The 144,179-nt window shown below is 33.2% G+C and overlaps 5 protein-coding genes across 6 annotated transcripts; 3 read left to right on the top strand and 2 right to left on the bottom strand.

The window, feature by feature from the left end:
• The first annotated feature begins 1,241 nt into the window (after positions 1-1,241).
• On the top strand, positions 1,242-8,645 carry LOC149903630 (uncharacterized). 2 transcript variants are annotated; one of them, XM_090109108.1, is made up of 6 exons: positions 1,242-1,515; positions 3,180-3,835; positions 5,402-5,521; positions 6,135-6,335; positions 6,909-7,025; positions 8,214-8,645. In XM_090109108.1, exons 1-6 carry the CDS (start codon positions 1,495-1,497, stop codon positions 8,377-8,379), a joined length of 1,281 nt encoding a protein of 426 aa, XP_089965234.1. In that variant the 5' UTR covers positions 1,242-1,494; the 3' UTR covers positions 8,380-8,645. The 2 variants fall into 2 exon arrangements, with proteins under 2 accessions (XP_089965234.1, XP_089965235.1); XM_090109109.1 differs by lacking the exon at positions 6,909-7,025 and having other exon boundaries at positions 1,244-1,515.
• Positions 8,646-9,653: 1,008 nt separating this feature from the next.
• Myo61F (unconventional myosin 61F) lies at positions 9,654-55,758 on the top strand. Its single transcript, XM_090108478.1, has 20 exons — positions 9,654-9,919; positions 36,714-36,870; positions 37,481-37,596; positions 43,346-43,416; positions 43,765-44,156; positions 46,036-46,245; positions 46,663-46,925; positions 47,187-47,356; positions 47,640-47,794; positions 48,213-48,353; positions 49,009-49,150; positions 49,667-49,784; positions 50,471-50,584; positions 51,023-51,264; positions 51,616-51,885; positions 52,273-52,400; positions 52,905-53,123; positions 53,353-53,453; positions 53,915-54,017; positions 54,736-55,758. Exons 1-20 carry the CDS (start codon positions 9,792-9,794, stop codon positions 54,751-54,753), a joined length of 3,258 nt encoding a protein of 1,085 aa, XP_089964604.1. The 5' UTR covers positions 9,654-9,791; the 3' UTR covers positions 54,754-55,758.
• A 3,638-nt stretch (positions 55,759-59,396) lies between these two features.
• Cdk12 (Cyclin-dependent kinase 12) lies at positions 59,397-76,266 on the bottom strand. Its single transcript, XM_090108384.1, has 18 exons — positions 75,972-76,266; positions 74,901-75,697; positions 73,295-73,458; positions 71,602-71,722; positions 70,896-71,012; positions 69,901-70,024; positions 69,462-69,593; positions 68,551-68,748; positions 67,919-68,056; positions 67,072-67,189; positions 66,370-66,482; positions 65,544-65,663; positions 64,547-64,774; positions 63,495-63,691; positions 62,874-62,952; positions 62,252-62,377; positions 61,266-61,534; positions 59,397-60,783 (listed from the first exon to the last, which is right to left on the bottom strand). Exons 2-18 carry the CDS (start codon positions 75,647-75,649, stop codon positions 60,561-60,563), a joined length of 3,216 nt encoding a protein of 1,071 aa, XP_089964510.1. The 5' UTR covers positions 75,650-75,697; positions 75,972-76,266; the 3' UTR covers positions 59,397-60,560.
• Positions 76,267-77,466: 1,200 nt separating this feature from the next.
• LOC149903627 (uncharacterized) lies at positions 77,467-88,630 on the top strand. Its single transcript, XM_090109110.1, has 8 exons — positions 77,467-78,138; positions 81,516-81,787; positions 83,475-84,311; positions 85,233-85,574; positions 86,211-86,318; positions 86,762-86,851; positions 87,236-87,469; positions 87,982-88,630. Exons 1-8 carry the CDS (start codon positions 77,862-77,864, stop codon positions 88,021-88,023), a joined length of 2,202 nt encoding a protein of 733 aa, XP_089965236.1. The 5' UTR covers positions 77,467-77,861; the 3' UTR covers positions 88,024-88,630.
• A 6,926-nt stretch (positions 88,631-95,556) lies between these two features.
• Positions 95,557-143,918, bottom strand: LOC149903626 (GATOR complex protein NPRL2-like). The gene is made up of 8 exons (XM_090108431.1): positions 143,542-143,918; positions 143,101-143,257; positions 140,900-141,026; positions 135,964-136,100; positions 99,551-99,694; positions 97,862-97,946; positions 96,890-97,059; positions 95,557-96,436 (listed from the first exon to the last, which is right to left on the bottom strand). Exons 1-8 carry the CDS (start codon positions 143,739-143,741, stop codon positions 96,260-96,262), a joined length of 1,197 nt encoding a protein of 398 aa, XP_089964557.1. The 5' UTR covers positions 143,742-143,918; the 3' UTR covers positions 95,557-96,259.
• Between the last annotated feature and the right edge of the window lie 261 nt (positions 143,919-144,179).

The following is a 144,179-nucleotide window of genomic DNA, read 5'->3' as shown; positions in this document are numbered from 1 at the left end:
AGTCTCGCTACATCACTTTATAGTCTCGTGGGGAGTGCGGTTCAATATCGCGTTCTAAATTCAACTTTATCGCTTAGTTCATAAAGATTAAATTTGTATATTTTCTCTTCAAGATAGTCTCGCTACATCACTTTATAGTCTCGTGGGGAGTGCGGTTCAATATCGCGTTCTAAATTCAACTTTATCGCTTAGTTCATAAAGATTAAATTTGTATATTTTCTTTCCATGATAGTCTCGTGAGGCCGCATCAATGATCGAGTACACACATGACTCGATTATTTGTCTTGATCATATCGCTAAACGATACATCGACGATTATTAGAAATTGCATTTAATTAGAAATGTACGTTAAAAAAATAAAAAAATATACAAAAATGAAAGGTTTTTCCATCTTTTTTAATATTCGACATGTTTGAATTGCTTCTGCAAGACTTGACAGTGCAAAACGGCATTTTTAGCGGAGCACTCGCAGACGTCCTTTCGATGTTTTACGAATACGCAGAGTGTTCGTAATCGATTACGCAAGTAGTTTTTATGAAAGCATAAGATTTTTCGATTCGAATAATCTTATACCTCGGCAAAAGGGGAAACGCCTGCGTGTGTTATCCATTACTTAATGATCTAAGATTTTAAAAGATATTCAATTTATTTATATTAGATATGTAAAAAATGGATTAGATGATATTTATGTAATTAAATTTAAAAAAATGATTCAAATTCAAAAAACGTTTTGGGTGAAATAAAAAAAAATATAGTCGATATTATATAGGTACATAATTCTCCTCGACTGTAAGGTTAATATTACAGTCGAGGAGAATTATGTACCTGTAATTTAAAAAAATGATTCAAATTCAAAAAACGTTTTGGGTGAAATAAAAAAAAATATAGTCGATATTATATAGGTACATAATTCTCCTCGACTGTAATATTAACCGACCCTGTGACCGACCCTAATATTAATAATTAACAATTGGAATTTGTAGTTTGACATGATACATAATAAATAAGTTCCTTATAATAAGTATTTTTCCCAAGCTATTTATTTTAATTTTTAAATCAAATGTACTCGTTCCACAAATGCACCAGTAATTTGCGTAATTCGCATAAAACCTTAAATTACTTACATATCTCAATCGAAAATGGAAATTGCGAAACAAAAAGTAAACCATACGAACCCATGGACATTATCTTCGCACGCACCATCAATAGCCTTGTTCGCTATATGGCCCTCAGTCAGATGGACGGATGGACACAAAAAAACCAACCATATAATTATTTTAAACCGCCAACGTAACTTGTAACCAGTCCAACATAGACGCCTGATCGTGCCGCACCGGTTCGAAATTAAAAAATTGAAATATAGTCGTCTAAAAATTTTTTTTATAGATTAAAAATGTAAAGCTGGCTGTTCACGATCTATAGGGTTTTATTTATAGAAAACTGGTTTTGTTTGTGCGTTTTATTGCATAGGATGCGCTGCATAGGCTGTTGAAGATGATTCGATTGATAACTAAGGTGAGTGCTATTTTATTATTTTATAGAATTAACAATGTAGAATTATATTAAAATCTATGAATACTAATATACTTAATGTTGAAAATGAAATGCTGATTATTATTGTCATAGATTTATTGTTAGTTTGTAGAAAATTATGGAGATTATACAAACACAATACTAATTCAGTATGAAATTACTGAAGTTGACAAGATAAATGAGATTAATGAAAATATAGTATACCTAATCAAGATATGAACAAATAAATGCTTATTTATAATTTTTGCTGTGATAATAAAATAAATCTATAATCTCTAATTACATAATTTAATTTAAAATTTCTTATTAAATATTCCAAAAACTATAGTTAAGTACTTAGTGGAAATAAATTAATTTGCATTTTTCCTAAACGTTAACATAAATAAAATAACACAAAACACATTGCATATCAACCAAATGTTAAAGAAATTTAATGTTACTAATTATCGATTTCTTTAGGCGTTGAGAGTAAAATTTCAAGGTCGCGTCACGGCAATACCGTCACGTCATGGAGTAAGGCGACGATTTTGGTATCTTTGAATCTTGCCAAAGAAGTTTCACTTCTGACACGTGTGCCGATTAGTTAGAAACTATGCAGATTACGATCGCATTATTATCTCTGCGTTTCAAGTGTATTATTATGCATTATAATTTACAGAATACAATTACTCTACAAGGCAACTTCTCCCATTAAAACAGCAAAGCATAATATAATAATATAATTTAAACGGTTTTTGTATAGGAAATAATCATAATTACCCGGCAGTGAATTAAGATCTGTGCAAATGGCAAAAACGCATCTTCCTAATCTAAATTAGTCGAGATCATGATTGCATATTTTATAAGATAACGTTGCATGTTTATTTTTAAAATTGTATTGTTATTTTTTACATTTATTCATTTAATTTTAGTTTTCAAATTTTATATATACTTACATCGAAATATATGAGTAACATACATAAGCGATTCAGATGTGAAAATGTAGCTAATTAAATGAGAAAAAGACTAATTACAAGGATTACTGAATTTCGTTTTATTTTACTGTAATATTGTTTAATCAGTAATATAGAAGTATTAATAATATCAACGAATACTACAAAACAACACCCATTGCCAAAACTGGCCAAAACCGAGAAAAAACTACACAACAATTCTGTAAAAAAAGTAATTGACCCACATGTCAATTAATAAAATTTATAAAAAAAGATGCATATCTATGCAAATTAATAATGCCTAAAACAATTGCGCCTGACCTCCGTAGACAATGGTGTTACATCACATAGGGCGCAAAATGGCCGCCACCAAATAAAAACCTTGATATAATTATTGTTTTACCCGCGTAACTGATTTGTTTCGAGATTTACATCTTAATATAATGTGTTATAATTCTTATCAATGTAGGTCACTGCCAATAATTAAGCAAAATAGCATGGGAGCATGCTAAGTATGTTTTGTTTTTAATATAAACAAAGCAATGATTCGTGTCACTTCATGCTAAGCGAGTCATTACTTATAAAATAATACGCATTGTTTCACAAATTTGAAGCAAATGTACCATGTAGAGCTTTAAAAGTTCATGGAGACAAACTCGAACAATCACTGAAGCCAAGATATTGTAATATTGTTTTTTTTTATATTATTCCCAGGTATTACTCGTAGCAGCTGCTGTATTAACAACTGCAGAATCAGAAGGCGACAATGAATCCATTTTATCCTCAGTACTCCTACCGTCAAACCAAATCCGATCAGTAAGAAGTTATTACGAACGTTATGGCTACGGCCGACCCTACGACAGAGACGACAGACCATCAAGATGCGGCCGATGTGACGATGATGATGATGATGATTCTGATGACAGAAGATCAAACAAACCAACACACGGCAGTAGATATGACAGGAACAGAAACGATGATGATGATGACAAACGCTACAGTGATAGACGTAGCAGCAAAAATGAGACAGACGATCAAAGTGACGATAAGCATAGGGACCACGATGAGAAAGACAGAGACAGAGGACGGGACAGACCGAGGAACAAACACAGAAATAGATACGACGACAGGGATAGATATAGCCCAGATTATTATGACAGGTTCTTAAGGGATAGAGACAGATATGACGAACCCTATCCTCGCCGACCGTTGTATGATAGAAACCCTTACCCAGATCGTTATGATGACTATGGACGATATGGCTATTCTGGATATCGACGACCGTATTATGACGATAGATATGATAGAGGCGCTTATGATGATGGTTATGGAGGATATGGCCCAGGAACTGGTGGTGGACCGCATGATAGGTAAGCTAATTGGTATACTATTGTTATTGTTAATAAAAATTTGTGTGGGCTTGAAAGTAAAAAATGTGTTTACATATAATTTTGCTACTTTAATTTTCTGTGAATCTGGTTTTACAACCTGGGTCTTGTACTAAAGTATCAGTTTATCAGATCTTAAAAGTTTTATGTATCTACTTTCATAGACTCTTTCAACTCTCTCAACATCACGTTGTCGCACTGCGCGCAATAGATGTTCCCAATACTATTTCTAGAAATCTATGACAATACTTTTCCATTCATTCATCCCCCATTTCACAGCAACAAATGACACATAGCTGGTTTTATTTACCGCTATTAGTAAATACACATGCTCACAAAGCCAAATTTACTGTCATAACGGAAGTCAAGGCCTCTATCAAATGTTACATACAAATAATTCTATCGAAAAGGCTACCGTTACGCAGCAATTATTGAACAATACAATACTAGATACCCATTTTCAGTAATTTGTTCACGCTTTCACCTGAAATTCTATAAGCCAAATGTCAATACACTTTATGGGATGTAACAGATAATGAAAATTGTTTTATTGAATTGACATTGTAACTGTAGACTGCTATAGTCTGTATGTAATGGCGCAATAAAAAAATTGAAGGTTATGGCGGGAAATGTTTTTGAGTGATCGATATTTGATAAAAATATAAAACAAAAATACTCATAAAACGACGTAATCGTATTTATCAGTAGATTATTTAAAGCTCTAAGCTTAAATACATTTTAATTACCAAAACAAACGGTTACCTACTAATTAGTGTAAAAGTTAATTTGTTTAAAATTCTTCAACTTTTTAGTCATTAGTTTTTATCATCTATTTAAAAATATTAACGGTAACTTTTTAACAATAAGTACTAACGGCTTTGTAATTTCTGAAGAATGCATTATTTTTGTTTTTATTTGTCGCTGTCCAACTTAAGTATTTTGATGTTGTGCGTATCATACATTCTTAAAAATAGATACTCTATTGATTATAAAAATTAAATGTATGTCTTGATCTTCAGTCAACAAAAATTAACGGGAATTTTTAAAACAAAAAATAAATCTGTCATTTCTGACAATAATTAATTCGATACATGCACCTATAACTGGGAAGGTAATGATGGTTGATGAACTCTTTAACAGTTTTTGTTCCACTACGAGTAGAATGGTTCTTGATTTATTATTGACAATTATTATTTTATTTGAAATCAAAACATTATTTATGTTACTAGATTAGGATAAGGTACCTCAGAAGAGTTTTGAAAATACATAACGAAATTATTTTACCACCGGATCTAAATAAAATTTCATCAGAGCAGATTCAGAAATGAAACGGTATAGAAGTCTCTTACTAATATTAAAAAAAAAAACAATAAGTGTAAACAAAGAGTTGCTTTTCAGGTTAAACTATAAAAGGCACAAGCAACAAATCAAATCTTTCTTTTTTATGAATTATAATATTACCTAATACATATAGAAAAATACTTAGAATACATGCCCGCTTCTTTCATACATTTAATGGATTGATCTCCTATTTGAAGTCTAATACAGTTTCAGACCATGGGACGAAACATACCGTGGTCAAGCAGGCTGGGATGCTGGTGGTCGAGGGTACTACTTCGCGTCAGGTAGACCTGACTCCGCGGCGTGGACGCAGAGGGATTATGCAAGGTATGATAATATAGAGTTATAACTTATACCGCTTTTGATAATAATTATCAAAATTTTCTTTCATCGTTTTCAATAAATGTTGACTATTTATGTACATTTAAAAAAAATCAATTGTTCACATTTCTTCATAATATATTTTGATCTTCATTGATTGACATTTCTTTACACATACAGATCATGTAAAAACATATTGAAATGAATGATATTATACATACAATTGACTTAAATATTATAATAACTAATAGCTGAAACTCGCGTGGTACCAGCTGTTAAATAGCATATGTGCTAGAAATTAAAGACTTTTTAACGGATTTTAAACGCGATTTATTCATTCTATTATTTTCCCGACGTTTCGAACACTTTACAGCGAGCGTGGTCACGGGGAGACAAAGTCTTTAATTTCTAAATGTATAATACTCGCGTAAAATCAAACATCAGAAAATACTAGCCTATGTGCTATTTCAGACTGTTTTTTGCGTGAAAGAGTAACAAGCATCCAGACATTCTTACAAACTTTCGCGTTTATAATACATTTTATATATGTTTTATTAGTAGGACAGTAAAAAAATTGAAATCTATAGCCAAAACATAAATCTCTAACTCATATTTTCAGACCGCAATCATCCAGTTGGCAGAACGTTGGCTACCAAAGCAACCCCACTTACTCCGGCGGTTACTCCAACGGTTACTCCAGCGGTTACTCCGGTTACGCCACGGGTTCCCGGGACCCGTACCGCGCGGTCGGTTATCAGGATGGTTACGGTCAGAGTGGTTGGCGCAATGTTGGTGAACGACGACCTTATAGGGATGAAAGGTTAGTATTATCATCATCAGGCCATATACGTTCCCACTGCTGAGACACGGGTCTCCTATGGGGGTAAAAGCTGATCCACCACGCTTGCTGTAATTGTCATTATTAAATCTAGTCCATGGCTTTACTTGCATGAAACGCGGGTAAAAAATAGCTTATGCTACTCCAGATAACAATAATCTATTCTTGTATCAAATAGAAAAACTTCCGATTAGGTCATTTTGCATGAAAGAGTAATAAACATCAGCTGGAAAAACTTACATGCTAGCTTTTCAGGGCTATGCTCGATGTTAAATGTCCGAAATAGCTTTTTTGCTGACTCTACCGAATTATCAGGACATTGCCGTGTGCATGTATTGAGTGAATCTTATTATAGAAAGGGAATATAAAGTATTAAGAAAGTAGAGCTAAATACAAAAAAAATCGCCTAACATACCCATTAAAACTGGCTTAGCTTTCGGCTTAAAGATAATGAATTAATCATTATAAATTCAACAAAACTTTAGCTTTTTCTGTAGAATATTCATTCGTATTCTTTATTTATTCACATTAACATTGCGGAATGAAATATTCCAGTTCCTACACTGGTAACTTCGGCAAAGACCCGTACGGATCGAGTTTTGGTTACCAAGATGTGGTCTATGGTCAGTCTATCAGGAATGTAGGAGAACGCCGACCGTATAGGGATGAGAGGTAAATGCTTCTAGAAGCTTATAGAATGTTGTTGATGATTTTTATAGGGATACATGAAAAACAAAGAAATTCTTTGTAAGACTGCGATTGAACTTTAAATGCGACGAATACGACACAAGCAATGATCTTATGACACAAAAAAGGTTTAGGAAAATTTTTGAGTTTAATTTTCAATAAAAGTCGGTTTTGAAATGGGTACTATCAAGTGTTGCCAATTTGTGACTTTCAATAATATAGTAATTATGAGATAGAATAAGCAAAAAAGTAAATTAAAATAGAAATAAAAAGTACTAAAATCAATGTTTAATTCATATACACTGAAGGACTAATCTTCCTATCTTCAAAACTGAATAAAAAAGAACCTATTACATACTTTAATACTTAGATAGGTACAGTATCACGTGTGATTTCTGCGAAAGCATAGATTAGCTCTGATATTATATTCATTTTATCATAAAATGACTAATTAGATTATTATAATATGTATGTACAAATATCTTTAAAAATTATTTGTTTAATTTTATAACAGTCAAATAGGTACAATAAATAATTAATAAAAGCATTCGATCACGGGGCGGGATTCAAACCCCTGTCGTCTGCCTTACCTGACCAGTGACCACCCGTGATCCTGCTAGGCTTCGCCCTGGTAAGGCGGAAGACGCGGGTTCGAATCCCAAACAATTTTTTCTATACTCAAACAATCGAATCAACCCGGACTGAACAACAACAACTTAGGCAACTATCTAAGGCTTTGTGGAAAACTAGTGCTCTCTTGATCTTCATTAAAAGTACCCGTGAGTTAGTTTCGATTCTGAAAATGTAACATATTATACTATAGGTACCATACACATATACTATAGGTAATACTAGATTATAGTATAATTTTGGATACAATAACCCTTAGTTTTGGGAGTGAAACTTATTTATCGGGGTTGGAAAAAAATTTAGTGTAACATTTTTTCGTTACGCGTGACATTTTTCCGCGTCCGCGTCATCCCTACCACGCGTGATTCGACGTATGTCTGTAAAGTTGCATATAGTAAATTATTTTTTGAAAAATAAGGTTATAAAGAAGTTTCACTTCTTACGTGTGTACACTAGTACACGCACACATCTTTTTTCCTTTACGTAGACCTTTTCCATTCCAATATCTAAATTATTTCTTATTTTGATTCCCTTTTATTTCAGCGGGGTAACAAAACTAGACAGCCAAGATAGATACAACAGGGCGACTTATCAGCCAAGTTCGTACCAACCATCTAGCTTCAGTCAAAGCACTACTCCAGAAACCAGCTACCTCCATCAGAGAGACGACCATGTGGTCAAAGTAGAGGATTCTACGCAAGCTCAATAGTTATTTTAAATGTAATATAATGTCTTAGTATCTTCTTGTGTTTGTACTCGAGTATTGTTTGGATATTACAGGTAAGGGATTTGAAAAGAGTTTCATTCATTACTAGCTGTTGCCCGCAGCTTCGCCTGAGTGGAAAAGATAAATTTACATGATACAAATTTCCATCCCCTATTTTACCCCTTTAGGGGATGAATTTTCTAAAATCCTTTCTTAGGGGACGCCTACGTTATGACATCTACCTGCATGCCAAATTTCAGCCCGATACGTCCAGTACAAGTGTTCGTTAATTGACTTACTTGACTCATGTTCCTGTGTCCCCTAGCTGGGTCAGAGGGCATCCACAGTGCTCCGCCAGGTGTGTCTATCGCTCATCGTCATCTTTTGATCTCGCTCCAAGTTTTCCCAATTTCCTTGGCTTCTCTTGGCTTTTCTTGGCTTGGTTCGATAATTCGTAGTACCTAATTACATACGATTAATATAGATTTAAGCACACACATTTGATAATCTATAAACATATTAATATTCCCCAATCTTTTACGTCAGATTGATGAAATCTGATGTGAATTACCTTGTGAAGTTTTGGAAGTACCTAAACAGTTTTCATAATAATTTAGTTTTTTATTTAACAGAAAATTTTGCAAGAGCAATTTATCATGACGAGGTTTCCCAATTCTATAATAAAATACACATTTTTATTTTTCTACTTCATATTTTAAGTTTCTTGTATTTTGTCATAAATGTGTCATTTAAAATACATTAATTAGGTAATAAGCTGTGTTTATATAGTGTTATTTTGCATTTTTATTTGTAGATAAGTATTTGTAATACGGTTTCATTGTAATAATAATTAATTGATCGAATTAAATATTTTTATAAATATATTGCGTTTTATTCCTTACTTTACCAAAGAATTTTCTTCAAGATCAAATTTCATTCAGATCGGCTGAGCCGTTCTGTGATTGTTTTACTATTAAAAACAAATATTCTTTTAACAATGTACTATATTCTTGGTTATTAATGTTATTTGAAAGCATATTTAAATAAATATTTTTTACTATTTAGTACCCACTGAAATTACATAAATAGTACACATTTAAACTTATCTCAGGTATTAGTAATTACATTTTATCGAAGTATTTACAATCAACTTATCATATGATTTGAGTGTAATCTAAAGACAATAATATGAATTATTAAATGTGAGTTATTTAATGATGCGATAAAACACACGATTATTTCATTTTATATCTGATAATTTGAAGAACATCGATACACCATTTGCTTTCCAATCCTTGTGTCCTCAGCCACGTAAGCAATGTTCTAAATTTGAAAATTAAAAAGTTGAAGTTCGCGCGTAAAGAAAAAATAAAAAGAGGTTTTATATCCCGCGAGTTAGTGTTTGGAACTTTAAAATGGCGGATCAAGATTCTGTGAAAGTTGCGGATAATTCCGAGCAGATACAGGTTGCTGTTCCTCTTCTCATGGTGAATGGAGATGCGGAGCCTTCTAAGTCGGAGCAACCTGAGGTGGAAGGAGGAAAGTAAGTAATACATAATAGCCTTTTGAATAAAATACCGTAGATGCAGGAGGCATCGTCCTCTAATTCTGTAATAATTTATCTAGATAATATATCGGTCAGTAGTATGTCACTGCAGTCCCGTCATCATTAATCCTATAATATATTTTCTTCTACGTACAAAATTGCTCAATTGTATTGTATCAAGCAGCTGTGAAGATCCATCGACTTCTTATCTGTTTCATTTATTGATTGATAAATTTATTAATCTCATCAGTTGTACATGGTTCTATACCCTCGCAGGTTACTCTCTGATTTACTCTGAAGGTTTTAACAGTTTATTAATTATCATGAATAATTTATTGGCAGAATATATCAGTTTTACCCATTATTTTACCTGTGATTTTACTAGGTTGTGTTTGGACGATAGTCAATAGATTTATATGACAAGATCTATAAATAAAATTTATCAGAATGAAATGCATATTCTTATTTCACAAATTATTGTGGAGATGTGTTTCATTTACGATAAGAGGTTCATAATAGCATAGACAAATATATTATTCGTCCATGATAATAGTACTTATAGGTCTTAAATAATCATGATATAATTTAAATTAAATTGTTTGTCCAATATACGAATATGTATTTCGATTTAATAAAATATGTTTAGAAAAAATATGTAATTAATTTACTACATAACGTATAGGTATAATATAAGTACGTATATTATAAGTAGGGAAATTAGTAATTTGAGACACTAGATAGTAGATACCTAAGCTATTTAATATTAAAAAATTCACAACTGCTTGTTTTTTGATACAGAAAATGTCAAAAATTATACAATGTTTTAGAAATAGAAATTATCAATTATGGTTGGATAATCAATAAGGGTAAAAAATTAAAATCCGGTAAGGTATAGGCGTTACCACAATTTTAGGTACAAGTTATATTAATTATCTATTACTAATAATATTTTGATTAGATGTCTGAAATTTATCGATTGATATAATAATTACGTCAATAAAGCATAAACTGAACATTTCACTAAAGATTCAGGTTGTCTTGGACCCACTTAATTTAAATGCATTTTTATAATGTAGTTATCTTTACTAATATTATATTTAAGTTATCATTACCTATAGTTCAAAACATAAAAAAATTATCTTTATTATTTTATGCTTTTAAACTTTATTACTTATGCCGAATCGAAGATACGTCCATTTCAATAAAATAAAAGCGCCTTACAGTTATAAATAGCAAATACGGATAAATGTGTAATTTAACTATGTATTGTAGGCGTTAATTTTTATAAGCTCCGTCTCTACCGTTCAACTACCGTTATAAATAGAGAAGAATCTTATGAACATAAGCTTTAATGTCAGTCGCCTTTGTCAGAACAAGTATTATAGAGAATTTGAAGAGTGTATACGATGTAACTATCAATGGTCCTACATGTAGGTATATAATGTATCTACTTCTATGATGATGGAGACCTAAGATCCTAAATGCGAAAGTTTGTGAGGATGTGTTTGTGTGTGTATTTGTGTGTTTGTTACTCTTTCACGCAAATACTCATGAACCGATTACTATGAAATTTAGTACACATATAAAGGGTAACTTGGATTAACACATAGGATAGGTTTTATCCCGGAAATCCCACGGGAACGGGAACTATGCGTGTTTTTCTTTGAAAGCGCGGGCAAAGTCGCGGGCAAAAGCGAGTAAGCAATAAAGCTAAAGTTATTTGATCTACTTTTGAAACACTTATTTGAACATCAATTTTAGATTACAATGCCCCAATCTGGATACAAATTCATATATTAAAATTAAAATTCATCCTATTTATTTAAACACTAGCGGTCCGCCCCGGCTTCGCCCGTGGTACATATTTACGTTTTCTCTACATAAAAACCATCCTCGTACTTCAAGGAATATAATAAAAAAATAATTATCGAAATCGGTTTAGCCGTTCTCGAGTTATGCGCTTTTTGCGATTCATTTTTATATATAAGATTTATTAAGTTAATACAAAATAAATGTTATTACAAAATCATAAAGTGCACATATTTATTAGTATTATCCGTAGTATATTATTATTAGTCTGTGGTATTATTGACAATTGAACAAAACATCAGTTCTAATTCGTTCTAATTGGCCAGCCAATATCTTTGATTAGATTGCGTTATGGAGCCAATGTACCTACTGCAGTTATCATTGAGTTCATTTGGTACTTTATTTGAGAAGTAGGAATCTATAAAAATACATGTTATTTTTAAAATTATTCTTGATATATCTTGTATAGTATTATATTGTCTATGGAAAGAGGATTAACTCCTTTTTTTTTTCTTTTTTTAATAAAAATCTATAAATAAAACAAAATCTTATTCACGTTTATCTGAAAAATCCAATTAAATTCGATAAAATATTATAAATACTGCAATGGCTTTTATCCATTACAAATTTTAAAGTAATTCTAAGTTTTAATGGAAACTAATTTGAAACACAACATTAAAAATTATTGCACATCCACATATTATTACTGTGCATTTGTTTGCGCAAAACCTTTTAGTTGCACCATCTTCCATAAGAATGTTACTTTCATTATACATTTGATATTCTTTTAAGTATTACACACAGAAATTAATTCGGAATCGGTGTATTGTGAAAATCTGTGTTTTAAACGTTTTTTGGAAACAACTGGAAATAATAGAACTATCCATTGCTTGATATGAGGGTTTCCGTATAGTTTTCTTTTTCTGATGGGAGCAGTACCTAGTGGTTATTATAATCAAAAGATAAATTGACAAACAAATTTCTTGTTACCTATACGTTTTTCGCCAGACCAGTATCTCCGACTTTTTGATGTATGTCTTCACCTCTGAGGCATCTCTACTTCTTTATATACGTAAGCGGTTGGTCTAACATGTACCTATAATCATTCTTCAGCTCTTTGCCCAGTAAACAAAACATGAAGCATTTGTAAAAAAATATGATAACGTTAGTAAGATCGCAAGGGGAAAGCTATTAAAAGTTAAATTAGTGAGCAACCTCCAATATTTCAAAGCAAATCACTTTATACAATGAAGGTTACTATTTAAAAGGATGTTTATAGTAAAATGTGTGTGTTGAGGAAAATCTCAAGGCGCTTGAATAACTTACCTACTCTAAATTACTAAACATATGAACACATCTGTGCAATATTATGTATTTTAATTATTGTGTGTTAAAAGACGTATTTTGTAGAATGTCCCACGAGAAACAAAATTTTCCAAATTAAGTAGCTTTTTTTTCGAAAATACAAAAATATAGAAAGCAGGATGAGATGAAGGACTTTATTGAGAGGATGCAACAAACAGACCACTACCTTCTCTACTATCATCTTTTAAGCAATAGTATCAAAATTATCTAATAAAAAAGAGCGTGTATGCCGAGCACACGTGTCACAAGTGAAACTTCTTTGGCAAGATTCGAAGATACCAAAATCGTCGCCTCACTCCATGACACGACTTTAAAATGTTACTCTCAACGCGCCTAAAGTTTCACTTCAAAAAAGTCTTAAAATTAAACAAAGCACAAATCAGACCATACCGCGTCTTTCCAAACTATACAAGGCCAGTACGCAACCATAGGAAACTAATCACGTACAGTTTGGAAATAACTTTTTTACAAAGTTCTTCCAATTTATACAACAGCAGTACGCAAATACTCGCGTATACTTTGTAGTGAAGTAAGTAAGAAAAGCGCTCCAAAATATACGCCGCCAGTACGCATGCGGAATAATCGTGTATGTTTCGGAGTAAGCGCGGCGTCTTTCCATTTCTTGCGTTTATATTATTGTATTGCTGTTTTGAAATCTATTATTAAAATGCATGTGTATTGTGTATATAATGTTGCATACTGATCGTATATTTTTTGGATCGAGGATGCTTGTGTCTTCGTTCCCGACTATACTGCACGACTTACAATTGATAATAGTGCTAAAATGTAAGAGTCTAATAATTCCAGAAGAAGATGGTTGCGAACCGACGGAGCCCCGCTTCGGGGCTGCTATTTTTGTGTAGTTGAAAAAAAACACGAACCTAACCTAACCCTTATATCTGTTACCTATTTATTTTTCTAAGCTTACCTAATAATATTAATATTATTCCATATTTTACTGAATCAATCAACAAGAATAAAAGTAGATAGATATAGCTGTACAAGTATTTGATTGCCTATATATTTATTATTTCGCTCAAGCGTAAGTGGTGTAGTAGCTATGTATATTTAATTATACATATTTATTATTTTGCGTACTGATCGTGTATAGTTTGGAACGAAGAAGCAAGCATCCGCGTTACAAAGTATACACGATCAGTACGCAAAATTCGTGTATATATTGTAATAACAAACTTAAAAACAGCATTACAAAGTATACACGAGCAGTTTCCTATGGTTGCGTTCTGGCTATGTATAGTTTGGAAATACGCGACCATACCATAATAATGTTTAATTCTTATGCCTTCACGATTAGCCTTATCAATGATATTGCTCAAGCTATCGGGATTAACATCACGACTCTACAAGGCCACATTGTGTGAGATGAGTTACAAAACAACCGACATTAAGCTCTCTTTTACCTATTGTATATTGCACTACATATTATGCTAATTTTTTTAAATTCTTGTATGTATTTGTAGATAAACAAACTCCTACGCAGCGGCTTCACTGATTTTTATGATTTTTTGGGCATATTCAATATGACGTATATAGGTGTAAAATTATTTTTATATTGGTAAAAGGTGTCTAACGAAATTTTAACGAAATTTGCAGAATCACCATCATCTTTCGCGGTAAGTATGTAAATGAGCTTTTTTCGAAGACCACACTATATCAATAAAAGCAAGTCGGTTGAAACCCTAATTATAATTGTTCCAGTAACTTCTTATTTATTATTTTCTCGACTTTGAATACTTGTTTCTACATATTTATTGGCAATTTTTCAACCGCGATCCTGCAAGTGTAGGTATTTTATGGAGATTATTTGGTTGGTGTAAAAAAAACTTTCCACTTTATGATGTTGGTAATAATAGATTACAATGTCAATAAAATAAGCCCAATGGAAGAGATTAGCCTACTAACAGTATGTAACTTGACCGCGAATATCGCCTGATCATCTGAATGGAATCCTATCATAGTTTAATGCCGCTGAAGACTTATATCAAGGCATACGTTTAGCCATAGAGTTTATAGGACTTAGATCATTTTTCTGTACTTTGTACATATTATAACCACAAATAACTTATCTGTGGTATAACTAAATACCTAAAAAAATAAAAATATATTCTTTTATGCCACTAGCTGTTGCCCGCAGCTTCGCCTGCGTAGAATAGATAAATTTTCATGGTACAAAATTTCATCCTCTATTTTATTGATTTGAGTTTGAGTTTGATCCGTTCAGTGGTTTGGGCTGAGCGTTGAGTTACATATATTAAGATTTCTAGGTCATAAAGCTTAGCGTTTCACCTGACCTATAAGGACAAACTGTATTATTTCCTTGATTCGTCATAAAATTGTTAAAGATAAGTGCGTCAGAGACCTGGCTAAACAACACATCATGACGAATCATGATATATGTATAATGTATATGGCTTTGATTTTAACTCTAAACCAGAATAGTAAATAGTAAACATATAAAAAACTAGCTGTTATCCGCGGTTTCACCCGCATTGCTCCGATCCTGTTGGTCTTAGCGTGATGATGATGATGCCTATAGCCTTCCTCGATAAATGGGCTATCTAACACCGAAATAATTTTTCAAATCAGACCAGTACCTAGTTCCCGAGATTAGCGCGTTCAATCAAACAAACAAACAATCAATCAAACAAACAAACTCTTCAGCTTTATAATATTAGTATAGATTAATAAATGTTTGTTTGTACATTGCCTAGGTCAGCTTACAGTCAGTCAATAATAAGAAGTATTTTTATACGCTACGAGTAATGTTAATGCAATCTGAATGCCTAGATTATATCGGCTTTCAAACAAGTCACAAATGTAACTTCCCAGGCTGATTTCATATCTAGAGTACTCCAGAGAAAGTAATTTTATCAGCGTATGATAAACCTATCATTCAAAATGTATGCTAGATAAGGGTGAATGTTATTGCAATTTGTTGAGCACGTTTCGACCGACAAGGCACTTTATTGTGACATCATAAAATTATAACAATTCTTAGAAATTAATATGCAGTGATAATTTGCAATTGGAATATATTTTTATTTATTTACAAACATAAATAATCCATCTTTAAAATTGTATTAGAAAATATATGTATTATCGTATATAAGTGAAAATAAATATTCAAAAACTAAAAAAGAGCGTGTGTACCGAGCACACGTGTCAGAAGTGAAACTTCTTGGCAAGATTCAAAGTTACCAAAATCGCGGCCTGACTCCATGATGTGACGGTATTGCCGTCATGGCAAGGTAATCTTGAAATTTTACTCTCAACGCGCCTAAAGAAGTTTCGCTTCAAAAAAACTATTTTAAAAACTTAAAAACTACGAATATTTTATCCGTAGGTATGTTTTATTAAATATTAACTGCATTGTATCTGCTTATAATTTGATAATTATTATAACTAGTCACTTTGTAGAATGGCATGCGCATGCTAACAAAAAATAACATTTGACTCTTGACCCCGTTGAGTTTTGACCCTAGTTAGATCTAAACACAAATTATTCAGATAGATTAGCCAAATCATATTTCTGTTGACCTATGGTTTCATCTCAAAATGGACCAATCGTATTGTTGTTAATATTGTTACTTTTGATTTTTGATTTGATTTTGATTGTATGAATTTTCTATTTGATAGAATTAATATAAATCAACGGCTCGTCCCGGCTCCGCCTGGGGGCTGGGGTAGACCTGCGATATTCTTTTGGTGAAATTATTTTTTAACCGGTTCCACCAACCAGTGGTTTGTGTACTTCTTTAAAATGTTAGCATAGAAAAACATATGCTAGAAATCGCATCCGTGTTATAGCCCTTGTAGTGAACAAAATTATATTTTTTAGAGAAAATTGTCTTGTAGTTATTTTTATTGTTTTCATTTTTATTTGAGGATTCCACCAATCTAAGTACAGCTGTTAATGTTTGACCAGTTAAAATTCCTTCACTCATACACTGAATAAGGAACACACATAAACTTTTATGTTGCATTTTGTGTGGAATGTAAAAAGCCTCATGCATTTATAATTAATTTGCTCTACATTCTATGGAAGCAATTAGAACCATCTTCCCCTTGGACGATTATCATTGCGATACAAATAAATTGTTCTTTTCTTAGTTCTAAGGCTCTTTCAAAGCTATTTTTAAACAGGCAGGAGTTTCAAATGTCGTCTTTTAAAGCATTTATCAGGTCGATCCAATTGAAAAATACGCCATGCTTTTCCAAAGTTTCCAACCTGAAATTAATGTGGTACCTACCTACTAAATTATAATAAAAATTACATCTATTTATAAATTATAATGCCTGTATTGTTCAAATCCTTCCAATAAACCTGAACACAGATGCTCTGTGTCAATAACTGGAAAACATTTGTGTCCGTTGACCGGTCTCGCATATGACGGCAGTTAACCGCGAACTCTCACAACGGTCTCATGTCAGTCGCACGCATTGGCGCCAAACGAAACGTCAAATCGATTAAAGTTTGAAATTGGAATTCGAAAAAAAATTAACGCACGTTCGGAAATTTAATTTTATGTGACAAAGTGGTAATTAAAAGAGTTAACAAGTTTCAAAGTTCAGTGCTAGTTTTTGTGGGATGCATTGTCGGCATGTGCATTGCCGAATGTGGTGATATTTTAATCGAGTTTTCGCCACAAGGTGAGTTTGATGGGTCGATGACACCAAAATAAAACAAGTTCTTAAATTTGTTGTACTTACCTATTGTTATATTATGTTTATAATAATTATTCAGATTAATCATATTTTTTTAAACGGTTAAATTAATGAAAGTTTGACTGTATCACCTGTCCATTGACGTCAGATTATGTTTTTAATGTGCTTAAATAATCAAGGTCGGGATCGAAGGTTGGTTTTTAAAGGTTCGCTTCTATTTTTTTTTTAATATAAAAAAATTAACTTTTATAACTAGTTAGGTTGTTCTTAAATGTATATTTTATTTATTTTGTATAAAAATACCTAAAGACTGAGAATATTGAAATTTAAAACGATGTTGTAATTTTAATTGGTTAAGGTAGGTAGGTATACCTATTCGTGAAACTTTTTCCAGGATAATATTTTTTAGAGCCTGCAAATGTAGGATGCAATTGAAAGTTAAACATAAATAAGTCAGTTAGGCAAAGTTTTAATACATACAGTCTATGTTATGATCTAAGAGAAGGTGAACAATTTTTATTTTTTGCCCATCAATTTCTTTTTGGTCTCTTGGGTAAAGTTAAGTAATGCATCTACATACCTATATGGATAATCCAAACTTTATAGAATCTAATTAAATATTAGCTTAATAGCTGATATTATAACGATGCACATTATGAAATTACTAACAATGACCACCATATTACATACTAATATTATAAATGCGAAAGTAACTCTGTCTGTCTGTCTGTTACTCAATCACGCCTAAACTACTGAACCAATTTGCATGAAATTTGGTATGGAGATAATATTTTGATACCCGAGAAAGGACATAGGCTACCTTTTATTGCGAAATATGTACCACGGGCGAAGCCGGGGCGGACCTCTAGTATTACATATATATCTAAGTATAACATTCACGTACGTAGCTAATTAAAATATTTACATATATGAAAATAAACATGATTCAACGACCATGTTTGTGGTTTATACGGTAAGGATTGAGGAAATAAACACGTAGTCGTAGACGTGCATGATGATAAAATAAAGCCTTGACGTGCAGAAATAAGCTTTATTTTAAACTAGCTTTCCGCCCGCGGCTTCACCCGCGGTTTTAAAGAAAAGCCCGCATAGTTCCTATTCCCGTGGGATTTCCGTGATAAAACCTATCCTATGTGTTTATCCAAGTATGCGTCTATATGTGTGCTAAATTTCATTGTAATCGGTTCAGTAATATTTGCGTGAAAGAGTAACAAACATACGTATACATATTTCTCATTTATAATATCAAAAAAAGGTGGATAGGATAAAAACAAAAACACTTCACTTAAAACACAATAGAAATAAAGCAAAAGTAGAGTGGGAAATAAAATTCTAACGTTAATTTAAAAATAAGGTTATTGAAGACTTTCTTTGTCACTGCACATGATTCTAAAATAATTTTGTTGGCAAAAAATGTACGAGTTAGATTTTTCTTTGCAACATGGCAAGTCTTTTAAAAATAATATATATGTAGTTAAAAAAAACTAAAAAACACGCTTTTTATAGAAAACCGAACTAAAAAATAGAAAATTTTTATCAAATTAGTGTATTGTCATCGGTCCTCAATAAATCTACAAAGTTTGAACGAAATCTGACCGTTTAAAGTGGGTCAAAATCGCGCCCAAAGAAGTCGGTTACAAACAAACATACAGGTGAAGCTAATATAAAGCGTGTAAAAAGAATGTCACCTCCAGGTTTAGGACCTGCGTGTGAATTCAGATTTATAGGTATTTTCAGATTTATATTTTTAGTATAAAAACGTTTATTAAATTTGTCATTATGGTAATGACTATTTAGTTTTAATAGGTAGGTTTTATAGGTAATTAATTATTTAATTGATGAATATTAGTAGTCATCGCTTTGGTCACACTACGTAACTCTAATATTTGCAAGTCCTTCATTCTATAGATTCTATACGACTCCTCAAAAGTAACTGTACCTACCTATATAATAATTTAAAGTAGATGTTTGTCGTTTATTTATTCAATCATAACTTAAATCCAAATTAGTTTTACATATGTTATGGTTAACGTATTCTCATTGTAGACATCATACATAAATAACCATTTATTTTTAATAGCAGTTTTGTCTTTTTGTTTTGTATAATATGTCGTTTAGTCCATTCCAAGCTCTGGAGCAAATCATTTAGACTTCGCAACCCTCACGTAAAAAAAACATACTTACAGATAAACATTTAGAACCTCTTTCTTTGTTTTGAAGTCGGTTTAAAACACGAAGACCACAGATAATATTATAATACCTACGTAACTTCTTCAAGGTTTTGACGCAGTACTCCAAGCATTGCTAATCGTTCACCACTGACTTATCATCACTACATAGTATAGCCCCTATGTCTCTATGTATACTTAAAACTTTAAAACTACGCATTCGATTTTGATGCGGTTTTTTTTAATAGATACGGTGATTCATGAGGAAGGTTTTAGTATATAATTTATTAGGTTTTAAACAAAGCGAGCGAAGCCGCGAGCGGAAATCTAGTACTATATGTATAACTAGCGGTCCGCCCCGGCTTCGCCCGTGGTACATATTTCGCAATAAAAGGTAGCCTATGTTCTTCCTCAGGGTCTAAAGATTATAATAAATTTAATTTCATCAAAATCGGTCCAGTAGTTTATGCGTGAAAACCATACATACATACATACATACAAACCTTTCCTCTTTATAATATTAGTATAGATACGTAACTTCTTCAAGGCATTGACGTCGTACTCCAAGCATTGCCAGGTTATACCCCTAATATAATTCATATATTCCATGCTAATCACCACTGACTCATAATGATATAATAAGTCTTTATTCGAACACGTTTGTATTGATAACAACTTTTATAGCACAAATGAACTGTAACGACCAATATTATTGCCAAGGAAACGTATATTTCATTCGTATTCGTAAATAATTTAATTTGAAATGCATGCAGTGTAACTGATTTATTTAAATCGTTTTATGTAGAAAGTATGTGGAGTAAATGAATAATTGTATGCACCGTTAGCATTGATCGAACGAATTTATTGATATGTTAAAGATTGGAACTGTCTTTTTGATTTTAGCGTTTCGGGTAAAATTAATGTTTTATCGGGTAAACATATCGTGAGAAAGGTTTGAAAATAACAAATGCATAATATGTATTATAAAATTTATATAAACAATATTAACCAGTTAAATTTCTGATAAATATCCATAAACTTTTTGGTTATTATTATTTATTTATTTGATAAAATTTGACTATTTACTCCTTATCAAACTACAATATTATGTCGCATCCACACATGCCCATTAGCATTTGCATCTTTTACCTGCGGCACGCGCGGTTTTTGGTTGCCGGCGGCAGTTTGCTTGCGGCTTCTATACGGAGTGGTAGGAGTACGGACTACGGAGTGGCAGCCACCGGTAAAGCCGGCCGCGGCAGCCTGCATTCAGCGGCAAGGCGGCATAGGCCATAAGCCGGCGGCGAGTGTGGATGCGCCATTACTCCATAAGTAGAGGGCAATAAACACGTCATTTATGCCAAAATATGTGGCATGACAAACAAAAAAACTCCAAATTTGCAGCCAAGCCGATGTTGTTGCCATCTAGGCTCTTCGTACATCAATTACTGCCACGGACCATTTTCAGCCTACATCTAAATAAATAATAAAACCTGAGAAAACGTGCTTCGTAATTAGCATAGTATGTAATAGCACAGACTATTATACGGCTAATCTGAAGAGGTCAGGACCCTACTTAGATTTTAAGTTACTCCAATCGGAAATCTCTTTTATCCGGTTTAATACATTATAAATATTAAATTGAAACTCTTCCGCATATTAGTGTATTATTTCTTTCCGCAAATTAAATACATTTAGGCATTAATAAATATTAATGAAACTTAGAAATCAACTCTTCATCTAATCGCTAATTTAATAACTGTGTTTTTTTTTTAATCTATATACCACAGTATAATATACTCTAAATTAATATTATAAATCTGAAGAGTTTGTTTGTTTGTTTGAACGCGCCAATCTCAGGAACTACTGGTCCGATTACAAAAATTACTTCGGTGTTAGATAACCCTTTTATCGAGGAAGGTTATAGGCTATAATATATCATCACCCTAAAAACAATAGCGGAGCAATGCGGGTAAAACCGCGGGGCTTAGCTAGTGTGTTCTAAATTATAATGGCTTAAAGAAGTTTGTAGTTAAAAAACTTTATAAAAGTTTGTGTTAGTTACTATCTCTCGTACATACAGGAATTGTGTATTGCAATTAAAACATTTCCTATAGGTACTTAGACAATATTTACCGCGTCATGGGAAAGCATTTCATTTCACAGTGTAACGTTCCCATGATTGTAGTATTGTACAACGGATTAGCAAATAAGGAAATCCAGCAAATGATATGTAAGTGGGAAAAACTAACTGATTTTCTAGAAGTTTCCGCGATTGTGACAAATGGTTTTATTTTTGCATCGGGAACTGTTTCCTATTCTGCTTTTCAAACGCCTATATTTAACTCGAGGATGTAATAGCTGTCACTGTTTATATTTTCTATGGTAATAGCTACTTTAGTGAAATTAATAATACAGAAACTTATTGTTTATTTACCGACGCGACGTAAAAAAATGAAGATTCTCAATTCGTACTCGCAGTGTACTTTCTTTTTAATTTTTATTTTATGTCCTCTAGCTATCATTAACAATGTTGTTATCTCTTCACTATGTGCATTATCATGAATTTTACAATCGCTCATTAATCATTAAAAATGTAAATTTAACCAAATATTGATTCTATTTACCGCCACACAATAAGTATTATACTACGGATTAATCACATTACATTGTTTGTAAAGGTGATCTAATATATGACTCATATTGACTTTAATATTTCTTTGTATGTCTGGTAATGCGTAGGTGTTAAATGAGTGAATGTCAGTGGTCTTTACCGTAATCAAATTCAAATTCAAATTTAAACCATACATTTTATTGACCGTGATAAATTTCCCATAAAAAGAGCAAATATATTTTTTTACAAGTTTTTTTCTTTAGTCGAAAATGTATTCTTGCTCTAACACAAAATTATTTATAGAAAACATTTACGTAAATAAAAATATGTGAAATATGACATAGTGATAACTGATAATTTATCTCTTTTCAGTTTGTTATCAAAATCAATATAATATTTGTAACATCACATGTAGCATAGATATTAGATACCATAGAGATTAGAGTCACACAGTTAAGTGAAAGAAATGGATCAACTTCGAAAGAATTAATTATTTCAACATAATCAATTTGTTATAACTGGACATAATTAACATTAGACATCTATAACATAAAACCTAAAATATATCAACACAAAAGAGCAAGGCTTGTTACAAAAGTTCGCATAAATTTTGTATCGAAATCAAGTCGAATAGAAAATTTTAATGGCACGATGTTTATAAATTGCCAAATTTCGAAACAGATGGTCAGACATGAGTTAGACATGTGTAACACTATATTGATATTTTGTATTGATAATATATACTGTGATTGCAACTGTCTAGAAAAAAATATCCTCAATATACTGACTTCAGATCACTGTGGCCAGAAAGTAGTTTTGGAATGGGATTGCATACCTAAGTTTAAAAGAATTAATGTTAGGCCTATAACTAAAAAAGGCATTGATAAATTTAGAGATAATATTAATAATAAACTGCCTAACCTGAATGATCAATCCTTTTATAATAATCCTTGTGAAATGTTTACAAATCTTTTTAATTTAGTTCATAATGAGTTTAAAAAAATATTTAAAGTTAAATCTTTAAGTATCACCAAGGATTTACCATTTAGTCAATGGGCAACACCTAGTATACACAGATGCAGGAACATTCTATATGAGTTATATGGCATGAAGCAATATAACAAAGACTTGTCATTCCATAATTATGTTAGAAATTATTCAAAAACTTTTAAAAAAGTTTGTTTCACTGCCAAGTGTCTATATGTCAGAGATAAAATACGCAACTCTGATAACAAAGTTAAAACTGTTTGGACAATTATTAATGGTGAAATGGGCAAAAGCCGGACAAATAGTACCATAAAACTTGTAAATGCTGGCAGGGTAATTGACAAAAGTGCTGATGTTGCGCTTGCTTTTGAAGATTTCTTTAGTAGTGTCCCTGTTAGTATTACTAAAAAATTAAATTCATCATCAGTGCTTGCGGAGTCCTATTTGAGGGACCATGTTGCGGAGTGTAATGTATTATTTGAATTACGACATGTGACTGCAGATGAAATTGTTAAAACTTTTAAAACATTAAACTTAAAAAAAACATGTGATCTCTGGGGAATGTCTGTGAATTTAGTAAATAATATTATAGAAAACATTGCCAACCATTTAGCGTTTATATTTAATCAATGTTGTGACTGTGGTATATTCCCTGATTTATTAAAGTTTAGTAAAGTTATTCCTTTATTCAAAAGCGGTGACCAAGAAGACTGTAATAACTATAGGCCTATTTCTATTTTACCAACTTTGAGCAAAGTCTTCGAGAAATTGATTTTAAACCAATTATGTAGTCATTTTGTTTCAAATGGTTTACTGCACGCCAAACAGTTTGGTTTTACAAGGGGGCGCTCTACCACTGATGCTGGAATAGCTCTTTTGTCACATATATATAAAGCATGGGAAAATTCAAAGAATGCTTTGGGGATATTCTGCGACCTTTCTAAGGCTTTCGACTGTGTAGAACATTCCACTCTATTACGGAAACTAAATTTTTATGGTATCAAAGGTTTATCTCAGGACCTCATAGCTTCATATCTTCAGAACAGGGTACAGACCGTTGTTGTTAATGGAGAGAAATCTTGCGGTGCGCCGATTAACATTGGTGTTCCGCAGGGATCTATCTTAGGACCGTTTTTGTTCTTAGTGTATATTAATGACCTACCTTATTATTTGCAGGATATGTGTGAAATAGTACTGTTTGCAGATGATACCTCATTAATATTTAATGTGGATAGATATGACACAAATGTTGACGAAGTAAACTCTGCTCTTTTACGCATATCTAATTGGTTTAATGCTAATAATTTATTATTGAATGCAAAAAAAACAAATTGTGTAGAGTTTATCCTTCCAAATGTAAAAAAGGTCAAAAGGGATATCATTTTAAACGGGGAGGTATTATACCCTGTCGAGTCTACTGTTTTTCTTGGTTTGACACTAGATGAGAAGCTACAATGGGGGACCCATGTTGCCACCACCGCTGCTAAGCTCAGCTCAGCTGCATATGCAGTTCGAAGAATAAGGCATCTCACCGATGAAGATACGGCTAGATTGGTTTATTTTAGTTACTTTCATAGCATTATGTCCTATGGAATTCTACTATGGGGCAGGGCTGCAGATATAGAAACTATATTTATATTACAGAAAAGAGCCATACGCTCTATATATAATTTACGTGCTCGGGACTCACTAAGAGATCTCTTTAAGAATATTGGTATCCTCACTGTACCATCACAGTATATATTTAATAATGTTTTACATGTACACAAAAACGCGGACTTACACACCAAAGTAGGAGATAGACACTGTTATGGCACAAGGAATAGAAATAAAATTGAAATGCCATTTTATAGGTTAGCTAAAGTTAAAAATTCATTTATGGGCCAAGGTATACGTTTTTACAATAGAATTCCTCATAGTATTAAAGAGTTTAGTAGTGTTAAATTTAAAACTTATTTAAAAAATGTATTAGTTCAGAGAGCCTACTACAGCATTAAGGAATATATGGAAGATGAAAATCCATGGAGGGTTGTCGCGTAAGAATAACAGGACAGTTCTTTGGCATATTATGATAATATATAATATTATGTAGTTAGATGTAAGTAACATGTAATGTAAAATTATATTGTATATGGACATGACTTTAAAAGAGCAACTATGGAGTTTCTTGCCGGTTCTTCTCCATAGATACTGCTTTCCGAATCGGTGGTAAATTTAAAGAATGTAATGACGATTCAAAAGTGCTTCTGGAAGAAGTCTAATTGAATAAATAAATGTTTGAGTTTGAGTTTGAGTTTGATAGAGTTTCTTATTTCTACCACATGCTATAAATACAACGATAAATTTAAAAGTTTTTTTTAAGTGAAACTCTTCAGGCGCGTTGAGAGTAAAATTTCACACATTGGTCAATTTATTCTTTATTTTTAATTTTTATTCTTATTTTTCTTATAACCACCATTAACCTATTGCAGGTCACATTTCTGGGACACTATATATCCACGAAGGACTATAATATAGCTGTTATATATACATATATAAACACACAAACAGAACGGGTGAAGCAAGGTGTGTTTGGGCGCGGCGACCCACATACCCCGTCACGTCCCTGGCCATAAAAATACACACATACACACTGCATTACATACAAAGTACTCTAATTAAGTTCAAGGGACAAGTTCGTTAAATATTTTACTATTGAGAATATCGTGTAATACTAATTAGCGGTTAGCTGTTAATCAATTAAAAAGTTCGATGATATATGACATCTCATCGAACTTTTAGTCATCGAAAGTTTAATAGTTCGATGATATGTGAGATCTGCCCATCTATAATTATATACTGCTACAGATTGTGATGTGATCTAAATAAGTAAAGAAACATTCAACAAATTTTTTAATTCCGAAATATTGGCAACTCAATAAACCTTCCTACCAATATTCCTACATCATCATTATAGGACAAAAAAATGTCACTTTGTGATTTTTCAGGATAACAGTTTTCATTTATGTATATGTATTGTTTTGATTCTGCTCTGGGATGGTGGCATCAAGAACAAAAATATAGAAAATTAATCCAGGTACCTATAGATTACTTATCATGGAAAGTGTCTTCTTAAATTACTTCGATGTATTAATAAAAATAATTAGCTCGTATATAATTATTATTCTATCATAATTTAATAATTTTAATTATTAATATACATTGCACATGGACCAACTAAAGACCAACTAAGACGTTATTGAACGTAAATCCGTATGAGTGCTTCCGATTTATTCAAATAAAAATTATGTAACATCAAAGGTGGTCACTGAGTCATACTGCGGCATGAATGAAATATAAGAGTCGATATCAAGTTGCAGTAGATTGGAAAATAATTAAATTATGTGTCGAATATTTAACACTTATTTGTGTGTATGTCTGTTACGGAACGTATACGTGTACGGTGTAACGGAAGATTGAATGCGTATTAAATACCTACTAGCTGCCCCGCGGTTTTACCCGCATTGCTCCGCTCCTGTTGGTCTTAGCGTGATGATATATAGCCACTAGCCAGGCTATATATCCTCGATAAATGGGCTATCTAACACTGAAAGAATTTTTCAAATCGGACCAGTAGTCCCTGAGATTAGCGCGTTCTAACAAACAAACAAACTCTTCAGCTTTATTATAATATTAACTGTAAAGATTAATAATTGTAATCGAAAGTATATCAATTGTTTTTCCTGAGTGCATTACAATTTTGATTATTTAAATCACAAATTCTTATGTTGAAATCAGTTCATCATGTAGTTAGCGCAATGACTTGAGTTAGCGTGAAATAAGAAATATTGTGGATTTTTTTATATTATTTATCTGATATTTCGAAAGAACGTTTTATCACGATAATTCCACTGCGGAAAACATCTAATATACATGCCAAATTTTGACCACTACGCGAACTATTTTGACCACTAGAAGTGACTAGAACTTAGTAAATAGGTAGGTATAATAAAAACGAAGGTAACAATTTATTTGGGTAAATAATAATTTTAATTAGGGCCGATTTTTCAATGCTTGGATAAAACTTATCCGTCCAATAAAGTATTACACGATAATATTAAAATGTCACGTAAACTGTCAAATACTGGCAATTTATAGAATACGTTTTTAAAATGGTAGTTTTATAGTTACATTATTCGACGAATAAGTTTTATCCAAGCATTGAAAAATCGGCCCTTAAAGTAACAATATCAAACGGTGTTACAAATATTACGTCATACCTTATCAACAATGGGTGCATATATGCATAATAAACAGAGCTGATATTAATGATAATGTCCTGTGTTAGTGGAACTAGGGGACGACCCTTGTCAGTTGGTTATTTGCAACCTTTTTGTTTAGAAATAGAATTTCAGCAGTTTTTAACGGTAAACCGTTTCAAACAGTCACAGACAGTTATAATAAGTTCAAAACTTTAGGGTAGAATATAGGAATAATTTGAGTTTTAACTTTTAACTCTGTTTGTGTGTAGCAAGGTTTAAAATTTCATCGACTAGGTAGGTGTGTGTTTATGAACATAGCGACACGGGCATTTTTTGACAATCTACATCCTGTAAAATAATACATTTATTACTTAAAAATAATTAATAAGGCCTTCTGTGCTGTTTTTGAGTTCTGTTTTCAATAAATTAGGTAGGTATTGTATTTTAAAGTTAGCAGTCACATAGAGTCATACCTAGAGTTAAATAAACAAAATGTATAAACGAAAACTTTCAAATTTACAATTGAATAGGCAACATATCCGACTATATTCGGGTTTACCTTGAACCTCATAAGTCGTAAGAGTGACTAAGTGGACGTGCTTTGAACTGATAATCTGTTGACATCATCGACACTAATCATAAAACGAAATTTGTTTTTTCTTCACTTATAAGGAGAAGGTCAATGGAACATTTATCTTTATGTATGTATCCCTGAATACCAAAACGCCTGAATTAATTTGAAATAATTCTTTTTCTTTCTTGAAGGTTAGATATGAATTTGCAGATTACAGAACAATAACTAGATGATATTTAATATTTCTTCCGTAAACAAAATAGTTCAGAATATTAAATTAAACAACTTTTACTACAGAAGAACTACTTCCTCTTATTATTTTATTTTTCGACTTTGTGTTAAATATAATTTAATGAAAACAAATCTATACAAAAATAAGGATATAACTAACCTCTTGGATACAGGCTCGGAAATATAAAGCCTAGTGCTCAAATACATTATACAGGTCATGTATCCAGTGTTAGATAAAGCACGATCTACCTCTTTCCGTAATATGATTATGGGGACTATTCTCTGAGCGTTCGATAATAGAGTTAATATTCTGCATTCGTTAATAATAAGGCATTGGTGACATAGTTCAATTTAAGTAATAAATAATACCGAAAGCAATATCAATAACATCAAGGAAATTTGTAGTAGGTATTGGTCGACTATTCTTCTTCGTCTTAGATACAGCTATCAGTATACTTACTTACTTTAAAATCTTTTAACACTTGTGTTTGCATTTCCCAGTAAATAAAGTTGTGTATGTAAATGGGAATGAAACCGGAATGACACGAGCAATTTATTTTGATTTAAACACTTGATTATACAACAAAAGTAAATAAACGTGTTCACATATCACTTTTAAACACGTGCAATCCTACTGCGTACACCATTTTTGATTTTCATCTGACCTATTTATACCAGTAGCATTTTGTTTGTGAAAGAATTTTAAGGATCGTATTAGCTTATCTATCTGTGTTATTCAGTTTCACACATTCTGTGTTTTACAGTTTCGAACTCTACAAACATACAAAGTTAAGAACTTATAATATCAGTATAGACCAGAACAATAAATTCTGAAAAATTCCGGAATATCGAATGCTTTCAGAATATTCCACTCACGAAGTTTTTGTTATAGTCATGGTGATATCTGATACTGTTGCAGTTGTAGCGTAGGATCAAATTGCTGAAGTTAACACTCAAAGCAAACCGAATTATTCGTTTGTAAATAAAAAGTCGATGTAATAAAATACATTATTGTTATTGTATCGTATGACTTTAAACTTTCGAATATACATTATTATTATTGTGTTGTTGTATAAAAGTTAACAGTGGAAGAATGCAGTACACAAAAGCTTTAAAAAATTTAATGAAAAGCTTTGACATACATACATTCGTGTGTAACATGCAATATTCATGTTGTACAATGAAATTTTTATATTTATCTAATAATAATATCACCTATGATCGTATTAGTTGTTTTAATGTAAGTTCTTTCAATTTCTTTCAATATAAATCTTTTATATTTTCTATAATACGGTTAGTTTAACATTAAGTAACTGATTAAAATTCGCCGCCATATTTTATCGTCAAATGCTAATGGTGTGTCAACGAATTTGGAATGAGTAACTGTCCCATTTCCCGGATTTGCTCGCAGTGGTTTGTGCTGGAATAACTTGATGTTCATAGGTAATTCCGAAATTATTAATATACCTCTATTTTCTATTTTCCTTATTTAGTTTGTTATAATGATTGAGTTTGTAAGTGCATCACTTGAAAACGGCTGAAATTGGCCTTCCTTACGTAGGACGTACTATATCACTCGTTTACTTTTTATAAAGAAATAGAAATAGAAAGTGTTTTATTTGCCACCAATTACAAAAATATAAATCAGATGCTTTATTACTATGCATAATAATTTATAAGTAGATGTATTTTATTAACATGCTAAATAGTGAACGTTTCAAAATGTTGCGTAGTTTAGAAGTTGGCGGATTAAAAGGCAGACAAAATATATATTTGGCAACACTACATAAAGTTCGCAAAGTGACCTTTTACTTACGCCCTTTCACTTTAATATTACAATGAGATATTTTGCAGCGGAACCTAAAAAGTGGTTTAATGGTTTTGAAAGTAGTTATTTATCTTTATTTTTTAAACTATAAATCAATCCAAAATCTCTTAAAATAAATATAGGAGAAAGTTGTTATAAAATTTGGAAGAATAATGCCTAAATCTATTTGTTTGTTCATCTATCATGTCAAAACCAAACGATGGATGGATTGGATTTATGTTAATTTTAATAAATACCGGAAATTGATATGATAGCCTACATATGCACGGGAAATTAACTCATTCTCACGGAAAAAGTAATATTATCCATTAGATAGGTAGCAGGTACTGTGCGGTCTGCGGTAGCCGCATCGCAGTGCGCATAGAAATGAATATTACGTACATAATTGTGCTTGCGGTCAGCCGGACGGCTACCCGCAAAGCGGTTACCCGCATAGTGCGTATACGCTCTAACAGTTAAATATTGGATGTATAAACGAACTGATGAATAAATAATCTTAATTATATTCTGAGTTAGTTCTGAATTTCTGATGTGTAAGTATACCTAGATAGGTATTATGTCCTTGCAAGTTGCAAGTATTCAAACTTATGAGTTAGCAAAACCTATTTCATGTAATTTTAAATAGTCATTTCTTCATAGCTTAAAATCTATAATACTATCATGAAGTTTGTTAGTAAAATACCCTGAAGCAGCGGCCAGTCGGTAGTGACGTCATACCTGGATAAAACAAAATTCCAATTTTAAAAAAAATAGCTTACAAATCAGTTCAAACGTCAGTCACAGACACTTCAATTTCAAAGCCTAGCATAACGGTCCCTATCACGCAACGTTGAATGTCTTTTGTTTTCATTATTAAGACTGACAAACAAAGATATTTCAATTCGTACCGTTAAATATGTTTCTTATATTTATTTTTTTCATAAAATCGTTAGGGAAACAGTATATCTGTAGGAAATACATTACAGGCTATTTTCCTCATCATTTTACATAAAACAAATAACATTTTATTTTCGTAATATAAAGTCTATTTATTTTGCATTTTACCCTAAATATTGGAATATAACGTAATTAATTAACTATGAGAATTTAATTGAATTCGACTTAAGTATATGTCCTCATAACAAAACAATGACTAATTGTTTGTACGTTACAATAAAATTCCACGCTTTGACATTCCTTTTATAGATAAATGACCCCTTAGAATGAGCCTTTTTGGTACTGGCAGCAAATTCAGTTCAAGAAATGGAAATAATATACTATATGCAATCTCTTTTTAATAAAATTGTGTTTGGAGTCCAAATTCCTCAAAAAGGCTTGACCGTTTTTTGTGTCAGTAATATTCGTAAGATCTGAGAATTAGTCATAATATATTATGCATTCATAAATCATACCCATAAGTTATGTTACGGTTACGGCAGACGAGTTCGGATCAACCGCAAAAATTACGAAATTTTAGGTTCAAATTTTACTGCTTTTTATTAAGTTGAACGCTTTTACTACCAATAAATGATTAATTATTGCCTTTTAAGGCTCCATGACCGCAATCGTCAAACCAAAACAGTCTTGATATTTGAATGTCACCTAGATGACATTATCAAATAGCGCGACGTGCCACGATATATTTTCAAATAGGTACCATCTTTAGTAATTTTGAACAAAATTGGATAGTTTAGACTTAAGGGGATTTAAGAAATAGTTAACACTATATTTAAAGCTAACCAGGAATTTTGTTTAGGTGAAATTAACGATTTGATAGAGTTTTACTCGACCAGATACTTAATTTTTTGTTAGAAATAACTTTTGTATATAATCTTTACCTTGGATTAGCAAAATGGCAAAATTAAATATATTCATCACGAATAAAAGACGAGGCGTGGCAAATATAAACAATTTCCCGTTTCAACTGAAACTCCGATGTTTATTTAACTACCTTCATTAACACTAATATTTAGCTATACGCTAACAAGCGTGTCAGTAGGTCAGTGTCAGCCGAGCGGATAGGATGTGCATGCGTTATGACTCAATGCAATTGAATGACATCATATTTGTATATTAGATGCAAATGTACGCCAATGCATATACCTAGTTTAATACTAATTTTCCGCTTTGTGTGATATGTAGTTGTCTCCCATATACCTACTTCTTCTTTCGTTTCTCCCACGTTTCTCCTATTCTTAGATGTTACGTGGTGCAAAATAAAGCTCGTTTTTATCAAATTACACCCATGCAGTCATGCCAAATCGATCATCAAATTCAACTCTGCATCTCGGCCGTTTTATAGTTTTTGAAGTGAAAACTTCTTTAGCGGCGTTGGGTATAAAATCTTAAACTCGCGTCAGGACACGTGGCCTGATCGAAAAAGCGTAAGACGGATTTTTTTTAGCCCTTATATTCCATGCGTAAGACGGATACCATTCCAAAATATCAAACATGCTGAACGTTAATAATCAAGTTTTCACTTCTGCCGGCACTCCCGGAGTGCAACCCGTCTTTTTTTTATTATTAGCCTAAGTTATAAGCAATTTACATTAGTCTCTTCTTTATAAATTGAAGGCTATAACAGCTTTCCAAAAATTCAACAATACTTAAAATGCACATTCAAATTTTTATTTTCATCTTATGACTAAGTAAATACAGACAGATCCGCCTCAAAGAAATTCGTCACACACCTGACTCATCTTGTAAATCTTTTATTTTCATAAAAACGTGACAATTCGCTACACTCGTGTGTGGAGATTTAAAAAAACGATTAAGATTGCAGCCATAGATAATTTGGAAATGCATAGACTATAGCGTTTTTTCAAGACCCGTGAGAGCGTCATGTTTGAATTTTTTGCGCAGTTTGAACTTACTTATTTCTATACAATATAAATGAATCGCCAAATGTGTTGCTAAGCGTAAAACTCAACGACAGCTCAACTACTTAGTACCTAATTCGGCTATTTTTTTATTTTTGTCTAAATAGCATTATTATATTATTTCTGGTTAAGGCAAGGAAGGTTTTTAATTTTTATGGAGAGAAATTCGAAATACGGGCAATAGGGCAGTCGTCTGATAGATAGCTAGTTAAAAATAACTAGTTAGATAGTTTAAAATAAAATTCATAACCAAGTATTTTATTAATTGAATAACTGAAATACTTTGTACAGTTCTGAAATAAAATATTATCCAAAAGTACTCAAATAATAAATATTATATGAGGTATATTTAGAGCATGAAAAAATAAACTTAACTTTACCTGATAAATTGAAATGTAGTAGTGTAGGTAATAGTGAAGGGGTTTGTACTTTTATTATATGTTTTTATTTTTAATCGATTTGTTTCGTAATTGAAAAAAAATATCTAAAAGAATTAGCTAACAGCTCATATCAGTTACCGCTAAATATATCGTCAACCACGATAGGGCTGTATATCACACATCCGTCGTAATAGGGCTGTCAAATATATGGAAACATTTTTAAAGCAACAGGTATTAAATAAACATAAAACCTTCTTAGAAGAATTTACGCGCCAAAATAAACATCTTGGCTAACGTTTACAGATAAAATAAAATTTGTGAATGGATATTAAACAGATTTAATTTATTTAAGTGTTGTTTAAATATATTTCAAAATTATTAAAAAAACTATTTATTTTGAATAAAAAATACGCCTTGTTTTTATAGATAAATTTATGTACCTGGCACATAAGAATCATAATTATTACCACCAATATCTTCTATAATATAAAAATGAATCCCAAAATGTGTTGGTAAGCGCATAACTTGAGAACGGCTGAACCGATTTCGTTAATTCTTTTTTTATTATATTCCTTGAAGTACGAGGATGGTTCTTACGTAGAGAAAACGTAAATATTATGTACCACGGGCGAAGCCGGGGCGGACTGCTAGTCTTATATATAAAAATGAATCGCAAAATGTGTTGGTAAGCGCATAACTCGAGAACGGCTGAACCGATTTCGATAATTCTTTTTTTATTATATTCCTTGAAGTACGAGGATGGTTCTTATGTAGAGAAAACGTAAACATGTACCACGGGCGAAGCCGGGGCGGACCGCTAGTCTTATATATAAAAATGAATCGCAAAATGTGTTGGTAAGCGCATAACTCGAGAACGGCTGAACCGATTTCGATAATTCTTTTTTTATTATATTCCTTGAAGTACGAGGATGGTTTTTATGTAGAGAAAACGTAAATATGTACCACGGGCGAAGCCGGGGCGGACCGCTAGTTAAAAAAATAAATATTATTCAAATTTAAAATAGAAATGCGTGTGTTTTCGGATTGATACTCATACACCTAAAAGGTAAAATAAACAACCCTATTAGCATCAAGTAATTTTTATATTATCGTTGACTCATAAAAATACGTCAACAACCCTATTCATAATATTTGCACTTCCCAGGCACATTAATAATTATAATGAGTTTATTTTTCTCTCAGTAAACGATCATATTTAGTAAAGGATAGTTAACAATATGGGATTCAGTGGTAGTGAACTCAGGCTCTTGTGTCGTATAGAGAAATTTCGGTGAGTCATTTTGCAAACATAACCTCAAAAATTTCCCGCGTTTTTTACTTTCCGTTATCTGTGGGTCGAAATAAGTGTTTATCTATTTTTGAATTTTGAACACTAGTTTATTTTTAGTGGGAACTGCTTGTTAAGTTAAATTAAATATACAAATAGTTCTTTACAGCTTCTTTATTTCATAATATGCTCGAAACCGACTAACAACGGTCAACTGAACCGCCGTCAAATCCCGCGCAATGTAGGTATTCTAAATACTTAAAAGATGTAACCAGAACTTATTTGAATTTCAAAAGACTAAGGTTAATCTTTATGATAAGTTTACGAACTTCTTAATACTAAACGACTAATGTAATTTTTTTTTTGTAAAATAATCCATACTAAAAGTACAATTCTCTTCAATTTCACTGATTGCAAATATTCTTACTAAAGTCTCAAACAAATATTTAAGTAAAGCAAATATACTTACACTATTATCTATTAAAAAACTGTGTAAACAAAATATACTAACGCGCCACCACATCTGTTTCTACGTAAAGCAAATTTACTTAACCACCGTAACGATTTGTATTGTAAAGTGCTAAAGCGACATCAATGAATAAAATAGCGTATTTTGAGTTGCTGAACGAGCTCAGTGTGGCTAATGTCCGGTAATATAAATACTTAAACGACAAATTTTAAAATTCAAAGATAAATTGTATTATGTAAGCATTTCTCAAAAAAGCAAAGTTATGAAAAACGTCCGACATTTGAGGTGCTAAAACGCCACAAAAGTCCTCAGATCGCCATGAAACCTAGACCATTAGACGCGGAATAAAAAATCCAATCCATCGATATATATAACTCATTTTGGCCAAAGTGGCGCTTTAGTAGTTTTGGATTTTCACTGACGATATATAAATTTAGAAGGTAGTATGTCTATTAACTGTTTTAAATATATTTCCAAAGATTTCCAAAACTATATAGGTACGCTTTGAAAAAAGTTACTCTAATAACATTACTGCCGATCGTTGATAATAAGTAGGTACTTACCTAAAAATAAATAATAAATAATCAATTGATAATAGTTTACACAAATTAAAGGAAAAATAATAATTATGCTTATCTAATAAAGTTAAAAATACAATATTTTTATCTCGTGTGGTCCGTTAAGGTCATGGGATTATTGGCCGGTCAGGGCGAAATAAACAGATTTTTTGCGATAAAAAGAAAGTGATTTTTTTACGGTCACATAATTTTGCCTTTTAACATTGTTTTCCTTGTTTTTAATAAATTAAATGTACTTATTATAGGACTTGTCAAAACAGCTGTCAGAACTCAGAAGCTTCAGCTTTAGGGACGGCGCAAATATGCCTGAGCCGTATATAAGTTCTGTGGCCTGAGCGCAGCGCAGCGCAATTTTTATTGTCAAACTATTATCGACAATGTTCTCATTAAAATAATATTCAAAAACGCAGTGCGCTACCTTTCGCATGTGACGCTTCGAAACTCCTCTGGAGTAAATCATTGTTACATATTTGATTTTGAATATTATTTTAATTAGGATAATGTTGATAATAGTTTGACAATGAAAAGTGCTCTGCGCTTCGTCCGCCATATCTGCACCGGCCCTTATTCTACGTCCGTGTTTTTTTGGGGTACATAGAACAATATTTTTGGAAATTGTGAACCGATTTTTTAATATTAAGTATAGATGCAATATTTACTATAAATTATAATTAGCTCTTATATTTTTCCCCAGGCTCCAACGCCCAGTATCCGTGCAAGGCGTGATGGAGCACGCTTTACAACACCGCGAGCGTGTCGGCGTGCAGGATTTCGTCTTGCTCGAGGACTACCGCTCGGAGGCCGCGTTCATAGACAATTTGAGGAAGCGGTTCAGTGAGAATATTATCTATGTGAGTGGAGACATTTTGTTTATGAAATTAACTATAAGTTGAGTAATATGTGGTAGTTAATCGCAACTACCACATATTAGTGCAACTACGCCATTAATTATGTTCAATTTTTGACGTGACAACGTCTTATAATTCGATAGAGCCGGCTGCACGCACGAAAAAACATGACTCATGCGGCGTTACCTCGCTCTGAGGCGTTCCGTGTAAGGCTTGAAGTGAAAGCGAGAGCGTGGAACGAGCGATAAAGAAGCTTGAGTTAAGACGTTGTCACGTTCAACTATCGTCAGTAAACCGACTTTACAGACAACCAATTTTTTTTTAATAAATAAATATCCATCTAACTATAGCTGTAAAAAATTAATGTTATCACTTCTAACTGTATGATCACATATTACGTTCTATATTAAAAATGATAAAAAACAACAACATAAAAAAAAACATCCAACAACACTGTTCATCAACTGTTGCCTGTTGCCCTGCAAATGTTTGTCATGATGCAATCTAAGGCTTAATACCACATATATTTGTAGCCTTCATATTTTATAAGGTCTATCACAAAAAATAATTAAAAAAAACTCGCCAAATATTAAAATTTTGAATACATTTCCAGACGTACATCGGAAACGTGCTAATCTCCGTAAACCCGTACAAATCCCTCCCGATCTACACAGAAGAGAAGACCAAGCTCTACTACAAGAAAGCCTTCTTTGAAGCACCACCACATGTGTAAGTTATTTTTATTTTTGTTTTTTTTTTGGCATTTCAATCTATGATATTTTGTCCTAAACTTAGATTAGCCCACGTTTTTGTTTTTAAGACGAAAAATTATGAACGTAAGTAAATTTTTTTTAAGTTTTGAGTAATATTCTTCGTGAACTCTATTTAATTTCATTTCAAACAAATACCTAGCCCCAGGAAAATGTTAAGAAATGAAACCTCTCTAGTTTCTTAGACACACTCCTCTTCGTCTTTTGAATTCGACAAAATAAATATTTTATTTTATTTTACCAATAACTTTTTTAAACTTTTAAAGTACCTACATCCATTAATTAAGAGAAGAAGAAGTACATACATACAACATAATATTATAAGTACATAGTTTCATTCTAAGTTTTCTTTTTTACATATTTCATACTCAAATTTCGTCTTTTCTGATCACTTTCCATTGTTATTAATTAACATAACATTCCTAAACATTAAATAACTTCGAATCTACAAATGATTATAACACTACATTGGCTTCATCCTTGAGCTACACAATATCAAGCTATCACAGATCGATAGAGATAGCAATATCATTGATAGCGATACGATTAGTTTGGTATCCGACTGTGCTAGGAAGAGTATGGTTTTTAAATGTATGTATTTATTTATTTATTTATAACACTTTATTGCACAAACAAAATTAGGACAAAAATTACATTAAGATACAAAAGGAAGGCATAGTTTGTACAAGAGGCGGCCTTATTGCTAAGCAGCAATCTCTACCAGGCAACCTGATGGGAAAGGAAATGTATGAAGTTAATGCCTAATGGGATAGTGCAAATATGTATGTATGTATAGTAGAGGTGTTGATTCGACTTTATAGTGAATCTAGCGTCGAATAAACCTAATCTAAATGAAATCAATTTTTTTTCTTACGGTGCATTTAGATCAAACGTGAGAATGCTCATTCTAACCCCACTATGTCAAATTATTTTAGTGTCAACAGGCGTAGAGCATTATTTCGTTTTTCTTAGTACCTACTATATGCAATGTTCTTATACTGAGCAACACTGAATACGAGTTTTCGTTTACACTGAAAGATCACGAATGAATGCTCTTGCTCTAGGCTCGAGCTCTATGTTCGTTTGGTCTAAATGCACTGTTGCAATTTTGCAATGTCTATTACGTATATAGTGTGTTTCCAAAATATCAACTAACGCCGAATTACAGTAAAAAAATTCATACAACGTTGTCACTGGCACCAGCTTGTCCAGAAATATAATCATATTTCTGAACAAGCTGGTGCCAGTGAAAAAAAATCCAATAAAGTCTTAAAGGGTGAAATTACTATGATAGTATAGAGTTTTATCAAAATTTCTATGAATACCAGATAGATTATATTACAATTAATTATAATATACCTTTTGATAAGATTGTACCTAGGCGATAATATTATATTTGTCGCTACCCAATAACAATTTTGTTTGCAAATATAAGTACGAGTCAGATTGGAATATAATTAGAGAGACATCATAAAGCAGTTTTATTTCTAACTAGCTGTACCCTGTAGTTTTACCCGCAGTGCTCCGCTCCTGTGGTCTTAGCGAGATGAGATGGGCTATCCAACGCTGAAATAATTTTTCAAATCGGACCAGTAGGTAGTTCCCGAGATTAGCACGTTCAAACAAACAAACTCTTCAGCTTTATAACTTCACTAATACAGTGATGATGTGGGAAAGTGATGGAGCTAGACGACCTACATAGCGCTGTCATTTTTCAACACTGGAAATAATACTGCTTTAAGAAATCAAACTACGGGGCAGAGGCTAGTCCAAATTTTCCTACATCGTCACTCGCGAAGTATACGGAAAAGAATCAAGTATTATTAAATATTAGAAGTTCAAAAAATATAAGCAGGTCTTCTAACGCATTTATTTCCATACCAAACTTCATTGGAATTTCATCAATTTCTTTTTGTACGAAATTGTATCAAATTTCCAAAGGAGAATGGCAAACTCCCATAGGACTTTGGGCCTGATCGTTACACTGATGATTTATGTGGGGTTAAATAGATAAAAATATACAGATTCTATATATATAACAATTAAAGATCTGTTCTATGGGATAGCAGAGATATTGAGCATGTAACGTCACTAAAATTGAGGTTAGGTTTGCTCGAGTTCAATGAATAGCTTTGTTTCTTTCTAAGTAGAGGTAAGTTTATATCCTATAATATACATTATCTAGATAAAGAGTGTAACAGAAGAACAGTTAGGTAATAGAGATATTGGATCGAACTTTTATTCTTTTAGATTACCTACCAAAACATCGTAGGTACTTATATATAAAATAAAACACGTTTTTTCATAAATCGTTTATTCATCATTATCATCATAAACAATTAACACATCATCCAGAAACTGTGCTGGCAGCATTAAATCTGGTTGATACCTTGCCCAGCTAAGGTACCATATTATGCACATAACGTGACAGCAGCAACCTACAGTTCTTCTTCCTACTAAACAATTACAATAATAAACTGTTATTGCTTCCCTTCCTATGAGAGCCCTCACCCAGCAAGAATGACATAGATATGTTGCTCTATTTCCAATCTGTAAAGAAATACTTTGTTAAAACACCTTTTATTTTTACTTTGAGATTTAAAAAGAAGATTATTGGCAACTTTTTACTTAAAATATTATCAAAACACTCAATAACTTAAATGACGAGGTAATATCCACTCTAATATCACTGGCCACTGCTCTTTGATCTGCTCTTTGCGCTTTGATCGCGTTGAGAATCAGTTCTTAGTAAATGAAACCGTGTGCGCAATACAGAACGTCCACAATAAATGCATACACGTTGATGACCAAGAGTTACACTGTCTTCTTCATGATTTTCAATCCTCAAAGAATCATTTGCAAGTTTCCAGCATGCATCACATATGTGATCAGAGTGAGTGATCTACAAATAAAGAATTAATATTACAATTGGACAAAAGAAAGTGAATATTGCCGGTGTTTTACAAGTAACCCTGTATAAATCTCGTGTCACAATGTTTGTCCTCAATTGACTTCTAAACCACTTAACCGATTATAATAAAATTCGCACACCATGTGGAGTTCGATCCAACTTGAGAGATAGGATAGTTTAAACATGTAGGTACCACGGGCGAAGCCGGGGTGGACCGCTAGTATATATATAAAACAATGTGTGTTTACGTTTTTGTTTGATTTCAATAGCTAGTTCTAAATACCTTAGATAATACTAATCCACTAACCGTTAGAGGAGCAGCACACCCTTGTATAATTGATATTATTGCGTTATCTTGTAACAAATGCATACGTATAGCATTGTTACGATTAGCATTAATACCACAGTTGATGCAGTTCATATTTGTAAATGAAAAATCGGATGCAAAGTCGGTGTCCAGGTAGGGTAGCAGTAGTGAGTCGTAAAGGCAGGTAATCAAAGTCCGGTGTGCAAGCGTTGGTTGGTAGTAATAACAGAGATCGTCAGTGTCCGTAATACGTAGCGAAAGTCGATAAAGATGAAGAAAATAAGTTAACCACGAAACGAAAAACCTCAATCAAATGTCAAAAGTCAAACGACAAACATGACATTGTAATTAAAATTGAAGCGGCCAGCTACATTTCAGAAATATTCTTACAAAGTGCGGCCGCCATGAGTAAAAATGTGTAGAATTACCTAAATAAATAGCGTGCTAAAAAGTTAAAAATAAAATATGTATCGCAGTTAACTTATATTTCTGATTTATAAAGCATTTGAATTTTATATAAAACTAAAAATGAAAATAAATATTCATTCGTTTTAATCGATATATCGACTATTTTACTCCTGACAGCACTGACAATCTCTGCTTGATAAGACCGGTAGTCATAGAAATCTAAATAACAATGCCGAGTGAACACATTATCTTTTTTTTCAAACATTTGTTTTCCCATAGAATCAGAAGTCAATATTTTACCAAGAATTATTAAAAATAACATAATGAATTTTAAATATATTATGATTTCTGTAAGGCCCTAATTTTGTTAGGCCCAGTTTCGCCATTCTCCTTTCGCGTTTATAATATGAGCAGGATTAGGCAGTGACCCTAATTATAAATATTTAGTAAACTAATTAATTATAAGCCTAACATTGACCCCTGCCTTGGCCCGACGTTAATCGGGCGAGGCCAGTGAAATGACGAGGTTTATGTCCAAAACTTATGCAATATGTTAACTAAACTGTCTCAATTCCACGTCTTAAATTATCTATAATCTTCATATAAATAAAAGGAAAGTATCTGCATCACTTGTAGTAAATTCTTCTACACTTTTTCATCTTACCGACGACCTTTTTAAAAGACGTCTAAGGGCATTAAGCTTATGATGATTTGAGCACTCTTTCCTTTTCATTGTATGTTTTGAGGTTTCGGCAACTGTAAATAATGTTAAAAGTATGTACTTATTTCTTTTACTGGAAGATAGAGATGCCTGTGCTTCATATTTCATCAATAACATCATTTCTATCGCGTATTTCCACGAGTTAGGGATAAAAAAAAATGTTAAAATACACAATATTATTATTATTCTTAGAGCCGATTTTTCTGTCCTTGTCCAATAAAGTATTACACGATAATATTAAAATGTCACCTGTAAACTGTCAAATACAGGTAATGGAATACATTTTTGAAATGGTAGGAATACGTTATTCAACGAATAAGTTTTAACCAAGGATTGAAAAATCGGCCCTTAAACACATACAGCCGTACAAATAAAAACTTGCTTATTCAAACCTTATGCAATGCATAGATATGATAAGAATAAATAAAGAATAAGGATGTCATAATTTCTTACAAATAAATTTGGAATAACGTCGATGTAACTATGCTCACGCTATGCAATAGGCGCGAAGCGGCAACGTCGCAATTCATTCACAAAATTATGAAAAACATTGAAATTGTCTACGGTTAAGCCTTGGTGCTGTCATTTTGCTGACGCTCGTTTGACTTCGTCGAATTTGTTGTGAAGTTTCATCATACGATGTTCTGTTTATTTATTTTTTAAATATTTATTGGAAATAATTTAAATATATCATTAAATATGCAAGCAAATGATAGATAACGCTATCCAATATTTGGAGAACAGAAGATAAACCCACCTTGAGATAGAGAGTTGCCAAATAACTGGTACTCAAAACATACAACTCCAGGCTTAGAAGATTTATATTTTCAACGAAAGTGTATATTATTGTGATAAGTTTATAAATAAGTTTTATGTATGTATGGTTTGGCGCATGTTGTAAATAAATAAATCATTATAAATATCAAAAGGGTTTTTCATAATTTCGTATATTTTGACATTTCATACAAAATTTTCCATTTCAATAGGTACGTAATGAAATTATTAATTTGCTCAACTTTTTCTACTTCTCGTATTACTCTCGTTGCTATTATCTCAAATTTAGATTGAAAATTGCTTCTAAAACTTGTAAAACATAGCACAATGTACTAAAAGATATGTTATAACTCGGTTATGTCAGACTTATACTAGGGTGGTAGCCGTAATAAGGACGGAATAGCATTAGTATGAATACTTATTACGAAGTTATACTAGGTTACATTTATTTCGTGTTTATTTGTATGATTTTTCCTTATTTTTAGTTTATTCTTTGCATAAAATGTTATAACTCGTTTATTTGTACGGCTGATAAATATTAAACTTATCCTTCATCCTTTTTAAATAATATTATATTTAATTTACAGATTCGCGATCGCTGACAACGCGTACCGCTCTCTTGTTTACGAGCATCGTGAACAATGTATTCTGATCTCAGGTAACGATTATACGATAATTAACTAATTTATTTCTGTAGCAATTGTTTGTTGACATTAATTATAACTCTGAATAATTTGTTTGTGAAACTGATCTGCTTTTAATAAATTCTTGATTGCTCTTAATAAATTCTAGGATTTTTCTACGACTACTTTTAACGGTTAACAAACCTACCTAGTATTTAAACTCAGATGCAAAAATAATATCGTAAAAAAACTAAGAAAATATTAAAGATTATCCCTGAACCAAAGTTGACAAACGAAAATTATCTACAAATATTTCCGCGTGTTAACGAACCTTAAAAGTGACGCAAAAACAATTCTGGTACATTTTTTTTTTCATTTTATAGGAGAATCCGGTTCCGGCAAAACGGAAGCATCAAAGAAAGTTCTAGAATACATAGCAGCTAGAACGAACCATTTACAAAGCGTGGAAAATGTCAAAGACAAACTGCTTCAAAGCAATCCTTTGCTCGAAGCGTTCGGAAACGCTAAAACCCATAGAAATGACAATTCCAGTCGTTTCGGGAAGTACATGGATATTCAGTTTAATTACGAAGGTGCTCCAGAAGGAGGTCATATATTGAATTATCTCCTGGAAAAGTCCAGAGTTGTGAGCCAGATGTCTGGGGAGAGGAATTTCCACATTTTCTACCAGTTGCTGGCTGGAGCCGGTCCGGAGTTGTTACAGCAGTTGAAGCTGCAGGGCAGACCGGAGATGTACAAATATACTACGGATATTGTAAGTATTGTAAAATTAATAAAGACATTTTGTATTTAATATTGCATTTATGTAATAATAGGGAATTCTGAGAATTTGTTTATATAATGGATAAAATATTGAATATACTATAGTGACTAAACATTTTTTTTGTAAATTGCTAATGTTGCTAAGAAAATCCTGTTTTAAATTAAACGTATCTGTTATATGATCAAATTAAATTGCCTTTATTTGAGTACCCATCCAACTTTACCAATACATATCAGTTTTTTATATCTTTTTCCTATCTTCTTATATATAAAAATTCATCAATTTCTAAAACGAATTATGATAAGCCTAGAAAACAAAAATAATATTTGTGCTATATTCATGGACTTGACGAAAGCATTTGACTGTGTGATTCATAAAATATTACTAGATAAACTAGAAAGGTATGGAATAAGAGGTAACATTTTGAATCTGATTAAATCATATTTAACTGATCGTAAGCAATATACACAAATAAAGCGAATTTGTCCTGATACTAGGGTCATGAGAACATATAAATCAAAACTTGACACTGTTAGATATGGTATACCCCAAGGCAGTGTACTGGGACCGCTATTATTTAATATTTACATAAATGACTTCCCTAAAGCCACTATAAATAGCATAGTTATGTTTGCTGATGATAGTACTGCAATTTTCACTTCGGAAGATATAATAAACCTCAAAGAAAATGTGACAGACTCCCTAGACAAAATGATTACATGGCTTAAAAGGAATAATCTGACATTAAATTTAGAAAAAACAAAACTAATGACATTTACTAGAAATAAATTGAGTAACCCCCTGAACATAATGTACAAAAACAAATTACTAACGCAAATAGATGAAACAAAATTTTTAGGTATATATATAGATGAAAATTTGAATTGGAAGTCTCACATTGACCATATTTGCTCGAAACTAAGCAAACTGTCTTATGCCCTTTATATGCTGAGAAAAGTTGCAGTTGCAGTTCCATATTACGCTATGGTATAATATTCTGGGGTAATAGTACAGATATAGAAACCGCATTTAAGTCACAAAAACGGTGTATAAGAGCTATATCTGGTATAAAGCAAACAGACAGCTGTGTTCCATATTTCAAAAAGTTTTTTCTATTAACTCTACCGTGTTTATATATATATGAAGTTATAATGTTTGTAAAATGTAATCTCAGTATGTATGAACATTTAAAAAGTAAGCGTAATGATCATAAAATATGTATGTTACCCAGTAAATCTAGGCATTTCTCTAAAAGCATTTTTGGTATGGGTCCAACACTGTATAATAGACTACCTAAGGCAATAATAGATATAGAAAGTGTAATTAAATTCAAATGCAAATTAAAAGACCTTTTAATAAAAAAATGTTATTACTGTATTAAGGACTATATTAATGATAAATCACTTGCTGATGTGTAATAATGATTTGCTTATAATTGTTACATAACTATTGACTTATTAGTGTATATTTATTTTATTAATGTATTTGACTTAAATTTAAAATAATTTTGGACTTTAAAGATAAAATTATTATTTGTTTAGCTGTAATATGTATTTGTAATTTCATATGCCTAACAGGCAGGATATGGCGGGACTTATGTTTGTATAAGATCTGAATTGTACCCATATTCATGAATAAAAATATTTGAATTTGAATTTGAATTTGAAAAATGAATCGCAAAATGTGTTGGTAAGCGCATAACTCGAGAACGGCTGAACCGATTTCGATAATTATTTTTTTATTATATTCCTTGAAGTACGAGGATGGTTTTTATGTAGAGAAAACTTAAATATGTACCACGGGCGAAGCCGGGGCGGACCGCTAGTTTCATATAAAATATTAATCCAAAAACCAATTTTTCCTGATTCAGGTATCAGGCACCCAAAAACTAAATGACGCAGAACAATTCAGAGCAGTTCTAGAAGCAATGAAAGTTATTGAAATATCTGCTGAAGAACAGAAGGAAATCTTCGAGATCGTTGCTAGCGTGTTGCATCTTGGTAATGTGAAATTTGTGCAGAATGAAAAGGGATACGCTGAGATACTGAATCATGATGCTAATAGTGGGAATGTTGCTAGTGTGAGTATTTTTAATGTGTATGAGGGTTTTTTAATGTGTCGAATAGGGAGATCAAGTAAATTGAGTAGTAACCATATAAGAAAAATGTGACTGTTATGCAAATTTTATTAAATTAAAATGTAACTGAATTCGTAATTAACTGGCAATTTTATTATTAGTCTACAGATATCAAAAATATTTATATAAAGACTATAAAATATGTCATAGAAAGAGACCTTTCTCGGTACAACTTAAAAATTATTGTTCAAACACCTTCACTTTAAAATTTTCAAAATATTCTCATTGCATTTCTTTATTATATTACTTATACTTAATTATGATCTACACTTTGTTCTATTATTTCAATTTCACTAAGAGGATTCATAGTTCTTACTCTACTTTGCCTAACTAACAATGCTTCTTCTTGTTCTTTTTCAGCTCCTCAAAGTAGACCAAACGAAACTTCGTGAAGCTCTAACAAGCAGAACAATAGACGCCCGTGGTGATGTGGTCAATACTCCCTTAGATTTGGAACAAGCACAATATGCTAGAGATGCTTTAGCCAAAGCTATATATGAAAAGCACTTTAGTTGGCTGGTCTCTAGGCTTAATTCTTCCTTAGCACCTAGGGATAAAGAACCTAATTCTTCTGTTATGGGCATTCTGGATATCTATGGATTTGAAATCTTCCCAAAAAATAGGTGAGAAAAAGTAACTACGCAAGATATACTGCTTGCAGCAGCTTAAATTTTACAACTTTATTTAAACAATCTAAAAATAAGTACCTACAAACGCAATTGATATAAAACTAAAATGTCACCAAAATTGTACAGTATTTAAAGCTTTATTTTTCTTACTTTAATAAATTATCGTATACCTTCTTAAAAGTAAATCGTTCTTTTGATAATCAGTTAAGTAGTTTTGCTGTTCAAGAAGACAAATAAAATTCCCTTATTTCCCAGTTTCGAGCAGTTCTGCATCAACTTCTGCAACGAGAAACTGCAGCAGTTGTTCATCCAGTTGACTCTAAAACAGGAACAAGAGGAATACCTCCGAGAGGGTATAGAATGGGAACCCGTGGAATACTTCAATAATATCGTCATTTGTGACCTTATTGAGGCTAGACATCAAGGTGGGTATTTTTGATATTTTTGTATCAGTTTTATACCTACTAAAGCAAAATAATTTATTTCACCAGCTAGACTTAATATAATTGGTTGAAAAATTTAATTGTTTAATGAAAAGGTTTTGGTATACATATATTTTTTTTGAATGTGTTATTTTAATGGTTTAAAAGAAAGACTATAAGAAAAGACAGTACACAAAAAATAGGCAACAATAAAGAGGATCATAACATACACTAAATAGTTGTTATAAACAAATATTTCACATGTTAATTAATTTTTTACCCCTAGGTATTATTTCAATACTCGACGACGAGTGTCTGCGTCCAGGAGACGCATCAGATCTCAGTTTCCTGGAGAAGCTGAGCCAGAAACTCGACGGACATGCGCATTACAAATCGCACAGAAAGGTCGATGTTAAAACGCAAAAACTTATGGGCAGAGATGTGAGTAGCGTTTGATTTAGTACACATGTAATATGTTAATTTATATAGGCAATGCATTCAATTTTTTTGTAATATATTATGTTAATAAACATTAATTCATTATACTCCTTAAAATATATTGTAACTTAAAATGTTAATATTATCTATCAGTTGATCGATGAATGTTTTGGGGTTGCACAAGGTTCCGTCTTTGGACCAGAATGAATCAATCAAAAATAATTTACATGTGAATAAAGTTGAATTATCGCATATTACGTTTAATGTAAGTTGAATAACCTACTAGAATGTACACTTATGCAATACTTTCGATCGACTTCCAAAAAGTAAAAGAAATATAAATGTGACATATTATAAACTTTTTTTAAATAATAATCAACTAAATTATTATCAAACAATTAATAAATTTTATTCTCATCAGGAATTCTGTCTGGTCCACTACGCTGGTGAAGTGACATACAACGTGAACACGTTTTTGGAGAAAAACAACGACTTACTGTTCCGAGACTTGCAAGGGCTTATGGCGGCGTGTGGTAATGCCACTCTTGGGACTTGCTTTAAGGTATTTTTTTAAGTAATATTATTCTGAAAAAACCTCGAGAGTATCTTAAAATTAAGATGATAAATTCTTACACACAAATTCTAATTAATTTTTAAATTTACAAATTAGATCAGGTCTATCTTAAGAACTGATGAAGCCGAGTTTTTAGCTTCTTTCGTCAGTAAGACTTACGAAACTTACAACGATAATTCATTAATTTAATCTATTTATAATATTTACGCCTTTTCCATTTGGTTCATAAGATTCAAAATTTAATAGATAACCGTTTTCTGTTTTCAAATTAATATCTGGAACCTTTAAATCACCCGCGATCTTTATTTATTTATTTATTAACTAGCTTTCCACCCGCGGCGTCGCCCGCGCAGTTAAAGAAAAATCCGCATAGTTCCCGTTCCCGTGGGATTTCCGGGATAAAACCTATCCTATGCTATATCCTATCCTCGGGTATCAAAATATCTCTATACCAAATTTCATGCAAATTGGTTCAGTAGTTAAGGCGTGATTGAGTAACAGACAGACAGACAGAGTTACTTTCGCATTTATAATATTAGTATGGATTCTCAGTATACCTTCTAATGGTTGAAACAGAACATTATATTCATATTTTCATTGGGAATTGAGGGTGAAAATAAATAATATTTTTCTAATTATCCAGGCACTAAACCTCTCGAGCAAGAAACGTCCCGAAACCGCAATCACACAGTTCAAGATATCTCTCAACGAACTCATTAAGATCTTGAGTAGCAAGGAACCTTCGTACATTCGGTGTATCAAGCCAAATGACTTCAAAATGCCAAGTAAGTTAGAATTTATCATCATTATTATAATATTATCTATGATTATGTATATTTTTACCCTCTGTCACATTTCAAAATATGTCTTGATGTTTTTTGTGTTCTATGTTTTTTTTTATACATATAAAGCTCTTATATACACTACCTATATCGTGGTCGACTTCTTCGTGAATAAAAGACATTGGTAGAGTGTATGTATACTAAAATTGATACAGATGACAGACTTGAACGAAATTTCCTATGTATTGTTTAATATCTTTAGAAATAAAATACCACCGGTCTCCCCGTGACCACGCTCGCTGTAAAGTGTTCGAATCGTCGGGAAAATAATAGAATGAATAAATCGCGTTTAAAATCCGTTAAAAAGTCTTTAATTTCTAAATAAAATACCAAGAAAATATTACAAAAGCGTAAGATCATTTAAAAACAATTTGACTATTTTTAAAAAAATTATGACATTTTTCCTTCTAAATTAAATAATTTAAATTATATTAAAATACTATTTTTTTATAATTCCAGTGCAATTCGATGACAAGCTCGTGTCCCACCAAGTGAAATACCTCGGTCTAATGGAGAACTTACGTGTGCGGCGTGCCGGCTTCGCGTACAGACGGACTTACGAAGCTTTCCTTGAACGGTGAGTCTTATTTCTATGGAAATAGGGATCATTTTTGAATGGAATGTTCATTTTTGGCTTATGTATGTATTTAGGTAACTTGACTCTTATTGTTGTGTTGGTAAGGTTAATTTTTGATTGGCTTTTGTATGTGTGAAGTCTAAAGGTAACAAGGCGTCGGCTTTGTGTACAGACGCACTTACGAAGCTTTCCTTGAACGGGTAGTCTTATTGCTATGGGAGTAAGATTCAATTTTGAATGATACAGTTTGAAGATTACTTGGAATGGCCATTTTTCGAACGGCTTTTATGGATGTATGAATGAACGTTCATTTTTTTAGTGTTATCTGTGTATGTATTAAGTTTGAGAGTATCTTGACTCTTATCGGTATTGATATAAGGTTTATATTTGAATGGCTTTTGTGTATGTGTGAAGGTTACTTGATTCGTATTGCTATGGATGTGTGGTTTGTTTTTGACCGTATTTTGTATATGTATGAAGGTAACTTGACTCTTATTGCTATAATAGTAAGGTTCATTTTTTATTGGCTTTTGTGAAAATGTAAAGGAAACTTGACTCTTATTGGTATGGTGGTAAGGTTCATTATTTGTTGTTTTTTCATGTTTGGTTTGTTCTTTTTCAGAGACTAAAAACAAACAAATTGAGTAATTAATTGATACAAATTATCGAACCAATTATATTTTCAGTTACAAGTGCCTAAGCAAAGAAACATGGCCGAACTACCGCGGACCAGCGCGTGATGGAGTCCAGAAGTTGGTTGAAGCGCTACAATACCAAAGAGAAGATTATCGTATGGGCAAGTGAGTATGGGAAAATTAATTGAACAGGTTCAATGAATGTTATTTAAAATTAAAATTAAGGTTCATTAAATTAATAAATTTCCTAATGCTTTTTTTTACTAGCGAAACAAACGGTATCGTTATTATTCATATTAAAAGAAATGCAAATGAGAGAATTGAAGTTAAGAATTAATTGAACAAATAATGATAGTAACGAAAAAAAATAAAAAGCTCGTATATTTTTTTTAAAATGAAATTTCTTTAGGCGCTTTAGCTTTAGGAGTAAAATTTCAAGGTTGCGAAATGGCAATGCCTTCACGTCATGGAGTAAGGCAACGATTTTAGTATCTTTGAATCTTACCAAAGAAGTTTCACTTCTGCACGTGTGCTCGTCACACACGCTCTTTTTTAAATACAGAAACACTTTTTAAAAATAAAATCATGCCAAATTTTTCACAGCACAAAAATCTTCATCCGTTTCCCTAAAACTCTATTCGAAACGGAAGACGCGTTCCAAATAAAGAAGAACGATATCGCAACAATCATCCAAAGCCGTTGGAGAGGATATTGGCAGAGGAAACAATACCTCAAGATGAAGGAATCTGCTATTATTATACAGAAATGGGTCAGAAGGTATCTGGCGCAGAGGCTCAGGGAGAGAAGGAGGAAGGCTGCTGACGTCATCAGGGCTTTTATTAAAGGTAATTTAGCAGAAAATTATAAAAATATATTACGAAATATTGCAGAAGAAGACGTACTTCTAGGGGGTTTCTAGAAAAAACATGAAATCTGTGCTAATCAAATCAGTGAGAAAAGACAAAAAATGTTACATTTCTTTGCATTTTTTTTATATTTCTGAAAACTGACATTTGTAGGTATATCGTTCTATCGTTATAAATAATCAACTAAGATATATTCCTGTAATGTTTCTAAAATAATTCCACTAGTACACATTACCTAAAATTACCATAATTTTTAATAATTTATTTTGCTACTACGCTTTATTTGAAATTACCTTCATTTTAATGTAATCATTCTTTATCAAATTCCAGGCTTCATAACCCGCAACGGTCCTGAAACGCCCGAAAACCGGCGTTTCCTCGCCATTGCTAAAGTCCACTGGCTCAAACGCCTCGCCACAATGCTACCGACCAAACTCCTCGATCTCTCCTGGCCCACTTGCCCCGCGACCTGTGTGACCGCATCACAAGAGTTGCAGCGGTTACACAGAGCCCATCTAGCTAGGAAGTACCGTTTAGCACTTAGTGCGACGGATAAGAAGCAGTTTGAACTGAAGGTGCTGGCTGAGAAGATGTTTAAGGGTGAGTAAGAAGATAGGAAAGTTCTAGGACAGCTTTAGGAAGGTGGGATTCAAGATGGGATAGTGGGATTATGGATGGGATTGGTCTAATTTTAGCTACATGGCCTTTAGTCACATGGTTCAAGCTATAGACACTAGCTTACATAGTGCCAGGTAGTAAAGGTGGGATACTGGGTGGGATTGGTTCCATAATTTCCTACCTACATGGTCAATAACTTGGAATATTTCAAGCTATAGACACTAGCTGAGACGACTATATGCCACATGCCTATACGAAAATGCACCATATTCTACAAACAATAAGATAATAACTGCATGAAAGCATTATTTGAACATTGTAGAAACATAGATTCAATATATTCAAACTAAATTGCACCTTATTCCACAGGCCATAAGAACAGTTATCCGAGCAGTGTAGCGGAGCGGTTCGTAGAAGACCGTCTTTCCGCTGAACACCGTGTACTGCGGGATACATTCATGGCTTCACCTTCTTGGCCCACTGGCGAACAGCTTATTGTGAGTTATTTTGATAAAATAACACTAAATAAGTAATAAATATCCTTCTCTCTTTTTTTCAATCTGTGACGATAACTCAAACTGAAACTGTCATTAAAGTTTTAACAAACTCAAAGTGTAACACTATCTCAAACAGTTACACTATCTCAAACAGTTACACTATCTCAAACAGTAACACTAACTCAAACAGTAAAACTAAAACTGTAACATTAACTCAAACTCTCACAACTTTAACTTGAACTAAAAGTTAAATTGAAAACTCAAGCTCAAACACAATTTCATGGTTATTTTTTAATACTGTAAAAATTGTATTTTCCCAATGTTCATAGCATACAATTGAGATTCGTATAAATTGTTTGAACACTTTTACCTCAATAATTAAAAATGGGATAGTTAGTGTGTACACCATTTTTTTTTTTTCAAAATTCTCACACACTATTTATAATTACATAGGTAGTTTAATAATCCCACCAATATACAATTATGATATATCTAAAATTACAGTACTCCTGCGAAGCGGTCAAGTACGATCGTCGCGGATACAAGCCTCGAGAACGGGCGTTACTCGCTTCTGATAAAGCATTATACGTATTGGATGCATCTGGTCGAAAAACATATAAATTGAAACATCGTCTGCCTTTGGATAAATTGAGGGTAGTCGTCACCAACGAAACGGATGGACTCATTTTGATTAAGATACCGCAAGAACTGAAGAAGGATAAGGTAAGCGTATTGAAATAAAATTTGAAGTAGGGTAGTTTGAAATTTTGGTTTTATCGACTATAATTTTAAACATAGTTATAAAAACTAATACCGCCGGTATATTGTGAAATCATTTAAAATTAAACGCTTTCAGATTTTTTTTAGTTATTTGGGAGTAAGGTAGTACTATTAATTTTATTGAAAAAATATATTTTTATTTATATTTTATTAATTTGTTAATGTATTTTAGGGAGATCTTATTATTTCGGTTTCGCACGTGATCGAAGCTCTGACGATCGTTACAGACTACACCAAGAAACCGGAACTGATTGAAATCGTTGACACTAGGACGTAAGTATTGCCATATCATACAGCCACTTCCTGTATAATTTTAATGTATTATTATATTGGAATGACATAATAAAATCCAAGTATTTAACCAATGAACAAAGTTTTAAGTTTGTACTCAATGTAAGGAAACCACTTTTTTCTAAATAATGAGAGGTTCTATATACTTCAATATTTAGGTGATAATTATTTATCTAATTACTAACTACTAAAATTACATTATAGTAGCTATTTTCTATGACATAATCTGCAAAGGAAAGATGAAAAGTAACTTTTTTGCCGACAAACCACCATACTAATAAAAAATAATATATTTTCGATTTTGTTTTATTTTATACTTATGTGAACAAACAAAACAATGAATATACTGATAAATAGATAGATAAAATATTCTTAAAGCAATAAAAATTAGTACACACAACACACCACTTATTTTATTAATTATTTTTATCTATCCATTGCAGCATAGCCCATAACTTAGTGAACGGCAAGCAAGGCGGCACCATCGAAGTGACACACGGCCCGCAGCCCGCCATACAACGCGCTAAGAGCGGGAACTTGCTTGTTGTAAGTATTGCCATACGCAAAAATTATTGAAATTACCTATGAATAAAAACTGATTTAGGTGATAAACAATACACATACAGTACAAGAATGTACAAAAGAATGAGACAGATATATTTGAACTCAACCATTTGTATAGTCAATAAGACTTCCTCTAGAAGCACTTTTGAATCGTCATAACATATGTTTAACAATTACCACCGATTGGGAAAGCAGTATTTATGGAGAAGAACCGGCAAGAAACTCCATACTTCCATAGTTGCCCTTAGTTGCAGTTTCGAATATAACACTATAAAGTACACAAAAACGAAATAACTAAAAGATAATATGATATAGTGATAATCATTTCAAAAGAAACACTATGTTTTTATGCGTAGGTTTACATAAAATATACAACGCACGTACACGCGTGTAGTCGCATACATTCCTTGAAAGCACGTAGGCTTATAAACATATAAAATAATATGTATTATAATCTTTTTGACGTGACAACGTCTTATAATTCGATAGAGCCGGCTGCACGCACGAAAAAACATGACTCATGCGGCGTTACCTCGCTCTGAGGCGTTCCATGTAAGGCTTGAAGTGCAAGCGAGAGCGCGGAACGAGCGACAAAGAAGCACAATCGGCCTTAAGACGTTGTCACGTTCAACAGCTATCGTCAGTAAACCGACTTTACATGGACTTTACAAACAACCAATTTTTTTTTCTTTTATTCCAGGTGGCTGCGACTCCCTAAACCAGTATTTAAAAGGCAGTGAGATAATGTGACGACATCGAAACATTCTATTGCTATTACCATTTTTTATTGTTATTAACTATAATTTATTACTAGTCCTAAGAAGTGTTATCAAACGGCATTATTTTTACGTGGTTAAATAAAAGCATTTTACAAATCATGACAAAAAGTAAAATTTCCACAACCTTCTATTTGTAATAAACTAATGACAGATGTTTACAGCTTTTATTATACAAATATGTATACATGACGTTATTTAATTTAAAATTAAATTTTTTTATTATATGTACTTATAAGCACTTGCGTAATTTTATATTATTTTTATACATATAAGTACACGTTTTCGTACAAAGTACTTAGTTTAAATGCCATAAGAATGTTCCACATGAGCGAAATGTGTCGATTTACGAAAAAAAGAAACCACAGAAAGAAACGATGCAATAATAAATTAAAAAAAATAATTTATTAGTTTGCAATTACAAAAGGAGAGGCAACATTATTATCGTTTGACATTTGACAATTCGACATAAATATTGGCGCCAAAATTAAACACATATTAGCTCTAATTTGCGAAATCAATTAATTTCAATACGTTTTGAATAAAATAACTTAAATAAACGTACTTAGATATTTAGTTGAGTTTTACAGTGAGAATTTAGAGGTATATTTATATATATAGTGACTACATGTACAAAGTAATAATTGAAGCCAAGCTACATTTAACCGACTGGGATATAATTTATCGTATTTTTTATCTAATGGAAAAGGCAAGTTGATAAATAAAGTTTGGCTTCAAAATAAGAATCATACTTAAATATTTTAACATATACGTGTTGTTTTATATTAAATCAAATTTGGATAGATTTATTTAAAATGTAGGAACAAATATTAATTGACACATTTCCTTATGAATTTCTGCTGTAAGCTGAATCAAAGGTGCCTATAAGAATGAAATGTAGACTACAATTTTTGTACAAGATAGAAAAATTATTATTTACACGCAAATCAATATAGAAGAAAAACTATTTTCTTGTAGAATATGTGAAAAATTGGCCATAGTATTATATAGGCGAATATGTGCCTTTTTGTAATTCATGGTAGTCATTTTTATTAAATAAATATATATGGAAAAAATCGTTTGTGTATTTATTTACCCTTCTCTTATGTCATGGTAATTAATATTACTTTAATAAACTACTATTTCACGACCAGACTCGAGTCTTGGCTTCCAATAATAAGAGCCAGTACATTTTCTATGCATTCAATTTATTCCTAGTAATTAATTAATATTTAGTAATCTGTGATAACTTATACCTTAACTACGGAAATAACCTAGTTGTTATACATTAACATGTTCGTTCAATGAACCCAATGAATGGCTTAGTTAGTAAGTACATGTTTATTACTCAGAAGCCTATTCAATTTCTTATCAACATACCAATGACCCCTTTCAGTTTATTATGTTGTTTACATCCAAATATTTATATTTAACACGATTTTATTATCCTCAACTGTATATTTGTATGTAACATTAGAATAATTTCATGAGATTTAGCGTGGTAGGGGCAGTTTGTACTAGCGGAGAGTGGAAACGCATTGAAGCGTCTATCCAAAACTGAACATTTAACAAAATAATTCAATCTTAACTCGTCAGCGTACATATTATATGTAACGCATACATTATTTCTCAGATTTAAAAAATCGCGCGCATTCGCTGGTTTGCTCGTGAACAACGCTGTTTGGAGTGCGTGCATTTGCGCGTGTCCATGCGCTCACTAGCGAAACTACGCGTCAATCCAATTCAAACACCGCTTTTGATACGTTCGTTCGCGTTGCAAATAATTTAATGCTTCGACTCTGCGCTTGTATAAATTGATCCAGTAGTTATTTTTAACTATACTAAATAATTTAAAGCTTTGTATCGGAAAAAGCATTCTACATGTTTCACTGATCGATTTTTTTACGGATAAGTAAGGAGATCAGCCTTCTGTCTCTTGCCAGACAGGATGTTTTTAGACCACTGGGAATCTCGCTCTACACATGTGATAATGCAGAGCATATAGAAAAATGTGGGTTACTGTGCTGTTATTTTATTTTAAAATATTTTAGGTACAATTATTCGCACAAGCAATTTCACATTAGAGTATTCATTACTTTGCATAGAATTGTGTGTAGCTTTCCATATGATAAAAAAATAATAAGGAATAATAAAACCACCATTTCGCTTCAATGTATTTTATTTTATAAAAGGTAGGTACATTTATACAATTGCATTATAATATATTAACAACAATCCAGAGTTACGGGGACATCAGTCTTACCTGCACACAAATAAATATATTGCATAAAATTGTGGCTACGAGTTTCAAGGAACATTTCAAATATACACCTACATCCAACTAATAAATACAACTTCATTGTCGTTCGCCTAAACTCTGGATTATTTGATTGTCCAAATTAATATGTTACATGTCCGATACGTTCGGCTGTACAATTAGTCTTTTTTACATATAAAACTAGCAGGTCTTTACTTCGCTGTAAAACCTAAGGCAATGCTTGAACTTTAAGATCTATGACAAGGCCACATATATATTTGGGTTATGGAATAACGTGAATAAAACTTTGTGGAATCCGAAGCCTCACAAATCTACACATATATATGATTTAGCTTTGGATTCTACAATATTTATTTTACTCACACTTCTACATTTTACAAACAATAATTATTTCCATTCACATCGGCAGTTATTCAATGTTCCTAGGAAAGGGCTGAGCTCTGCTCAACACCTCTTGTGAATGCAGTTAAAAATTTAATACTTTAAAATTATAATGCAGTAACATATCCCTGTAATAATTTTATTTTTGACTTTGACAAAGCCGATTTCACTATTCATAAAATATTTTTATCAATTTACTAAATACTTTTAATACAATGTACATTTTATTGAGAATGTGTATATGAACATAAGATGAATGGATTTTCGTTACATTATACTTATGTTAAACTGTTATACAAATTATTAAAAATAATTAAATGCAAAATATTGTCACATAATTGACAATTCATGACTCATCTACAAATCCTAAAATATATTTAACTAGAGGTCCGCCCCGGCTTCGCCCGTGGTACATATTAGATATTATTTCGCAATAAAAGGTAGCCTATGTCCTTTCTCGGGTATCAAAATATCTCCATACCAAATTTCATGCAAATTGGTTCAGTAGTTTAGGCGTGATTGAGTAACAGACAGACAGACAGAGTTACTTTCGCATTTATAATATTAGTATGGATTACGTTAAAAAGACAGATACACCTTTGGTACTATTTAGTATGCCTGATTAAAATTTGGAAAACTACTACATAGACCGGGAGATACTGACACAAAATTTCGAGTCATTTGTAACAGGATGGCGGTTCTACAGGGGTCTTAATACGCAATGACAAAAAGAAAAACGATGGTGTGAACGCTGGTACCGGCGGCTTAGTCGCGTGGGCGTTAGTCGAACTCGTCGGAAAAATAGCGAAGTCAAACGATTTGTAACACAAAAATTTTAGAATTTACCGATAGCCCATAAAAAAGAAGTAGGCGGTAGTGTCATGCCATACTTTTCCGGTGTGACTTACAGCCCGCCATACCGACGCGAATGTGTTGATTTAAAAAAAACAATTCAACCATTTGTACCAGGCTAACTTTTGCACAGGTAACCATCGTCGTGCAGCCATTTACGAAAATCGCCATGCCATACTTTTCGGACGATTCCAAATGGTCGCCATACCGCCGAAAATCTGCAAATATTTTTTTTCGCCGAACCATTTGTAACACCCTAAATTTTTTTTTCAACAACTCCTGAATGATTATAAATAGAAGTGTGATAATGCCATAACTGTGGGAGGTGGCGAATGTGTATAAGATTTTTTTTTATTGTATGATTTTTTTCGTATTTTGAACGATTTGTAACAGTATGGCATTAATCTTTCCTATAAGTTTGAGGTTCAACAAATATAAATACAAAATTTCATAGATCTAGGTGGTAGAAATCTTCACTTCTATAAATTAATAATAAATTTATTTATGAAGTATGGCAGCACTTTTTCCCCCTACTAGAAGTATGGCAAATATAATAATGGTCACATTTTATCAAATACTCTCCAAAAATCCAAATGCAATACTGGTACAAAAAGTTTGGCGAAAAAAAAAATTTTTGCAGATTTTCGGCGGTATGGCGACCTTTTGGAATCGTCCGAAAAGTATGGTATGGTGATTTTCGTAAATGGCTACACGACGATGGTTACCTGTGCAAAAGTTAGCCTGGTACAAATGGTTGAATTGTTTTTTTTTTAAATCAACACATTTGCGTCGGTATGGCGGGCTGTAAGTCACACCGGAAAAGTATGGCATGACACTACCGCCTACTTCTTTTTTATGGGCTATCGGTAAATTCTAAAATTTTTGTGTTACAAATCGTTTGACTTTCGCTATTTTTACGACGAGTTCGACTAACGTCCACGCGACTAAGCCGCCGGTACCAGTGTTCACACCGTCGTTTTTCTTTTTGTCATTGCGTACTAAGACCCCTGTAGAACCGCCATCCTGTTACAAATGACTCGAAATTTTGTGTCAGTATCTCCCGGTCTAACAGGATTTTTGAAAACGTAATTTAATTTAACTAAATTTAAAAAATCCTAAAAACCCTTTAAAAAAAACGAAAACAAACATTTACATAAAAATTATTACCTAATAATAAACAAAAAAATTTTTAACTGTTTAAAAAAACAATTTTCAACAATCGTAATATATTTTCACTAGCTTGGTTCTGTAGTTAACCAATTTATTCTCAAATCCTAAAGCAAGAATTGTCAATTGTGCAAAGTAATCAAAGATCACAGACTCTTAACTACATAATGTGATGTTCTTGTACTGGAATAAGTTATATTCTGTTTAAAATATTGTTGATAATTCTCTAATAGCAGAAGCATTTTCAAATACTGACTCTTGGCACCATCACCAAAATATAACCAACACAATTGGAACAACAAGGGGCTAATTTAAAATGATTTTATTGAATTTAACTAACACGTCAACATATTATTGCATCACTAACAAGTTGTTCGTAACACTAAATACAGGCTACACTATATTTACACCGTTATATACACTTAGATAATAATTATAATAAATCCTTGCAGGTAACAAGCGCAATGCTCGATGCTTTGGTTTATAACTTACTTTTTATGTGCATAAAAGCAATTTTACAAATCATTTAAAAGTCTCCGTGTACTTATTAGATTCACTTTCACTATAGTACAATTGTTTATCAGTGCTACGTGCATTTTTCACTAAATATCACTTCATATATCCACATTTATCGTCTAAAATTCACTTTTGCAACAAACCAACTCAACAGGCTCCAATACCATACCATTTTTAGGAACATATTAGTAAATCATTCCGCATATTTAGATATAAACGCTAAATGAGCATTTTATATTTTATTTATAGAACATCTATTATTGCAATATGATAAAGCATCATACTATACATGATTATTACACATCAGTAATTTACATATAGCTCCTAATATGATTTCTAATTATTGGCAGAATTTGTAGCATCCACATAACATCTCAAAAACACCATACACATCACGCACTCCCAAAATAGTTTATCGTTTTATATCTGGCAATTTCACTATATTCCACTGTACTGGCAACACTGTCACTTCAAATCCATTGGACCACGTTTCCATTCCTCATAGAGGCGACTTGAACACTACCGGTAATAGCCGTAATAGTAATACTCCAAATACTATTTCACTTGTCCAGTCTCTTGCGGGGGGTCGGGTTTGAACTCTTTGAAGTCGCTTTTAAAGCTCGAGTCCGATTGGTTGGAGGATTCGTTCTGTTTGAAGTCTTTCTCGTCTGTGTAGCCCTTGGGCTTGCCTTGCTCTTGTTCGCGCTGTTGGCGGCGCCGTTGTTTAGACCAGAGCTCATGGCAATCCTGCCAGGTTGGCAATTCTGGAGCTGGCATTCTGGAAAATTTACATTGACATTTAATCAATTGTTATATGTAAATAAATCATATAAGTTCAATCTTAATTGGAAAATTGCAGTGCCTGGCGAGTGCCATAGGCCAGAAAACTGAACTATTTGTGTGAATTAAAAAATCAATTCAATCCTGCCTAATATTTTGAAAATAATATGTTAATTTGTTACAATTTTAATTGTAATGGATGGACATTTTAATTGTAATCCATCTTCACAATCGATTTGGCCTAACAAATTATCGAACCGCCATTACGGCGATTACGAGTAAACATGAAGAGGGCCTATAACGCTAATCTATTGTATTGTATATGATACTAAATTTATTGAGATTTTACACGCCATTACATACATACACATACAAAAATCCCACAACACCTTTTTTTTTTAATTATATGATAGGGAAGTGCTTGACCACGATATCGCCTGATGACCTAACATACTAGCTACAAAAAAACAATCAACTCACTGGTCCGGCACCACGCTCTTCAACCACTGGCTCTTCAGCGCCTCCTCAGCCGTGATCCGTCTATCCGGGTCCAACTCCAGCATCCGGTCCAACAGATGCAACGCTGGGGCCGGCATGAACGCAAAGTGTTCTCTCACACAGCGCTTGTGGAAGCGTTTGGGACGTAAAGTGTGCCAGAGGGGCAAGTTGACAACGTTCGGCCATACTCCTGGGACGGGGGTGCCGCAGACTCGGGATATCATCTCGAGTTGCATCATTTCCATGTTCGCCTGGAATTTTCAATGTTTATGTATAAAACATAAGAGAGTGAAAGAGAAATAATGATCGGAAGTCAGTCTCGCATAAGACGTGCACCGTTGCACACGTTAACTAGGCCTTATAAAAAATTAATTATAACAAATACAGTTCATTTAAAGTTTTTGTGTGGGCTTTTATTTCACCAAAACCAGCGCCTGCTCACAGTTTTACAGGTAATTAATTATGGCAAGGTCTGTGTATTGTAATAATTATATGTAATCTGGATAAGAGTTTAAAAATGAATATGAGTATATAGCTTATAGCACACCAATGATTTAAAATAAAAAGATAAACAGCATAATCTAATTGCATACAAAAGACCAACAAATAAAATGAAGCTAATGAACTAATGAAGAGAATTTAAAAATAATATTACCTATTAATGACAAATTAATTTTTATCACACTTTTTTTTAGAAACATATCTCACCCTCCATATTTGGCTTTAACGCTTTATTGTACACCATTACAAACAGGAAAAAGACATACATATACAGAAGAGAGACATGCACAAATGGCGGCCTTATGGCTTTAGTAGCCATCTCTTCCAGGCAACCAAATATATTTTAAAAAATTGTATTTTCAAAAATATTTTAAAAAATATATTTGAAAATACTATTTTTGCTAAAGATAAGGCAAAATTTCAGACTATTAACACCATTACCTATCCAACTATCACAAATAAATTACCTGAAACAGCGGGTGCTTAAGGAACAGCTCCCCCAGTATGCAGCCCATCGACCACACATCCACGGCTGGCCCGTACCGCTCCTCGCCCAAAAGTAACTCCGGCGGTCGGTACCATAGTGTGATTACCTTTAATTATTTATATATTATTACTAGTGGTCCGCCCCGGCTTCGCCCGTGGTACATATTTCGCAATAAAAGGTAGCCTATGTTCTTTCTCAGGGTCTAAAGATTATCTGTGCCAAATTTCATCAAAATCGGTCCAGTAGTTTATGCGTGAAAACCATACATACATACAAACCTTTCCTCTTTAAAATATTAGTATAGATATTGAGAAAGCCAAATTCTATTGTTAGAGATTTTGTAAACGAGATTGTATCGTTTTCATTGTATTAAAACGATCATTGTATTAAAATAAATGGTGTTTAACGTTTACGATAACGTAAAACGGATCCAAAAAAATTGCCCTAATATGAAATGAGTACCAAAAAACTAAAATAAGAGAACTTTCAGAGGTGAATCAGTTCATAATGAAATCTCTTACAAGTAAACTTACAAATAATTATTCCTATCAAATAATTACCTGTTAATCATATTAAAAATGTTACATTACTATTTACTATACCTTGTTAGTGTAGGGCCTCTGCCGGTCCTCAGCGGACCACAGCCGCGCGAGACCAAAGTCACCTAATTTCACTTCACCCCTGTAAGCGTATAATTTAACTGAAACCCTTTCGTGTAAATATTATACAAAGGATTTTATTTTATGAAAAAAAATATCAAAAAAGCAATCGTAAAATATGATTTAAAAATCGATGAAAAAAAAACAGATCTCAACGTCTCCACTATATGTCGACTCAGGCTTCCTTCGAAAAATAAGACTTGTAAAATTGTAAAACATAAAAAAAAAATCATCAACATCTGACATTTATTTACTCCACAACACTTCTAAACACTTTGGTACGGGAGCTATTAACGTTTAAAAAAAATCATTTTAGTATATTAACATTTAAAAAAAAATCATTTTAGTATAGTTGGGTTTTTGATATACTGTTTCTCTTGCTATTTCGGTTAGAGTCCGCGCTGTCTGGCTGGCGGTAGTAGTTGCGTTTATTACGGACTCTAACCGAAATAGCAAGAGAAACAGTATATCAAAGAATCAACTATACTAAAATTCTCTCTTGTCAACGTTGGTAGCTCCTATACGACTTTTTTTGGGTAAATAATCCTACAAACATTCACTCACTTATTATTCATCAATATATTACTGCACTTAATGTCCCGATGCAGAAAGTTCTTGCGGTGACAGTAAGCCAGGCCATCGAGGAGCTGTCTCATGATGGACGCATTGTGGGACTCCGTAAAGTCCACCATCTTGGACTCTAACAAGCCCATGAGATCGTGGTCCATGTACTCAAAGACGAGGTAGAACGAGCCTTTATCCTGGAATCGAATATTTTATCATAATAAAAAGAAAGACAGGCAAATATTATCATATAATTAATAATACATCGAAATTTAATGCGATAATATTGATGAATAAAAAATATAAGAAAAGCATTTATCATTTTTTGGTTTGTAAGCCAATAACAATTTCAAATAATTCACATCAATTCACTTTTTTCATAATGCTCATAGCTCTACTCAATTCCTGTTAACAGATTTAAAAATTATGATACTTTTCGTTTTTACGTCAAGTATAATTACAAATATTTGAGCAAAAAAATTTTAAAATCATTACACACATACAGCACTAAACAAACGCTTATAATATTACCTACTAGATTTCCGCCCGCGGCTTCGCCCGCGTTTTCAAAGGAAAACCCGCATAGTTCCCGTTCCTGTGGGATTTCCGGGATAAAACCTATCCTATCTGTTAATCCAAGTTACCCTCTATATGTGTGCTAAATTTCATTGTAATCGGTTCAATAGTATTTGCGTGAAAGTATTTAATTATAATATTAGTAAGATTGGTATAATTTGCTGAAAGTTTATCCTATGTAAAAATATATTTTGTAGCATCTGACTGGTAAAAAAAAATTTAAGAAAATCCTGCCGTTTAAACAAATGAAAAAAAGAAAGTTTACAAATAAAATAATTATAAAAAATATTAGAAATGTTTCTGTTGGAAGGAAAAAATAGGATAAAGAACAACTCTTCCAGATTATAATTAAAAATCATTAGGTATATTATACGTATGTTGTGCGTTATTTTGACCGCTACATTTTAGCAGTTATCTGCAAAAATAATAATTTTATTTACAAAACCATAATAAAAAAAAGGCTTATAAAATCTCACCTTCCTAAAGTCCAAAGCGTCCTGCTTATCCGTGACAATCTCTCTCAAATTAACGATATTCTTGTGGTTCAGCTGCCGCAGAATCTTGATCTCTCTCACCGCAGTGATCGGGAAGCCTTCCTTCTCATTTTCGAGCCGAACCTTCTTGAGTGCGACCAGTTGACCCGTGTTCTTGTCCCGAGCTTTGTACACTTGGCCGTACGTGCCTTCACCGATTTGGGTTATCACCTAGAAAAACATGTTCTATAGATTTGGTATGTCATGTATTAAATTAATTGGATGATTCTAGAGATATTTTTGTGAATACTACTACAAACTGTTGTTTTTTTTCTTACTTCTGATTATTTATTAGGTTTTCAAACTCAAACTCAAACATTTATTTATTCAATTAGACTTCTTGGAGAAGCACTTTTGAAACGTCAATACATATTTTTTACATTTACCACCGATTCGGAAAGCAGTATCTATGGAGAAGAACCGGCAAGAAACTCCATAGTTGCTCTTTTAAATCATATCAGTATTACAATTTAATTTTACAAAAATATGTAACTGTATATTATCATAATGGGTTTTTATCTTCCATATATTCCTTAATGCTGTAATAGGCTCTCTGAACTAATACGTTTTGTGGCATTACCCATATAAATCATATAAAAGCAAAATTAATGCATTAATTATTGGTAATATTTTAGGCCTAAAAATCATTTTCTTTAATTGATACAATTAGATCTAGCCACAGTGTGTAACTTAACGTACCAATTTTTGTAATTCATTCAAGATTATATCAAAGACATAATATGCAGGGTGTAATCGTTAAGTGTGCACAGGCGATTATTCCGTAACTATTACAGATATCAAAAAACTTTAAACTGATATTGAAAGCCCGTGTTTGATGTAATTTTTTTGGATATTTCCCGTTTTATTTTAAAAAAGTTATTAATGTCATTTTACTCATTAGGTAAAGGGCTTTCAATAACAGTTAACGATAATTTCTTACCTGGAAGCCATCAACACATTTCTCTCCCCAGTCTTTCGCGTGATGCGTAGCAGTTACTACGGGCACCACTTTCGAGCCGCGTCGTTTTAATATGCGTGGCCTTTTTAATTTTGCACCACTCTGGTAGGGATATTACTTATTAATAAAGAGATTATTTTATGATAGAGTAAAAGAATGGATAATGGAAGGATACATATAACTTTACTGATTTTGTCACCATGGACTTTGGTATTTAATGTAAGTAAATCTGCTATAAAAACAATGAGTGTAATATCATTCATAAAATTTTGTTAAACAACCAAAACATACTTTTCAGACAACTAAAGTCTGATGAAATCATCACACAATAAAGAAATCACTACGAAATTCCTTATTTTTTAATATTTACTAATTTGCACTCCAATCCACTTCAATATTAGCCAACAGTCATACATATTCATTCAAACTTTTAACAAACACATCATAATATGATATAAATAATACTAGCGGTCCGCCCCGGCTTCGCCCGTGGTACCTACATGTTTAAACTATCCTATCTCTCAAGTTGGATCGAACTGCACATGGTGTGCGAATTTTATTATAATCGGTTAAGTGGTTTAGGAGTCCATTGAGGACAAACATTGTGACACGAGATTTATATATATAAACTAGCGGTCCGCCCCGGCTTCGCCCGTGGTACATATGAAAAATAGATGTTGGCCGATTCTCAGACTTACCCGATATGCACAGAAAATTTCATGAGAATCGGTCCACCCGTTTCGGAGGAGTATGCAGACTAACATTGTGACACGAGAATTTTATATATAAGATAATATGTAAAACATACATTACTGTCCTTTTTCCTGGTGAACACATGCGAGTATCTATCCGAATGGGACACGGGAGGTGGTGTTGAACCCTCCACTTCATCCCCACTTAGTTCCTCTGAACCCGGTATCACTATAAATTTAAAAATAATAAATTATACGGCTTGTTTATAACGTTTTTTAAATTCAATGAAATAGAATAAAATAATTATGAAAGAAAATACATTAAAAGAGGCGTTTACTATTTCTGGAATGGCGCGTTAAGTTATGTACCTATAAGTGAAAAAAATACAAAGAAATTGCGAATTTTAATTTTAATACCTATGAAACCAGTTTTTATTTATATTGAACTCCAAATCTTTGATTATAAACCTGTACCCCGTTTCAATATTATTTCATCTTGATAAAATTAATATGAATTAAGAAGAATAAGACAATAATAAATTAATAAAATCCACAGTAACAAACATTATGTGACGTGAAATTATATTTTTCTTAAACACCTAAACAACTTATTCTAAGGGCCGATTTTTCAATGCTTGGATAAAATTTATTCGTCGAATAATGTATAAAACTGCCATTTTAAAAACGTATTCTAATTGCCCGTATTTGATAGTTTACGTGACATTTTAATATTATCGTGTAATACTTTATTGGACGGATAAGTTTTATCCAAGCATTGAAAAATCGGCCCTAAAACATGTAAATAATGTAATACATACCAGGTGGCATAGGCAGATTCATAATGCCAGTTTTCTTGGGTTTTTCCGGTTTTTTCACGGGACTAGGCGAGGGAGTGCTCAGTGGACTCTCGTTAGCTAGAGTTTTTATATCTTCTACCTGTAAAACATACAAATAAATTTATATTTGAACTAGGTTATAAAAATTAAAAATGGCATACTTAGTAATAATCCATTTTTTTTTGATACATTATTTTATTTACTGATGTAATAAATAGCACAACTAATTAATAAAGAGCTATTAAACTTATCTGTATCATTATATCTACAAAAACTTATTTTTATAACCTACTAGCTTTCCGCCCGCGGCTTCGCCCGCATTTTCAAAGATAAACCCGCATAGTTCCCGTTCCCGTGGGATTTCCGGGATAAAACCTATCCTATGTGTTAATCCAAGTTAACCTCTATATGTGTGCTAAAATTCATTGTAATCGGTTCAGTAGTTTTTGCGTGAAAGAGTAACAAACATCCATACATCCATACTTACAAACTTTCGCCTTTATAATAGTATTAAGATAATAGGACTATGAATAGGAGAAATATTTTCAAAATATTTCATTTTACATAATAATCATTTTGTATGTGTAATAAAGGTTTATTATTCCATATTTATATATTTAATTTAATCACTACATAGTATAAAACAAAGTCGCTTTCTCTGTCCCTATGTCCCTTTGTATGCTTAAATCTTTAAAACTACGCAACGGATTTTGATGCGGTTTTTTTTAATAGATAGAGTGATTCAAGAGGAAGGTTTTGGTACATAATTTATTAGGTTTTAGACAAAGCGGGCGAAGCCGCGGGCGGTAAGCTAATAATCGATAAATACCTGAGTATTAGGCGGCATGGGCAGTTTTGTAAGGCTCTTCGGCTTAGGCAGAGGTGGTTGCTGACTATTTAGGAGCACACTTTCTACCACGCTACCACCTTTTACCGTTGTATTGGTGATCGGTGGTGTGGATGTTGGCTGAAATAACAGTTGCAAATGTTTAAATAGGGGTGAAAATATCTATGGTACTTTAGTTTTATCATTCGGCCGCGGTTCTTGCGGTTGTGAAATTGGTGGTTACTATGCGACCTTAGTGACTTCAAACCGACCTCAGTGACTATAGTGACCACTGAGCGACTATAGTGACTTGTATTAAATTATATTATTATATTCATATGGGGCAAATATTTGTGTGATGAACATAGATGTTTGCTCTGTGTCTGGGTGTTAATTATCTATATAAGTATTTATTTAAAAATTATATATGTATGTTTATCAGCTATCTGGTTTCCATAACACAAGCGAAAGCTTAGTATGGGATCAGATCGTGCCGTGTGTGAAAATTGTCCTGAAATATTTATATTTATAGTGCCAATTTAACGACTTTAGTGACCACTGAGCAATCCAAATGCCCATAATGACCAATATGCGACCTTAGTGACCACTTGCCATGCTATTATGCTATTACTTACCTCTTCCCCATTAGTCTCCGCATCCCCATTAGCAGTGACTGACTGACTGACTGGCTCGTCTGGTGGTTGCGGTGGTTCTGGTGGTGGTTCCTGTGGTGGTGGGGCTGGTGGTTGGGGTTGGGAGTCTTCAGCGAGTGGCATAGGAATGTCCACCACGTCCTGGCCCTTGGGGTGAGTGTCACCGTTCTCTTTGGACGCCTGGAGTGTAATAGATATTTAGATCATAGTAACTTGACATTCCGATATTTGTGTTATTAAGGGCCGATTTTTTAATGCTTGGATGTTTTATCCAATAAACGTAAACGTATTGCGATTGTTCGTCGAATAATGTATAAAACTACTATTTTAAAAACGTATTCTAATTGCCCGTATTTGACAGTTTACGTGACATTATAATATTATCGTGTAATACTTTATTGGACGGATAAGTTTTATCCAAGCATTGAAAAATCGGCCCTAAAACTGTGTATGGGATAGAAACATTAAAATAGCTAACTAGAAGAAACAATCTAGGCATCAAATTATATAATTTATTATTTTTCTACTGTTATAAATATGATTTTTTTGCAACCTTTAGATACTCCACTTAACCAATACTTTTGCAATGACATTTTTAATACTTCTACATATTTTTTTTTATATTTTATAGTCTCCGCATGCAATATCAATTATTTGCACAATGCAACACTAATCTATACCAATATTATAAAGCTGAAGAGTTTGTTTGTTTGTTTGAACGCGCTAATCTCAGGAACTACTGGTCCGATTTGAAAAATTCTTTCGGTGTTAGATAGCCCATTTATCGAGGAAGGCTATAGGCTATATACTATCACGCTAAGACCAACAGGAGCGGAGCAATGCGAGTGAAACCGCGGGGAACAGCTAGTATTAATTATAAATTTCCACATTACCTGTGTAGAACTATCAGCCGTTGCATTGGATAGTTCGTCTATAGTCAGAATGTCCGCGTTATTGATGGACGCCGTGCTCGACATCGCACCCTGAGACTCCTCCTCCTTTTGGTTCAGGATCTCTTCCAGTTTCTGGGTAAGAGCAGATTATATCTTTAAGCAAATCTATAAATTTGCTGTTATTGCGACATTCTTACAATAGTGGTTCTATATTATGTCCTTTTAAATTAGAAGACCACTTAGCTTGGTAGCCTTTCTATCTTTTTATTAAAAATTCCATATTTTTATGTTTCTGTAAAATTTTAATGCTGTAAAATTGTAACGCTTTGTACCACGAAATAGAAATTAGATTATTGACAAAAAGTTTATTAAAAAAAAACAGAAATTTGACGTAAGAATAAGTAACACCTTTATCAATTTATTAGTGTATCCAAACTACCTTAGCCCTCTTATGTTTGTCCTTAACCAATTCAGCAAACAGACTTGTATCGCTGATCTTCTCTTTAAAGTCTATCCTGCGCTGCAGAACGTTAGTAGGTGGGCTCGGCGAGTCGTGCCTGCTTCTGTAATTAACATACAGTTGTATAGAAAATTAAAGAAAAACTTCATTTTAGGAAATATGTTTTGTTTTTAAAGTTTAAAGCTTGATTTGCAATAATTACTTCAAAGGTCAATAAAACAAGTTGTTCGTAAATGTTTTTAGAACAAATAAAGTGTTTAAAACCCCTATTGTTCACTGAAAAAAAAAATTTATAACAAGAATGAGGTGGAATGTGGCCGAATTTTTCAAAAAGTATGTTTAAAAATTGTGTCATGTCAACCTCTATTTCCTAGAAAATTGATGGCACTTGTATTTAATCACGTAAAATAAGTTGACTAGCAATTTTTTTATATAAACATAAAATCATGATAATCAGTCAAATCTTTTTGAAGTGAAACTTCTTTAAGGGCGTTGGGTAAAATTTCAATGTCGCGTCATGGCAATACCGTCACGTCTTGGAGTAAGGCGACGATTTTGCTATCTTTGCATCTTGCCAAAGAAGTTTCACTTCTGACACGTGTGCTAGGGCACATGTTTTTTTTTTTGTAAATTCGTTTTATTCGCAAATTAAATAATTATTTATATCTTGAGATAATATTACTACGCATGGAGGAGACACCACGAACAAAATCTGTGCGCCATTTTTTTTGCTCTAACTAAGTTTTAAAAATTATTATCTAGTTAGGTACTTACCGATGAAAGTTATTCCTTTGCACTTTTCCGTACTATTTGTATTATTTGTGCAATATCGTAACACACACAAAGACATATTTGATGCGTTTCACTTTAAAACAAATAAAAGATGAGCGTGCAGTTACGCCATATGGCGTATGTTGAGCGGAACATAAGTGATGTAGGCGGTGTCGTCTCCATATGTATCTAGATAATGTTACCTATGCCGATCCCGACTGGGCTCCTTATGCCTGGTCCGGTGTCGTGGCGGTGACGACGAGCGTCGCTTAGTGCGTGACGCTGAACGGCGACGCTTGAGCGAACTGCGGCTGTCCGACCTGATGAGTACAATAGTTTGTATGTTTTATTATAAAGTTGGGTAGATATAAATGTTATTGTAATATGTTCTTGGTGGTTTTAGTTAGTTAGATATTAGTAGGTTAGGATATAGGAGGGTATAGGAATAAAGGATTGATTCTCATAAATCCTTAAAAAGGAAAGAATTAGGAAGGAAGGACTACATTGTAACTGTAACTTATTTTATTGTAACATTTTATATGCAATAAGTAAATGTATTGCAGATTGACGTGTGTAATGCTGGCAGTGGCGAAGCCAGGTAACAAAATAGTGCCTACTATTTTGTTATGTGTCCCAAGACCCTCAAAAAAGGCAGATTATCACTCGTCAAATAACAACCCGTCATATTAATTTTGGCAATGGGATAAATTTTTGAAAGCTTAGTTCAGTCGAGATTTTCTGGTAGGAATTGAGGGCCCTTGGGCAACACCACCTAGTCCTACGTCCTCCATCCTTAGATAGCTACGCTACAGAATTCTGGTTATTTGTGGTGGGGTGGTACATATATGTTTCGTATGTACATGTTCTGGAAAGAAATAAATAAATTATAAATGATTAGTATACAGTTACCGGTGGTGCAGGCGATGGTCCCGGTGGCGCTCCCGCTCGCGGCTGCGGCGGCGGTGCGGGCTGCGCTTGCGGTGCCGCCGCGGGCTGTACTCGCGGCTGCGCGACTCGTGCACCGGCGAGTCTGTGCATGATAATATACATTTAATTATTGCACGCCTCATAAGCGAAGCGTTGAGGTGGGTACTACTGTCACTTCGCGCAAATCATCTGATTTTTCAAACTTAAAATGTCTTTATGTATCATACATTGCACTTGTAAGATAATACATACACACACATATTAAGAAAAAACACTATTTTTAACGTTCATGATATTTTTGATGTCATTTTTGTTATTTAAACTAGTTAAAAAACAGTTTAAAAAAGTTCTGTCTTGGACGTCCGTGTGTCTGTATGTGCGGATCCTTTTTCTTGTTAACACGATAGCGACCGAAATACTTTACTAGTTAATCGAGTCTTTTTTTTTCTCTTACGCTTGAGTATGCTCGGGAATAGAACCCTTTCATTTTTCAGGGTCTGATTCGATGTGGTTTAATTGTTATGAAATAAACAAAAATAATAATTAATAAATATTTATTAAAAAAAATTATGAGGCGTGCACTTTTGGATTTTCCAAATTATTTAGGGTATTGTTTCAAGGCTATTTCATTGGTCAATTCAAAATTCATTTGTTTTGATTTTTTTTAAGTGAAAACTTCTTTAGCGGCGTTGAGCACTTTTTCTGTAATGGGTATAAAATCTTAAACTCGCGTCAGGACACGTGACCTGATCGAAAAAGCGTAAGACGGATACCATTCCAAAATATCAAACATGCTCAACGTTAATAATCAAGTTTTCACTTCTGCCGGCACTCCCGAAGTGCAACCCGTCTTTTTTTTTGTGTGTGGTGACTGTCGATGTTAGCCAGAAGAGCTTTTACATCTCAACGCGAACGTGCGCAAGGGCGTGTTTTGATAAGAGAGAACAGCTTAATAAAGTAGTCAATAATCTTATTCTTATATGTATATAAAAATGAATCGCAAAATGTGTTGGTAAGCGCATAACTCGAGAACGGCTGAACCGATTTCGATAATTCTTTTTTTATTATATTCCTTGAAGTACGAGGATGGTTCTTATGTAGAGAAAATGTAAACATGTACCACGGGCGAAGCCGGGGCGGACCGCTAGTATCTTATAAAGTTGATTTTTCCAATACGGCATATTAAATCATTAGAAGTATTATTTACAATTATGCTCAACACACATTACCTAATCTTATATATAAAAATGAATCGCAAAATGTGTTGGTAAGCGCATAACTCGAGAACGGCTGAACCGATTTCGATAATTCTTTTTTTATTATATTCCTTGAAGTACGAGGATGGTTCTTATGTAGAGAAAACGTAAAAATGTACCACGGGCGAAGCCGGGGCGGACCGCTAGTTTAATATACAACTTTCCAAAAAAATGTCTCTTGCGAGCTAGTCCCGATAATAATCTCCAAGATTTTAACAAAAAGTAGCAAATTTTTACTGTCTTACCACAAAAAAACTTTAGACGAGGTTTAACTTTAAGCTTACTCTTTAATCTGGTTTTGTCGTATTTCACATAGACAACTATTAAAGAGACAGATCCCTGGTTTAAAGTTCGTCTGTGTTTGTTTTGTGGCAAGACCACTGTTTAGAATTAGCTATACACCAAAATCATAATTTTACCTGATATAACCATAACTTCATTAGCCAGCCTGTGCTGTTCATGCCAGTATTCCCTGCGACGGCTCTCATATTCCTCGTTATCTGAATCTATAGTCACAGTATCATGGTACGGTGGAATAGAGGGTGTGTGTGGTGTGGAAGACTTCTGCCGCCTTCTGCTTGTGCTGCAAATAGTCGACAATTTGTAAGAATAATTCTAATTTAAAGTAATTAGAACTAATCTACTAATATTAATCTACTAATATAATACTAGTCAATCGGCCCTCAGGGAAGATTTTTTTATAATTTTTTAACAGTTATTATAATAATCCAAGCAGACTCAAAACCAAATCCATTCAAAAATTCTGAGTTATAAGAGGTAAGATACACAATGTTTTTATAAATCTTATATATAAAAATGAATCGCAAAATGTGTTGGTAAGCGCATAACTCGAGAACGGCTGAACCGATTTCGATAATTCTTTTTTTATTATATTCCTTGAAGTCCGAGGGTGGTTTTTATGTAGAGAAAACGTAAATATGTTCCACGGGCGAAGCCGGGGCGGACCGCTAGTATATAATATAAACAGAGACTGGGAACTATTAAAAGACATAAAAACGTAATTGGTTACTGTTAAGTTGTGTAAATATGTAATATGTTTTTATATTTTCAATATTTACACAAAAATATAAAGACACATTACAATTGAAAAGTGCATAATATTAAACAGCTCAAGTTATGACATCACGGACTCAAGACTTTAGATTTGACTCAAGATTATCGATAACCTTTCTATTCTCCTTTATGCAAAATAAGTTTCAAAATGCATTTGTTGGTATAACAAAGCCAACTTAACATAATACAACGCTATGAATGTATCTTAACCCCTTATTGAGTTTTTTTGCGTTTTATCAGATAAAATCAGTCAATAAGGGTTTTGACCGACACCTTTAGTCAATAACCTTATTGACTAATTTTACCGGTCAATAAGGTTTTTGACTGGTTAAGGGTTTTGACTGTAACACATATAAGTAATAGAAACATCTTTAAAAGATTTCATATACTATGAAATAAATAATCTTACAATATCTAACTTAATATTAACAACAAACAAATAATAAAAAGGCTTACCATAAGTCAATACTGATTGCATGAAAAAAAATTAAATTTGTTAATGATGAGGCACTATAAAATGATTGTTACATACACAGTTTCTTATTCCAAAACAGCTTTTCTTGAAGTATCTAAAAGCTTGGTAAATAGAGCTTCAACTGTTTTAGTTATTAGCATTATGTCTAAATATAATTTGTACCAAGTTATAAAAAGTGGATTTATTTGACAAGTTTAAATTTGCTCTATGAGTAAATATGAACCTATGGGTAATTAGAGATAGAAAAACTAAAATAGAACTTAAAACTTCTTGACATAAAAGTAAAACATATTTTTGGTTTTTAATTTAGTTGGTTCAGTAGAGTTATTATTTATAGTGCAAAGTCTGAGATATTGCTTGTTTACATGATGATAAGATTATCAGAATATTTAAGTTAATACAACACACACACTATGCATTTTAAATGTTGGTAAATGCTATAAGGGCATTAATAAAGAGATAAATGGGTGATTTACCTGATTAATGGAGATCTCTCATGTAGTGGAGAATATGGTAATAAATTGTGTGGTTCATGATGATCAATCCTATGCCTCGGTGACATATCATGTCTGTCCCGCAATATTGGCGGAGTCGTAGGGGAGACAGGAGAACATGAACCGTTATGGAGCGGTGAGGACGGTTTCTCCCATTCGCTAATAGGCACTTGTGTGTACCGCTGCGGCGTCGGCGGCCTAGCGGTCTCGGTCAGCAAGCGGTCGTCTGGCGACACGCTCTCTAAGCTTGCAGACCTCGACCGATGTTTGGACTTTTTCTTTTTCTTCTTCTTGTCCTTCTTTCTCTTCCCCTTCTTCTTGTAACGATCGAACTCCAGCTCATCGTCGTAGTCCAGGTCGCGCTTCTTCCTCGCTGCCGAAGAAGAATCACGGATGAGAGCGTATTCGTCCGCGGCCCGACGGCTCGTGGTCGTGACCGATATCTTGTTGTCGAGAAACGTGCGGACCGAGTGGGATTTCCTGGTTCTATCTAGGTCGTCGGCGATGTGCCTTCCGATCGAGCTAGCCTCGCTCTCGATCTCGCCGGCCTCCGGGGCCGACAGATCCTCGGAGCTCACATCGGAATACTCCACCAGGGGTTTAACTGAGTTACTAGTAGCATAAGATTGATCGTGGGTACCGCTGGAATGACTCCTGTGCTTCTTGTGCGAATGTTTCTTATGTTTCTCCTTGTGGTGCTTGCTATGTCGCTTGTCGTGGCTCCGCTCCATGCTGGACGACGGCTGCTCCACGGTGTCTGCCAGTTTTATCTACATCAACTGGAAACCAAAAAATAATTTTTCACTAGGCAGGCAAAGACACATTTTTTTTTTTAGAAATCGTTTTACAATAAAATCTGTAATATTACAAATATATAGGAGTCAAAATTAAAATTTAATTCTATTTTTATTATCAAAGCCAAAATAATGAACAGTTACGTGTGCTAAAAATAGACCTCATAAATATCTATAAATCTACTTAATTGCGTCTAATATAAAGACTAGGACAGAAAATTACATGCAACTACACAAAATATAAATAAAAATGACTTACCTCAAAAATAAACGGACGTGGGTCCATGGGAAGCACGATTTTGATTTGCAAAAATACTAGGACTAAATTGGTTTAGGCAGGACTTTAGTTCTTTATATTATGGCTATTTTATGCAGCCAATATTATTGTATTCTAATTCTTTAAAGCTTTATGAGCTTTATTTTGCTAATCATGATCATAAAAAGCGCATTATTCATGTAATAACATCGGATTATTTTATTACGGATTCAAGAATGTCGATTTCTGGTCAGCCATTTGCTTTTGCATTTCATCATAGTTTTGTGGTGTTGTCATATGACGACAAACAACATCAAACTACTCGAATGCCGAGAAGTCGATTTTAAACCGATTCACTTGTCAATATCTCAAATTAATATTTTTGCTATTATTTATTTTTATTATTCATAACTTCTGTAATCTTACTGATTATCGGTACGAAATTGGTCTAAGTTTGCAATTAAATAATAATCTGTTCTCCGTTTAATGTAATTTTTAATCACTTCAAGTTCAATAGTTTTATTTTTTATCAATTCTCAGTTCTCATCGTGAAAGATATTTCATAAAATCGCCAATTAAATAAATAAATTATAACTAATTTCATTGATTTCTAATACATTATTTCTTAACTTATTTATAAAATCAAGAATCGATTTGGAGAAAATCGTGTACAGTTTATTCCATTGTTTCATTAAAGTGTGCTTAAATTAGAACTCAAACAATAATTGTGTTGTGTTGTTTATTTTTATATAGTTTCTTTTTATATAATTATAATCAGTAAGCAAGCCAATTCACATTTTATTACTGACTTAATTAACAGCTAGAATACGGACATAACTCAAAAGACCGGAATCATGAGAAATGAGAATTGCAAAAGTCAATATTTTTTATCTGTGACTGCGTGCGATTGCTTTGCGTTAGGGATGATCGATATTCGAAAAACATCGATGTTGACATCGATGTCATAATCGAAAGCCCGACATCGATATTCGATATTTATCGAAAACTGAACATCGATGTTGGATATCATCGATGATTTATGCAATAATAACTGACAAAAAAATAAAACACAGTGTAAAAGTTCGGAATTTATTAAGAAAGAGATCAAATGATTACATATTCCAATATTTTTTATCAATTGACTGCAGGAAGAGTAATTTTGATAAAGAAGAACCTTTTAATCTATTTATTTGTTGATAAAAGGAACGACCGGTGCGCCCTGAATGAATGAATACGCGTTCAAAGTTCAAAATAAACTTTGTGTTGTGGATGCGTTCATAAAAGACATATTTTGTTTCGTAACTTCGTAAGTTGCATTGGTCGTGTCGTGCGTGAGGCCGTGAGTTAACATCGATGACAGATGCCGTTAACATCGATGTTACGATATTTTTCGTATAGCAATATCGATGTTAAAACAGCGATGTTTTTGCTTTCAACATCGATGATCATCGAACATCGATGTTCATCGAGCATCCCTACTTTGCGTCCTGTGTTTGCGTCCCTGATACAGAAGCATTATTTTTTGCAATAATCAAAGTTAAATCTAGATTTTTAGAAGAATATATTTGTTTGAAGTTAATTTGCAAACTGCAGTTAATAACGTAATAAAGTCGCAAATAAATTATATTGGTGTAAAGTATATATACCTTATAAATATATTTGTGTGCACGGCTTGAGTTCATCGCGAATTTGTGAAGTCTCCCAATATGGGAAAGAGATTTGAAATATTTTAGTGATATTAATTAAATATATATAATATTAACGCAAGAGGCGCACACCTGGTGTATTTTACTGGTTTTGTGGTGCATAACTATGGTTATGATTGCGAGTCGAAGTATTGAGAAATATTCGGCATGCTGACACCGTAACAAATTCGGAAATATGTAAATAAACATGAACGATATAGATATTAAAATAGTGGATTCACCGAAAGACCGGTTAGTGGGAGCTGCGGAATCGCCCTTGCCGGAGAACTCGGGTGAAAATGAAGTTGATCCATTGTGCATCGACGAAGAAATGAGCTCCGCGAAAGAAGCAGAAGACACCGCTGATAATAAGGCGGAAACAAATGAGAATGCGGGTAACTGTGATGATAATGCCAAAGAAGAGAGTTTAAGCGAGAGTGCAAGCAAAGGTGGTGATTTGGGAGAGCAACAGGAAGAAACAAAAGGTAAGATCTTTTTTCTTATATAGAATTCAGAACTTGGCTTGGTACACTTCTATTTTATCCATAGTGCAGCATTAATTATAGTCATGATGTTCATAATTGATATTTGTTTATTTTTATTTGTGTATTATAATGTTAAATACACTAATACAGTACATAAGTAGTATAATTATCTAATGTTTGTGTACTAAATGTGTAAGTGAAACGCGAATGAAATATAATGGTGTAAACTCTCTAAACTAAGTACATAAAAAATAGGGAAGTAAATAATTAACTGAATGAATTAAAAAATGTCCATTAAAAAAAAATCAAATTCTACTATGCTAAGTTGATATCACTATATGAGCTAATTGATGGAAAACATTTACTGCAAAATAAATATTTAATATTTTTGTGATTGAATAAATAGGACTAATTCATAAATAATTAACTGTCCAATTAAATGTTTTCTTGTGTATTATTCTACCCAAGTGCACATAAATTATGTACATACATTTAAGAATTTTTGACTGACCGGTTGGCTTGGTTGGTAGTGGCCCTGCCTTCCAACCCAGAGGTTGTGGGTTTGATTCCCACCCGGAGCAAATATTTGTGTGATGAACAATGAACATAGATGTTTGCTCTGTGTCTGGGTGTTAATTATCTATATAAGTATTTATTAAAAAATTATATATCGACGATGAAGTGTCAATATATGCTAACTACAAAAACTACATTTTTCAGTAGACGAAAAAAACGTTTTATTTCTTTTTCGTTACTGTTTTTAATTCTTATTTTAGCTAACGTTCATTATAAAAGGATATTAGATATCATGGAATCATTTATTAAATGTAACTTCACAGCTTTTTAAAAAAACATGGAGATATTAGATATTGCTTGTAATTGTATTTAAACAGGAAGCCGTATTTTTAAGATACAATTTATTGCCAATATACTTAGAAGAAATTGTTCTAAAGATTACAACATTTTTTTATTTCAATATTAGGTTTTTGTATCAATACTATAGTAAAATGTTGATTTAAAATCCTGTCACTACACGTGATTATGCTCGAAGATAGTGACTTGAATATAAAACATTATTTCAATTTGTTCAACTTCATATTATGGACGAGATGTTCTTGCTGCTTTGGTTATAGTAGCATAATCACTTGGAACGTAAATTGCCTTGTTCTTAAGTTGGCGTTCAAGTCAAGAAATATAAGATACAGCTAGATGAACACACGTCAGAGCACAACAGCGTCGAAAATTTACTCATCTTCACGGACGGGTCCAAGACTGAAAATGGCACGGGTGCTGGGGTCTTCTCTGAGTAATACGGTGTCTGACCCCATAATGCAGTCTTTCAGGCTGAATGCCTAGGACTTCTACTTGCAGCTTCAGCCATAATCAAAAGGAATGTAACAATTTTTCGATTCGGATCCTATCGGATAGCAAAGCAGCACTCATGACAATCAAAACCCATGAAATCACTGCAGGGTTAATTCTAGAGTGTCACCTAGCCCTAACTAGGGTATGTGATCTGGGAAATTCCCTAGTACTACAATGAATAAAAGGACACAGTAACTCACGAGGAAACGATGCTGCTGACATATTAGCCAGAAGGGCATCTGAAACACCGGTCATGGGACCTTTTCCCAGTATACCGCTACCTGCAAGCTGGATCCGGCGGATGATTACCCAGCTCACTAGCACTGCACAAAAAGCAGAATGTTCAAGCAGATCTGATTGCAAGCATGCCAGAGAAGCCCTAACAAACATTGACTCTAGACTTGCACGTCAGATTCTCAACCTACGCAGAGTGCAACTACGTGTAATAACAGGGACCCTCACAGGGCACGGCCCCTTCGACAAACATCTCTTTAATTTAGGGATCACAGACAGTCCGCTGTGCAGAGCATGCATGGCGTCCGAGGAAAAGGCAGCCCACGTCATCATGGAATGTACGGGGGTTGCGGAGTACAGGGCAAGACACCTGGGGTCTCCCGGGTCCCTCCCTGAAGCCTTCGGCAGCCCTTCCAAGCTGCTTGGCTTCATGTGCTCGGGTGGTTTCAGTTTTAGCTGGTTTCCCCCACCTCCCTCTCTCACGCAAAATAGGCGCTTGACCTCGAGGCTCGAGTTGCGGAGAAATGCCCGTATATTATTATAAGTTGGCGTTCAATGGTGCTATGAGCTGAATCGCATTCCATTTGTGTGTGACCGGGTTCTAAAAACTTTTGAGTTATGGTAATATTATACTTTTAACTAAAATATAATAGTGCGTTCGACATAACTGCGTTGCGATTTTGGTAAGTGCATCCGTCAGAAAATATAATAATAGGCAGCTGTTGGCTAACACAATGCTTTACCAGGTAATTAATTACAAACGAAACAAAAGTGCTAGACGTCAGGTCAGCAGCTGTTTCGTCAAACCAGTAACATGTACAATGCTTAGTAATTTAATTGACTCTACGAACAATTTGTTGGTATCTTTACGCGCATAATGCGATGGTAGTTTTGGAAAAGCATCAAAAAACTCATCAAGAATGGCAACTTTTCGATGGTTTGTTGAGTTTGATGGAGAAGCACGTGTTAGGATACTTTCTTCTTGGTTTGAAAGCATGCCAAACTCACCACTTTTAAACCAGGAATAAACTGTAAATGAGCCCAAGGAAAGCGTGCTTAAAAACATAGAGCGGACGCGTCAGGGTGTACTTAGAATATATTGCCAGCAAAAATGACGCAACTTTTGTTATAAGGTATTGCTACACTTTAATATTTGCTCAAATTGACTGTTTACAGAGAAATGATCTTTATGGGCCTATGTATTACTCTATTTTAAGTACGAAAATGCAATAAAACGAAAATCGCTAAAATGTTAGTTAGGAGGTATTGATACTTCATCGTCGATATGTATGTTTATCAGCCATCTGGTTTCCATAACACAAGCGAAACCTTAGTATGGGATTAGATTTTGCCGTGTGTGAAAATTGTCCTGAAATATTTATTTATTTATTTTTATAGAAGAGTTTGCTTACATTATTTTTGTCTCTTATAATTAAAATCTTATTATTTTAAATTATGTCTATTATCTACTTAAATATCCAACATTGTTCTTCTTTATTCTTCAACTAGCTTCCGCCCGCGGCTTCGTCTGTGTGGTGTTTTGATAAAAGGTAGCCTATGTTCTTCCTTGCCTTGCCTTCTCAGGCTCTAAAGATTGTCTGTGCGAAATTTCATCAAAATCAGTTGAGAAGTGAAACTTAAAAAGTAGAAAGGGTTGAATAAATTTTCATTGCCAAAGATCATGATAATATATCCTTGGGTAGGTAGGCCTAGTTGTAAATCAATTAAAACATGAAAATTATATGGATACATTATTACAGTTTCTCGTATTGTTTTAGAAACTACTAAAGAAGACACTAAAGTTTTAATTCCACAAGAGAATGCAAAAACTCCAGAAGTTGTTGAAATTAAGAATGAAACAACGGAGCCTGAGGTAGCAATAGTTAGCGAGGAGAAAGAAGAGCCACCGGTAGAAGTGAAAAGCAAAGAGGAGAAAAAGCAAGAGAGAGAGAAAAGAGAGAGTGAGACGGATGTTCAAATGTTGGAAGCGCCAACTGAGAAAGTAGATAAGGAACCAAAAAGTACGCAGCCTGTTAATGGGGATATTAAGGTAAGATTTCTTGACCATTCTAATGTACATTTTTTTCTTAGATAGCACTTAAATTACACAAAGTAGGTTTTTGTCTATGCCATAACAGGGTTGTTACGAACTACACATAGTAGGTCTTTGCCATAACAGGCAGTGGCGGTACGTTCATACAAGCTGAAAAGCCCGGCTTGCCTTAGAAATTCGCTACGAGACAGAAAAATAACTATATTCACGTTTGAATATTCGCGCGCAATGAGCAATTCATAATCTGCTCCGAATTCAATGAAAACTCACCTACAATATAATATATGTATAATACGCCTAGCATAAAATAATGACGAATTCGAGTAAACTTTTTAATTTCATCCTTCTTCCTATCGGAATAAGGTCGTACGGCGTACCTTTTATTTGGACGTTACAACCTAAATTGGATGGATTATAAACAGTGCGGTGTCTCGCTTGCACGCGTGGGCTTTTACCGGGCTTTGCGCTCATCTCTTCTAACGTATGAAATTTCGTCGGAGTAGATACATACCTAGTTATAGAACTCTATAGCAATTTCTAAGGGAAAAAATGCCCGGCTTTAACAGTGTGAAGATAGTTACGATTGCGCGAACGAACGTCGTGAATATTATTGTTAAATTATAGTTTGTTTGAGCGGGTGATATTTAGGTTAAGTTTTTCGAATTTTGTTGTAAAATAAGTGTCGCGACTGCAGATTGTGTTGTAAATTGTGGTGGTTTGCTTTGTGCTCAGCGGGGGAAAGGTAAAATCATTAAACTTTACTGAAAAACAATTAATTTCTTCATCAAAACCAACTCCCGATTTGTGCATTACCGAAACTAGTACAAGTCACATAAACGAAATTTTAATTGTAATGTTTACGAACGATTTCATGAATGAGAATTGCTTAGAAGAAGCCTTTCCCCAGCTGTTGAAACTTGCACATATTTTGGTAGTTACGATTCCTGCTAGTAAATAGGTTTTAAATAGGTAGTTCTTCCACGGAGCGTGCTTTCTCATCGTTAAATCGTATTCATAGGTATGTACGTATTAATTATTAAGAAATACGTATAAGTATTTATTTGGCCAAGAACGCCTTTCTGTATTAGGTACAATAATTGCCATAGAAAAGTAGCTGTTAGGTAATTGAATTCTAAAACAAACACCTACTTTCTATAATTCCGATGTTATAAAATCTTTCCTTCAGAAAGATTGGCGTTTTGAATTAGAATATAAATGATCTGTACAATTTTATTAATAATATAATGTCATACAGTTTTATATAATTTATCGATTTTAATAATAAACGTTTGACTCAACTGTTTGCGGGCGCGCGTGAAAATTTAAAAGATTTGATTCAGCATGTAGGTAATATTATGTTCACTTTTTTTTTATAAGTTTTATAACGAACATAATTACACAGTATACCTAGGTAGGTATCTTATTAATGAAAAGGGTATCCATCAAACATTTTGAAAAATTTGGGCTTGCCCAGTCCTTACACCCTAGGCACGCCACTGATAACAGGGTTGTTACGAACTACACAAAGTAGGTCTTTGTCTTTGCCATAGCAGGGTTGTTACAAACGCCCCCTAAATAATCTAACATTTGTAATATTCCGATTATTTTCCAGTTATCATTGTATATCAGCCCAATATATTACTTTATAACTTTAATTTGCAACATCTAAACCTTTTAAAAACAGGAGGAACCTGTAAAGCGGCGATCCAGCGAAGACGTGGACACGGAGTCGCCTCTAAAGAAACTGTGCCAAGAAGTCGAGAAAACGTTTCCACAACACGATATTATGATAAACGATTACATTCAAACGGCAACTAAGAACAACGTGGACGAAATACAGAGGCATACGGAACAACTGCTCTCGGAAATACAGACGTTACGCGAGTTAGCTCAAAAGAAGGAACATGAATGGAATAATATATTACATCTTAAAAAGGTCAAAGAGGAAATTCTACTACGGCTCTTAAGGCGAAAACAAGTGCTATCCTTCGAGAAGTCGGCTGACATTAATGGAGCAGAGAGAACTGATCCATTCGACTATCTGAACCAAGCTAAGAACCTCGCTATAGATAAAAGCGATGAAATATCCGGTTTAGCGTTGAAACAACCTGGATCACTCAATCCCATGATGCAACCTGTAATGCCAGTAACAACGCATTTTAACTTGATGTCAGGGTTGCCACCGCCATATGACAAAACTGCGCATATGCAGCAGATGTCAAAACCGATGTTCCCTCAAGGTTTAATGATGCCTGGACCATTACCAGGGTTTCCTAGAGATATGAACGGTCAGTTACCGTCTAGTTACGGTATGCCGATGGGCCGTCAAGGACCGACTAAAGATGTGAAGTCAATAATAGCGGATTATAGGCAGAGGAATCCGGAAATAACTCCCAGAAGAGGCAGACGAATGAAGTCGATAGTGAACCCTAATATCATGAACCCAAGGCCGATAGCGCCGAAAATGGATAGTGTCAATAATCTAGGAAACCTAAATATGCTGTTCAATAATTTGGATATGGTAAGTGCCTCAATCTATTTATTAGATAATGTTTTTCTTTTATTTTAAAGAAGTTTAGTATGTTTCTTTCAGTTAAGGTTCAATATTTATGAATTGATGAATCAATATATATATGTTTCGATCCCACAAGTATATCTGCTGTTATACCTTCAACCAAAAATGTACCTATTTTATTATCTTTACACACAAACAATAGTGTACAGAACTTTGTCTATTACCAAATAATACCTAAACATACTCATGTAACAAATAATACATGGTTTTCGAATTTGCATGTGATGCGAAATTTCTTCCTGCATATTTTTCTCTTGATTGATTCTTTATTGATTAAATAAACTTTGGCCCTTTAATCTGTGATGTACTTCTGGAATATTCAATGAATACATATGGGAATGATTATTTTAATAGTTATTGTTATTATGTAATACACATTCGTAGTAATACGTAATTGCGCACATTCTTTTCTTTATTCTTACAAATAAATACTTGAATTATCGAGAAAACATTTAATGGACTTCATTTGAAATGATATTAAGTTCCTTGAAGGTGACTAAAGTCATAATTACGATTTTTAAAAATCGGTTTCTTTTATTTTATTTTTTTACGTATGTACTGACGTTCGCAAATTATAGAAAACTGTACGTAAAGGTTTACGTAGTTTTTATCAGAATTTTCAAGTCTGATCAGTATTTCTAACTTGTAATATTTTATTTTATACAAAAATCCAACACATTATGCTCTATTACTAAATATCTGCTCATACTCCAAGTCTACTTTAATTATCTTTCGCATCTTATAATACAAACACATCAAGACATTACATCTATTTATCCTAAATATCACCTTACATCCATAAAGCATTACCTCATATTCAAATATAACACAAACTTCCACACTGAAGTGACACGAACACAATTCCAGAATCAAAAGGCGATGCTCGAACGGCTACAACAAATGCAAGTGGGCAGTTTACCCAACGGCTTATCATTTAAAGACGTGCTAGTTCAATTCGCGAACATGCAGCAACCAGGCATGATGCCCAGTAGAATGGATATGCCGCGGCCAGAACACATCAGGCCAGAGAGACGAAGACCAGAAAGGAACGAAGAACACATACAGAAGCAAGCGGAGAGAATGGCTTCTCCGAGCCCAAGATTGCCACCTCCACCGCCATATCCAGAAATTTCGTTGTTGCCTGTCACCACGAGTCACGATACCGGACAAAGCCAGCAGAATTCGTTGTTACACGGGATTTTGACTAAGGTATGTATGGTGAAGAAAGGAGTAAGGATCAAAATGGAATAAAACTATTTTGATGGTTGAATCGGATTGAAAATTTTGTGAATGAGGGTAGGTATAAAAATTGGAGAATAAATAGGTGGGAAATAATGTTTCGTTATTCGGCTATCAGTATAATATTATATTGTTTTTTATGGGATTAATTGTAAATAAACAATTTCTATGACTCCAAAGATAAGTTTCTGAGTATCTATGTCAACATAATTATACATTTTCTTATAGAACGAGTTTCCATAGATCCATTCATGTTTTTGAAATTCATTTATGTTGACGAAAACATTTTGATACTTTGAACAAATCGGTGAAGGTAAATTATTTAACTGCGTCAAAATAGTTTTAATTCACACATGTTACTAATGCCACTGCTTATCATTTTCATTTAGCTTGCAATATTATCGTACATATTTAAATGAAACCATTTAATCTATTTAGCTTTTATAGATCCTATATTTAGCATGACCAAGAAAGGGCGTACTCTGAATACGATTTAATAAAAAAATGTTTTATAATCTGGCAAAGTCGAGCAAACACGTCCATCCCGCAACGCATTCCAAGTTGAAATGATTGGATTAGCTTGAATGAGTGTTGCCAACCTTCCAGCAGGCGTCCCCTGCGTCTCAGAGTTACTCGCCGACGTTGGCAAAACTGCTTACGTCACCGGACGGAACACAGAGTGCACCACCGTTGCCATCTTTCGGTCAGGCCAAGGTACCTTATGACGTAAGGAAATAAGACGCAATTGGTGTACGAATTGGCCTCGATCATTCCAAATTCTAAATTTCTAGTTTTAAGACAAAATTATATTCAGCCTGTGTTTAGTTTAGATGAGTGAGGTGTTTCGCGCGGTTGCGATGTTGTTGTTTTTTTGGTAAATGGCAATACTCATTGATTAACAAAAGCATTCGAAGCCACATTTTCATATTTGTTGCAGTACAACACTAGTTCTTAATGTCGAATCACTTCACTAAATGTTAATCATAGCATAGTGCACTACAGTATTAAAAATGGGGGTCGATAATGACATAAACAGTTTGTTGACGAAATGCTTGTGCATGCTTATGTATGCATTGCGACTGATATAACTGAAAATTTGGGAACGATGTTATGATGTTTTTTAGTTATTGTTATGAAAAGCTGTAAAATTTGTGCAGAATTGTGGCGAAATAACGATAACACCGGTGCAGCCGACACCCCCACCGCCGGAACCACAAGCACAAGATAAAGCGGAAGTTGTGCAGTTGGTAAGTTTCATTGACTATTATTTTTATTTTTAGTTTTTCCGATAGCAAAGAGCAGGTAGAGATTACTATTAAAGGTTTACGTATTATTTTTCCATAGATCTATCGAAGTGACCGTCAAATTTAAATCGGCTTGTAAAATTTTCAACTATCCGAAGGCCATTTACGAACGCGTGTGTGCGTGAGTCATTAAGAACGTTTGAATGAAGTTTCCCTTTTTTAAGTGGGGAAATTTTGCATAAGATGCCCACGGCCCCAGGGAAGGAGCCGTGGGTTATGTCGGATTAATGTATGAAGTGTCCCTACTGGTTGTATCTGTATATTGTGTGCAGTTTGAGAGTAGAGTTGCATTTTATTTCTACGTTGGTTTTCTCCCTCCAATTCCAGGACGACGAAGAAAGCCCCGCGTCCGAAGGTGAAGCAGCCGGATCCGGCGCGTCCGGTGCGTCCGGCGCGTCCGGAGCGTCCGGAGCGTCCGGCGGCTCGCCGTCCGGCGCCGGACGGCTCGTGATAGACGAAGCGGCGGACGACACGCCGCTGTGCCAGGGATGTAGGGCGAGGGACGCGCAGTTCGTGTGCGCCGGCTGCGCCAACCAGTGGTACTGCAGCCGGGAGTGCCAGGTGCGTGTACATACACATGGATACACGTACGAACAATATGCACACACATACGCATACACACACGGGTATACACATACGCACAACATACGCATACACATATTCACACATATACGAAGACACTTATGACTAACATACGCAGACACTTACGCATAACATACATACACATATACTCACGCATATACGCATACATACGCAAACACGCAAACACGCTTAACATACGCACACACACACGAACTCATAACCACTCCTTCAAGGGAAGGGCGGGACAATATGGCGAGGGAGATAAAGTATATCTCGCTAACAAACGTGTTCTAATCACCTATCATACACAGTCTTTAACTTGTGTGACTGTGCGTACCATGATTGTGGGTCACTAAACACAAAACGAAAAAAATCACAATCAATCTGATTCCCAAATGAATTAAAACATAAGAGCCTGAATGATTAATAAATATGACAAAACAATACTAATTAGTTTTGATTATAATTAATTTTTAAAATAACATTTTCAGGTAGCAGCTTGGGACGATCACTCAGAAATGTGCTCCGGTTGAACGGCATGAGTTGTTTAAGGTAAATAAGTTAGAACAAATAGGATCGCGTACTCGGGCGGTAGATTTTGCCTTATATATTTATATTGTAACGTGTTTTCATTGTATTCGGATAGATAATATAGACAAAGAATGTCACAATTTTTATGTATATTCTTCTGAAAAACTTTCTGTATTTATTAGTTTATACTCAAACTCAAACATTTATTATTTTAACTAGACTTCGTTTAAAAGCACTTTTGAATTGTCAAAATACATGATTTAAAATTTACCATCGGTTCGGAAAGCAGTTCCTACAGATAGGAGCCGGCAAGAAACTCTGTAGTCGCTCATTAAAATCATATATGGACTTAATGTCTGGTCAAACAATTGAACATTTCCTTCTTTTTTGGTCTTTTACCTACTTATTGTTATTAATAATATTTTGTCCGTCTGAATGCAATGAAAATACTCGAACTTTTACATAATGGGTGAATCTCTCTAGTATACAATGGTTCCTCGCGTAAAAGGTGCACGATTTTGCGTGATAAACTTTAGTCATTTTATTATTATAGAGAAAATTTAATTTGTAACACCAAAAGTTGTAAAAAATCTCAATATTTCTCAACATTTTTGTATATCAGTTCAAAATTAAGCAAAATTTGTATCATAGAAAATAGACAATTAAGAAATACTACCTTATTCATATTGTAAAATAATATTTTTACTTCTTTTTCATATTTGATTAAAGTTAATTACGCAAAATATCGACATCTCATACGCACAATATAATAGTTTCTGTTTACGCCTAAGATAGTATATTTCTCGATTTTAATGAAATATTCAACTTTTTATCGATTCGTTTTAACTTAAAAGACAATATGGGAAGCGTAATATGCACATAACATTAATATATATGAAGAAACAGTTAATTTTTATAAATAATGGCTATACATAAATAAATAATATAATAAACATACTTTCAGTATTTCATAACTGTTTACAAACCCTTTCCCAGTATTTTTCATTGCAAATAAATGTCCTATATGTGTGAATATGAAAAAATGAGTTTACATTCTTTTTTTTCAAACTTAAATGGCGGGAAATTTTGACGTATTGACTTTTTTATAACCTTGCGCGTCACTTTTTTGTTTTACATTTTTTACGATAGAAAATTGAATAAACATTTGTATATACTATGTAACAACGATGCTTATTTTTGTCATAATAATTCGGAGTTAAGCTTACCTTAATTAGGTCATTCCTTGAATATGCTAGAGTAATAAATTATTTATGTATCGATTTAATTTATATTTTACCAACGAAACACTGAGGGGGTCTTATTTTTCGAATTATAGTCATGCGTACATTATAGCAATTCATCTAAAAAAAACATTTCTATATAGGAATGAAGTCGGTTAAAAAAAGAATTACTTAATTTCGAATCATTGGTATTCATATCCATGCGAAATTTACTTTTTCCATAAGTACTATACAATCACTCGAGGATTAACAAATGCCTGATCAATAATTATACAAACAATTTGAGAATTGCAGTAAAAATGAATTACCGAATCACAATGTCAAAATAATATTATAACTGCTTCGAGAATCATTTATTTACAATATGTATATGAAAAAGGTTTCACTAAATACAGATTACATATTAAAAGACAATTAACTCATTTTGACAGATATTTCTCATTAGACTAATATAAAAACTCAACTGTTCATTAAATGTAGTTTTAGATGTAAGCGAATTGAAAAATTTATTACTGTCATGTAAATAATATACATTGTCCTATTTATTTAATGTACATAAAACAAACAACTTTTTTATATATATGTACTTAGTTACTGGCTCCATTTACTAAACAGATATTTTTAACTGTAAAATCAAGTAGGTATATATATATTATGTATATGTAGGTTTTAAGTATGACTTTATTAAAAAAACGTTTGAAATAAATAAGACAATGTTATTATGAAGATGGGATTTAATTTTCATACGAAACAACTTCACCAAATAGTTTGTGCCTTTTATCAACGTAAGCAATATATATTTTATTTTAAGGCGGTATTCCGGACACTCGCCTGTAATACCATTGTGATATAACTTTAACTAACTATTTATGTACTTATTAAGATTAAAAAAGCGAATAAAAATTCATTAAAAATTCATTAATGTCTTTGCAGAAATAAATACGCGCCAAAACATATTACTTTTATAATCTGCATTTTATTAAAAAAAAGACATGTGGCACTCGGGGACTGCCGCGGTAAAGCTATTGCATGCTATGCCTTCAAGCCACACCTCCGTGCCCGTCGGAGTGGGGAGCGTGAGGTTTTTCGTTACGCACTTTCTGGATTCGGTCCCCGCGCTCAAGGCCCGCGATAGAAGCTATGCAATAGCTTAAAAATAAAAATCAATCATTCAGTGTTGATGACATGTAGTTGTATTACAATGGTATACAAGGACATGTATTATAATTTCACGAAAACAACTAATCTAATAGAATAAGAATCAGATCTAATGAAAAAAAGTATTTCGTTCAACCTCGCTCAACCGCAGCAATATTAGAACTGCTGTAATAAACCACTATATTTTTTTTCTTTTTTATCTATTTTACACTAAAATACGTTCCTGTTTACTCTATGCTTTTGGCTGTATGGTAAAACGCCCTAGTCTAAATTTAAATAGAGTATTTATAACAGATAAAAAATATATGCAACTAATTTGTAATCTGTGGTTTATTAGCGCAGTAAGGATTTAATAATGTAGTTAACTGTAAAATAATATACTATATAGCTTGCTTAAATTTCGATATATTGCGTGGTTGAGCACTGTTACTTTAAATCTATGTGTATAATAATATTGACTTTCAACATTTTTGAATTGAAACTTCTTTATCGGGGTTGGAAAAAAATTTAGTGTAACATTTTTTCGTTACGCGTGACATTTTTTCGTTGCGCGCCATCTTTTTTTCTTATCCCTACCACGCGTTATTCGACGTATTTCTGTAAAGTTGCATATATAGTAAATTATTTTTTGAAATAAGGTCATAAAGAAGTTTCACTTCTTACGTGTGTACACTAGTACACGCACACATTTTTTTGAAATAGTGTTTTAGTAACGATCAAATCTAACTAGAGTGTCACAACTTGGCGTAGTTTGTTTAGTTTTTAATTTATTTATTTTATACATATTTTTTAAATGTATATCGTTAGATGGTAGCATTTATTCCTAACGTTATAGCGTGTATATTTGAATGACATTTGCAATACACTGTTTTTTCTAATTCTCCTTACGGTATATACAATATATGTAGTTCAATAAATTTGAAATTGGCGCCTTGTCATAGTATTAAACAAAATAATAAATATCTTAATTTTTTTTTTCAAAAAAAAGCTAAATCAACAGTTTAAAATTAAGCCAAAAACTAAATCGTTATAAATTAATCTTTATATGTTTTTGATGATTAATGACGGGATTGTTTTTCAGTACCAATAAATTAAATCGCGCTTAAATATCTTGTTATTATTATTTTTTATTTATTATTTCGCCATTGTGCCGCTCGAGTTAGTAGCATTATGTTTCCGACCGTGCCAAACACTATACAAGCTATTCTTGTGATTATTATTTATACGCAGCCGATATATATTGAAAATGGTTCTATTTTTATATAAATGCTCTAGACGCTTGCTGTTTTGTGTAAGACAACGCTTTTATGTATAAGGTTTGATTGTATTAAGGTGTCGAAGCGAAATTTGGTTTCTGCATGTCAGAGGTTGAATGAAAAAATGGAATGACCACGCGCCATCTTTGTTTTTTGAGTTGGCGCGAATTGAGTTTTTTATAAATATGTGAACAGTTTTTTTTCGTCTTTCACCTCTGATTTACAGATATTGTCTATGGATATTTCTATTGCATACTACAGATGTTGTAAAACAGAATTTACACGGATTAGTTGTATTGATTTTTCTGAATCAAATAAGCTTGCGTATACAAATAACTATTTTGCCTTTAATCAATTTTGTTCATATACAAATTATACATTTTTTGTAAAATCTGCAAAGATCAAATATGCTTTGTTCGACAATAAATACGTTTTTAAATTACTTGTGACTGTTTTGCTTAATATTTATATAATTGGACTGGTAAGTGAAGGCCTGTAGCATGCAGTGGGTGTGTTGGCAGACTTGTTTCGTCTTAAAACGCTAGTCAAGTGTTTTGTTACCTACAACTGTTTATGTATTTTGTAACTTATATAATGTTATATAAGAATATTAAATCAGTACTGTCTTTCAATTGGTGTCTTATTTTTACCAAACTATTTTTAGTAATTAATATTTTTACAACATCACAGACACGCTTTCTGGGCTCCGAACCTCAAAAGGAAAAAACAGAACCCCTATAGGATCACTTCCGTTTGTCGGTCTTTCTAAGGAACGCGTGGTCCCTTGAGCTGTGAAAATCTTACTTGTAAGGTAACGCAATCAAAAGACACATCCGTTTAAAAAGCAAATTTTCGCAAATTTTGACATTCGCATGGGAATCGAAACCTAGTGTTACTACCTGTGAACCCAGTCTTGAAACTTGTTAAAAAGCAGCGTGGATATCGACATAGCATTAATTGTATAGAAATGGAATTATAGATGTCAAGCGTTTTGCCATTTGTCTCGGCCCCCTTATCTTTGTCGAAACTTTGTCATTACGCACGGTGACGGTAGTCAATGATATATATTATAACTAATGGTACGTTCAGACGCATAGCAAGCAGCCTGGCAAGTAGCCCATGCGCTTACGGTACAAACGAACAAACACGGGCGCATGCACAAACAACATGTTTACACGCTTGCTCGTTGAATGTCACTATGAACGCAAGCTTTGAAGAGGTTACCAATATAACATGAATACAACATTCAATATTTAAAAGCGGCACACACAATTAGGCGTCCAAGCAAGATAGCATGATTTTGTGAACGTGATTGAATGGTTTTAGAGACAACTGATACCTACACATTCCGATGCTCGCTCCTGGAGCGCTAATAACCTTACTTTTTACTAATAAATAATCATTGATCATAGTATTTCTTTAAACGTGCAGTTGTTCTATGGATTTCTACTCAATATTACAGATTCTATCTTTATAACTAAAAGTAGGTTCAAGGGGCATCATTTATTTAGGTAAAATTAAACAAAAGAAGTGAATAAAAACATTTATTTGAGTTACAAACAAGAATAAACATTGTAAATATACTTTACACGTCAATATATTTCCAAATCAATAAACTAGGACGAACAAGTTAAAGCAATAATCTCTTAAAATATAAACAACAGATTACAAATACATACACTTATACTAAATTCACTTAAACCTAAAATGTAGTCATTTTTCTTATTTTTTTCAGTACAAATTCATAGTAAGTAAATAAAGCGATCTCATGAAAAGTAAAGGTTTAACATATAATTATTGAAAAATGAGCTTTAGTAAATAAATATGGCTTTTCTTATGTTACATTTTGTTTTCATAAATTATTAAAGTACTTATTTGAAAAAAATAATTTCAACATTTTTAACATCAAAGGTCTTTCTATATAGGTTAGGTATATGAACAAAATATGTTATTAAATATTAAATGAAGTAAATTACATATAAATAGATTACAAGACAATGATTAATATATTGAGAATCCTAGAACATACCTGAAGTTCCTAACATACAAATAACAACTAAACATCTAATAATAATAACAAAATTTATAGACACTTATTTTTTTTTACTAATTTTGGAGAAACAAGTTATATTTTTTATTAAACAAACACTGAAAGGTATGTTTCTTATTAAATAAATGCGGTTATTAAAAAAATGTGCCTTAAAATGTCTCCTTTTAAGTTTCTACTTCTATTATAAATAAAAACATTGTTTTGCATTGATTCGTTCTGACTAGGCGCCATTTAAAATATAGACTAGACAGACAGAAAAGTAAATAATAATATCATGTTATTTAGTTTCACTTTTGGTATATGTATTTACAATGATGACTTAAATCTATAAAAATGTATTTTTTATTTATTAATGTTATAGAAAAATAATTATAGAAAAAAATTATAATATGAAAAAGTCAGTTTGGCGAATTAAATTATTTTTATTTTTTATTATTCTGGAAAATGGTGTCAAAGTGATAACAAAACTAAAATTACATAATAATATTTTAGTTAAATGGGACTTTTAATGTACCTATTGAAATAATCAGGTACAGTAATAAAAACTTATTCCTAATATTTCACAATAATTTTTACATACTTATACAGGGTGTCCCACTATTGGTATACTTAGCACGAAGGGACTTGTAGTTTTGCATACACTGATCACGTAAAAAATACTTAAATAACAAAATTACACCAAAAAAATTTTGCAAAATTTTTCCTGAAAATCCATGTTTTCTTCTCTAGCTTCGCTTAGCCGGCATATACCGCTTCGCTAATGTGAGCATTTTGTCTATGAAAACATAATTTTAAAAGATAGCTCACGTGCGGTTGGAAAAGTTAGGTGGGTTGCTTGTTATGGGTGTACACATAGAGTTTTAAGAATTCATCTATTTGAAAAAAAAACTGCGTCTGGAATTTTATAAGTATTTTTTACGTACTCAGTGTATGCAAAACTATAACCTCCTTTGAGCTTAGTATACCAACAGTGGGACACCCTGTATAACTATGAATATTTAATTTCTATCAAAAAGTACGTACTAAATATATAAAATAAGCGCTAAAATATACAATAATTACACAAAAAAAGAGTTTAGAAATCCCATGTAACAAAGAATGCCCCTATAGGTGACTCGGTGGGACTAAGTCTTCGGTAAAAATGTATAAAATTTAAAACATTTCCAGGCTCCTGAAAAACAGTTCTTATTACCTAAGGAGCCTGGGTCACTTTGAATTATTACCTATTTGAAAAAAAATGGTTTATTTTATTTAAGAAATAGCACCTTCATTATGTACACAGTGTTTGATAATTATAAAAATATTTTACGACTAATATTGAGCATAGACAATATAATAATGGTGCGGAAACACAGTATTGCATGTGTCAAGCCTAAACTTATTCGAGTTTAAATTAGTTTAGTTGTGTTCCTTTGCAATTATTTTCTTATACATACATATAACATTATACAATACATAATTTACACATTTAACATTTTTAAATAAACTTTCAAATATTATTTTAAGTTTCTCAGAAGTTAGCTGTAACTCTATATTAGACTTATGTAACTAATTTCCCATTTATGCGTCTAGTACAAATTCTTAAGTAAATATAAAATGGATATCTAAGTCACATGTCAAAAAGTTTTGATTTTAAATATTCAAAAAAGGCCAATAGAGTCCTAATATGTATTAACTAATTAAATCACTATTCTTTATGGTCGTATTTAATAAATTCTAATTGAATTACGTCACAAGTTTCATTACATAGTCTTCTTTTACAACCAAAGTCTATATATTATATAATATTTTTGTCACTATATATATATGTATATATATCCTATGTTTTTTACGAAACATTCATATCTATATATTTTCCAAGAAAGCTACACACCACACTATTAAAATCTTCTACTATTCTACTCATTCTTGATTACCGCTAACAATTAAATTCCAAAGTCTTATCTTTTTAAAACTAATTATACAATAACCTGACCAATATAAGAAGCACTATTTAACAATGAACACAACGCACTGACTATTCATATACTGCTCGTTGAGCGAGTCATAATAATCCGACCATTTAAAAAGCACTACATATTTTTCTATCTGTTCCTCGAAGGACCAGCCACTATAATCCGACCAATTCACAATAAAGCCGTTTGTTGTATAAATAGCGAGTCCACGAAAAGGTCCACCATTCCTTGTCACTAAAACTCGACTATTTCAAACGTCCATTTTTATATCCCTTGTCATAACCCGACAAGCGCACTACTGTCCCTCTCCATCTGGTCCTCCATGAGCGAGTCACTATAACTCAACCAATTTGCGACGTACTACCAATCTTTGTCACTATAACCGCACTAACCGACCATTTCAAAAGGTCTGTTTAAATCCCTCGTCACTATAACCCGTCCGCACTACTTGACAATAAACACAACATCGCTGTCCCTCTCCATCTGCTCCTGCAAGAGCGAGTCTTCACATCCTTCGTCACTATAATCCGACTAACTTGAAACGCACCACCAACAATAACACGACCATTCCAAAAGTACTACTTCACAATGAACACAACATCGCTGTCCCTCTCCATCTGCTCCTCGATGAGCGAGACGGACACACCGCTCTGACAGCACAGCTCGTCGAGACACACGAGCCCGTTGTACGAGCGGCCGCACGCGCTGGGGGCACTGCGGGTGGAGGCTGAGTCGTTGTGGAGTGTCACTGGGTACTGGAAAAGTTATATTATTACCCCAATTAATTATTTTTGATAACTAAAACTTTAATTTACAGTCACTCGTTTAAATATGGACTATATTTAAATATGGATATGGAATGAAGTTCTTCAAAAGTATATCATTTAAGAGTACTTGCTTTTGTTCTGATGAGACATCTCTAAGACTATTGGATAGTAAAAAAACGAGGAACTTCATAACTAAATATAACTAACGTCATCTATAATTTATATGTTCTTTTTTTTATATCATATGTAATGTTCTTATTTCAAATAAAAAAAAGAAGTTTAGGCGCTATTTTTTGCTTCCATCTTGTACCTACTCAAAATTTTTACTGAACTGGATCTCGCCTGATGTTAACACAAATGTAGTCTATTTACCTTGCCTATACAGAGTGCTAAAGTCTATCAAACCTTGGGCAAGTCCAAATAGATTGTGTAGAAGCTCACCTTATAAACCCTTCGTATCAGACCCTCTAGGACACCAAATAACACGAGTTTCCTCTCATTAATAGCCAGTTCTTGCGGTCGCACCCGGCGGCACAGGTCGCGCACTGTGCTGCCGTACGTCATGCCCGCGTACATGCGGAAAAGGTCACTCACTTTGGGCAGTTGCCGAGCTGTAAGGGGACGTTTATTAATTGAAAATTCGTTGGATTTATAAGAAACTTTTAGTTATGGGTGAGCTGGATTAGGTGAGATGTTTATTGATATAGGTGAGATGTTTATTGAGAATCAACGCTGGAACACACCATTAATAGACAGCTCTTTTGTTGTCTTGCCCGCGTACGTGCGGAAAAGGTCACTCGCTTTGGGCAACTGACGAGTTGTAATGGGGAGATAGTTTAGTTGGTAACGTTGGATTATAAGAAAGGACATGCTTATTATTAGGAATATTGGCGAGCTGTAAGGGAGTGTTTATTCAGAAGAAACTATAGGTTATGGATGAAACGTTTATTATTGAGAATCGACGCTGGAACACAACATTCAGTGGACTTAGATAATAGCCAGCTCAGGCAGTTGCCGGGCCGGGCAGTTGCCGAGCTGTAAGGGGACATTTTGATATGATTTTTGGTTTGGCCAGTTTAAGTAGGTGTATTTGCTTATTCCTAAGCTGCAATTTGGAATTCCATGTTATCTAAGCGCGGGGAAACAAGTTTGATTGATGGGAAGAGATTTGGTGATCGCTTAAACATGAATAAGTCTCAGCAAATGAGTTACCTACTTTTTAGTTTAATAAGTAAAAGATTGACACCTACAGTAAAAGAATGAACTGGGAAGGGTGGGCAAAAAATACAGCACCACGGAATGTTAGAGATGAGACGTTTATTACTTTAAGTAGACGCTTGGTTTGACATTTCGATAACGTTCAAGATATCGTTATCCACAGACTGATGGTAATAAAATTTAAGAAAACCTTACGTGATCTAGCGCAAAACTCGACGCATTGTTTCTGCAGGCCTGGGCATCGCGTCAACTGCCTCAACTTGGGCGTCGCACTGTACACCTGTAAGTAATTATACCTTTTATAAATGCCCATAAATACAATATAATAATTTAAACCCGTAGATATATACTGCATAAAATTATTTCTTGGTTTATACTTTTTAACCGACTTCAAAAAAAGGAGGAGGTTATCAATTCGGCCGGTATGTTTTTTTTTTTTTTTATGTATGTACACCGATTACTCCGAGGTTTCTCAACCGATTTACGTGATTCTTTTTTTGTTCGATGCGGGATGGTGTCGAATTGGTCCCATAAAAATTTTATTAGGATAGGCCCAGTAGTTTTTATTTTATGAGCATTTTTGTCTGTATTTGTAAATGTTGCAAGTGCAAGTTTGAAGTCGGTTGTTTTTAACGCAGTTATCACTTGTCAAGTTTTAATTTAATTCCTCCTCCCGTACCCGTACTGCTTACTTAATATCTGTTTAAATTACATCTAGATTATTATTTAATTCGAACTCAAAAATTTAATCATCCACATCATTATAACACAATTAGGCATCACCAACTCTAAGAGCAGACATCACATGGACAATAAATTATACATTTATTTCCAATAAAAATATGCAAAATTTCTAGAAACAAATAATGCTTCCAGTATCACTACATAGTATAAAACAAAGTCGCTTTCTCTGTCCCTATGTTACTTTGTATGCTTAAATCTTTAAAACTACACAACGAACTTTGATGCGGTTTTTTGTAATAGATAGAGTGATTCAAGAGGAAGGTTGTAGACCTTGTAGTATATAATTTACTAGCGGTCCGCCCCGGCTTCGCCCGTGGTACATATTTACGTTTTCTCTACATAAGAACCATCCTCGTACTTCAAGGAATATAATAGAAAAGAATAATCGAAATCGGTTCAGCTATTCACACGTGATGCCGTGACAACGCGAAACGGGTGCAGACCCGCCGCCTTTTTAATTTTTATAGCTCCCGCCGCGCAGCGCGTCGAACGCGGCAACCGATACACAAAAATAATCCTTATGGCATGATTCTGTATTCACGCGCGATGACTTATAACGTATTTCATGTATAACTTTGGTGTTTCTACACCGATTTACATGATTCTTTTACTATAACCTGCCCAGGAGTATGAAGAATAATTGTGCCAAATTTAGTTAAAATCCGTCGGGTAGTTTTTGTTTCTATAACGAATATACAGACAGACAGACAGACAGACAAAAATTTTACTGATTGCATTTTTGGCATCAGTAGCGATCCCTTATCACCCCTTCATAGTTTTTTTTTAAATATATTTCATGTACAGAATTGGCCTCTCTACAGATTTATTATACCTAAGTATAGATAAGGGGCGAAGCCGCGGGCGGAAAGCTAGTTTGTAATATAGAGCTAATAGAGCTTACAGCTTACTTATAACTATGAAGCTTATATTTCTTAATGTAAACTATAGAGCTTACTCTACATAAACTACTAGCGGTCCGCCCCGGCTTCGCCCGTGGTACATATGAAAAATAGATGTTGGCCGATTCTCAGACTTACCCGATATGCACAGAAAATTTCATGAGAATCGGTCCACCCGTTTCGGAGGAGTATGCAGACTAACATTGTGACACGAGAATTTTATATATATAAGATTACTTACCGCACAATACTGAAAGATGGGCACCAGAGTAACAACCCCATAGTAGACCAAATTCTGGACGCACGCTCTGACCAGACTGATTTCCACGTCAGTTAGCGCCGCAATCTTGGAAACGTGGTTGAAGCCATCAATGTATGGTAATATCTGTAACAAGGAGATACAATAATTATTTATTTGATAATTACGTTTTTTGGTATCAGTTCGATTACTTATACATAAGCACATAAGCAAGAGCACTGACAAGCATTATTAAAATTCGGTCAGTGGTTTTCCCATGAAAGAGTAACCAACATTTTATATCCATTATCCAAACATCCTTACAACATTTTTGAGTATATAGCATTAGTTTAAAGTAAGATTTTAGCACCATCCAATGATTAAATAACAAAATTAAAGGTCTCCTTTTCCATTTCTCATAATATCTTATAAATAAATTGACTATCCTACACCCTCAACCGGTACTCTGTCGACTTTTTTCTAATAAGCAAAAAGATATCAATTGCTTCAGTCTTCTTCATTTATAATATAACTAGCGACCCGCCCCGGCTTCGCACGGGTGCAATGCTGATACTAAATACACTACAGAAAAACTGTGAACGTTGTATATAAAAACACAGCGGCCCGCTCCGGCTTCGCACGGGTATAAAATACATAGCCGGGCGGCCGGCCGGTACCGCCGCAAACGCTACGTCCCGCAATTTTTAAATCTGTAATATCTTCGAAAATATTCACTTAAATCTTACGGTGTAAAGGGCCATATAGATCTATATTAAATGAAAAATGTATTCAAGGTATTTAATTGGGTAAGGATTAATGCTGTATTGGTTAAAATCGCTTCGAAAATTAGCCATTATTTGTCGTAAAAAATAAATGCCAAAAAAAAGTTATTGTGGGTTATCCATAAGAGATAGACATGTGCCACCGCGGACTTTTCTGTAGACCTTTTCAATGTGTATAATACTTAGTACATTATTTTGATAAAATTCGTAGGGTTCAGCCTGCGTTTGCAATGTAAGCGGAAAAAATGTAATTTTTTACGACATCACATTAGAAACCTCAAAAATAACAGTACTTCTCCAATATTTAATGGATGTTATTATACATATAAACCTTCCTCTTGAATCACTCTATCTATTAAAAAAAAACCGCATCAAAATCCGTTGCGTAGTTTCAAAGATTTAAGCGTACAAAGGGACATAGGGACAGAGAAAGCGACTTTGTTTTATACTATGTAGTGATATGAAGAAGGTGGTTTGGTAAATTTCAAATTAAGTATGTATTTTGAGGATTCAAAAGCGCTTCTGAAGGAAGTTTAGTTGAAAGAATTAATTTGAGTTTGAGTTAAAAATATGGTCCAGGGTAGAAGACCATTATGTTCTTATCTCAACAATATAGGTATATCTATCTTAATATTATAAAGCATAAGAGTTTGTTTGTTTGTTGTACGCACTAATCTCAAGAACCACTGGTCCGTTTTGAAAAATTCTTTCGGTATTAGATAGCCCATTTATCGAAGAAGACTATATAGCTATAGGCTATATATCATCACGCTAAGACCAACAGGAGCGGAGCATTGCGGTCTGCGGGTAAAACCGTGGGGCACAGCTAGTTTATGTGTATAACATAGATAGTTTATTATCTTAAGTGCATCTAACGATAGGATACGATTATATCCCAGGGGGTTGTAATATCCCGTTGCGAAAAATCTTCTCATTAAAAGTGCTATTGCTGGACTGAACGTGCATGCAACCGTTTTAAATTTCCGTGTTATAATAACTGGCTAAATAACAAACATTATTGAAATTAGAAATACAGTACAATTATCGTAATAATACTGAATGTGAGGAAAAATCTATTTTTAGAATAATAGGGTATTCGTGTAACTTGGCATGGTAACAATCATCCTTCTGGTAAGTAAAAGATTCTCCTCGGTATCAAATCAACATTAATTGAAAAAAAATACTCTACATTGACAACAGTGGGGCGAGACAAACGTCAAAACGAAAAGGAATAGAATCCGCTATCGATAATAATAATTGACATAAGCGTATGATTTCAGCTGGATGAGAATTTTGGTCGTGGTCGTCGTCGTCGTTGGCAGTGTGACCGACATTAGTCTCAGCCTGCTGCTCTACATTCGTTTAAACAAGTGAAGTCGTTTAACTTAAAATTAAAACAATCTCGAACAACTAGCCCATCATAAACCAAATTAATAGCATAGTATAAGTTCTCTTTATACTATTTTAATGGTCTATAATATTTAAAACACGGCATTAATAACGTTTCAGTTAACGGCCTCATCAATTATGCATTACTATGGAAGATACAAATTACAATATAATCAATAATAATAAGAAACAAGACGAAGCGAGGCGTATCGGAGTTTTCTTAAGTACCTCCTACACGGTAATGTAAGCATGACATGCTTTATGAGAACTGTCATGCTGCATAACTGCCTAAAAATATCAAATCATGCTTTTTGAAGTGTGAATTCTTTAGGCGCGTTGAAAAATTTCACGGTCGCGTCATGGCAATACCGTCACGTCATGGAGTAATGCGACTATTTTGGTAACATTGAATCTTGACAAATAAGTTTCACTTCTGACACGTGTGCTCGGCACAAACCCTCTTTTTATTCAGTTCGCGGGCAGTTTATTTATAGGGCATGAAATGCTCTAAGCTTTTGCATGACAGCATCCGAGCAGTCAGTCTAACTTGCACGATATAAAATAGAATGTATTCATAGTTTGCATGTCATTCATTTCAATATTTAAACTAGTTTTGTGCCCGCGGCTTCATCCGCTTTTTCTTAAACCTAATAAATTATATACTAAAACTTACAATATATCTATTAGAGAAACCGCATAAAAATCTGTTACTTAGTTTTAAAGATTTAAACATACTTAGGGATATAGAGACAGAGAAAGAGACTTTGTTTTATAGTATTATTATTATTTAGTGACTGTGAATGATCATTCATGCACGACACAGGTAACGCATGTCTGATGTCATGCTGCAATACCGTCTAGGATACCCTTTATTTATACACTGCATATATAATAATTAATTGTGTAGCAACAGCAATTGCTTTTATGTGTTTTTACTTTTAATAACGGATCCAAATGCGAATCAATGATTACTAGTTGCTTATCGATAAAATGTAAATGATAATTATGTTGCATGTCGTTTCATTTAGAGTTATTTTTACAAATAAATAAAATTGACGTCTGTTTATAATAAAACTAAAACATTTTGCGTTCAATGTGCGAAGAAGTATTTGTTATAGATTTGGATGAAACTTCCACTGTAAATTTAAGTTTATAAGTATATAAAGTAGAAAATCTAACTTCATCGAATGACAATAAACAAATTTTTCAAATATTCTGAATTTTTTAAATATTTTATCGACCCTATATTTTATACGATCTGGCCAAATGTGGATGAGAAAATCGTAAAACAATGACGATTTACTGATACGGTCTGGTCAAACTTTCTTGACCACATCATGAAATGCGACCACTTCACGAAATGATCAATCATTTCATGAAATGAACAAATCTTCGATATGGCCACGACATATACATATATAAGTAAATATTTTTGAAGAATTATTCAGTAATAAAGTCACGAAGGGTCCGTCATAAATAAAGCTTCTAAATAAATAGGCCATCTTTTGTGTATTGTTGTTTGTTCTCTATTTACTATTCCATATAATACCTATGTCGATATCTTGCGAAAGTTTCTTGTATCGAGTAGTTTCAAGAGATATTGCTTTAATATTATTATTACAGTTTATATTGTATTCTTCATAACCTTGTGGTATATTATTTTTTCAATGTTCAATAAAGTATCAAACTCAAACTCAATCGTATCTAATATTTATACTTTCATACCTATAGTATCCATCTAGATATAAAAATACCAATAACTACAATTTCATTATGAAAAATAGCATATAATAATATCTATTTTGTATATTTACCGTAGGTAAAGATGAAGAAAAAAATACTACAAACTTTTTGTTATGATCATAAGAAGGAATGATCTTTAGACCAGCTCGGATACAAAAATATAAATTATACAAACATACCGGTCAAGTAACCTTTCCCTTTAAAGTTTAAACATAATATATTACTTACATAGATTACTTTAATAATCTTTGAATAAGATCATCACTACATAGTATTAAACAAAGTCGCTTTCTCTGTCCCTATGTAATATGTATGCTTAAATCTTTAAAACTACACAACGGATTTTTATGCGGTTTTTTTAATAGATAAGAGTGATTCAAGAGGAAGGTTTTAGTTTATAATTTATTAGGTTTTAGACGAAGCGGGCAAAACCGCGGGCAGTAAGCTAGTAACTAATATTCTTCTGGTACGTAGTACTATTATATATTCTGTCATCTGTGCTTCTGGTTCGAATTGAAAAACTGTTATTGTGTTGGATATTCTATTTTTCGAGCGATATACATGATGTTATAACCTATAAATGGAGGATATGTGAGAAAATTTAATATTGTGGTCTAATTAATGGAGTATTTAGAACCTACCTGTTGTTAATAGTTTCGTTATCAATTCGTCTAAATCTCAAAAAATAACCAACACTAAGCCATAAAACCTTAACCACTTTACATTAGTATATTCCGGTAATCTTCACTTAAAATCCGCTCATAAATCCAAGTTAAACGTGAGCGAAGTCGCGTGGTACAAGTTGTATATAAAGGTCAACATGAAAACATTATAGTGGGTGTTGAAGTTGGCGTTGTGTTTAATATTTATGTGAGTGCTAATGAGCCGCGAAAGGGAATGGTTAGGATTGTTTCACACTGGCGCATGTATATAGAAGATAATATTTAATTTAAATAAATAGTTCTATTTAATTAATAATTTTAAATAAATACTTAGGTATATAGATATGTATTATGTAACACCAATAGCTTTGAACATTTTTATTTCTATTTTTAAAGCTTACAAAAGAACGTTTAAGGTTCAAAGATCGGTTTGAACCTAGCTGAGATGCTAATTCAATTCAATTTTTTTATGGGCAAAAGATTCATCCTATCCTATCCTACTCAAATCCAACTAATTTTATAAATCCGAAAGTTTGTGTTTGTTACTCTTTCACGCAAATACTACTGAACCGATTGCAATGAAATTTAGCACACATGTTAAGGATAACTTGGATTAACTCTCCCGGAAATCCGACGGAAACGGGAACTGTGCGGGAACTATGCGGGTTTTCCTTTGAAATCGCGGGCGAAGCCGCGGGCGGAAATCTAGTAAATAATAAAATAGAAAGCTAATCTGTATAATGTTTACAAACACTCAATGACGTTAACAACTATATAACCATACTCTACAAAGCTACGCCTTATAAAGTATCAAGAATACAGGTCAAACACAAGCTTATTCTGTCAAAATATTTGCGGATCATTCTCGAGGGCCACTCCTGCCAACAAAGCCTTTCTTTTTGGTAACACGACCGTTTATGCAAATATATAGCTTTACGACTTACTGTTGCCAGAAGCGTAGTTTATTACACTTTTATATGGTACTAGCTTTCCACCCGCGGCTTCGCCCGCGCAGTCAAAGAAAAACCCGCATAGTTCCCGTTCCCGTGGGATTTCCGGGATAAAATCTATCCTATTTCCCGGGATAAAAAGTAGCCTATGTCCTTTCTCGGGTATCAAAATATCTCTATACCAAATTTCATGCAAATTGGTTCAGTAGTTAAGGCGTGATTGAGTAACAGACAGACAGACAGAGTTACTTTCGCATTTATAATATTAGTATGGATTTAATATTTATGAAAAGCTGTTATGGTGAATATAAGTTTTAGGAAATATTTCCTTATATGCTAAAACCTTCATCCAGAATCACTCTATAAAAAAAAACCGCATCAAAATTCGTTGCGTAGTTTTAAAGATTTAAGCATACAAAGGGACATAGGGACAGAGAAAGCGACTATGTTTTATACTATGTAGTGATGATTATAGTTAAAAAAATCAATATTAGTATGTTTTATTGTTTAGCTAACGCGTCAGCCAAAATCCGTTGTTTATAGAACTCTATTTCTATCCTGTGAGTAAATTGCTAGGAAAATAATCTTCTTATATATAAAAATGAATCGCAAAATGTGTTGGTAAGCGCATAACTCGAGAACGGCTGAACCGATTTAGATAATTCTTTTGCACGCCTCATAAGCGAAGCGTTGAGGTGTGTACTACTGTCACTTCGCGCAAAACATCTGATTTTTCAAACTTAAAATGTCTTTATGTATCATACATTGCACTTGTAAGATAATACATACACACACATATTAAGAAAAAACACTATTTTTAACATTCATGATATTTTTGATGTCATTTTTGTTATTTAAACTAGTTAAAAAACAGTTTAAAAAAGTTCTGTCTTGGACGTCCGTGTGTCTGTATGTGCGGAGGATTTTCTTGTTAACACGATAGCGACCGAAATACTTTACTAATCGAGTCTTTTTTTTTCTCTTACGCTTGAGTATGCTCAGGAATAGAACCCTTTCATTTTTCAGGGTCTGATTCGATGTGGGTTAATTTTTATTAAATAAACAAAAATAACAATTAATAAATAATTATTAAAAAAAAATTATGAGGCGTGCACTTTTGGATTTTCCAAATTATTTTTATTATATTCCTTGAAATACGAGGATGGTTCTTATGTAGAGAAAACGTAAACATGTACCACGGGCGAAGCCGGGGCGGACCGCTAGCCTATAGTATAAAAATGAATCCCAAAATGTGTTGGTAAGCGCATAACTTGAGAACGACTGAACCGATTTCGATAATTCATTTTTTGTTATATTCCTTGAAGTACGAGGATGGTTCTTAATTCTTATGTAGAGAAAACGTAAATATGTACCACGGGCGAAGCCGGGGCAGACCGCTAGTAACAACTAAATATACATTGTTGTATATAGACTAGAGTAGATAATTTTTGAAACAAAAAAAAATCGCAGTCGGATGAAACCCATTAGAAAAGGAGGGGAATATGATAAAAATGTAAGGAAAAATAAATTACGGTCAATCCGAGTTCGGGAAGCGGGAGGGGGGAGCTTTAAAGAGAAAAAAATGGTTTCTCTCGATTTCCGACAAAACTACAATTCCTATAGAAAAAAGTTCAATGGCAAAGTTGTAGGTAATTAAAAGTTCTACAACTTTTCTATTCACAATTTTTTCACATAACCTAAAAATTTAGGTGAAAAATTCAAAAAACCAAGTTTTTGGTCTTTTATTTCTATCTACTTCAAAATTTATTTTTTTTCTACGAAATTTGGTGGAAACTTACTTTATTATGTCCTAAATACACTGTAATTTATTTGATTGAAAATATTTATTTTTTCGCCTTATTTTGAATTAATACCAAAAAAACAACCTAATTTTCAATCGAAAAGTCACCCGTCAAAATATCAGCTTTTTTCAAAAACTTGGGGTGCCTTTTATTCATTGAAATCTCTACTTTCATATGGTGTAAAAAAAATAAACACCACCATAGTAAATGTTCTCAGGAAATGCATACAAACAGTCTGAAAATAAGTTTTTACTAAATCAGGCACACTTCTCGAACTACCTGAAATGTTTTTATCGACATCATTTTGCTTTTGAATATGCTGTAAAATATTAAACTTAGAACAGATAATTATTTTTCTTTTGAAATATTACCGAAAAGCCGATACAAGAGAAGATATAGAGTTCAAGAAGTGTGCCTGATTTAGTAAAAGCTAATTTTCAGACTGTTTGTATGCATTTCCTGAGAACATTTACTATGGTGGTGTTTATTTTTTTTACACCATATGAAAGTAGAGATTTCAATGAATAAAAGGCACCCCAAGTTTTTGAAAAAAGCTGATATTTTGATGGGTGACTTTTCGATTGAAAATTAGGTTGTTTTTTTGGTATTAATTCAAAATAAGGCGAAAATATAAATATTTTCAATCAAATAAATTACAGTGTATTTGGGACATAATAAAGTAAGTTTCCACCAAATTTCGTAGAAAAAAAATAAATTTTGAAGTAGATAGAAATAAAAGACCAAAAACTTGGTTTTTTGAATTTTTCTCCTAAATTTTTAGGTTATGTGAAAAAATTGTGAATACAAAAGTTGTAGAACTTTTAATTACCTACAACTTTGCCATTGAACTTTTTTCTATAGGACTTGTAGTTTTGTCGGAAATCGAGAGAAACCATTTTTTTCTCTTTAAAGCTCCCCCCTCCCGCTTCCCGAACTCGGATTGACCGTAATTTATTTTTCCTTACATTTTTATCATATTCCCCTCCTTTTGTAATGGGTTTCATCCGACTGCGATTTTTTTTATCTTTTCATTATTTTCAAAGGCTTCTACCCCAGTCTAATATATGACATTGACTAGTCATATTAGTCCGTTTTCTTATGGGAAAAGGTATACCGTCAAATGTGGCTACTTGACCTTTACTTGGCAACTTGACCACACCTTCCGTTTAACAACAAAATATCAATTTTTGTAGAATTGAAAGCAAATTGACCTAACGTATCGATGTTGGTAGGTTTTTAAAATATCAATTGGCAACATATTTTAATTTTAAAGCGGTAACGCTGTTGGTTCTCGCAATATAACGTATCGAAGTGTGACTGTGACTAAGGATCTTTTGCCGGTGTCAGTATTATTATGTTTGTAGAGCTTAAACTGCACATCTCAGGTGAGTACAGTTTTGATATGTTGTGTAATAAACCCTAGAGATTGATTTTACAGTGGGAACTATCCAACTTTAGGCTCATCTGTCGAAATATTTGCTTGGGCATTGATGCCTCAGGTTAGGTCAAGTTGCCATTGACCGCTGCGTGGCAACTTGACCTACGCCTAGGGTTAACACAAAAAATAACGTGACTGCATTTTTTCCTTTTTTTATCTGTTTCGAGTTTTGCATAGTAAAATCAATAAATTTGCTGCAAATTTCGGACAATCCAGATACTTATACTCTCTTTGATGACAACGATTTAGCATATTTCTAATTAAAAATAAATGTTTCCTTACCTATTAATAAATACCTATAAGTATTAAGTAATATACATATATATATGTATTAAATTTAGATTAATAAATAAATAGTTCATTAAAATTTGTGTCTTGTTTGTGACAACCCTATCCGACATGTAATGCTTTGTATGAAATTATTACAAATCCCGTGGCAACTTGACCAGGTAGCCAGAGCCTAACAGTTTATTGTAAAGCTTCGGGCTGCAATATTTAAAAAGTCGAAGAATTAAAAAGTAATAGCAACTTAGCCTAAAACAAGAATGTTAAGCATTTACCTATGAAAACTGATTTGCAAGGTCAAGATACCACATCGGTGTCAACTTGACCTGTATTACGTTTATTTGTAAATAATGTCAGATTCAATATATTTTAAAGAAATACCTAGTAAAAGTGAATGATGAAATCATTCATGACATGAACAAATCATAAAATGTTAATAAAAGTTTAATATAAATAAGTTAGCTAAGAAAAAGTAAAAAAATGTGGTCAAGTAGCCACATTTGACCAGTACATTTTTGAGTAAAGCAATGCCATTTGGTACGAATGTTGTACTCGTCCACCTAAGCCCAAATCGCCTGGTAGCCAGTGTCTACTCCCCGGCAGAAGGGAGGGAGGGGGGGTTATAGAACAGAGCGCCCGGCGCTCGGAAAAAAAATTCTGGCGGATTCATTTGGCCCTTTGAGTCGAGTTTGGTGTCGTTATCAGGTAACTAGATGATGCCCGATTCATTCCCCATACCAGTTTTTTAGGGTTCCGTAGCAAAATATGTCACAATCTTTAAAATAATAAACTTTTGGCAGTGGCAAAATCCAAACAAACCAGTATATTTTTATATTTTTGTATCAAACTTGGTTTATAAAAAAATACTATCTGAAAGGCCATTTCATGTAGATTACAAAAACATTAACATGTAACATATATCTTACCATTTTCAATGTGAAATAAATTATAGAAAGTACAGGAACGTTCGTCAGCGCAGCGTAGGGGACGGCTAATAGAACCGAAAAATAAGCAATAACATAAAACAAAAACCAGTCAAGTGCGAGTCTGACTCGCCCATCGAGTGTTTCGTATTTATTTGTCCTATACCATGTTATCTTGTCTGGTAGGACCTGGTTAACTGATACACACACACTTTCATCTTTATAATATTAGTGTGATTTTTAATCATCTTTAAATTATAAACGAAGTCAAGTAACATTGTTAAAAATAAAGATATATAATAATAGAACGTTTTTGTATTAATAATAATGACAACCACCTCCACAATTACATAATTCGGTACATTTGAGCTGGCGTATAAAACACTTCAATCTGGAATTGCAAGATTTCACGCACCGACATCTTATCAATTCAAAGCTTCTCTTTTCTTTGTATTTTAGATGGGCAAGGAACATTTTGATTATTTTAGGTCCCTAAATATATACAGCCTGTAAAACTGCCCTTAAGGTGTGTTGTTTAAGGGCAGCTTCTGTGGGAGGCAAAATTTTGATTTGCCTGTCCGTTTTTGTTAAAAATTTGTTTGCGACCCTCATTTACTGTCACAGTGGGGTACAATTTAAAAAGCAAACATATACTTATAATAATTATAAAAAAAATATAAGTTCTGGATAAGAGTATCCTTAAAATATCGTGACCGTCCTTACCTATCATGCATTGTAATCACAAACTTTTCAATTTCACTGTCTGCATATTTGCCACTGTAAAGTGCTTCAAATCCTCGTATGACATTCGGATATGCATTCTATACCTTAAATGCAGGTGTACCTATAGTTCTTCTAGACCTTCTAGCTTTGGAACACACGATATAGTAGTAGTAGCCAAAATAATGTTAAGAACAGTCTACAGATATGGCTAGTACAGAATATCATGTATTCCAAGGTAGAAGGTCTAAAAGAACTATAGGTACACCTGTATTTGAGGTATGGAAAGCATATCCGAATGTCACACGAGGATTTGAAGCACTTTACAGTGGCAAATATGCAGACAGTGAAATTGAAAAGTTTGCGATTACAATGCATGATAGGTAAGGACGGTCACGGTATTTTAAGGATACTCTTATCCAGAACTTATATTTTTTTTATAATTATTATAAGTACATGTTTGTTTTTCACATTGTACCCCGCTGTGACAGTAAATGAGGGTCGCAAACAAATTTTTAACAAAAACGGACAGGCAAATCGAAAATTGGCCTCCCACAGAAGCTGCCCTTAAACAACACACCTTAAGGGCAGTTTTACAGGCTGTATTATATTTAGGGACCTAAAATAATCAAAATGTTCCTTGCCCATCTGAAATACAAAGAAAAGAGAAGCTTTGAATTGATAAGATGTCGGTGCGTGAAATCTTGCAATTCCAGATTGAAGTGTTTTATACGCCAGCTCAAATGTACCGAATTATGTAATTGTGGAGGTGGTTGTCATTATTATTAATACAAAAACGTTCTATTATTATATATATCTTTATTTTTAACAATGTTACCTGACTTCGTTTATAATTTAAAGATGATTAAAAATCACACTAATATTATAAAGACGAAAGTGTGTGTGAATCAGTTAACCAGGTCCTACCAGACAAGATAACATGGTATAGGACAAATAAATACGAAACACTCGATGGGCGAGTCAGACTCGCACTTGACTGGTTTTTGTTTTATGTTATTGCTTATTTTTCGGGTCTATTAGCCGTCCCCTACGCTGCGCTGACGAACGTTCCTGTACTTTCTATAATTTATTTCACATTGAAAATGGTAAGATATATGTTACATGTTAATGTTTTTATAATCTGCATGAAATGGCCTTTCAGACAGTATTTTTTTTTAAACCAAGTTTGATACAAAAATATAAAAATATACTGGTTTGTTTGGATTATGCCACTGCCAAAAGTTTATTATTTTAAAGATTGTGACATATTTTGCTACGGAACCCTAAAAAACTGGTATGGGGAATGAATCGGGCATCATCTAGTTACCTGATAACGACACCAAACTCGACTCAAAGGGCCAAATGAATCCGCCAGAATTTTTTTTCCGAGCGCCGGGCGCTCTGTTCTATAACCCCCCCTCCCTCCCTTCTGCCGGGGAGTAGACACTGGCTACCAGGCGATTTGGGCTTAGGTGGACGAGTACAACATTCGTACCAAATGGCATTGCTTTACTCAAAAATGTATACCTTTCCATACAAGCATGCCCATAAGAAAACGGACTATATTACTTATTAGTAAATAAGCTCAACATATTCCATATTCTTGCCAAAATGGATGAAAACATTGTGATTTAAGACGATTTTTATATCTTCGTATCCACTGGACCTTGAGAAAGGACAATGGAGATATGTCTGGGAAATAAATCAAAAAATGTAAAGCAGTTAGTCGCATATAAACATTATACTAGCCGCACATACCGGTTCCGCCCGGGTTGAGTCGAAATAAAAACGGATAAACTGAAACATTTATATATTCAACTATACGTCTTTTATTTCTTTTAAATTGCCATAAAAATAGATAAATAACTACCGGTACGGAAAGCAGTTTTTACACAGAAGAACGGGCAAGAAACTTTGTTGTTGCTATTACATAATAAATTTCAATGCAGTCGACATTGAATGTAAACTAGAATCAATTAAATACCATTCTTATGTCTTGTCTCATATTTTCTATTAATATGAAACTGCCATGTTCTAGGAACCTTGAGAACAAGAGTACTTACTTGATAAACAAAACTATTTTATATGAAAATATATTAAATATATAATATGTATGTTGATCCACGTGTAGGAAACAATGTTGCGCGCGCGCATGTAATGGAGTCGGCTAATAGAAGTGTACTGTGACTATTCAATTTTAGATAATTATATATTAAATATATTTAAAACTAGCTTTCCGCCTGCGGCTTCGCCCGCGTTTTCAAAAAAAAACCCGCATAGTTCCCGTTCCCGTGGGATTTCCGGGATAAAACCTAGCCTATGTCACTCAGAAATGATGTAGCTTTCCAACAGTGAAAGAATTTTTCAAATCTGCCAAGTAGTTTCGTAGCCTATTCAATTCATACAAACAAACAAACAAACAAAAAATCAAACCTTTCCTCTTTATAATATTTGTATAGAAAAGCAAGTAAAACATAATACGTGTATAGTTTCACAACAAGTTAAAGTATAGATTTTTAAGAAAAACTATATAAACTATATATTCGAATAAAGATCGTGACGGTGAAAATTTTAATTGGATAAATAAATGTCACCAATATTATTAAATATTTTTATTAATTAAAGCGCTAACCCGGCTTAAATACAACAGGCACATAAGGTTAACTAAAAGTAAATAAAGTTCATATATGTATCGATAATGAAAAAAAAAACTTAATTAGAAAATTCCATCAAAATCATAATCCATGTTCACCCTATCACTATATGTATATTTATAAACAAACGGCGCCTCGTGCAATTATTTACCACGTGGTAACGGGCTAATAAAAACTATTCGCTACTTGAGAATAATAAATAATAACGTAATTATATTATATTCTATTTTTAATTTATTCTATTAAATTATAAACCCGTCACGTTTTCCGTATCCAGTACTTATATGATGCCATTCCATTGTTATAAGCTAAAGCTTGTTGTGTCAAAACTTCATCAAAAACAGTATACGGATTTCGATTTACACACAAACATATTATAAAGATGTTCTATATTTAGTATTGGTAGAGAAATACCTATAAAAAAAGTGAAGTCCCATGTCCCCTAGTGGGGTAAGGGGCAGATGCATTATACATCTGTTTCACTGATCGATTTTCTTTAGGGACGAGTAGGTGATCGGCCTTCTGTGTCCTACCAGACCGAGACATTTTTTTTTCTTCGTCTCCACCGGAAATCGAACCCAGGAGTCAGGACCCCTCGGTGCTACGCTCACGCGTCAAGCACTGTACCAAGAAGGCGGTCAAGAGAAATTCCTATACTGTAGGCAGTAGGAGCTAAAATTTGTAATGCATACAGCATTCGCTCCCGTGATATCCTCATAATATACATTTAAAATTTTAAAGCATAAAGTAGCCCATATTATAAACTATATTATAAACAAAATCTCACTCAATTATGTTCAGTGCTCATCATATAAACATCAAAAATCTTCCCATACAAACTTGCATATTAAAATATTATTACGGTCATAATTATGTTAATCTTTCAATTTATTAAACAAGCTAGAACCACGTAGGCGGGCAAAATAATCATAATTTTGTAATAATATAACATACCTACTATTTATCATATTAATGGCCGATAACGTTAGTTTTTTAACATCTGTTCTTTTCATATCTAAATGTTTTTAAAGAACTGGTGTTCATGCATCTAAACTCTATAATCTATACTAATATTATAAAGGGAAAGGTTTGTATGTATGTATGTATGGTTTTCACGCATAAACTACTGAACCGATTACAATGAAATTTAGCACACATATAGAGGGTAACTTGGATTAACACATAGGATAGGTTTTATCCCGGAAATCCCACGGGAATGGGAACTATGCGGGTTTTCCTTTGAAAACGCGGGCGAAGCCGAATGTGGAAATCTAGTATTATTATAAAGCTGAAAAGTTTCTTTGTATGCTAACGCATAAGCATGCAACTTGCAAGCAAGTTAATAGTTTCAACGCTATTTTTTTCAATTACTAAAACAACTAAAAAAACTTTTCAAATAGTTTCCGTAAACACGCAGCATACCGTAGTACTTAGTATAATATGATTACCATTTTTATTACCATTTTTACTATCATGTTGTAGTTCAAATTTCAATGCCGTAGTACTATGACCTTGTGTTTTACGCTGACCTTTCCTATTTCGTGCTGTGGCCCTATGTTTTTGTTTTTATCACGCTTTAATAAGCTTTACTTGTATGTTTGTATGTAACCGACTTCACTATCACTACATAGTATAAAACAAAGTCGCTTTCTCTGTCATAGGGACAGAGAAAGTCCCTATGTCTCTATGTATGCTTAAATCTTTTAAACTACGCAACGGATTTTGATGCGGTTTTTTTTAATAGATAGAGTGATTCAAGAGGAAGGTTTTAGTACATATATAATTTGTTATGTTTTAGACAAAGCGGGCGAAGCCGCGGGCGGTAAGCTAGTAAGTAATAAAATATTATAGTAGATCGCCAATCAAAACGTATACAGGGTGTCCCACTATTAGTATACTAAGCGCGAAAGGACTTGTAGTTTTGCATACACTGATCACGTAAAAAATACTTAAACAACAAAATTACGCCAAAAATTTTTTGCTAAATTTTTCCTGAAAATTCATGTTTTCTTCTCTAGCTTCGCGCAACCGGCATATACCGCTTCTCTAATGTGAGCATTTTGTCGTCTATGAAAACTCACGTGCTCAGATAGCTCACGTGCTGGTGGCAAAGTTGGGCGGGTTGCTTGTTAGGGGTGTACACATAGAGTTTTAAGAATTCATCTATTTGAAAAAAAAAATGCGTTTGGAATTTTATAAGTATTTTTTACATACTCAGCGTATGCAAAACTATAACCTCCTTTGAGCTTAGTATACCAACAGTGGGACACCCTGTATATAATTCAAATATTATAATTTATATGTAATCGTAATATAATTATGTAATCGTAGTGGCTGAAAATATATATGTATTATATATATATATATAGTATGTTAGGTAGGATATAGATAAAATACTATATCACAGAATAACTACCCATGTAACTATTTTGATGCCCAAATTATTTCAGTGGCTAATACCTAAGTATATACTATAAATTTAAATTGGAGACAATGTTAATTTGTAAGATTTTAACGAAAGAACGAAGATGTGCTCTTAGCAACAACATCTTAAAATTCAACACACAATCGAATCGTTTTCACAGTTCAATTATACCTATTTTCATGTACTTAACTTTTAATTATAGATATCTATTTGTATTACATCAACAGATCGCGATATCAACAGTCAACACCCAGTAATAGTATTCTGTGATCAACACGTTGTGAAGTCGTGCTCACGAATAATCCACAGATAGTATAATTATATAATACTATATAATTACTTAGATATATAGACTATCGAGTTCCCGACACACGTGGACGAATCTTGTATTTATAGCTGCTACTATATAACGAAATTATAAATCTATATTTAAATTAAAGAAAGTAGTGTAAACACCACTTATTATTCAAGAAATTTTTGATCCAATAAGAAGGAAATTTTTAAGATGTGTAGCTGTTGGTATCTAGTTTATTTTCTTTATTCTAAACGAGGCCAGGGTATCATATTTTATAATAATTTATATTATATTATAAATTATTATAAATTATAATAATAATTTATAATAATTTATAATAAAAAACAAATAAAAACATTACGCTAGATTAGTATTGATGAGTAATCTATACTAATGTTCTGTGAATGTTATAAAGCTGAAGAGTTTGTTTGAACGCGCTAATCTCAGGAACTAACGGATCCGATTTGAAAAATTCTTTCGGTGTTAGATAGCCCATTTATCGAGGAAGACTAGGCTATATAAGACCAACAGGATCGGACCAAAGCGGGTGAAACCGCGGAGCACAACTAGTTTATTATATTATTTAATTGATTCAGTCACTTGAGACATCATTCTTCAGCTTAATGAAACTCATCTCTATCAATATCAATACCACTTATATTGAGTGGACCAATTCACTCCGTGGTAGAGTGGTTATATCCAAGAACGCTAAAAAGGTTTTGGGTTCGATTTTCTGGGGTATTTATTAATTACTGAGAAAAAAAACATAAAAAGGAAGGAAAATATTTATATAATAAATATAAATAACATTATATTATTGAAAACATTAAGAAATACATAAGTAATCCCTAATAGGGAGAACAGTGCCAGTGCAATTATCACTTTCTAGCTTAAAATATCATCCCTAAATTATTTTAGATTTTAACTGACAGATAAGCTAAACAGAACATATCCAAAACTTGTGAAATTGGCTATTAATATCGTAATTATTTTAAGAAATCTATAAGTTGTTACCAACCCGATATCTGCTACGGACGAATGGGTGATCGTAAATATTTATAAAATTTAAAAATAAACACCCACAATGCGTCGGACAACAAACTATTAAATTAAATTAAATTAAATTTATTTATTTTCTCATCACAAATGCACAATCAACACATACATTGTTAATCTATATATCTTAACACTAACATTTGTGAGAGACTGGTGCCCGCGATAAGTATAAAATACTTGAGTTACGGGTCACCAGGCCCCCAAGCATTAACAATCACATCTATCAGATAAACAATGAACGTGAACATTAAAGGAGAAATAATAATTAATTGTGATTAAAGTTAAATGAAAAATTAATATCGAAAAATTACCAATGGATATATTATAAATTATTATAGATGAGGTGAAGAGTTACTATCAATTTATGTTAATAATATTTTACTAGTGTACAGGAATAACACTCGTATCTGTTTAAATAAATAAAGTTTATTGTAGCGTGAGGAAAATGTTGTTTTGATTCTTTCCACCGAGATCACTTTCAATAAATTGGCAACTAGCTTTTGCACGTAGCTTTGCTCGTTTCCTCTTTTAGTTGTGGAAATATGGTGGAAGGTGGAAATATTATAAAGCTGAAGAGTTTGTTTGTTTGAACGCGCTAATATCAGGAAATACTGATCCGATTTGAAAAATTCTTTCGGTGTTACATAACCCATTTATCGAGGCAGGCTATAGGCTATATCATCACGCTAAGACCAACAGGAGCGAAGTACTGCGGGTAAAACCGCAGGGCACAGCTAGTTTATAATAAAGCGGATGTTAACGAAGAAATAGGCCCATAAAAACGCATCATAACACTTGCACGTTGATAACGTTATTTTATCGTATCTTTCTTTTCATAATCCTCTATATTTACATGTCATTACATTGTCGCGATAAGATACAGTGCTACTGGATAAGTTCCTAAACAGATATTTAACAGAATATCCATTATAAATTTATAAAGAATAGAAAAAATTCGATCACGAGGCGGGACTCGAACCCGCATCCTTTCGCGCCATTCCAATTTATATTTATAAAGCATTTGAATGCCATAAAACCAAAAATATAAATTCAGAATATCCATTTTTATGGAACCTTCTAATAAGAGTTATGTTTGCTTGATACTTTCGCGAAGTCGGAAAGAAAAATAAAATTGTCGTAATTTTTTTCAGATAGGTGAGACGGGAGACGAGGCCTTGATAAAACTAGACATTTCGTAATTCGTCAGTTTTAAATAGCATTCGTAGCATACCTAAATATAAAAAAATTGTTTGACATTTTGGGAACAGTCAATGGCCCTTAATCTAAGAGCGAGCGCGCACGAGCAACTTTGTCTCCGCAACTATTTTGTCTCCGCAACTATTTTGTCTCCGCAACTATTTTGTCTCTCCACCCATGGGCTAGTATGAAAGTGCGCGCACGTAGCGACGCAACTCCCGGTCGACTTTTTTGTCCGCGGGTTCGGAGACAAGCCCGCGACGCAACTGTCGCCCTATCTATTGGTTTCAATGCAAGTGCGCGCACGGCGACAAAAATGTTGCCGGACGGAGGCCGCCGGCCAGTTGCCGCGTAACCGGCGTAGCGATAGTACGTATTTATGTCATCGTATTTATTCTCGTACTCGGTAGTTTTTAACCGACTTCAAAAAAAAGGAGAAGGTTATCAATTCTGCCGGTATATTTTTTTATGTATGTACACCGATTACTCCGAGGTTTCTGAACCGGTTTACGTGATTCTTTTTTAGTTTGATGCGGAATGGTGTGGAATTGGTCCCATAAATTTTATTCGGATAAACCCAGTAGTTTTTATTATGTGAGCATTTTTGTCTGGTCTCGATGACTTAATTGAAATGTTGCAAGTAACTTTGATTCATTTCCAGGTAACCGATTGAGCTGAAATTTTGTATACGTATGTAAATTGGATAGCGATGAAACATTATTATGACATAGCGCTGATTTGATGATGGAATCGGAAGGTGGCCATAGGAACTTAGTAATATGTATATTGACTCAACTTTATCGAGTTTGGGCTCGTTTGATTCGTGTTGAAAAATAAACTAAAAAGTATTAAATAAAAATAACTTCGTTAAAAACAACCTACTTCAAAAACGGAAAAGTAAAAAATAAAAAAGGTTTGATATTATTCATTACTACATATTATTTAGATGTGTTATTTACTATTTAGATTTGTTATTTGATGTCGGTGCACGGGCTTAATACTAAGTGCTTAGTGCTTGGCACCAACTTCAAACCTATTTAATAAATAGCACATCTAAATAATATTGTTTTTAATGAAGTTATTTTTATTATTAGTAGTTTTTCTGTCTATAGTAGAGCCATTTTAAAAGGCATCATAGACAGTTCAACAAAATTCAGCAACGTAATCTAGTAACGACGCCATAGAAAAATATGTTATTTCGTTTTACTTAACTTTTTTCAATTACGATTACATATCTATACTAATATTATATAAAGAGGAAATGTATGTATGGTTTTCAGTTTTCACGCATAAACTACTGAACCGATTACAATGAAATTTAGCACACATATAGAGGGTAACTTGGATTAACACATAGGATAGGTTTTATCCCGGAAATCCCACGGGAATGGGAACTATGCGGGACAAGAGCACAGACCACAACCGTCTCTTCGAAATCCATGTTGATAAATGCAGAAAATTTTAAAGAAAAAGTTGCGTTGCTGTCGCTTTCGTGTGCGCATCGTTCAAAACTTTGCGAGGAGACAGCGACAGAGACAAAATAGTTGCCGGGCAACTAAGTTGCTCGTGCGCGCTCGCTCTAAAAATGATAAACAATATAACAATTCGATTTTAAATTTTCCATTTTGATAAATAAAGAAAATTGATATTACTTAATTAATATGTAAGTTTAATTTTATGAAATTAATTTTACCTAGCGTAAATACGTGGATGGTCAAACGAAACTAGATTGACCGCAAAAACAAAAAAGGTATTAAACATTGTTTTTTTGAAAACTAGTGAAAAGGTTTCAACCGTGCTGATTTTGAGAAAAAGAAAACTGTTTGAGACTTTCTCGACAAGAATTTTTGAAATAGGACCAGTAGTTTCTGAGATCAGCGCGTTCAAGCAAACAAACTAGTTTTATAATATTGGTATAGATTATGGATTAAACTGCGATACAAGTTTGAACCCACATTTTAATGCAAACCACTAAACCGAGGCAACAAACATGCTAATAATTTATAATCATTAGAGAAAAATTGTAAATGAGATTTATACATACGAATGCAGTGATAATTTCATTAGAGCTATTAAAGCGGTATACATTATGTATGTTTGTTCATTGGTGCGTGGTACGAGTCGAGAGAAGACACATGATTTTTATTATCATTTTTGTTTCAATTTCATCCAAAAAAGGGCTCAAATTCATTATACTTATTAATTTTTAATAAGTTTGAAATAGTTCTTGATGTTAAATCACGTGAATGTTAATAATAAAAAACTGTACCTACTGTAAAATGTAATAAAAAAAAATTCAACGTTTTTAATTCTTCTCAATTCGCGAGCAGTGTATTGAAGATTCTCAAAATCATCGATTTATCGCTATTCCGTTGTGTTCGGTCCACACTCCACACCACAGAATATTTATAATTCTACGTTAGCTTGCTCTTGAATAAAGGTTTTCCTACACGATCACAAAAATGTTGAATCCACACAGTACTTTCATTACAAATTACATTACAAATGTTGTCGTAAATTTTAAAAACCATATTAAATTTGTGTTTAGTATATATGTATAAATAGCTAGCTATAATAACTAGCTTGTATGCATATTATAATCAATAATACTACGTAATATTTTAAAATAGTTGATAAGTAAACAAAAAAAATTCTGTATTTTTTATCAAACTATGTATTTAAATGATATGTAATAAGTAATAACTATATAGTTTTCCTATGAAAATTAGCTTCATTGGTGTTCAATTTTCTACATTATAACCATAACGAAACAAGCCGAATTATGTGAATATAGATACCTAATTTACATGGTGCGCAAATTACTTTTTTATGTTTATATTAGGAAAACAAACTAGAACGGGCAATTAAATATATTACGATTAACGATCAATATAGAGATAGAGGCATATTTACAAATAATTTGTACAAACTGTATGCACAAACTTATATAACATGTAGACCGAACATAATCAATTAACATGTAGCTAGCTGCTCACAATGGAAAATTCTCAGTCAAAATTTATTGATTTCATTTATTGATCCATTTATTATGCATGATTCATTGTATATTTGGAATAATTATTCCACACATGCCGATACCTATAGATTTTGATATCTATAGGTATCGACATGTGTGATATTTATATTATCTGTGATATTTAAAGTTGGTAATATCACAGAGTTCAGTATAAAAATAAAAAAATAAAATGGGCAACATATTATAAAGGGCCCTCCACACAATGGGCAGCGTTGGGTGAGTAGAGTCCATCACGATAGTGTACAGTGCCAAAAACTTAACTGACCCGGTGGCAAAAACTGGAACTACGTGCCGCCTTTTTGAAATGTCATATTTTCACAGCCTTTTCATACGGAATATTTTTTATAAATAAAAAGTTACTTATTATGTTAATTTACACCATTGGCAATGACATTATTTTTACCCTTGCATCCGGGGAAATACTATTTAGCGGCACTAAAATCGACATCAGTGACACCGTCACCGGGTCATTTAAATTTGTGGCACTGTAGAAGGCCTAAATGTCTGTGATTGGCCGACATTATAGATGTTTATTCATAATCACCGTAATGGCGGCAAACATAGACTATCATTTGTTGGGCAAACGCTGCCATTATGTAGAGGGCACATAATTAAACAACAAAAATAAATGACATATTGGCACTATCAAAATATTGCGGCAACACTCGTTAAAATAATGCATAGAGTTGTCATGTTGTAATTATCATCATCAAATAGTTCAAGTGGTCAAGGTTTATCTAAAAATAGTATTGTAAGATAAATAAATATTACATACATATTTATTACTTATATGTATAAGAATCTCGTGTCGCCGTGTTTGTAGTGCAACTCGACCGATTCGCATAAAATTTTGCGTGCATATCGGGTAGTTCTTAAATTTTTCATCGAACTTCGTAAACAAAATTATGTCATATTGAAATCGATTTCCGTGACAAATTTATCGCGCATTGTTCAGCCGTTACGCATGTACGAATAACAAACATTTCGCTGTGGTGCATTTAATTTAATCGAATTACAATTACCTACTAACATAAACAACAGAAATTATTACTATATTACGTACCAACTTATCATGAAGTATTGTTTCTCGAAAATGTTTTTCATGCAACTGGAAATAAATTGTATAAAAAACATCTGATGATGATAATATTTTGACTTTTAAATAGTTTGTATTCCTATTTACTAATAACTGAGTACTTACAATATAACGTGAACGTTCCTTTATATTTTTTGCGATACAACCAAAATACGTGTACATAATATCTTTCAAAATGAAATACGACACATCGTAATGCCTAATCAAATCCATACTAATATTATAAATGCGAAAGTAACTCTGTCTGTCTGTCTGTTACTCAATTACGCCTAAACTGCTGAACCAATTTGCATGAAATTTGGTATAGAGATATTTTGATACCCGAGAAAGGACATAGGCTACCTTTTATTGCGAAATATGTACCACGGGCGAAGCCGGGGCGGACCACTAGTGACCTATAAAGATTTAATTAAATTATAGTCTCTTTTAAAAACATTCCTATATATAAAGCAACAGTTATTCAAATAATTGAACTAAATAATTCACATCACATCGAGGTCACACAAATAAAGGGCTCGCCAGAATTAGCCGACAAGTGGCCGAAATAGCCAAATAGACCCATTATATGCTTAGTAGGTGTCGGCGAGTTGGCCAATTGGGCAATTGAAGTATTTCATTAGCTTATAAATTAGTTTCAATTACACCTCGGTTACACTAGGGGTAAAAATCATATAGCAGTACATACTACATATCTATCTAGCCAGTAGATGATTTTTATCCTGATTTTAGCCTATCCATTTATTTTGATGAAATTATAAATAATGTATTAAAAAACTAAAATAAGCTACATATTAGATACTTGATCAGCAAGTCAGTAACTGGCGCTTGTAAATGCAAAATTGTGTCTTCGTATTTTTATCTTTACCACGACACGATGCCTAAAGCGCTGAACATGTATGGATGTTTATTATTCTTTTACATAAAAACTAGTGAACGGATTTGGATGAAACATTACAGGAATATAGGTTAAACATCAGAATAACGTATGTGCTAGAAATACTTGATTTTGCATGCAGGTTCTTCCGCAGGTGTAACCGCATGGCACAGGTAGTCCTACATTAGTGCACTACTTGTTTCAGATTCCCTAACTATTTATATTTGATCTATTAATGACCATTGATCTATTAAGCAAATATACTTGCGGTAGATTAGCATAATTTGCAACAAAAACATTCTGAACATTATAATTTCTAATGCTAGTATGACGTTATCTGATGCTAATGCTATGCCATGAATTCTAGACGTATAAACATTTAAATTTTCAATTCATACATCCGAATATCATTGAGAATGTAGATGCATCTGATAGCATTTGTAACATATTACAAATCGATTGACATAATTATTTATATAAATTATATTATATACCTATATCATAATATATAATATAATTTGACATAATTATTTATATAAATTATATTCTAAATATCATAATATAATTTGTATAAATAATTATGTCAATAGTAAAGTTAATGGGAATCCACATCTGTAAATATATTTTGTGCCTTTAAACAGCATCTTATGCCACAGTTTATTTAGTTTCCTCCGTCGCATGGCCGTGAAGAAGACGTGTATTTAATTAATCTTATTGTTAACCTGCGATGAAGTCTTATTCCCTGAGTTACAAGGCAGATACATTTCATATTACTTTAACTGATCGATTTTCTTTACAAGTGAAGTGTCCCCAAACTTTATTGTTCCTGGACATTGATGTAGGTACTATAAACAACTTATGAACTCATACATTTCCAAAACATATCGTCAATGTTCTTGAATAGTTTTTTATCAAAATGTTCGTTTTCAATTACTGGAGATGTGCTGTGAATTTTTCGAATTACCTTTTAAGCATTAATTTGCTTGATGAAATACCTTCCCTTGAAGAAAGATTTAACGTTACCTTCATATATTTTCTAAGAATGCTGACATTTGAAACAATTACATAAAAAAATATAGAGCCAAAATTAATTCCGCCCAAACTTACCAAAATAACAATATAAAAACACAAATTCTACGCTGTTTTCAAACATCAAGGACGGTAACGCATTTGGAATCAGTGTGACTCAATAATAAATACTTGAAACACGCAATATTTTACGATCACCTTAAATTGTTGGCAACATAAAAAAAAATATGTGAGAGGAAAAACAAACAATTGAGTCTATTCTAAACTTGGATTCTAAATTATACATTTAATTACGGTTGTTGTTTTGATTTATAGTGTTGTTACCTATGATGTGGTGATATTAAATTGTAATGTTAGTTACCTACATCTTGATGTTTTTATGGTTTATCTTGTAATAAAGAAATGTGTTTATAGTTAACTAGGTTTCCGCCCGCGGCTTCGCCCGCGCAGTCAAAGAAAAACCCGCATAGTTCCCGTTCCCGTGGGATTTCAAGGATTGCGTCATTTTCCCGGGATAAAAAGTAGCCTATGTCCTTTCTCGGGTATCAAAATATCTCCATACCAAATTCCATGGAAATTGGTTCAGTAGTTTAGGCGTGATTGAGTAACAGACAGACAGACAGACAGACAGAGTTACTTTCGCATTTATAATATTAAGTATGGATTTCATTCACAAGTGTTGTTATTATTGACGCCCTGCAATATTAGCTCATTTGTGTTAAATCATCCTTGTAATTTTACCGTACTTTAAAAAACACCTAACATATTTTTTCACATGTTTTTCTATACTAACGTTATCTACGTATTTAAATTGTTATTGTAAAGTCTTATGTTTTCAACTCATTTGCATAAAAATAACGTAAAACAAATTGAATTTACATATAAAATAGCAAATAGAGGTTTATTCGTAAAACGAGTTTAATGCTATGAGCAAGAGGGCGCCATATTGGTCATAAAATAGTTATTTATTTCGTCTAAAAATATTAGGTATATTGAAATCCATACTTTAGACATACTGTTTATTAATTTTTTGTTAATAGAAGTTTATAATTTATATACAGAAGTATTGAATGCCATTCTTTAAAATGGTATAAAAAATCAATAAAAAAACACTACACGCTCTGCCATGCATTTGACATACATATTATATAACATCCGTACTAATATTATAAATGCGAAAGTAACTCTGTCTGTCTGTCTGTTACTCAATCACGCCTAAACTACTGAACCAATTTGCATGAAATTTGGTATGGAGATATTTTGATACCCGAGAAAGGACATAGGCTACCTTTTATTGCGAAATATGTACCACGGGCGAAGCCGGGGCGGACCTCTAGTATTATTATATATTATACCTACTCCTTTGTTTATGGTTATTGACTATGGTCGAATTTCAACCACTGAGCGACCACTATTATTGTACTACTAGCTGTTGCCCGCGACTTCGTCCGCGATTAGGTCGTTTTTCGTCATTCGTCGTTTAAAAAAAATACGTGACACTTTATTTTTAATGTTCTTAATTATTGTCTCTTATAAAATTTAACTACTTACATTAAAATTGAACACTCTGATAATCTTAATATCTGAAGAAAACATGAATGAATGTGATTTAAACTCTACATTACTTAGTATCAAAATATAATAATCTAAATTAAATGTAGATTAACAGTTTGAGCACACCATTATAGAATATGTACTTAAGTATTAAATTACGTTAGTTAACATAGTAACTTTACTAAAAACACGATGACTTTCTTTCGCGCTCGGTACCACAAACTAAGCATGTTTGTGGTAAGTGGCCCGCGTGACGCGTCACTTGACCCCCCGCAAGTTCCCCTCGTTGCTCTATTTTAGGAAAAATTTGTAATACTGTGGCCTGGGCGTTATAACACGTCCAGGGAGTTCCTGAGTGCCGATATCACCATCTTGAGGAAAAGCTTCTAATGTCGATTTAAAACTGCATACATACGAATTAACCTGTTATAAAATTGTGAAATGAGTTCAGTTTTAAATTTGAGAAATATTGATTTCTTGTATTCCACTATTCGTTGTAGTCGAATACAAAATATAGGGTAAAAGTGGGATAGATGCCGCACCGGGATAGATGCCTCATTTTCAAAAAACCTCACTTCCCAGAGTCGTGACTACGAATTAATGATTTAAATAGGAGCTCCTATCACCCCGCACCTCGGGTACGCATGAGCTGTTGTTTGGTGAAGACGTGTTTCGCTAGTGCGCGTTGTAATATCCGCGGCGAACTTAAAAATTTAAAAAGGTTGATATTTGCCTTTGCATAACTTTATGAGCATTAATAAATTTCACTATATTTCTTATTATGTCTATACACTGGTTCATTAATTACAAATCTAAGTGAAAATAGTGGCTCTTTTGTTTTTATTTAATAAAAAAAATACTGGGGCAGCTATCCTTATCAAAAAGTATAGTTGCCCCTTTTTTTTCGAGGGATAGATGCCCTTAGGGGCCTCTAAGGGCATCTATCCCTCAATACATATTATGTATATGCTATTATCGATAATCACAGGAACCGTTTATATTTTTACCTGATTGCGCCAGAGGTTTTCTCTATGTTAACCGATTTTACTCGTTTAATTTGCTTTTTTTTGTTATGTATACTTACTTATTAATGATCTACCCTTATACTGATTGTAGGAGAACCACGCCACGAAAATACAAAAGAAAAGAAGGAGTGCGAGCGCAAGTATATTCTTGGACAACAGAACAACTATGTTAACATGACATTTGCTGGTTTATCATATAAATTTTATTAGATTTCGCGTTTATAGAGTATGTAAGGCATCTATCCCACTCTGCAGGCATCTATCCTCAAAAAAGGTGTTCTACAAAAATGTTTATTACACATTATGATAGGATAAAAAATATATATAGTAATTCAAAACAGATAATTAACCTAGCTATATTCATACAAAGTGTTCGTATAAGATTAATGTTTTTAAAATTATGAGGCTATTTCAAAAAGTGGGCATCTATCCCACTTTTACCCTATTTAAACAAACTTAGGTTGGCCTACAGGCAAAAGGGATCCTATCAAACGGTAAACTTGACCTTGTATCTTAAAAGTAAGCATGAACGGACCTTCTGATAATTATTGAGCACCAAAGGATCATTTGAAACGCGCTACTATAAGAGCGAATATTGTCTAATAACAGTTTACATTGCACAGTATGTTACTCTAAAAGTAGTGATTTCAAAGGTTCCGGTGTATCTTCAAATGAAAGCCGACTCCTTACTACACTTTAAAGCATTACAAAAAGAACATACTACGCCTTTACAGAAGATGATCTGTAATCAATTGTGAGGTTATAAGCAAACCCACTTTTATAATTGTCAGACCACACCACCGAATTCGTAGATTGTTTACCTCAAGTCATTAAGACTATGACGAAATCTGTCTGCAGTAAGACGGCCCTCTCGCTATTCGTCCGTTTCCAGAGACCGAATAGTTTCAATTCTTAATCTTTCATTAAAGAAACTTATTAATCGTTCTTGTCTCATATAATTGTAATATTCGCGTCCCTACTCCAGTCATTGCTTATACTCATGTTCATCTTCAAGAGATCGAATAATATTATGATGCACCCTATCATTTGTCAAACGGTCTTCATATTGAGTAATGTTTCAGATTCTCGAGATAAAATATGACTGTCGTGATCAGTAGTGAGACGTAATTCCCTCTCAGTGAGGGTTTCGGTCTCACGGGATAGTACAATATGCCGTTTGCGATCAGCTGTGAGACGTCATACCCTCTCAGTGAAGGTTTCGGTCTCACGGGATAGTAGGGGAGACCGGGTTTGGTTGTCTCACGGGTTGGTTGTCACAGCGGTCTTAACACAAAACTGAACTATCGAATAAGTCTGTTGAACAGCGTGGCAAGAGCGATACAGTGACAACGCTGTCCCCACTTCGCGTCAGACCGCCCCGATCTGCCGTGAGGGCCTCACACGTGTTTATTGTTTTCGCACAGATTTTTTATGATATGAGGACCGAATATGCTCCTCATAACATCACTTTTTGTGAACGAAACGACAGCGCGGTTTAATTTAATGCCAACACCATTAGAAAAAAGGATTATTATTAATTGTGAAAAAATATCATGATTTACACTATTAGCACTCTTTTAACATAAAATATAAGTCTGTGAGTGTGTAAAAATAAATCCAGCTAATTACACATCAAACTTATGTTTATAATTTGGTATATGACATGAAAATATATTAATTACCAAGCAATAATAATACAGATAAGCAGTGGTGGCTCAGTGGTGAGACCTCGGACTTCGAATTGATAAGTCCGGGGTTCGAGACCAGGCGAGCGCGCAGGAAATAAATTGATTTTTCAATTTATCTGCGCATGTTGTAACATCACCACTGCTCGAACGGTGAAGGAAAACATCGTGAGGAAACCGACATGTCGAAGAATTAAAAAGTTCGATGACATGTGTCATCCGCCAACACGCACTTGGCCAGCGTGGTGGATTAAGGCCTGTGCCCTCATAGGAGGCCCGTGTCCCAGCAGTGGGAACGTATATGGGCTGATGATGATGAATAATACAATATAAATACTGAACATAAGTAGGTATAATAGATATTAAGTAGTATTAGTTAAAATATACTTTGACTGTTAGTCAAAGTTTATTTTTACTAACAACATGTAAATGAAGAAGAAATAATAATTACCAACGAACTAACCTTTTCTATAATACTTAACGCGGCACATTTTTCAAATTATCTTGCTCAACCCTGCTCAAAAATTTGAGGGTTTTGTTGGAACTTTAATATGTCAAAACTATGATATATCTAAACTACGATACAACTTGCTTGCGGAAATGCTCATTACAATTGTGAATCTAAAGAAAAACTAACAACATACTATTCAATTTTATTGAGCTGATGAATATCTTTTGCCTGGAAGAAATCACCGTCGCCTAATAAATATACTGTGTTTTCTTATAAAACCGTTACATAATTTATTTTAACTACTTAAATAATGAAAATGATATTATATTTATAAAATATAAAACATATTATGTAAAATGATTAAAAATAAATAAATGAAGCAACTACGATTCAAAGAAAACATCTTTTTCAGTGTTAAAATGCTCTTAGCAATCCTGGATGATGAATTGTATCATGTACTCTGATCCCAGTACGGTCGGTACCTCGATAGCCATAACGATAAATATTATAATCAGATAACCGCAAAGTCAAAATAAAAACATTACTTGTACAGTTGTGAGTGCAAAATTTACGTTTCATTTGGAATAACATTTTTTTCGGTACTAAAACGTAGTAGTTTGATATGTGGTTGGCTGCCCCTCCTCTCCTTCCTGAAAAATATCCTCCAAAATTTCCCGAGATACTTCCAATGATTGAACCATTGGACGTTGGACATTAACTTCAGTCAAAAATTGACGAAGCGGATGATTACTAATTTCCACTTAATCCTCGCTACTAATCTTTACCATCAAATCATCAATTTTCAAGTGGTGTTGTAAAAATATCAGCAGAAATCGTCTTCCAAAGGCGATATAATTTTATGAGCATTGAGTCTGTAAATAACAAAATCAAAAGTTAACTGTAAATCTATAAAAAAAGCTACTTACAAATAAAATTTTATCAAAAACTACTGTTCCCAATGCACCTCAAAATAATAAAAGAATTCATCATTTTATTATTTCATTCTAAAAGTATAATATAATACCTACCAACAAAAAACATGAATTGCTATCATTATAAAAAATAAATACCTATGAGTAACAACTTACTTTTTGTGGGAACGCATGATGGTGAAAATTCACAAAACACGAAGATTGCATTTGATATTTTTGGTTTTATGGCATTCTATTGCTTTATAAATATCACTACATAGTATAAAAAAGTCGCTTTCTCTGTCCCTATGTCCCTTTGTATGCTTAAATCTTTAAAACTTCTCAACGGATTTTGATGCGGTTTTTTTAATAGATAGACTGATTCAAGAGGAAGGTTTTAGTATATAATTTATTAGGTTTTAGACAAAGCGGACGAACCCACGGGCGGTAAGCTAGTAAATTTATAAAATACGAAGATTTTTAAAATTGTAACTAATGAACGCAATCAATATTAGATTAACTGTAGATAATGGCACAGACTAATAATAATATACTACGTATACAATGGTGTCTAGTTTTACTTAAAATAATAAACATCTACCCTCACTTTAAAAAAATGTAGTATATTTATTATTTACACGAAATATACCTTATAGGGAAGGGAAGATATGGGCTAAAGAGTTAAATAAATAACATAATTATATTTAAATTATTAATTTCCAACTGTGTATTCAGTAGTGTTAACATCTAAATTGATTTGATTTTTACGAAATCTCATAGATGGCGCTGTTACAAAATTAACATTATACAACTTACATTCTTTAAACTATGTTTCTCTTCCCAAGTTACTTAAATGGCATAATTTTTATAGTGTCAATCTAGATATTGTCAAACAACATTTATATATGCGTCATTTGATTATTAATTTCTAATAGTTAACGTGTGTTTGATTTTTCTAACACTTCATAGATGGCGCTGTTTCAAATTTGTCTTTATACTGCTAAGATTCATTTAACTGTTTCTCTGCCCAAATTACGTAAATGACATAGTTTTTATTTTGTAAAGCTAGATAATAGCATGGCTTACTCGAAACCAACATTTAAACATGAGTCTTTAGATTGTATGCTGTCGTAGTACACGGAATATGTAAGAAAAATAAAGGCTCACAGCTCCTCCCCCGAAGGTGATATCATGATAATATGTTTAAACTATCCTCACCCGACCTCTTAGGAATATTCATGCAAAATTTGAAGTAAATCTATGCAGTACTTTTCGAGATTAGCTCGGTCAAACATACAGACAAACAGACAAACAGACAAACAGACAAACAGACAAAAATTCTAAAAACTATATTTTTGGCTTCTATATCGATTATAGATCATGGATTATGTATTCTTTTAAAAAAATATTCAATGTACAGTTTTGACTTTCCTACGATTTTATTATATGTATAGATGTTTTTACTTATACTAGCTGTATAAGTTTTTAACCCGCTTTGCTGTTTTACCCGCATTGCTCCGTTCCTATTGTTCTTGGCGTGATGATATCTATACTAATATTATAAAGAGGAAAGGTTTGTATGTATGTATGTATGGTTTTCACGCATAAACTACTGGACCGATTTTGATGAAATTTGGCACAGATAATCTTTAGACCCTGAGAAAGAACATAGGCTAACTTTTATTGCGAAATATGTACCACGGGCGAAGCCGGGGCGGACCGCTAGTACATAATATAGCCTTCTTCGATAGATGGACTATCTAACAGTCAATAATTTTTCGTATCAGACCCGTGGTTCCTGAGATTTGCGCGTTCAAGCACACAAACAAACAAACTTTATAATATTAGTATAGATTATAAGTACTCACAGTAAAACCACAGTAAATAATTCACTTTACCATAGAACAATGCATTACTTATCGAGCAAACCCTTTGAATTAATTATAACCGGTTCCAAACGCGAACTGTGTCAACTGTACACTTGATAATGTAGCAAAAACTAGTTTTATACCGCGACACCGTCTGTTAAATGCAAGTACATATTTTGATTTATAGCATGTGTTAGTTGTGTTACTATGGGAAATTTTATCAAAGTTAATTCAGCTGTTTAGACGTTATTAAGGCGCGAATATACAAACAATAACGCTATATTCAAATTGTGTTAGCATTTTCAGTTCAATTCTTTTTTTCAGTAAATATATAAAATGTTTGTTTTATATAAATCTTCTTCTTCTTATATATAAAAATGAATCGCAAAATGTGTTGGTAAGCGCATAACTCGAGAACGGGTGGACCGATTTCGATAATTCTTTTTTTATTATATTCCTTGAAGTACCAGGATGGTTCTTATGTAGAGAAAACATAAATATGTACCACGGGCGAAGCCGGGGCGGACCGCTAGTTATATAAAAAAATAGATAAGGGCAGGACAAGTTCGGTACGATATAAAGATGATAGGATACAAATGAAAATAAAACTTTAAAGTAAAAAAAAAATCCGATCATCTCACATTAATTGTCTTATCATTTAATTTATATGTATCGCAAAACTAGTATACAGATAAGTCTATAAGGGAATTTATCAGTTAATGAATATTACATAGTCATCAGCCCTGACGTCCCTTGTGCATTTACCTATATGACAAACAGGACTTCCGCTCATAAAAGGACATTAGCTGAATCCATTACTTATTCGCTTTAATTAATTAATTAAATGTTACATCGTAAGTGTAACTAAAAGGGAAAACGTGTTTTTTCTTTGATCATGGTACAGGAGAAAACTTGGTCACGCACTTTCCTATTGCGAAGTAGAAAAAAACTGTCTGTATTAGTAAAAAAATGTAGATATTGCATCATTTCTTATTCAAATGTGTATATTGTATAAATACCGTGTATTGGTGTATTCTAATAAATGTCTACGGGTTATATGATGCGTAGTTCAATTCTCGTATCTTGTAAAGATGTAACACAATTTTCTGCTTGAGAAAATCTTGAAATAAATTGGATAACATGCTAGAAACAAAATACTTCTGAAATCCCGTTTAGTATTAGAAATCCTACTAATATTATAAATGCGAAAGTTTGTGAGGATGGATTTATGTGTGTGTGTGTTTGTTACTCTTTCACACAAATACTACTGAACCGATTACACTGAAATTTAACACACATATACAGGGTGTCCCACTGTTGGTATACTAAGCTCAAAGGAGGATATAGTTTTGCATACGCTGAGTACGTAAAAAATACTTATAAAATTCCAGACGCAGTTTTTTTTCTAATGTTTGAATTCTTAAAACTCTATGTGTACACCCCTAACAAGCAACCCGCCCAGCTTTGACAAAAGACAAAATGCTCACATTAGCGAAGCGGTATATGACGGCTGAGCGAAGCTAGAGAAGAAAACATGTGGATCAATGTGTAATCCGTTGTACCCAAAAACAGATTAACAGAATTTAGGGAACAGATAAGACCACGGGTCTCTAATTCCCTTAGGCGACTTTTTGTTGAAGAAAAACCGATCCCGGGAGCTTTGAAATAAATAAGGGAAATTTTATAAATCTCTAAAAGGATGGAGTGATAGAACTTTTAATAGGGTGCAGCAGTGCTATTAAATGAAAAGCTGAAGTTTGTTTGCTTGAACGCGCTTATCTCAGGAATAAATGGATCGATTACAAAAATTATTTCAGTTGGATTTTCACATGAGATAGATATTCAAGAGTAAGGCTAATTAATGAGGTATATAGGTACCATACTTATACACCTAATTTATTAAGTTTTCTACAAAGAAGGCGAAGCTGTGCGGTGAAAGATAGTAATTAATAAGCAGTCATCTCAAATAAAGCAGCGCAATCTCTTTCAATATCATTTCACACACAATAGAACTTCCTTTCAAATGCCGCCAATAAAAATAGCAGTAGATAACGATACGAGTTTATCGACCCGCCTGATACAGCGATCTATTTTAGCGTGGACGCTGCCCGCGCGCAACGTTATGATAACGCGAACGTTACAAGTTACAACTGTTTGCAATTCTTGTTTTTATTGATAGGAACCATTTTAAAACTAACAGGTGATATATGAGTGTGGATTAATGTGTTGTTTTGCTAAAAGTTCGTTCACGTATCGTAGCTGCATTATATTGCATATCTATATGTACTAATATTGCAAAGCTAAATTGTTTGTTTGAACGCCCTAATCTCAGGAACTTCGGGTCCGATTATAAAATTTCTTGCAGTGTCAGATAGTCCTTTTATCGAGGTAGGCATATTCACGCTAAGATCAATAGGAGAGGAGCAATGCAGGTAAAACCGCGCACACAGCTAGTTTTTATTATAAAAATATCATTCAAAATCACACAAAAGGTTTACGAAATTGTCCAATCGGGCGGTGGACGGGGAATGTAATCCATCGTCCGGTGCGGTGAGGCGACTTGAGACGTGTTCTGCTCATGCCGCCAACGGGAGGGAAGAGCAGGCAAACCACCTTTCCTGTTCTTGGCTTGCGCCTGGCCTGGAGATGGGCTGCCGCCGAGGGGGTCGCGGAAGAATTCTAACAAATACCCGCGGCCCCATCAATAAAGCGGCTCGACGGAACACAGTGGGGTTTAGTCGGTAAGAATCCGACATAACCCACGGCTCCTTCCCTGGGGGCCGTGGGTATCTTTGGAAGATTTCCCCACTATAAAAAAAAAGGTGAAGCTAATAAAAGCATGTCAATTAAAAAGTGGTAACCCTTTTCGTCCAGACCAAATGTGTAATTATTCTAAGCCAAACCTATCATAATTGACATCACATAGATAATAAATAATTAAACAATGCCAGGATCCACACTACTAGAATAAATAATGTCTGATTATAATTCAAAGCGTAATCAGTGGCCAATGTTTGTTTGTGACGTTACTGCCTGGTTAATATTGTAGATAAGTATTCTTGATTTAGTTGTTAGGCCAGTTTTTGGTTTTGGATAATCTGTTTTAGTAATTTACATGCATATTTTTTATATTTGACTGACCGGTTGGCTTGGTTTGTAGTGGCCCTGCCTTCCAAACCAGAGGTCGTGGGTTCGATTCCCACTCGGGTCAAATACTTGTGTGATGAATGTTTGCTCTGTGTCTGGGAGTTAATTATCTATATATAAGTAGATATTTATTTAAAAATTATATATGCATGTTTATCAGCCATCTGGTAACACAAGCAAAAGCTTAGTATGGGATCAGATTGTGATGTGTGTGAAAATTGTCCTGAAAATATTTTATTTATTTATTTATATGTGAATACTGAATATATTTTCTTCATACTTTTTTACCTGCATAATTACTGATACTGTCAAACTTAAACATTTATTTACTCAACTAGACTTCTTCAAGAAGCACTTTTGAATCGTCATAACATATTTTTAACATTTACCAGCACTCTGTTGTATTACACATTTTCGTTTATGTCATGTGTTTGCTAAAATTTTCTAACAGATTATACCCAAATAATGTATGTAATTCCAAATGTTCTAATGTAATGTAATCCGCGGCAATGTTAGCTCAGCTATTCATTATTTTTAACATAAATTTGATAACAATTAATAGGCACACAGGCACATATTATGCAAATAGAGATGTTTATTATTTATTTTGGTATTTGCACAATTAATATCGAATATTAAAAAAGGAATAACTTAGTTAATAAATGGATAACTATAACATTCCACTAAGTAAGCTTTTATATTATACCACGTATAATAAATCAATTCACAAAACATTCCCTAGATATCGAAAGCAACCCCAGCTGATATCGAAGTCAACAACTTATTTCAATACATATATCTAATTATGCACTATTCAAACATTTGTTCGGACCGGTATGTGGAACCCGCAGCGATAATTATTCCATTGTTCCACTTCAATATGCGAATATTTAACTGATCTATAATGTATTCATGACAACATTGGAAACATTGTTATTAATTAATGTTAAGTCTGTACAAACATTAGTTTTAAATTGAAATAAATACAAATTCACTTTACACTATTCGTATAATACATGGCTTATCAATTCTTAAAATAAATTATGTATATCATATTTTTACTACATATTATCCCGGATCAAACCGGGGCGAGCTAATAGCATATACAGTATATAATTCACAATATTTTATCGGATCATTAAACACAAGTTCCGATGAAAAAGCCTTATAGGTAGGTATTCTTTACCTATATAATATTTGGAAATAAAGTTTCAATTTGAAAGACTCCTTATACCTATGAACTAGATCGTTAGTACGAAACTACATATACCACAGAATATATAATAGTACTACGTAACTATACATCCAAACATTAACCACCATGCACTCAGCACCAGCCTTACGTTCTAAACTCTATCCACAATGCAGCAACCTTACGTACCTTACTCTCTATCCATTCTCCATTCAAAGTCACTAACCTGGTTAGTAGTGAGATCCCACTGGTCAGCCACAAACGACTGGCGGCTATACAGGAACACGGGCACCTGGTGGTCCTTCACGGGCGCCGGGTCGCTGTTCACGCGGACCACCGTCAGGTGCGTGGTGGTCGTGCCCACTGTGAGATGGAGATTTGACGTGAAAACTCTTTTATTTAATGACGAGCAGACTCGTCACTTGATGGTAAGTGTCGCCCAAATATACAAACACTGCTTTCTTTCACAAACTTATTTATTTAAAGATTTTTTTGGAAAGGAAAAATCTTAGGGTTCGCGTCCCGGCGTCAAGTTTAAGGATTGACGACGGGAATAAAGGCCAGTGAGGAAAAGGATACGTGTCTCCGGTTTTGCTGATAGTGCTACAAGATTTGGTGGATGCTGATCCAAGATTTTGAGATTTTGTGCTGAGCCGAGGTGTCAGGTGACAAGACAAAACTGTATGGGGTATACATATTGGTCTTTAAATAACCAAAAAAAAGTGCTCTACCTAAACCGCGTAAGAAGTGCAAAGCGGAATGAAACTTTGTTCTTTAAGTGCTTGGGTAAGTTAATCAGAGAGGTATAAAAGTTTCGAAACCAAATGAGGTTATAGCGTAATTTAATATCCAAAGTGAAAAGTACTCCGTGTACGAAATAATTTTTCAGTAAGACATATTACAAATACAAGTTGGTAAACTATACTCTTTTTACATCAAGACTACTGAACTAATTTGGCTGCATTTTGGTATGCAAATAGTTTATGGCCTGGAATAACATATGGGCTCATATATACCGATACGGGTTTATGATATTCTTATTATTGGTTATTATTATGACTCTTGGTGAGGTTAAGACCATTATGTGGTTATACGATGTTATTACTCCTGTTGGTTTTAGCGTGATGATATATAGCCTATAGCCTTCCTCGATAAATGGGCTATCTAACACTGAAATAATTTTTCAAATCGGACCAGTAGTTCCTGAGATTAGCGCGTTCAAACTAACAAACTCTTCAACTTTATAATATTAGTATAATAAATAAACTGAATTTCGGATGGTAAAAATTACTGACTGAAATCACAAGTCAGATGAAAAAAAATGTAAATTCTTCATAGCTATTCGAACACTTGTTTAAAGTCTACGCGTTTTTTCGGGTTAAACGACCCCGTTATGGTTGTCACTATAATGGTTTTATAAATTAGCTTATATAAATTCAACAATTTACTTATCTTTTAGAATCTTAGCATACATTAATAATTACATTGATATTAATTCTATAACAGTCAGACGCGAAATTTCAAGTCTACTTCATAAATTTTGTTGAACTGTCTGAACTAATTTACTTTATTCACTACATAGTATAAAACAAAGTCGCTTTCTCTGTCCCTATCTCCCTTTGTATGCTTAAATCTTTAAAACTACACAACGGATTTTGATGCGTTTTTTTTAATAGATAGAGTGATTCAAAAGGAAGGTTTTAATATATAATTTATTATGTTTTAGTCTACTCGGGCGAAGCCGCGGGCGGAGAGCTAGTTATTATAAAGAGGAAAGATATTTTGTTCGATTGTTTGTTACGAATTTAGTAAAAACAACTCGATCAACAAAAAAATTATGACATATCTTTACGAGCAAGATTTACACCAGTCAAGATCGAACCCCGAACCTGTCTGTCATAACTCCTGATCCAGAGGTAAGTGGACAGTATAAAGAGCTTAATTAAATACATAAATCAACGTCAAAATCTAGATTAGATTAGGTATGCACACATTTGATAACTAATCTACCTCTATAAAGGCTTATCATCTATCGATGCGATTTTTCTAATTTTGTTGCTTTATTAAAAAGGATAAACCGCTTTAAAATTATATTTAGATTAATATTGTTAATTGAATAATTATTAATTGAAACAGAGTGATTACTCTGTTAATTAAAATTATTAGAATCATCATGTCTGTTTGTTGATTTGGTTAAAACTTAAAACATATTATAAACAGTAGCAAAAACATTGAGGAATTTATTGTAGGTATTTTTCTATTTTGCCTATTTAGAGCAAAATTTAAGGAATGTTAAAATATTAAAATTTCTTATATTTTCGTAATAATATACCTAGACGTTTATTAAAATCCATAAACTCGACAACTCTACACGGACAACTGCTCGAGCCGTCGGTTGTTGACCGCTCGAGCCGTCGCTACCAACCGCTCGAGCGGTTGATTTTTTTGACTAGTCGAGTCATTGATTTTCAGGGGGGGTGGGAGCCGTCGACGGCTCTAGCGCAGTCAACGGCTCGAGCAGTCAGTGTATGCCTCACGACCGCTCGCGAGCCGTCAACGGCACGGTGGAATTTCGTCATGCAGTTGACGGCTTGAAGCGGTCGCGACGGCTCGAGCCGTCACGTTTACGGCGGTGAATGAATGCCTATAGTTCACCGCGCGGTCGCGGCTTCAAGCGGTCGGTCTCAACTGCTTGAAGCGGTCCGTGTACGGCCGCCCTTATATTCAAATGAAAACTCGCAAATTTGAATTTCTATTTCACTGAGTTTCATTAAGTTACCTAGCAACCGTGTTAAATTGATAAGATAATGCTTAGAGAGAATGTATGAGATTTGTGTCGCCGTGTAAAATATGTTTTTAAAGCACATTTGTTCATTATTTTTATGCTAAAGTAGAGCTCAATTTTAAGTCTGGGTGACGAGAATAAGAAACATTGGGTAACAAAAGATCAAAGCATTTTGCTAATAAAAGAAAAATAATGTACAAAATCGTTTTGGTTTCGCACCCTATTTGGTACAAACAATTTTTTATTATACAATCTTTCCTCTTAGTAATATTAGTATAAATGTAGAAAAGCATTAATAAATATTTTAAAGATAAACAATAAACGACCTAATTTTAATTAGTAAGTAACTACTTCGATAACATTGAATAGTGTAATTAAGTTTTAATACCTGTGTAAATATAATAATTATTAGGTTATAATAATACAAATAATTATGCGTTGTCATGTTTTGTAAATAGGTTGATAATTTAGTTTGTAAACAAGTTTTAACACGACGCTGACAATTTCTGTTAAATTCATAAACTTAGATAACATTAATGAATAATGTAAATTAACTTATGATTTAGAGCTAGCGCGCACGAGCAACTTTGTCTCCGCAACTATTTTGTCTCTCCACCCATGGGCTAGTATGAAAGTGCGCGCACGTAGCGACGCAACTCCCCATACAATTGATGGGAGAGACAAAATAGTTGCGGAGACAAAGTTGCTCGTGCGCGCTAGCTCTTATTTGTGGAACATTCTGGAAACATTATATCGGTAACGATTTATCATTTTGTTATATCTACAGCAACAGTGAATTTGCCTTGGGATATTTTAATGACGTATTTTTATGCACAGTTTGGCCTTTCTTGTAGAAATTTTGTACAATTTGATTTAAGAAGCATCTGAATTATTTCAATAAAACATTTAAGGAAAAATATTTATCTCAAATACCCAAATTTTGAAAAATATTTAGAAGTGTTATCATACCCAAATGTTGTTTTCTAATTTCGACTTTATTTGCTGACTCTACATTCCAAACATTATTATTTTTAAATAAGATATTTTTAAAGTATAGAATTTTACCTCTACCTTGTAGCGTCGGCACAAATAACGATTTTATTAATTAATATCATTGATTTGTATTTAAAGTAACAACTCGTGACACCGGATTTTCTTATCCAGTTTTTATGTAACATTGAGAAGTATCAACCAACATCTATGTAGCAATTTGCAATAAATGCTACGAAATACTAAACTTCGTAAATTGCCTATGAAAGAATGAAGAGGTAAAGTTCTATAATCGATGATATATTTTCATTGTTTTTGCGAACTTATTTACGTAGGCAAGGTCGCATGGAATTATTTTATTTTTGCGATTTGGAATTATTTTACTAAATACCAATGGGCTAGATGCAGCCTGCGGATAAAAAGAAGCCTATGTGCTACACAAAATTTTACCTATCTCTGTAAGAAAAGTTCATAGAATTGAGGTCAGCTTTTTTTGAGTGAAAGAGTAGCCATGAATCCTTCTTCAAAAATTATTTTTATAATATTAACTGTACATAGTAGATTTATTTTAATGTAAATTTGTAGTGTAGTTTATTTAATAAATCCTACTAATATTATAATTGCGAAAGTTTGTGAGGATGGATGTGTATATGTGTGTGTTTGTTACTCTTTCACGCAAATACTACTGAACCGATTACAATAAAATTTAGCACACATATAGAGGGTAACTTGGATTAACACATAGGATAGGTTTTATCTCGGAAATCCCACGGGAACGGGAACTATGCGGGTTTTTCTTTGAAAACGCGGGCGAAGCCGCGGGCGGCTAGTATAATATAATAATGAAGTTAGTTTTGATTGTATACCTTAAAATTAATGATATATTCAGGCTATCTATTGAAATAAGCCTTATTAATTATTATACCAATATTATTATCTGATAAACTAACTCTGAGTGATAGTAAAATTATCTGATAATTCTTTCTATTTGGGAAGTTAGGATTTTTCTTTATAATTTTTCCTAATACTTATATAGACAATATTTTCTTGTTTGATTTTACCTGTGTGTTATACCTTAAAAAATTTTAAATGAAAAGTTTTTAATGGACTTTTAACAGCATTTTCATCCTTAATCACATTAAATAATCAGTTTTAAATCCATTAAAAATTATTAAGCTATTGCATAGCTTCTATCGCAGGCCTTGAGCGGGACCGAATCTAGAAATTCCGTAACGAAAAACCCTCACGCTCCCCACTCCGACGGGCGGAGGTGTGGCTTAAAGGCATAGCATGCAATAGCTTTACCGCGGCAATCCCCGAGTGCCACACGTTTTTTTTTAATTGGCCTTTGCCACAGTAACAGCTAGATATAATTCTAAATACTTACCAGTAAGTGTACACATTCGTCTGCTATTTATATCTTGCATCACCTGCCTCATGAGACCGCTGAGTGCTTTCGCGTCACCAGATAGTGACTGCTTCGAGAGCCATTCTGTTTCTAATTCCATTGATAGCTGTGTGGAATTGTAGATTATTTGATATTTTTTTCACTAAAGTTTTGTTTTATTCATGCTTTCTTATTTGAATTAAGTAGAAATATATTATGTAAAGATATTGTTATGTGTGAGAAATGGATTAATACATATTACTAGCTTCCGCCCGCGGCTTCGCCCGCATGGTGTTTTGATAAAAGGTAGCCTATGTTCCTTAGGGTCTAAAGATTGTCTGTGCCAAATTTCTTCAAAATCAGTTGAGAGGTTTAAGCGGGACAGCGTAACAGACAGACAGAGTTACTTTCGCATTTTTTATATTAGTAGGGATGTAGTAATTCCTTTTCAGATGTTAATCAACCCTAAATTATTTGTTTGTTTGTTTGACACTTCATTACACACATTATTTTATAAAATATAAAAGTAAATAATAAATCACAAAGTTACAGCTTTAATATGTGTAACGGGGCGGCCTTATCACTTCAGAGTGATCTCTACCAGGCGACCCCTCAGGCAAAGGACAAGTGTTTGCTGTATAAAGGGAGGCATCAAAATTTATTAAAGGAAAAAAAAAAAAAAAAAAAAAAAAACTAAACAATATTTTACAAACATACATATTACTTAATAATTAATAATATATACCTACTAAATGATAAACATACACATATAAAAAAAAATAGTTATTAATATTACTTAAAGTATTAAGGTCACTACTCGGAGCCATATTCCAGATCTAAATAATATTTATGTATTAGACGTTTATAAGAAGTTAAAGATTGTGCACGTCTTATATCCACAGGTAAAGAGTTCCACAATCTTACAGCGGTTGAAGCAAATGAATAACTTAGGAATTCAGTTTTTCGAGTAGCCACACGCAGTGTGAGTCTTTCTTTCGACCGTAGAGTATAAGTTTCATTCTGGAGGAATTCAAAGTTATTCTTAAGATAAGCAGGCGATTTAGGGTCAAAAAGTACTTGATACAAAAGACGGAGAAAATGTATATTACGACGAGAACGGATTGGCAGCCACTTGAGTTTTTTCCTAAAATACGAAACATGATCGTACTTCCGAAGCCCAAAAATGAAACGTATACAAAAGTTTTGCAGTCGCTCCAGTTTATTTAAAAGCTCCTGTGTAAGATCCGGACAGCAAGCGTCAGCGTAATCGATAATAGGCAAAAGAAGAGATTGTGCTAATATGATTTTCGTGGAGAATGGCAAGAAGTTACGCAAACGCCTTAGCGAGCAAGATGCAGCATAAACCCTACGACTCACCTCTTTTATGTGATCACGCCAAGATAAAGTTGTATCAAGGTACACACCTAGGTTTTTAACAGTTTTGCTAAAAGGTATAACAATGCCATCAATAGAAATAGGTGTGAGGTTCTCCCAGTCAAGCCTTGAGATGAGACGGGGGCTACCAATGATGATGACCTGACTCTTAGATGGATTAATGGTAAGGCCATAGTTTGTGCTCCATTCAACAATCCTGGCTAAATCAGCATTAGTTGAGGCTATAGCATGTGATATATCTTCGAGGCTTGACTGAGTGTATATTTGCAAGTCATCGGCGTACATGTGGTAGAGAGAAGTTAAATTACTTGTGATAGAGTTTATAAATATCGCAAAAAGAAGAGGAGACAACACGCCACCCTGCGGGACACCATCAGTAATGGATGACCAGGATGATATTTTATCATCAACTTTTATGCGCTGTCGCCGTCCACGCAGGTAACTTTGAAACCAATCAATCACCTCTGGAGATATATTAATTGAACGAAGCAGACCTAACAATACTCTATGATTGACACTATTGAAAGCATTACTAAAGTCTAAAAGAGTTAATACGGTTAGCTGCTTATTGTCCATACCTGATCTAATGTCGTCGGTAAATTATATATGTATTATATATAATTATGCCTTTTATAAATAAATTTCTGATATAAAATTAATCATGCACAAATAAACTAATTAGAAAGTATAAGCTGCATATCTTTATCAGGGCAAAAATATTTATCTATGTATATTGCATTAACCAGATAATAATATTCTTTGATAGTATTTGATTATCTAACATTAATATACAGAAATATACTTACAAGATATTCAGTAAGTTTCTTGACTAGTGGCTCCAAGTGCACTGTCCTGGCCCAGGCGTCGCACACAAAACAGAGATTAAAGTAGTATGCATTACGAGCATATTTCTTGTTATCTATCCGCACAGGGAATCCTAATATCTTTGACCCAAGTAGAGTTCTGGAATAAACAAACAGTTACATTCAAATTTCAATTTCAAGTTTTTTTTTCTTTTTCTTGTATAAATTAGAAGTTAACACTTCTATGACAACTTTATAAATTAAAATATTCTAGAATGTGAAATATTCAAATTTTTTGTTATTGTTGTATATAATTTGAATAATTTTATTTTTAATGTTATTGAATACAAAACTCGATTGTTTGTGACGAAAATTCTAATAAGGAAATATAATTTAAATAGGTAGTTATGTTATCTGTGATATAAAATTTGCTAGCGTACTTACACTGTCAAAGTGCATCGCTGCAACTGCACTTTTGGTATGATGTAGTGGCTAACTGTGTCGAATATTTCTTTGGAAATATAATCTTCGGGCACTTGGCATGTTATTCGTGGACCAGCTGTTGGGTGGAATTCACATAAGAATATGCACCGAATCGGGCCTTCTTGTCCGCAGCCCTCGTAAAACTTTGAATTTCCATCCATTTTTGAAAGCACTCACACGAGTAAATAATCACACGTATTGTTTAATTTACATGACAAACGAGAGAAGTTAAAATACACTTTTATTATGAATTAAATGTTTCGTAAATAGCAGAAGCTAACTCAGAACCACACATACTCTACTACATTCCACAATAAACTGAAGTTTTTGATGAGTTTTTGTAACAGTCAACAGTGTTTGACGTAAATACATTGTTTTGACAATTACTGACTTTGACGTAAGAGCGTTTTCACATTATCCGATCCGATATCGGATATCGGACGCCGATAGCCGATATCCGATATCGGATGCAATTTTCCCTTTCACATTGTCCGATAAAATCCTTCCGATATCATCATGAGTGTTGCCAGAAATTTTTAGAGAAAACTAAACTAAATTGCCGGTTGATAAAAAAGGTATAATTAAAGAAAATTCAAATG

The sequence above is a fragment of the Colias eurytheme genome, chromosome 13 (assembly GCF_061535395.1).
Source record: "Colias eurytheme isolate Ceu_HAF_F1 chromosome 13, ilColEury1 Martin Lab GWU primary, whole genome shotgun sequence".
NCBI classification, from domain to species: domain Eukaryota; kingdom Metazoa; phylum Arthropoda; class Insecta; order Lepidoptera; family Pieridae; genus Colias; species Colias eurytheme.
The sequence above is the reverse complement of the archived record's forward strand: the minus strand, read 5'-3'. Positions and strand labels throughout refer to the sequence as shown.

Bases quoted from the DNA above. Each gene is read 5' to 3' on its own strand.
- LOC149903630 (XM_090109108.1), top strand. From the start codon at position 1,495: ATGATTCGATTGATAACTAAG. The intron at 1,516-3,179 runs GTGAGTGCTATT...TATTATTCCCAG, and splicing joins TGATTCGATTGATAACTAAG to GTATTACTCGTAGCAGCTGC. The intron at 7,026-8,213 runs GTAAATGCTTCT...CTTTTATTTCAG, and splicing joins CGACCGTATAGGGATGAGAG to CGGGGTAACAAAACTAGACA.
- Myo61F (XM_090108478.1), top strand. From the start codon at position 9,792: ATGGCGGATCAAGATTCTGTGAAAGTTGCGGATAATTCCGAGCAGATA. The intron at 47,357-47,639 runs GTGGGTATTTTT...TTTTACCCCTAG, and splicing joins TATTGAGGCTAGACATCAAG to GTATTATTTCAATACTCGAC. The intron at 51,265-51,615 runs GTAATTTAGCAG...ATCAAATTCCAG, and splicing joins CATCAGGGCTTTTATTAAAG to GCTTCATAACCCGCAACGGT.
- Cdk12 (XM_090108384.1), bottom strand. From the start codon at position 75,649: ATGGAGCGGAGCCACGACAAGCGACATAGCAAGCACCACAAGGAGAAA. The intron at 71,013-71,601 runs GTAACTGTATAC...TGTACTCATCAG, and splicing joins GACCATCGCCTGCACCACCG to GTCGGACAGCCGCAGTTCGC. The intron at 65,664-66,369 runs GTATGTTTTACA...TATCCCTACCAG, and splicing joins CCAGGAAAAAGGACAGTAAT to AGTGGTGCAAAATTAAAAAG.
- LOC149903627 (XM_090109110.1), top strand. From the start codon at position 77,862: ATGAACGATATAGATATTAAAATAGTGGATTCACCGAAAGACCGGTTA. The intron at 85,575-86,210 runs GTATGTATGGTG...CCAACCTTCCAG, and splicing joins TACACGGGATTTTGACTAAG to CAGGCGTCCCCTGCGTCTCA. The intron at 86,319-86,761 runs GTACCTTATGAC...AAATTTGTGCAG, and splicing joins CATCTTTCGGTCAGGCCAAG to AATTGTGGCGAAATAACGAT.
- LOC149903626 (XM_090108431.1), bottom strand. From the start codon at position 143,741: ATGGATGGAAATTCAAAGTTTTACGAGGGCTGCGGACAAGAAGGCCCG. The intron at 99,695-135,963 runs GTTAGTGACTTT...TCCTTGTTACAG, and splicing joins GGGATCTCACTACTAACCAG to ATATTACCATACATTGATGG. The intron at 97,947-99,550 runs GTAAGTAATCTT...AATTACTTACAG, and splicing joins CCATCTTTCAGTATTGTGCG to GTGTACAGTGCGACGCCCAA.